The sequence below is a fragment of the Hippoglossus stenolepis genome, chromosome 23 (genome assembly GCF_022539355.2).
Source record: "Hippoglossus stenolepis isolate QCI-W04-F060 chromosome 23, HSTE1.2, whole genome shotgun sequence".
Classification (NCBI taxonomy): domain Eukaryota; kingdom Metazoa; phylum Chordata; class Actinopteri; order Pleuronectiformes; family Pleuronectidae; genus Hippoglossus; species Hippoglossus stenolepis.
The window spans coordinates 3,185,056-3,312,156 of NC_061505.1; the positions used below are offsets into that span (position 1 = coordinate 3,185,056).

Sequence of the window (127,101 nt, forward strand, 5' to 3'; positions counted from 1 at the left end):
TCTCCTGATGAGAGCAAAGAGGAGAAAGGACGGAGAGAAGGACGGAGAGAAGGACGGAGAGAAGGACGGATAGGAGATAAAGGGAGGTGTGATGTGTCGTTGTCAGGTCTGCTTTACTATCATTACACAGCCTAAACGTGCAAAGGTCAGCTGTTATTAATGGCAGGCCCTGCGGCGGCTGTAACAGTGTGTGTATGCAAATGTGCGTGTGATAGACAGACAGCGAGTGTGAAGCCTGCATGTCACACCTTTCTGCTCTAAATGCCACGCAGCCATTTGTGTCGTTGCGCTGTCGTCTCCACGGGGCTCGGAGCTCAGGGTGCGTTTGGAAATTTGACCCGACGCTCCCTGCACCGCTCGACTCCACCGACGCTTCATTCCGTCTGTGATGAGCTGAAATCTGCTCCGGAGGGAAATGAGAGTAGAAGAAATAGAAGAATTATCAAACCTACTTTATGAAATCCACAGGAAACACGTCTGTTTGTTTGTTTGGGTTCAAAATTATATTATTTTTTATCATTAATGGTCAACAAGGTTATAAATAGAGTGATGGATTTTTACCTACGCAGCCTCCGCAGGATGCAGCCTCGTGGTTCTTCTGCTTCTTGTATTGTTTGGATTGTACCTTTTTGACTTTGCTCTGTGAATCGTGAACTGAACTAAATGAGCTTAAACCAGGAGTTAATGTGAAGGACACGTGTCTTCAGCTCCGCTTCACATGTGAACAAACACAAACTCCGAGCCACAAAATGTCACCTCGTCCCGGTCTTTTGCTTTTTTCCCCCCAAAGGACAACAAATGCAGAACGAATGTGGTGAAAATGCGTGAAGTGCTGCTGCTGATGATCTGCTCCACCTGATGTATTTTTGGCTGCGGCCGTGTCCCAGTTGTGTGCGGCTCCTCGGCGTTGGGAGGCAGGTGAAGGGTGTCTGGTGACAAAATGCCTGGTGTGTAGCCTATTTTCCGGGTTTTGACCTTCTCTGAACACACCGCTGTGAGGAGAACGAAGATGAATTGGAGCGCTGAGGCCGTCCACTCCAAGGGAAAAGAAATTATTAAGTGTTTGTGTCGGTTTCTCTTTTCGTTTGCCTTTTTCTCTGCCTTCCTCGTACCTTTGTATCTCCCTCCATCTCTTCCTCCTCCTCTTCGTCTCTTGTCTGCAGAGTAATGGAGCGTCGGAGGTCGACTCCAGGTTCACAGGGAGGGTTTGGACAAACAGCAGAGAGGCCTGTCTGGCGTTTAACCTACGTGACATAGAAACACAACAAACCACCACCGAGGTAAATAAAGGAAAATGGATTCCGGTTAACGTGGGACATTTGAAATTTGAGCCTCTGCAGCTCCAGATATGAAGGAGTTTGTCCCACTGGATCCTGAAGGGTGAGAACATCAGATATGATCTCGTCGACCTCCTTCAAACATCTCGTTCTTCTTCATCTCTCGATTTCCCAACTCTCGTAATTTCCATCTCACACACACACACACACACACACACACACACACACACACACACACACACACACACACACACACACACACACACACACACACACACACACACACACACACACACACACACACACACACACACACACACGGTATGTGCTCAGTCAGATTATCACTTGGTCCTTATAAGGATGGTATGAAGTGCATATGAAGGCACTGGAAGGTCTCCATACATAACCCCTGGAGTGTGTGTGTGTGTGTGTGTGTGTGTGTGTGTGTGTGTGTCCCCGCATTTGTTCTCTGTACATTCCATTTCCACCGTCCAGTGTCCAAATAAACTGCCAACCAAGGAATAGCTGATAAAGAGTGTGTGTCTGTGTGTGTGTGTGCGTGACAATATTTGTCCTGTGTTATTGGAGCTCTGAGGCCACAAAGACTTCTATAAACACCCAGCTGTGAATTATTCAACAAATAAACACCTCACACACACACACACACACACACACACACACACACACACACACAAGCAACATGAACACATGCGCCCCATAAACAAAAGCACAACTAAACAAGCAACATGATCGCACACGGACACACACACACACTTGTCAAGGTGTATCTAGTGTCTCAGTCCAACCATGAAACACACACACATGAAAGTGTGGATTTGATTGTTGAGGAGAAAAAGAAAAGGCTGATGGGTCGAATTCACTCTTCACTTTGGAAACAAAAACACACACACACACCATTTCATTTTGTCTCAGCTTAAGTGGATTTGTGTGTGTCTGTGTCTGTGTGTGTGTGTGTGTGTGTGTGTGTGTGTCAGCTCAGCACAAGCAGAAACATTAACGGTTACTTCAGTGGTGTGCTGACACCTACAGGTTGAATGAGGTATTACACTGTTCACACCGTCAGGGTGTATGTTACGTCATCATCATGACTGTAACTATTTGTCTTTGCTGATTTTTCTTTTGATATTACTTAGGAACCAAAACTAAAGAATTAAAAAGAGAAACACAAATCAAAGCTCCGACTTCAACAACAGGCTCGAGGAGACGGAGGCGAATATTAACAGACAAGTTCATCAGTTCAATAAAACTCCAAACAGTTCGATCCATAAAGATTCATGAGGTCAAACTGATTTAAATCCAGAGAACTTCCATGAAATCAAATATCAATGTCTCTCAGTTGTCAACAAGTTCTCAACAAATCAGTTTACATCATCAAATCATCACAGAATTAATATTATCTTCATCCTCAGAAATACATTCAAATAAAGACAGAAGAAAAAGCAGCAAATTGTCGACAGTTCACTGATTTTCAACACAAATCATCAGACACACAAACTCATCACAACAAATCAAAAGCAGAGCTCAACCCCCCCCCCCCACCTGGGACAACAGTCCTGACACAGAGGCCCACACATCAACATCATGACACATCTGGACAGAAGCAGCTACATCAACACATCTGTAGTGAAGGTCAAAGACACAGTGGAACAAACTTCCTGAACAGCGGTCGACTCTCATCACTGCAACTAATTATTAATTTCCTGATCAATCAATATGATTATTAGACTTTTCTTTAAATGTATTGATGTGTAAACAACTTGAAAATTGCAAATAAAAGTCTATCGCACCAAAACAAAGAGGCTTCAATCGACAATGATATAAAAACACAGAAAACCAGCCAATCTTAATTTTTAATTCAATTTCTGATGATCACCCAATGGATTAATCCAATAACTTTAATATCAAACAACTGAAATATACGTAGAAAACAGCCGGTGACGTTTACCTTTGGTGATGACAGGAAGCTGATGGGTCCGTGATGTGGGGTCCTGAGAAGTTAACATTAATAAAAGTCCAAATAGAAACACGTGTTCTTCTTCCTGAGCGCAAACATGTTGGTCCACGTGCGTCCGCCCCCTCCAATCAGAGCGCGAGAGCAGGTGTGTTCTCCCGACGCCATCTTGTATCAGACTTTGTAAAAGTGTTGCCACATAAACTTAAACATGTGCAGCTAATATCATTTTAAGCTAATGCTACTTAGCACCCTGCTAAAGGTGAGTGCAGTGAGGAATCATGGGTAGTAGTCTTCACCTTTGAAGCCACGCCCACTGCTACAGTTACCACGCCCATTCTCGTCTCATTCTGGAGATAATATTTTTAACATTAATAGGGAATAATTCTTCTGATTTCAGACCAACGCGATCGGTTTAAATTCAATTAATTTAATTATTGCTTCATCGTCTTTTGATCGGCTAATTGATAAAGAATTCTACAGGTTGCTATTTGTCTGTTTGTTAATTGACCAAGAGAAAAGTTTAAATAAAAACTCTGTACGTTACTTTGATCAATAAAACTGAAAAAAAATGGTTTTATTTCACGTTGAACACATGATTTAATTTGAACAGAATTATGATTTATTTATATTACTTTTTTCTTTCTCTTTTGAAAAGGTAAATTCAGAACTCTGTCTCCATCTTGTGGCCAAACGTGTACATTACACCCATGCAGTTATTTGACGGCATATCATTACGACAAAACTTGATCTGTTGTTATTAATTTGTTTGGATCGTGTGCAGAAAATGCAGCACTCGTACGACGTGTTTTTTCAAACCTGTGTTTATTGATCCTCTGATGTGAAGCAACTCCAACAAAACACAGCCAGCATCTTACTTCTGAATAAAAATCTATAGAAACACACACACACGCCTTAAATAGCAGCTTTTCAACTTCAAGCAAACAAACAAAACAATACATGGGAAATTACAGCAACACAAATCAATGACATTTAAAAATGAACTGAACTGAGGCATCAAGATCTTAATTCTGCCAAAAACTTAAATTGAAATAAATCCTGAAACATTGTTTTCAGTAGCAGATGATAAAGGTTTGTTTCCTCTTCTGATGACGAAAATACTGAGAAATATGTTAAATATCACCAGGAGAAGCCTCGTCTAGTTTAGTTTCAATTAAATATCACATTATCATGATGGGACCACAGAGCTGGAAATATACAGAACATTTTCAAAACAAATCCCAAAAAAGAAAAAATCTCAGTTTTCAGTTGGAATGAAATTTGACAGCAGATGAGACAAAAGATGCAAAAAAGCAACAAACATAAAAATTCACATTATTAATTAAAAGACATGAAACATTTAAAAAAAACATCTACATTCAACTGAGAGAAGAAAAGTAAAGAAACATCATCGCAGCACTTTGACTGTAATTTTCACATAATCAGAAAAAAGGCAGTTTAACAGTATTTTGTTTCACAGTAAATGAACGTTTACTGCTTCGCGGTTTGCTTTTGTTTTGATAATTTTTATAGAATTTATCAATATTTCACTTGATAAAATGTCAATAAATGGAGAGAAATGTTCATCATTATTCTGCGGATGTTTCTTATTTCCCTTTTTCATATAAAACTGAGAAAATCTTCCAGAGGCTGTGATCAAGGTTTTGTTGCCTGATAAATGATTTAAAACAAACCAAATTGTTGATTAATTTTGAGTTGATCAACTGATTGAAGAGATGATAAATCCTACAGGTAGCTTGATCTGTATTTACGAGTTGAGATACAGATGAATCTGAATTTTCTGGTGCAGAGACATAAAAATGTCATGAAACTGAACAATAAAGATTCTGTTATTTGAATAAAATGAATGTAACAGTGCAACATGTGTCAGCCTCTGGTGAAGAAGCTTCAGAAGCGTCAGACGTCTTTTTACTGAGAGTTTCACTTTAAAAGATTTGATCCAGAGAGCAGGGCTCACAGCTCCGTCTTCTTCCCAGACAGAAGCACCTGAGGCTGGATCTCCTCGTCCGACGACGCCCCTCCGTCCGTCTTCTCCACCGGAGCTTTGCTCTTTTTCTTCTTCTTCACTTTCTTCTCCTTCTTCTTCTTGGCCACCTTCTCTCCCTCCGAGCTGCCGTCTCCTCCCTCAGCTCCGGCCTTCCCCTTCTTCTTTTTCTTCTTCTTCTTGTCCTCGGCGATGGCGGCCTGGTCGCCCTTCTTCTTCTTCGCCGACCAGTCCTCGCCGAGACAGGCTGGAGGAGAAAAGTAAAGGGGAACAATAAATGAAGGAATAATGACGAGAACCTCTTGTTGCACATCACAAATTTTAAAAATAAACAACCACACTAACACACCTCAAAACATCACATGACCACTCACGTACACTGGTGATGTGACATAAACAGGAAGTAATATAATAAAATAATATAAGCAGGAGAAAGACAGGAAAAGCATGAAAAAGAAAAAGAAGCTGGTAAACAGACACGTGTGTGTGTGTGTGTGTGTGTGTGTGTTACCTGTGTCTTGTCCTTTCAGAGCATGTTTCTCACACAGGTACGTGGTCAGATCTTCCTCTTGGCTTCCTTTGTACCAGTCTTCAATCACGTCCTCATATCTCTCCACCAACACGTCACACTGAGAGTAAGAGAGAGATCATGAACAAGAACAGGAAACAGGAACGAGACCATTTCCATAGACAAAATCTAAATATTTCAGCAGCAGTGTTTTGTTCGTTTCTGTTCTCGCACCTGCTTCTTGAGGTCGGCCACCTCCGCCGAGGTCTCGTTCCACAGCTCGAAGGGAATATCCATCACCACGTTCACGCCTTTATTCACCAAACCGTGAAGCGTGGAGAAGGTCTCCGACATGCCCTGTACACACACACACACACCGGGTCACAGATGAAACTTCACACAGACTTACATCACAGGGTCCATCTCTGTTAGAAATAACTTCAAAGTGCAGCTCAACACAACCTGAATCCAAACAACAAACCGACGCACACCCACACACTGACCTTGGCGAAGCGGTTGCTGCCGGTTCGTTCCTTGTGCAGATTGTACTCCAGCAGCCTCTGACACACATTTTCTATGACCTCGATGAATCGGAGGTCCCTGCACAGAAACACACGGAAAGAGAAACTCAAACTTCTGAATTCACGACATCTCGATACAACTTCACGTCTTGTTTTGGGGCAGAATTCTAACACGTGACCACATTCAGTCTCGTGCTATTTGTTTGAATGGGACATCTACTGTACACCATCGACTGTAAATAAGTTCTACTGTTCAGTTGGAGATTCAGGTGCGTTAATCCTGAAACTTCTGTTTTCACACCACAAATATCTTTTTTCACAGCTTCTCTGCTCTAGAGGAACTGAACCTGACATCGTGTGTGTGTGTGTGTGTGTGTGTGTGTGTGTGTGTGTGTGTGTGTGTGTCCTAACACAGACAGCAGGGTCTCAGGTTTCATTTCTGTGTAAAAACTAAACTGAATCATGTTCTCTCAAATTGTCTTTTCTTATTCTGCGATAGTTTGTATAAAATCACCATGAAATGGAAAATGGAGACACTTCACAAATGATGACAACACACACAGACACACACACACACACTTACGACTTGACGTATTTGATAGGTGGCGCCCCCTTGCTGTCGATGAAGCGATAGTTCCTGCCGATCACTTCTTTTGTCTTCCCCGTCTCATCGAAGGATGACTTCATCTCAATACTGACAAACTTACAGACTGAAAACACAGAGACACACCCACACACAGAGACACAGACACACACACACACACACACACACATTGTTTTCTTTGAGTTTTGAATCTGCAGTGAAAATGACATTTAAAGCTTCTAAAATGTGAAGATTTTATTCAGTTAATGAGCCTTTTTAATATCATTTCTATATTTCCACCATTTGTTTTCTTGCTGCGCAGCACTTGTTAGTTTACGTTGAAAAGTGTTCTATGAATAATTATTATTAATAGTATTATTTACAGGTAGAATTCTTGGCAAAGTAACAAAATAAAACAATACAAAAATAAACGTCACTTCCATTGTGTTTGTAAACATTTGCATTGATCACATGAAGAGGTTGTCAGGCTATAAACAATAAAGACAATAATATTATGGTTTTATCAATAGTAATAGAAGAAAGGTCCAATATATAATAACATCTTCACTTCTATTATTAGTGTGTCTCTCTCTCTCTCTCTCTCTCTCTCTCTCTCTAGAACTTTAAAGGCCTTGAGATCATGTATATTATAATTTATACAAATAAATATGAATTGAACATATATATATATATAGTTTCTGTATAGAGAGAAGCGAGTGAGTGACTCGTCAGTGGATTTCAAAGCTTCACTCAGGATCTTTCACGTGAGAGGAAACAACAACAGTTTTATTACCGGGTCTATTGAACGTGTGAGAAGCACAACCCGGGTAAAAGGCGGTAAAGACGCGGAACCGTTACCTTCACACTTGTTCGGCAGATGAACCCACTCGTCGTCTCCTGCCTCCTTCGCTGCTGCCGCCGAACTAACCACCAGCAGAAAACACGCGCACGTCGCTAGAATCATTTCTCCGCCAACGTCGGACGGTGTTTCTGCGTGAAAACACGTTGTTCTGCGTTTTAAATCCCGGAGGAGACTCGTTGTTTCCCCCTTTTCTCTGTTTTCACGTCCTCCTCCGCTGCTTCCGGGTAGGGGTCCTCACTTCCGCTTTGGCGCGCCGCTCCGGACCAATCAGAGAGGTGGAGGTGGACCAATGGCAGCAGGGGGAGGGATCACAGAGCGGAACGATGCGAGATGTCTCACTCTGACGGGAATGTAGGAGACAGACAGGAACTCAACCATTTGTTAAATTTCTTCTAAACATGTTGAAATAACTTTATGTTAAACAACAACAATAATGTAAATATATTTTAATAATAATTCTAATAATAACAATTCTAATAAACAATACTGTTTTTTTAAATATTAAAGGTGATTTGATTCTACGATGTGATTTAGTGGCTGTGAAAATATTCATTGGTGCTTTAATTTCTTTATTTTGCCAAAAACATAAATGGTGGAATGTAAAGTGTCTGAGATATAATGGATGGAAGGTGGCGTCATTCGTTTCTATGCTTTAATTCATAGAAACATAAAGTCCCAAACCTCCTCCCATCACAATTCAAAGTCCTTCACACAAGAGAAAACAAAGACTTTCCAGAGTAAATCAGTAAATTGATCAGTAGGAGGAGAAACGTCTGAGTCAGCAGGATCAATAAACCGTTCACCAGGCCCCGGGCCCCGGGCCCCGGGCCCCGGGCCCCTCAGTGTTCAGAACCTGGAGATGTTTGAGGCCCTGGAACAAACTGCTCTCCATCATGGTGAATCCATCCAGGCCCCTCAACGACGACACACTGCAGAGAGAGAGGAAACTGATGCTCCTCCATCTACACTCGTGCTCTTTATACTCACAGCTTCATATTCAGATCCATACATTTTCTTCCTCTTATCTAAGATCGGGCCCCAGAGGCAGCCGAGTATCCCAGACGTCCCTCTCCCTTCCCAGCTCTTCCTGGGGGATCCTGATGGGAACTGATTAGAACCACCTCAACTCAACTTCCTTTTCATTTTAACATGATCATCACCCTCCATGTTAAAAGCTGTTTTGCAATGTTCAGTCTCAACCAGCAGAGGGAGCGACACACATACCCAAAGTACAGTTTACCAGTGGTTATGTAACATCTGTTTCTCTCTCTCTCGCTCTCTCTCTCTCTCTCTCCACTATGAACTGTAAAAAAATTAGGCTGATATTTCTTTTTTATTAAATTGGATATTAATAAAAAAAAACAATCCAGTAAAAACAATAACAAAATAGAAATAATTAGACTAACATTTTACACCAGTTAATGAGTTAAAATTAACAAGTAATATAAACTTTAAACTCTGCAGCAGGACTAACACACTGTGTGTGTGTGTGTGTGTGTGTGTTTCACGGCACAATGAGATAAAAGCATTTCACAGTAGTTTAATAATAGTTCTCTGAGAGGTGCTTCAGTTTACTGCTGAACTACACACACACACACACACACACACACACACACACACACACACACACACACACACACACACACACACACACACTAGAGGACATAGCATTGATTTACATTCATTTTAACCCTTACCGTAACCCAGCCTCAAACTAAAGGTAAACTTAACCCTAACCCATCTTTATCTTTACCAAAATTTACCTTAACCTTAGCCTAAACCTAGTTTTACTTAAATTTAACCATACATTAATTTGAACCTAAATCTAAAACCTTAATGCCTTCACTAAACATATTTTATGTACATAGTGTCCCTGTAATGCAAGTAATACCCCCTCAGACACACACACACACACACACACACACACACACACACACACACACACACACACACACACACACACACACACACACACACACACACACACACACACACACACAGATGACTGTCTCATAGCAGGACTTGACACTGAGTTGGTGGAGGGGAGGATGATGTAGAGGACAGAAAGAGAGAGAGAGGGAGATGAAAGCTGGTTTTTATTCAGTGGTGCTGCCCACACAATGGGCGAGCGAGGGCTTTGTTAAATAAAGAAAAACTCTCCTCTCTCTCTCTCTCTCTCTCTGCTGCTCCTCTTCTCAGTCGTATTAATAAAAACACATTCAGACGATGCAGGTTGATGAAAGCTCAGCTGCTCTGAACACACAGACAAAAAGCTTTCATCAGTTTAAACACTGAACTGCGACTGTGACACGACGACCTCATGTCGTCAAAAGACTCCGACACAACGAGGACGAAACCACAACCACGTTCTCTGTGTTCAAACAAATATAGTTTCCATTCAGCACCTTTCAAAAGCACCAAACATCCACAGCTTCACAAACTCATTCCTCTGTTTGGCTTCAATACGTCCGTCCGTCCGTCCATCGGCGAAACTGAAAAAGATCTCGTTAACAGCAGAACGAGGTAAAATCTCAAACATCGGAAAAAAACAGGTTTAAAATATTGTTTTACGCATTAATGTGAAGAAAGTCCTCATCGGCGATCAAGAAACAGTCCGACCACAGCCCAGTTTTCTAAGGATGCCTTTATTAAAGAGTCAACAACGTGCGCTAGCCGTCCGCTTCTAGAAAAATAACACAGTCATACATTCATCCATGTGGAAATCCAAAAAAATAATGAAAAACAAGGACAGGTTTTTATTTTTAAAGCTCAAAATCCCTTTAGAAGGTGAGAGGGGAACCTGAATGATGCCATATATATGTACTGTAATATACTGTGTGTGTTTGTGTGTGTGTGTGTGTGTGTGTGTGTGTGTGTGTGTGTGTGTGTGTGTGTGTGTGTGTGTGTGTGTGTGTGTGTGTGTGTGTGTGTGAGGAGTAGCTGCACCAAATCCTTTCAGCCCTTTACAACAAAATGAACATGATGTGATGGGTTTGATTATGAATCGATAATTTAAACACAGATAAAGATGGTTGACATGACAACTCCTAAAAGTGAAGCCAAAATATCTGGATCGCCCCCTGGTGGCTGGCCGCAGTATAAGTCATAAACCTGACCCTGAGCGCACGTCAAATCTTTTTGTTCGGTTGATGCTATAAAAGCTGAGTGAAAAAGATCTGAACACAGTTTGTTGACTTGATAAAGATGATAAATGTCACAGTTTAACACCCCCAACTCAACTCTATCCGTATCAATCAAAGGCTTAATATAACTTGATTATGGATTCTGGCGGATCAATAGTGGACAAGAAGCTTCGGTGACGACTGAAACTTCAATGAAACCTTTCAACTGATCAATACTCGTGTGTGTGTGTGTGTGTGTGTGTGTGTGTGTTTCCTGACTGTTCATATGACAATGTATTTCAAAATAAAACCCCTTTCTGGGTGTTTTCAGTTTTTAAAAATCTTCTGCCTCGTTTCCCAGACGACACTCAAACACCCCGCAGAGTCCGCCCGCGGTTGTCACGGCAATTGATGAGGTGTGATTGATTACAAGACCCCTCCGGCGCAGGGCATGTGCGGCGCCGCGCAGCCCCTGATTATCAGGTCGTAGCTCGCAGGCCGGTTGCCACGGTAACCAGGAGACCCGGGCCCATCCCCTCCGCTCCCTGCTCTGTGTTTCCTCTGCGGTTTGTGATAAAGTGACGAGCAGCTGCAGTTTCCTGCTCTTTGGTTCGTTGGACGACGGCTGAGTCCAGTCGACCAGGAGAGTTACTGGAGTATTCCACTAGAGGGCACACCTCAGGGATCAGACCTTGTAGGACGTCCGAATTTAGATTCTGCTAAATAGACGGACATCCATCAACGTCTCCATCTGTGTGTCTTTATGCATCTTCTCTGTCAGCCTGCGGCCACACTAATATGTTTCAGTTTTAAAACTCATCACAGTTGCTATGGTAACGCCTGGCGTCCGCACTACTCCAGAGTTTTCCAGCCTCGTTTTCTTTTTGAAAACTCCGGGGGTTGTGTTTAAGTCGTCCAATTCTTTCACTCTACAGTTTCAAAATGTGTCTCTTTCACTTGTTTGTGACATAAAACTAATTTTATGTTTGTATAAAAAGACGGTGTCTGTCGTCGCTAACCACTTAGCTGCACCCCCCTCGCCGCTGCCAGTCAGCGACAGAAGCCCGGCGGCGTCTGACTCTGCAGCACTGAATGTGACATTATCATTACAGGCTGCTGAGCGAGAAATCAGGTCGCCATGGTTACACCGTGACATTTTTGGGGAACAGTGATTCAGCAGCGGGTCGAGGCTTTTTCTGCCGCCGCCGCCACTGCCAAGACAGCTGGCGGGGGTGAGGTCACGGTGAATGTGTGTGTGTGTGTGTGTGTGTGTGTGTGGTGGAGGTCATGGAGGAGGTTCGGAAAAATGACAGGTGAGGAGGGAGGAGGAGAAAACAATGGAGGGATGAAGAAGGATGGGAATGAAGACACAAGGGAGATCTCATAAAGGGCAAAACATTTGGCCGGAGCTGCTTGTCACATCAGAGTGTGTGTGTGTGTGTGTGTGTGTCTGTGTGTGTGTGTGTTTGATCAGACATGCATAATTTCTCTACTTCACTGCTGACAGTCGTATATTAACCAGAGTAAAATTCAACAGCCTCTGCTCATGCCGACCGTTTGAAGTCGCCGCACCGAGCGACTTCAAGAAGAAGAAGAAGAAGATAAAAAAAGTAATGATGAAATTCTGGTGAAATTTCCCTTTAAAATAGATTTTCCCCAAATAGATAGAAAGGCAAACTCGTTTCTATTCGTCCCCTCGACTTTCCTCCAGAAAACGTCCCGCGTTCCTTTTCCAATCATCTCTCTTCTTCTTTCCTCTCCTCCTTTCCACCCACTCATCCACTCATCCACTCATCCATCCATCCTCCTGCTCACAATAAACATCACCGCGTGTTCGTCTTCATCAGGTTAAAGTGTACTTGTTAAGGAAGAGCTGAACGAGAAGCCAGGATAACACAGGCAACTCAAAGAGAAGCAAAGACAGTCTTTAGAAACCAGTATTATTATTATTATTATTATCATCATTATTATTATTATTCAAAGTCTCTTATTATTACTATTATTACTAGTATAACTGTTATTAGGATAAAATAAAGTTCCTTGGCCCTTGTTGATGCAGAGAGAGGGTGCAGGCTATCGACAGCAGAGCAATGGTTCCATGCCGTTTCCATTTCATCCCAGTGATTCGGTCAAGGTTTAAATCCATGAAGAGTTAAAGGGGAAGTTATTCCATTTCCATTCGTCCTGATATATGTGAATATATATATATATATTTTTGCAAAGTATAAAGTGGGACTTGTTCTGTCTCATTTGGCTGAAGTTTAACGGTCGTTCCGTCTAATTCCAGAGATTTGAAAACGATTTGATTCCATTTTTGTTCCGTGACGTTAAAGGGAAAGACGGCAGCTGGGAAACAGAAGGGATTCTTCTATTTCCCTCCTGGAAAGTTGCTTTGGCTCCTGGTTAATTCCATAATAATCATCATGCGCATTCCAATCTCCCAGAGGAAAAAAATGTTGTACTTTCCTTTGAAATCTCGTCGTCCGTGGTTCTCTTGTGGCATGCGTGGAACACGGCAGACGTTTATAAAGACAGTTTCATCGTAGTGTGTCATGAAAAGATGGACGTTGACCCGGTGGTGATGTTCGAGCAGCTCGGTCAGACGTCAGCTGCGATACGACAACAAAACAAACCCTGAGCAGCTTTAAAACCATTTTACACAATGAAACAGACGGTGACGAAATTAATTCAAGGTCAATTCAAATCTTCATGATTGTGAAGCCCAGATTTCGCCTTTTTCCAAAATCTCTCATTCCAGAAAAACTAGAAAACTATCGCACTGATGCTTGTTTGCTCAGTTTGTTCACTCAGTAGCTCTGTAGGTTACATAGACTGTAAATAAAGATGGACGACAAGTGAAGCAAAATCCTCTCTATCACGACCTGGTGGCAGACAAGGCCATAAAGCCCGCCTCCTCCATGTTAGCGCATGGGGCCTGGACCAAACTAACAAAGACACGTTAACTAAAATTTTCTTAAAGATGGTTTGAGAAACGAGGTAAAACATCATGATAAAAAGCTTAGGCTAACTAGTTAGCTTCATTTTTGGAAAGTGGAGACGTGTCGTCCATCTTTATTTAGAGTGACACCATTTAGCGCCTGCTTGCTATGTAGCATGGTTGCTAACTCGTACAGGGCTTGTGTCTGTGTGATGGTGACAAACTGTCTTTATAAAGATCTGCCATTTGAGGACCGTCGATGACACCGGCCTTTAGAACCCGCTCCATTCTGGGAAAGACATCGTTCTAGACTGAAGAACTCTCCCCCCCCCACCACCTCTCTCTCTGTTCCCCTTGCTCTGAACGTGTTCGTCCATTTTGCAAACAAACAAACAAAGAAAAACAGTCTGGTCGTCCCTTGCTCCTATAGCTGCGTGGTGACCGAGTCCTCTATGACCTCACAGCTGTCCTCTATGACATCGTCGCATGGTCCCACCCACCCGCCCATCATCATCAACCCTCCTCTTCGCCCTCTGTCATCCACACCGCCCTCGCCCGCTCCTCCCATGCTTACGCCCTGGAAAACGTCCTCGCTGGAGTCCAGGAGGCGAGAGCTGGACTCGGACATGTTGGAAGCACAGTGCAGGGATTGGCAGGGGCACGGGGGTGGGAGGGGCAGGGCCAGGAGCGAGTCCCTCCCGTTCGTTCTCCGCGGCGAGAACGAGGGGTTACTGATGTCGACTGAGCGGCCCACCTCGTGCAGGTGGGTCTCGCTTCTGGTCACGTCACTGAGTCCGAAGTCGGAGTGGCTGTGGCTCCCAAGGGGGCGGAGCAGCCCGTCTGAGATGGTATAGGAGGGCGGAGATTGGAGGGGAAGAGGCAAGGGAGGCGCTTTGCGTTTGGAGCGAGAGAACAGGTAGGAGAGGCGTCTGAAGGAGTCCGTCTTTGCGCTGGGAGCTGAGATGCGCTGCAGACGACTCCTCGTGCGAGAAAGTGACGTTGAGAGCGACGAGGAGAACGATGACGAAGGCAAGGGGAGGACGGTGGTGGAGGACGGAGGGATGACGGTCGTCTTCAGCCCATTGCTCTTTGGTATCCCCTCCTCTTCCTCCTCCTCTTCCCCCCATCCGATGCCCTCCTCCAGCTCCCCGTCCTCACGCTCTGCCCCACCTTCTACCCGGGTCATTCCGGAGATGGAGCGCACCAGAGCCGAAACGCAGAGCGTGGCTGCCGGCCTCACCTCATCCTCTAGCGGGGTCATGAAAGTCACGCCCTTTGACCTCTGGCCTCCAAATCCACCACCTCCGCCGCCGTCACCCGATTCGCTGTCATCCTCCGACGCCATGGCGCCATCGTCTCTCATCGTCTCGCTGGAGGAAGAGTAGTGTCGCCGGGGAGGACGCCGGTTGCCGAGGAGATCAAGGACCTCGTAGCGGAAACTGGAGATGTCCTGTTTCAACTCCTGGAAAGAGAGAGAGACAGAAACAATGTGAGTATTGAGTTTTTGAAATGAAAATGTATCTTTTCTACTCAGACTGGCTCGTTGAATATTTGTTCTTTAAAATAAAACCTTTTTTCTCTTTATCCCTTTTGCCATATGGGATCCAAACACAGCTTCACTCCTCAGAGAATAACACAAGTGATTTACTTTAACACACACACACACACACACACACACACACACACACACACACACACACACACACACACACACACACACACACACACACACACAGAGAAGGTGATCTGCACCTGATGTTGATTTTACGCCGATAAAGCCCATAGGAACTTTCCATTTCAGAGCCCGGCCTCGGCTCCAGATGCATCATGGGAGCAGCCGTTAGATCACATCAGAATAACTTATGACGCAGAAGATTTGGATAAATCAAAGAAACTCTCCTGAATGTTTCTATAAACTCAGGCATCAATAAAACCTGTTTCACACTTACAGAAAAATCTATAAATAAGTTTATAACTGGCCTTTATTTCCCATGAGCTGTGTCCGGCTGCAGTTAAAGACCGATTGCGTCACTGCGGCGCGATTAGACTGTTTCATTTTGAAGTTTTTTTTCAAATCCCTGAGAAACGTTTCCCACGATTCATTGGGCTTTGGTGATGAATTGTTTTTCTAAGAGAGAATGGCGTGAGCAATCGGAGAGTCCAAAGCGTGCGATGCGTAAACCTTTAAATCTGAGTCTAAGGCTTCGACTCAACCTGACAGGTAACGCTACACGTTACAAAACCAAGGGCCTTGACACTGCCTCGTCATGTCCAGCTCTGTTGCTAGGCAACAGCAGTACAGGGCGGGACAAGCTGGTGACGCAGATCGCTGGCAGGACTAGACCGTCCCATTTCAAAGTGTCCTTCCATTCCTCGAGCAGCGAAGGTACCAACAGGTGAATCCTCCTCGGGCCAACCCATCCCAGAATTCATTGTTCGACAGCAAACACCTGGGATTCGAACCTGTGACCCTCTGCTCACGGCCTCTGTGCTCATGGTGACACGTCAAAAATCACATTATTTACTGCATCACAAAACACAAACAAACAAAGCGTCCGGCTGCAGACGATGAGATTCACGGTCAAACAACACACAGGTTTATTGTTGACTAACTGTTCATAAACAACATGCTTCACCTTGAAGTTCTCCTCCGTCAGCCCCTCGTCCGTCTTGGCGCTGCGTATCATGGCCGCCACGTACCTCTTCACCAGGCTCCGGATCACTTCCTGTGAGGGACAGTCACCATGGTTACTGAACACGCTCACTCAATGATATTTCATTATTTCATTCATATTTTACATTCCTTCTGTTTTCTTGTTTTTAAGATTGAGTTTGAATTAAACATTTTAGAAATATAAAACATTGATTTAATTTATTCCTTCATTCATTTGAGTGTATAAAATTAATAAAATAGTCAACTTTTCCTTTTAAAACAGTTACAAGCTGCTTTATGGGATAAAAATGAAGAGCTGAAGGTAAACAACAGGAAACAATTATTAGATATGGATATAAACAAAATGCCTTCTGTATTTCTTTCCTCTCTCTCTTCCAGAGCGTGGTCTTTCAGTTTGACAGCAGCACTTATCGATTTCTCTCTCAGATTTTTCTCTGCTCTCACTCAAAACACTGCGCTCGCACTCAGATCTGAACCTGCGATCAATAAGTCCTGATCTCAAATTGAAAGACAACACTCTGGAAAGAATCCTCAACGTTTTCCAAACTATTCTTTCACTCAAGGAAAACGTAAACTTAAAGGAAATTATGAGTCACATGTTGCAGTAAATATAATAATAGGATATATTTCATGTTTTGAGGACATAAAACACACGTGAGAAACAACCCACACTAAGTTTTTCACTGTGATGAATAAAATGAAGGAACTGATGAATTTAAATGTTATTGTCTCATTATTAATTCAGCCAATGACGCGAGTGACCCGGATTGATCTGAAGAGCGAAGACAAATCCACCAGCAGTTGGTGTTCAGTGGGTGGTAACACACACACACGCACGCACATACACACACACACACACAGACACACACACACACACACACACACACACACACACACACACACACACACACACACACACACACACACACACACTGCATCCTCCCACAGTCAACACCTGTGACTGCCAAACAGGACGGTCTGGCGTGCTGTCACTCTCGCCGCTGCCAGCACAGCGCTCCGTTAAAGTGACGGACAGATCCCGACAACCGTCCTTAAAAAAATAAAGAAACTAAACATGGACGTGAATCAGAGCTAAACAGCCGACGGCGCCAAATAAAAAGTACTTGGCGTTGGCGCCGTTTGTCGTCGCTGCCAGAGCTGAGGTGTCACAAGACGAGAGCTCGGGCTTCGGATGATGTGATGAACAAATTCTCTCAAAAGCCTCCAGAGAGTGGACGTTAAAGATGAGGGACGAGGCTGCCAGAAAGATAAAGTACTGATTGTTTTACTGTCGACATGGACGACATCTTAGCATCTAAGCCAAAACAGCTGGATCTCCCCCTGGTGGCGGGCTGCAGCACAGGTCATAAACTCTGCCTCCTCCTCCATGTTTGCAGACGGGACATGGACCAAACTAATTAAATTCAAAGTACACGTTAAATAATATTTTCTAGAAACGTTTCTGATACGTTTGGTTGTAATGTTTGATGATATAAAAACGAGCTGAGGCGTCATGCTGACACCAGCGCCCCCTACAGGTGAGACAAACCTGATACTTTTAAAAAAAACACAGGGGCTATAAATGTTTCGTGATGAAGGAAATTGACTTGACGTGTTTATTTTGCCACAAGGACACAAACAACTGGTGTGTACAAGAAAACTCCACAGGGCATCTTTAATGTGAGGAACAACTGGACACACACACAGACACACACACAGACACACACACTGAGGCCCACAGGGAGCTGGTGTTAGTTTGGACACTGACACAGCAAGATGCTTGAGGGAGATGCAATCTGTTCTGAGCGTGTGTGTGTGTGTGTGTGTGTGTGTGTGTGTGTGTGTGTGTGTGTGTGTGTGTGTGTGTGTGTCTGAAACTCCAGGTAAACCGTGTTTCTCTCTGACGGCTTTTCAATCTTCACTTTATTGAATCCACGTCCTCAGAACCTCTGAACCGTTCATCAACACACGTCCGTCCCAACACCCGAGTGCACGTTTTACCACAATCCCACAAACACACACACACACAAACACACACATACAGACCTGGTAATGCTGGTTCTGTATCAGACTGTCAGCGTGACGTTCCTGCAAAGATAACAACAAGATCATGTTAATATGAGACGTTTCAGCACTTTTCACCAGAATGAGGCGAACATACGGACAACCAGCAAACATAACCCCTCCGGCCACTAGGTGTCGCCGGAGCAGAGACATGAAAAGAGAGCTGGCATTAAACTGACTGTACTCTCCATAAAGAAGAGGTGCTGAGTAATGAACTCGAGTTGATCTCTGTCTCCTCTCAGTGGAAATATATCGTTGTGGAGAGCGGCGTTCTGCTCTTCATCTACATTTCAGGCCGATCGCTGACGCTCTCATCCGGAGTCACAATCATCGGAGCGACAGAAACGAGCAGAACGCCGCTCTTCACCTCTTCACACGATGGAGCCAATACAATCGAGTGCGCTCAGAGCGTTTAAATTAGTTTATTCATCCTGTGACCGAAGCTGCAGCGACGGACACGAAGAGCAAATGTGATTCATACAAAGAAAGACGAGATGAAGAAAATAGATTAACTAAGAAATAAAAAAGGATTTGATTTGATTTGGGGATTATTTGAGCAAAAGCCAATTCAAATAATTTATATGAACGGTAAGAGAGGTGTGTCAACTGAGAAAAGTTTCTGATTCGTCCTCTATACCTGCCTGCTGTCAAATACACACACACACACACACACACACACACACACACACACACACACAAACCTGCATTCCTCCTCCCCACAACTTCCACTAACAATCTATCTCCTCCCTTCAGCCTCTTCTGAGCGATCATCGCCTTCCACATCTCACACACACACACACACACACACACACACACACACACACACACACACACACACACACACACACACACACACACACACACACTGCAGTGCGGCTCTGTGGACCTATGTGGGCTGGTTGGTTTATATAACTCATCTGACTTCAGCTGAGGTAAACATGCCAGCTGCACTCCGTGTGTGTGTGTGTGTGTGTGTGTGTGTGTGTGTGTGTGTGTGTGGCTCCAGATGACTGCACTGTGTTGATTCACTGATGTTCTCTCTGTTCTTACACAAACAGCTGATCTCAGGCTGTTGTTATTATATTTCTGTAAAGTCACATTATTCCATCAGTGTGACCGGAGTCGTTTGTCTGAACTGAATTAATCAGCGCAGATGTTTTATTTTGAAACCGAGCTCCTCCTGCCTCTTGCATTAATTATCCGTCTCTGCACCAAAAACACAACTATACTTTATAATATGATGAGATTTATGTTTTTCCTCTGAAGCCTTTAATTGATAAAACAGCACAAGCTTAATGTAGCAGCGGTTCTGGAGCTTTTCAACACATCAAAACATTTTCAGCAGATTTAGTCCAACAGTTCAACTTCTGTCTCCGGAATCATATGAATCTGAGTCTGTTATTATGACTTCGAATGTCTGAGGCCGTTGCTCGGGACATTTTCTGGAACATTTCCTGCAGCCGTCAAAATGTCCGAGTGAATCTTGAGAAAACAGCAGGAAAATGTCTGGAAGCTTCACAGCGAGCGAATGAAATTACGACTTTATTCTGATGATTTTTTTTAATGATATTCTTGTAAAATTCGCAGAAATTGCACAATGTTACTATACAACTATATATTTATGTAAAGTAAGATGCCACGGACACATTTGGTTTGTAAAACAAAATTTACTCATCTTTGATCTGTCAACATGTGAACGTGAAAAGGTGAGAATCTGAAAAACAAACAAACAGGAGACTTTATCTCTGAGCGGCGACTAAAATATCTTCTCATAAATCTTCTTAAATTATTATCTAACGATCTAATTATTTTTTGCAGTTCTGAGCTAAACTATAAAAAACAGACCCTGGTGTAGAAAAACCTTGGGAACTGTCGATTGGAAAAGTTCTGACTTTTGCGACCCCTAGTGGCCGTTAGATAGACTGAGAGTAACAAACAGACTGCAGAGAATCATTTCAAAATAGTAACTGTCTGAGCTTCACATGTCGAAAACACCAGCACACAACAGGAGCAGGTGTAAAAAACGCAGGTAGCGGAAGCGTCGCTCTCACCGTGAACTCTCGGAGGTTTTCACATTTGTGCGACTCCTCCCCCGGCGGCTGGCCTCGGCCGCACAGCTTGACGTGGAGCCACCCCAGCAGGTACCAGATGGACTTGGGGCTCGGGATGATGTTGAACGGCGGCGGCAGCGTTCCGCCCTCGTCGAAGTAGCTCATCCACAGCTTGGTGCGAGCAAACTTCCACTCGATGTCAGCGTGGTCCTGGGGAGGGGCGGGGCTCGCGTGGTCAGGTCACGATATGACAACTCGCAAACAGTCCAACAAACATGGGGCTGTGGGAGATTTCTTTAGATTTCAGTGCGATGTGCGGTGGCGACTCACGGCGATGAGCTGGTAGGAGTTGTTCATCATGGCGATCAGCATGTTGAGCAGAACCACCAGCGAGATCACGTTGTACGTCCCGAACATGGTCGCCCCGACGAACTCGGTGAACTCGTGCCGGGCTTTCACGTTGGTGACATACAAGTTCAAGAGGCCGAATATCGACCAGAAGAGCGACTGCAGCGTCTCGAACAACCTGAGGAGACAGAGCGCGGGAGGAAGACAACTTTATTCGTAAAACTCACAGAGAGCGAAGACACATCTCGAAATAAAGAGATAAACTTTGAATCAGAACAAATAATGAGTGAGTTTTATGATTTAAAGTGATGTAAGATAATAAAAGATACACCTTAAGAAATGTGGGAATAACACCTGAGTTTGAAGAAATGAATAATTGAGAAGTTCACAGGGATTTTCAGTTAATGTCACATAAATCAAATTATTAGGATCAATGACAAGTGCAACAAATGGATCTTGATGAAAAACTCTTCTGCAAAAACCATCAGAAAAACACGTTATTGAAGCAAAATAGAAATCTGAAAACTGACGAGTGGCTGTAAAGACGTATGTTCACTGAGAGTCAGACTGACGTGACTTTATCTGGATGAGACACAGGAAATGAGCTTAAAAAGCAGGTGAACGTTCGATCGCGCTCGTCCCGTCTGGACAGAACAAACTGTCCTCTGCTGATTTTGTTCTTCTCCTCTCAGAACTTCAGTTACAATAACAAGCATGAAACGATTCCCTGAAAGAATCCTCAGAGTGGAAGATAAGAGCTTCGGCAGAACTCCGTCCGGTGAATCAGCTGCACACGGGAAAACGGTTTCAGTCCAGCGAGCGTCAGGTGGAACGGATGAAATATCCACGCTCAGATTCTTCTGGGTAAAAATAGACGTGGAGTTTAAAACCCCCTCAGGAGGCGTCAGACCCGAGATGGAGCTGCTGCACAGATATTTCTAAAAATACTTTTATTTTTTTTTACTCAAACAACTCAAGTGTCACGGATTTAAAAAAAATGAACATCAGCCGTATACGAAGAAGACTTGAAACTAGAGATTGAGACATAAACTCCTCAGGAAAATGTTTACTGACGTTATGAAGTGAGAAGTAGAGTCATTTTGTGGAGTCGCCCCCTGCTGGTCATTACAGAAGATACAGGTTTCACTTCCTCATTGGCTTCATTTTCTAGCCCCGGGTTAGTTTGATTAGTGTGGACATAGATTTGTACAGACGTAGCCTGTCCACCGTCCGTCCGTCCGTCCTGCGTTCGTCTGTCTGTCGTGGTTATGGCGGCGGTTACTGAATCTTTGATGAAGCAACAATCGGCGGCGAAGGAGAAAAGACGTTTTTGTCTGCAGGGTTTTATATTTGTGCCGCATGAAATATTCAACGCTCCTGGAATTATTCTCATCGCAGTGTGTGTGTGTGTGTGTGTACGTCTTAATTTACTGCATGTGACTGATGCTGCGGCGCCTCCGTTAATGCGCATGTGTGTGTGTGTGAGGAGCTGAAGTGTGTTTCTATGAGTGTGTTAGCGTGTGCAAGGGGATGAATGAGGAACCGAGGAATGGAAGGGGGTTGATGAATGAAGCAGCCGAGTTATGAAACAAGAACAAGCAGAGGACGAGAAAAAAGGAAGTTGGACAAAGAAAACTCGACAATCTCTCTCTCTCTCTCTCTCTCTCTCTCTCTCTCTCTCTCTTTAACCTTTGACCTTTAATTATCTCTTCCATTCGTTAATTAATTATTCTCATCGTCATCCAGTCGTCTCTTCTTCCTCTTCTCCTCCTCTTATCTCCTCTCGACACTCATGTCTGATCTTTTATCTCCTCATATGCCCTCTTTCCTTTTTAGCCGTCCCACCTCCTCTATCGTTTCCACTGCTCTTTTCTCCTCTCATCTCATCTCCTTCTCTCCTCCTCTTCTTTTATTTCCTCATCTCCTACCCTCAGAGAGAGAGAGAGAGAGAGAGAGAGAGAGAGAGAGAGAGAGAGATGTGCGTGAAAGAAACTAGTCTGCAGAGTGTGAGAGGAGGTGAAGGATTATTTACAGCGTTTGTGTGAAGGCAACGAAAAGGCAGCGCGAGGAGGACACACACACACTCTCACTCTCACACACACACACACACACACACACACACACACACACACACACACACACACACACACACACACACCAGGCAGCGTGGTGTTAAACGATCTAACACATTAACGGTGATAAGTGTGTGAAGTACAGATGAGCGAGAAGAGGAGGGAGGAGACACCTGAGCAGGAAACAGGAAATGATCCTGTGAAATCATAGCTCATAAATGTTGATAAGTGTGAATAAGAGTGACACACACACACACACACAGAGGAAATAATCCATGCATTGTAAATTCATGAATGTTGATGCACGGCTGCGTCGCCCACAGGCCTGCGATCGCTCTGTTTGCATAATGCACCATGTCAGCCGTCACTGCGGCGACCTGCTGGCTCGTTTTGTTTCGGCATGAGGCTGATTTACTGACCGCAGACGCTGATCCACCGGCAACGTGTCGCAGCTCATGTGGAGACGAGAAAAAAAACGTCTTTAACTCCTTGTTGTGTTTTTGTATCCGAGGACGAGGAGCTGATTTATTGATCTTTAAAAGAGACAAAACCTATGTTTTCTATTTTGTTGACTTGTGAAGAAGGTATGACGAAGGAATAACAAACCGTTAGCCCGTTAGCCCGTTAGCCAGGTGACCGTTTTCGCGAGTATTCATCGCCGTTTAATGCGTAGAGAGAATAAAACTTGAATTCATGACCTCATCCGTGAACATGATTCGTGCCTGTGTCACATCACGACATGATATATTCTCTACATTACGTAACTTAATCAATATATCAAGGAAAAAGCACAGAAGGTCGTCGGTGTTCGTCAACGTTCTGTCCCAAATAAAAAACCCAGTAAGTTGACTTTGAACCAGACGAGTCACAGCATCACATATTCTGTTTTGTCAAAGTTTAAAAACTGCTGCGACAGTTTAACCCACAAGAGTTTCTGACAAAGAGAAAACAAGTTGAACTCTTCTGTCGACATCTTCGCTGCAGAACCAGATTAAATCAGTTCAGTCTCAGAGCGACTGTGACCGAGGGATGAACTCGACATTCTGCTGGCTTCACTTTCACCAGAGAAAAGACTTCAAGGTTCAGAACGTTCTTCTTCTTCTTCTTCCTTTTGTAAGAGTACACGTCAGAAAAGATTCTGTTAATACCGACGTCGAGGAGGTTGATGTTCTCACTCCTGCTAGTTTGTTTATTTGTTTTTTTGTCAGCAGGATTACGCAAAAATCTACTGAACAGATTTACACGAAACTTGGTGGAAGGATGGGACACGAGTCAATAAAGAACTCATTATATTGGGGGGGTGGATCTAGGAATTTCTTTTTTCTCTTTGTTTAACATTAAACATTTATTTTACATTTTCCCACAGAATAATTAATGGATCTTGTTGAAACTAGAATTAAAGCCCTGTGGTCGTTTTGCCTCCACCAACCAGTGGAGCTTGAGTCTACATGCATGTTTTCCAGACTCATTTGAGGTCCCTGTGACCTTTGACCTTCAAACTCCCATCAGGTCACTGTTAAGTCCAAGTGAACGTCTGTGTCAAATATGAAAAAATTCCCTCAAGCTGTTCTTGAGATTTCTTGTTCACAACAACAGGACGGAAGGAAATCTGAAAGCATGAAACCTCCATAAATATGAGACCCCTTCTTCTTGTCACCGCGGATCAACGAGACAGTTTAAAGATGAACTGATATTTATTTCCTCGCATTGTTCTCAGCTCTTCACTGTAATGGAATCGATCACTAATCAACACGACTATTATCTAAAACAAACCACTGCCTCATCAATATTCAGCCCAATGACTCGGCTTGGTTTCCACCCTGGCTCCCTGAGCAGTGAGTGTGTGTGTGTGTGTGTGTGTGTGTGTGTGTGTGTGTGTGTGTGTGTGTGTGTGTGTGTTGTGTGTGTGTGTGTGTGTGTCTTTGCTGACAAATGAGCCATATTTCAGACTCGGCCTCTCAATGAGCTCGACCCTGGTTTTCGTTTTCCAGGTTTAAAAAATCTGCCGACTCCACACGAGGAAAGAAAAATCCCATCAATATTCTCGACGTCGCCTGAACGAGTCGGAGATTCTACTCGACACAAGGAGTCGTTTCCATTTCATTATCTGCTGCAGCGGAGCTAAAGAGCAGAGTCAGTGCAGCAGCTACACACAGACACACACACACACACACACACACACACACACACACACACACACACACACACACACACACACACACACACACACACACACACACACACACACACACACACACTATATTTGGACAGGATTCGATGCGTTTAATAAAATATAGAGACAGTATTTAAACTAGAAACTGAACTGGTCTGATACCATGTTTACTTCTTGATATTGATTCTGATACCTGGAGTTCTGATCAGATAACAGTGCATTAATAAAAACAATTACATATTTTAACAGCTTTATGTTACCAACCCTGTATGAAGTGATGATTGCTGTCATTGTTGTATGTGTATTAAAACCAGATACATTAAGATTTTTGAGTAACACTGAATCCCTTCACCAGTGTGTCCTGTACACACAACACACACACACACACACACACACACACACACACACACACACACACACACACACACACACACAGGGCCTTGCAGGTAGCGTGACGGCGGTTACTCACGTTGAGAAGGCGTTGTTCTGCCTCTCACAGCGGATGCCCTTACAGTTGCTGGGTTCTTCTGACGCCTTGGTCTCGTAGTAGAAGTACAGCTGGTTCAGACCGTTAGCGAACGCCAGCAGGACCTGCATGATAGAAATAGAAAAAACTAGAATTACCACCCTGTGGTTTTATGTCTCCACCAACCGGTACAGTTCCCATGTGAACATGTGAAGTCACCGTGACCTCTGACCTCGGAAACCAGTTAATCAGCGAGTCTGAGTGAACGTCTGTGCCCAATTAAATAAAAAGTTATTACCAGACAGTAAATGAAGAGAAACTTGAGGATGTCCAGCAGCATCCTCCCCAGTGAGATCTGCAGCGGCCCCAGGTGGGAGTTTGCGGTGAAGAGGGAGATGAGTCTGAGCGAGCTGAAGATGTTGGCGATGGCGAACAGAGCCTCGGCGATGAGCGTCGGGTGCCACATTTCCCACTCCTCCCTGGGACGGGAGGAGTTATACTGGAGGGAGGAGAGGGGGAGGGAGATTTTTATTACTTATCGTCGTGAAAGATAATAAAAAAGTTGATCGCTTTTGTGTCGTCAACATCTTGACAGACAGTTCACACACGATCTCTCTGCTTGTTTGGTTCCCCAGCAGGAGCCAGATGAGATCTCTGATATCAGCGTTATCTCACGATTAGCAGAGCTGAGCTGAGACACAGATCTGTCATCTGTTTTCTCTGTCAATCTCTACGACTGTCTGACTTTAACTGTCTCTCTCTCTCTCTCTCTCTCTCTCTCTCTCTCTCTCTCTCTCCATCCTGTTCCCACCATCTTCCGGCACATCTCGAGGCGTCCTCCTCATTCTAAATTCAGCCATTAGACTTCCACAGGACTTCTTGTCTTGTTAAGTCTGCCTCTACTAGCATCACACGCACACACACGCACACACACACGCCACACACACGCACACACACACGCACACACACACACGCACACACACGCACACACACACGCACACACACATGCAGTCAGAAACAGGGTTAGATGCACACTCATTAATTTATACAATCTTGCACCTTCTCTCAGATGCAGTCGCTCTGTCAGTCAGACTCTCTCTCTCTCTCTCTCTCTCTCTCGCTCTCTCTTTCTCTCTCACACACACACACACACACACACACACACACACACACACACACACACACACACACGTTCAGCTCTTTACAGTTTTTCTAAATATATAAAGAAAATAAAAGACAAAAAATAAAATAAGACACATGCATGTTTCATAATGTGTGTGTGTCCATGTTCGTTTATATGTGTGTGTATAAAATCGTTAGTGTGTATGTACGTGAATATATGTATGCATGTGTAAATATGTGTGCATAAATATGTATGTGTATGTGACCTGTGTAGGAGGACCACCCGCCACCGTCAGTGACTCACAGCTGCCGCAGATGGCCCAGCCGTCTGGTGTGTGTGTGTGTGTGTGTGTGTGTGTGTGTGTGTGTGTGTGTGTGTGTGTGTGTGTGTGTGTGTGTGTGTGTGTGTGTGTGTGTGTGTGTGTGTGTGTGTGTGTGTGTGTGTGTGTGTGTGTGATTTGTTCTTAATAAACAGATAAATCTGGATGTGGATGTTCTCAGTGTGCAGTTAAGTGTTATTACAGTTGAAAGCTGTTTCTGTCAGAAAGAGAAAATGAGCATGAGCATCAAAGTGGAACTGATGTTTGAAGATCACACAAAGCACATAATTAATAAAAAACTAATAACTTTGCATGTTGCTGCTCAGCTCTCAGCTCAGTTTGACCGCCGGACGGATCTTTACCTTGACGTAGGCCACTATCTTCAGGGATATCGTGGCCAGGTACAGGGAGTTCATGGCAAAGTCCATCAGGTTCCACCAGTCGTGGATGTACTCTGTGAATCCACCGTCCCACATCTCCTTGATCTCTGCCCAGATGAACCCTGAAACACACACACACACACACACTGCTGGTTATTTACACACACACACAGTCATGCATGTACGAGTACACTAATGTCACCCATCAGTGGTTTGTGTTTGCTGGGCTTCTGCTCCGTGTCAAAACTGTGGTTGAATGTTTTGGCAGCAGCTTCAGGCGGAAGAGAGACGACATATTTGTTCTGTACGACTGATTCTACACAAAGTCAGTTCGGATTTTAGATTCATCAGTACGATTTAGATCAACTCAACATTACAACCAACAAGTAAAAAACCCTTGTTTCTTTCTGTCAGAAGGAGGAAGACAAGATAAGAGAAGATGAAGATGAAGGAGAACAGATGGTTTTGTATTTTTCTAAGTGACGATGGTTATAGTTTGGAAATGTCGGGTGTCAGCTCTGTGAGAGAATATGGAGATGTAATCAATGGTTTTCAAACCCACTCCACCCCCGCACACACAACCACCTCCTCCACACACACACACACACACACTGACTGACACACACACACACACACACACACACACACACACACACACACACACACACACACTCCTCTGTAAAGGCCTCTCGATGGTCAGAAACAACAGAGACATTAATTTCAAATCTATTTTTGTCTTCACAACATTTAAATGTTACGTTTTCTTGTAGCTCTCGATGCAGAGAAGAGACAATGAGTCATTGATACGAGAAAAGAAAGTGAAGAAAGAAACATATTCTCAGTCTGGACCTGCACCATCTCCCTGAGTGGTTATTTCTACCTTTTCTTCACCGTGCAAATTGCATCCACTTCACTTTACTCTTCTTCAGATGTGGATTGGAACATTTGAGCTGATCAAATTGAGCTCAGGCTGGTTACCATAGATACACGTCCTGTCTGATTAACCTGCTCTCATACACGGCTACGTCATTTAAACTCAACAATGTTGGGTTTTTAAACGAGAATTCAAAATATATAGTGAAGACGTCGGAGGTAGTTTGCCTCGTGATCCAGCAGAGGGCGCTCAGCCTGACCTTTTGCATTCCCCCTGGACCCAACAGTGAACAGCTGGATGACTGTGGATAAACAAAGTCACAGATGAGGCTCGGCTAAACATCCAGATGTTTTCAGCAGCTGCAGTCTGATTCGTTTATCTTTTTTTTTTTTCAGTAAACTTCTTCGCAACTGAAGCAGAAAATATACAATTAAGCTCAAGTGAAAGTCTTCTCAGAATGGATGAAGCGTGAACAGCTACATACCCAGCACCCAGGGGAGAATCATCCACTCCACGATGGTGGGTGGGGGTCCCTGCATGTGGAGGTTGGTGCGGGCGATGTGCTGCGAGGCGAGCAGCAGGAGGAAGAGGAAGGTCAGGTAGGACGCCGTGTGGCAGATGAATTTGATGAAGGGCTTCTTGATGAAGTTTCCCAGGGCGCTCTTCGGCGCCAACAGGTAGATCTGAGGAGGAGGAGGAGAAGAGAGTCGACATACATTTACTTTATGCTGTGTGTTCACAAGATCAGAAAGGGTTTTGTGGGGCTTGACCTTGACCTTTAACCGTTCACAAACAAATTGTAATCAATTCATCCGCGAATGTTTGCTCCAAATTTGAAAGAATTCTTAGGAGATGTTCCTAAAATATTGTGTTTACAAGATGAAGGTCACAGCGTCCTTTGACTTTTGATCACCAAAATCGAATCATTGCATCCTTGAGTTTACTTGAACGTTTGCACCCAATTGGAAGAAATTCCCTCGAGGCGTTCTTTAAATATCATGTTCACAAAACAACGGACAACCTGGAAACATAACACCTCCGACCACTGGGGGTCACCGATGTGGTGGAAAGAGAGGAAGGGGAAAGTGAGACAGGAGATGAGAGAGCGATGAAGATGAACTGATTCCTCCATGAATGAACTGCAGTAACCTCCCTTTAAAAAGCAGCTGCATGAGACATAATGAAGGAGGATGAAGCATCGTCTTAAACAAAAGAGGAAAAACAAAGAAGAAGAGGATCATATCACACCCAGACGTGTCAGATGATGTAACCTGTAATGAATAATAACGTCTACATAAGAAAAACTGTGACAGCGTCTTTCACGTTAACGATCTTTCACCGAGAAGCAGGAAGAGAAAATAGACGAGTGTAGAGAAGATGTTCATGTTCAGTCAGTCGTCACCGCGTCGCTTCATCTGTCACATGTTGTTGTTGTTGTTGTGGTGCTGTTTACGTGTTGTGCTCATCACTGCTGGCAAACTCTCACACACACACACACACAAACAGACACACACTCCTTCTATCCTTCCTTGGCTCCTTGTTCCCTTCCTCCTTCACAAACACCTCCACCATTCCTTCCTTCCTTCCTTCCTCTCTTAAAGTCATATTTTGATATTCGTCTCCTTCCTCAGCCTGTGATGTCATGGAGGACATATGATGACGTACGCGCAGGTAAAATAAATGTCGTTCCTCTTGGACCAATCAGGATGAGAGCAGGAGAATAAATAAACGTGAGCAGTAACTCCTCGGTTGTGAACCGATGCCAAACATGAACGTGTTCTTTATTTTTCAGGGTTTTCATAAAAATGATTGTCTCTGCTCCTAAATAATAACCTCACTCCCTCGGTCTCACACTTAGTTTTTTAGGTCGAGTGCTGTTGTCGTTTCCTAGCAACAGTTCCTCCAATAAACAAAGAGTTTGGCTTAATTGCTGCCTGGCAACAAATTTAGTTTGAGCTTCCTTCCTCCCTCCTTTTTGTGTTTCCTTCATCTTATTGACTCTTAAAATCTTTACTCCTTATTTTTTTGTCCGTCTTTTAAATGTCTCTCAAAATCCTATGTTCATCGTCTGTTTTTTTCAGGGCCTGGAATCTAAATCCAAATTATATTCATCATTTTATTTTATTATATTTTATTTTTATTTACATCTGTAGCCCTTTTGCTCTCATGTGAACTCTCCCCCCCCCCTCACCAGTGAGAAGACGGGAAACAGGAGTCCGATGATGAAGCACGTGACCAGTTTGACCACCCAGTGTCGTCTCCTCCAGCCCGGGAAGCCGTCGTACCACAGCGTGGCCAGAAGCTGCTGACAGTTCGGCTGAGCCACGAACTGACGAGAGAAGGAGAAGAAGAAGAAGAAGAGGAGGAAGAGGAAGAGGAAGAGAGAGAGAGTCAGTAAACACTCGTCTTTATTATTAAATAAAGTTTTCATGTCTAAAGCTGCTGCTGTTTTGCGTAAATCTCCGACAACAAATCAAGTTGCAGGAAACATGATCGGTATCGGGTAACAGCCAGAAACACAATGATGTCACAGTGTTGACCTTTGACCCTTTGGATATAAGATGTCATAACTTCATCACTTTGTGTAAATATATGACTTTAAAAAAATAAACATTATGTTTAAAATTCTCCATCCCTCTTCTTTTCTCTACGATTTAACGAAGCATTTAATCTCCTGCCCTCTGGTCAAGGTTTCTTTCCTTTCCTTCCCCCCCATCCTTCCTTATTCCCTTACTTCCTTTACATCTCATACTGTAAAAAGGCTTTAGAGACAATATAGGTTATCTATCACCAGTGTGTATGTGTGTGTGTGTGTGTGTGTGTGTGTGTGTGTGTGTGTGTGTGTGTGTGTGTGTGTGTGTGTGTGTGTGTGTGTGTGTGTGTGTATTTTTCATCATGATAAATGAGGTGAGTAAACAACCAGCTCAGTTTTTCACACCCACCTTCACAAGGACACGCGGCCGTCATCAACCAAACATTTAGCTAAAAGCTTAAAGAGGCAAACTGCCAGAAACTCCTCGGGACGGCGACTCCACCTGTCAATCACTCTGGGAGTCTGAACATTTGGTGGCAGCGGCGGCGACAGGTTTCCAGATTTCACCAGGAGCGTGGGCTGATTTCATACATAAGTAATTGATCCTGGCTGGTTTCAGTCGGACAGGAGCTGATTCTGAGGCGTCACATGGTCTGAACACGAGCGTGGATTCTTAAGGGTCATTTCTCCCGCTCTCAAACTAAAAGACCAAGCTCTTCAATAAAGAGAAGAAAGAAAATACCCATCCGTCTGGAGCAGGTTCACGCTCCTGCACCTGGTTCAGAGGATGTTAACCACAGACTGTAAATAAAGACGGACGACGCGTGTCCACCTACGCCAACTATCCAGAAATGAAGCCAAAATATCCTGGATACAAACGCTGCCATCTTGCACCGAAGCCGTCATTTGGCGCCACGGCAACAAGGCCCCACGGTACACGAGCTCGAGCAGTTTGATCATGACGTCACATGCTAGCAGACTCAGGCTAACCTCAGGCTAATCTAGCACTAATTTTCTAATTGTTGCAGAGAATCGAGCATCTCACGCTAATCGTTAACAGATGATCACATTTTTATTTTCTCCAAAAAGATTGCCACAAAAAAATTGACGGTAAAAAAAAGATGGAAGATGCATCACCACTTCCTCTTCCACTCCTCCTTCTCTTCTCTAATTCCATGTTTCATCTCATCCCCTCTTCTTTTCTTCTGTACTTCAGACCTGAACCATCTCATTTCGTTTCGTTTTTTTGCCTCTACCTCCTCCTTTCTTCCTTCTTTCCTATTACTCCTCAACTCTTCCTTCTTTCCTTCCCTATATGCTCTAGTAATTTTCCTCCTCCTTCATCACATCCTCTTCCTTTAGTCGTCCACTACTCTCCCTTTCCACTGCTCCTGTCTTTTCCTGCCTTCCTTTCCTCCATCTCTCTCAATCCCTCGCCCAGCTCCAGTTTGGTTTCTTGTTGCTATGGCAGCAGTATGCTAATGAGCGATTCGATCTCTGGGTTCCACTAAACTCCAGCGACCTGCTTCCTCGCTCTCCTTCCCAGGCGGTGAAACGTCCCGGTCCAGGTTCGTCGCCCCGACCAATCAGAGACCCAGATGAGAACGGAGAAGATGAAAACCAAACCACCGGAGGGAACAGAGGTTTTTTTTTTTATGTCTTCATTTGGAACATTGTGCAACATCTTTGCACAGGTTTCATCAAAGTGACCATTTTAATCTACAACCCATGAATCAGCTGGAGTTGTGTAACGCGCAGTGGAAGCTGCAGCTGGTGGGTGGAGGCGTTTCATCGCCAGTGGTCAGCGGAGCAGCAGGATTAATATATGGTTTGTATCCAGGCAGTCGAACGGGCCTCTGTGTTACGTGAATGAGGACGGGAGTGGGCGGTGAGCAAGGTCAGCTGACCTCTGTGACGAGTGATGTCATCCTCCTGTCTGAACGTTACTGCAACGAGACGGGGGACAAATCGAGGGACACAAGGTCTCTCGGATACTTCGAAGAAAACGTTTTATAATGTCACTGTGACAAAAATCCTAACAGGCGACTCTCGCCACTCAGCGGCCATCTTGGTGACGCCTCTGGACCAGGCTCCGACAGTTTCTAAGTGAGAAACACAGCTTCACTATAAACGGTCAATAAAGACGTAAATCGTCACTAAACACAGCAGTGAATCAGAGACAAGATGACGGGAAGAGATTTGCTCGCTCACGTTAAATAAGTGCTGCTCATAACTTTAACCACACGCTGCTGTACAACTTCAGGCGATAAGGACAAACCCAGAATCTAGATTTACTGTCGTTTCAGTCCCTGCAGGCGTTCCTGACATGTTGCCTTCACAATATTGAATTCACCGTGACCTTTGACCTCTGAAATGTAATCAGTTCATCTTTGAGTCCAAGTGGCAAATTCCCTAAAGGCAGACTTGAGATAACATGTTCAAGAGGTTTTTGTGAGACTTTTAATCTTTAACCATCTTAATCTAATCAATCTGAACAGTCGAAGTGGACATTTGTGCCACTTTTTAAAGGACGCTCTCCTTGTAAAGATCAAATCATTCTTGATGTAATTACACCCGAACCACCGAAATCGAATCAGTTCATCCTTGAGTACAAGTGAATGTTTCTACCAAATTTGAAGAAATTCCCTCAAGGTGTTCTTGATTTATTGACGGACGGAGCGATGGCCGCCCTGAAGCCAGGATGCCTCTGGGCGTGGAGACATTAAAAGTATCTTGAATCACTAATTAACGCAGCCGACAGACGATCCCGTCTCCCGACACAGACCAGGATATTAGGCTGTTATTAGAGTCTTTGTGCAGAGGCTCGGTGGACGTGCGGTGACTCATGTTCACCTCCTGAATGGAGCAGCAGCCTGCGGAGCCGCCACGTGAACGCGCTCTCTTACATTACATTTGCATTTCCGCTGCAGCAGCAGGTTTCAGGTGCGCAGCGGCGTGTTCAGAGACTCCACAGGTTCCAACGCACACACAGCGAGGCTGGGAGGAGGAGGAAACCTCAACGTCTTTCATTCCGTCCCACAGACGCAGTTTGAAAATCTCCATTTCCACAAATATGACAGTATTTTGTGGATCTTGGATCAAAAGCTTTGCTCTGTCTTTTCGGTGTGTTTATCATAGACTGTATTTGAGTCGCTGCTCTGCCTCGACTCGTCAGGCTTCCGTCTGTCTTTCGCGTTTAAACATTGAGAGGAGCTTCTCCAAACACGTTCCACAAACACACAGGAACATTATCTTCTTAAATGTAGTTGTATGCTGCAGTATTGAGTTTGAAACGTCTCTTTTTGTGTCTTCTTCTTGGTCCATGTACCATCTGCTAACATGGAGGAGGGAGGGGTTATGACCTATACTGCAGCCAGCCACCAGGGGGCGATCATCACACTTCTGGGGCCTGTCATGCCGTGCATCTCTATTTACAGCCTATGGTTCAGGTCAGGAGAAGTATTTAAAAATTGACTCCTCTACGTATAAGGTTTGACTAATCAGACGAATAACAACGTTTGTGTGTTTGTGTTTGTGTGCGTGCGTGTGTGCGTGCGTGTGTAACCCTCTAATTGAGGACACATGTTGATAGATTAATTAAAGCAATAATTCATTTGACGCGGTGAGTAAAACATGAATAAAGGTCAATATATTAGTCAGCTGCTGCGGCAGATTATTGAACCGCACACACACACAAATATGCTCACACACTTGAGTATACAAACACACACACACACACACACACACACACACACACACACACACACACACACACACACACACACACCACTCCACATGTATAATTTAGTGGAGTGGTAATGTATAATTCAGCCGGACTGCAGGTATCACAGGCGCAACAGCAACAAAAAAAGACCTTTAAATGATTCAAACGCACAAACAGAAACACACAGCGTGTAGAAAGACACACACACACACACACACACACACACACACACACACACACACACACACACACACACACACAGCCCATTCTCTCACGCACACACATTAAAGTTTCAAGGGGTTTATATCGTAGGTTAAACGGAGGTTAGGCGTCGATAACGAGAAGTCTTTTTCGGTCCAGACGTGGCCTTCAATCTGCGGCTGAGGAGATGGACTGAGGGAGGATGGAGAGGAGGAGCCGGAGGTGAATAACGAGCCATAAATGTCAGTGTGATGTTGTTTATGTCACTTTTACGGGCTGCGGGACCGAGAGGAAGCCGAGGACAAGGTCAGGAGGAGGGAGGAGAGCAGGGAAACCGACGAGGAGACGATGACGGGGGATAAAGAAATAAAAAAAAGGCTTGTGTGGGGTAAAAATAGGTTTGAGGTAAAAGACCGAAACTAAAAAAGGTAAAAAAGATGCAGAGTCACACTCGTCAATCAGAGGGAAGTTAAAGGGTCAGTTCATGTCGTCCTTCCCCCTGCTCCTCAAAACAACTCCATCTTCTCCCACGCTTTTAATATCATTCTCTTTCTCCCTCTCATATCCCGCTGATTGCTGTCATTTATCAAAATGTCGCACAAATTGTGTGTCCCTTTAAAACCGGTTCCTCTCTTCCTCCTCCTCCACTTTTCCCTTTCACTTTCTTGTTTTTTCGCTTCGCCCTTAAACTTCAAAATCAACCTCCACTCCACTTCTCTCTAGTTAATTTTCATTCCCTGTCTCTCTCTCCATCTTGACTTTGCTCGACATGAAATAAAAACCGGCGCAAACAGAACGATGCCGTCCTCCTCCCCGCTGCATGTGACTCACTCGTTCTTTCGCTCACTCTATTTCTGTTCTGGTTTCCTCTGTTCCACCTCTGCACCTCGTTCTGGTTTCCTTTCCTTCATGTGTTCGCTCCACCTGCCATGTCAGCTCATAACCACCCGTCTGTCTTTATCGCGTCAACCCTCTTTCATCCCTCCTGCTCTCTCTCTCTCTCTCTCTCTCTCCTACGGGTTTCAGCATCTGATGCGTCCAATCGAAACGCTCAGCCGACTCTCCAGCAACTTGGCCGCAACAAAGAAAAAACGCACTTCCTGAAGAACAGAAATAAACACAACAGCAAGGAAAGTGGAGAGCGCTGTGTTCTTTACTTTAACGTTTGCACTTCTAACAAAGAAAATATATTTACTGAACGTTTAACCTTTAAAACATGAGGGAATAAATATTGTGTATGTGATTTAAGGACATTACAGGTATCTTTGTATTTCCTCCACTACAAATGATGCACAATAGTAGCCGTCACCATTTAGTGTAAGAAATGAGTAAATTTCAATCCAGAGATGCGCAGATTGAAAGATAAGTTCTCGCATGTGAGTGAACTGCATTGAATGTACGTACAACTGCAGCTGTGACTATAAGATCTGACTCTGTCTGCGTGGACGGTATAAACTTAATGGACAGCTCTAATCCGAGCCTCGGGTTTTGTGACATTTACACGATACTGCTTTAATATGTCCGGATGCAGGTGGCGCAGTAGTGAAGCAACAAGGTTATGGGTTTGAAATGTTCTCCTCGTGTAAAACCAGTAGGTGTGAGTGGTTGTTTGTCTCTGTGACGGACAGACGGCCTGTCCGGGCTCTATCCCGCCTCTCATCCAACATCCAGCTGGGGTTGGCTCCAGCCCCCCACGGCCCTCAGAGGATAAGCAAGTAGAGATGAATGATGGATGGAAGGATTCATGATTCCTGACCTCTCTCCGTCTCTGTCTCTCTCTGGGGGGGGGGGGGTTGTCCCAGGTTTTGATACAGCTGATCGTTACACCATCAGACCCCCGGGCGATGTTACTGCAGCATGTGTGTGTTTGTGTGCAGAGACTTAAAAAGCAGGGCAGCGGATTCCCTCCGGAGTTTTCAGTTTCACTCAATAAAACTTCACTTAGAGCCAGTGTGTGTGTGTGTGTGTGTGTGTGTGTGTGTGTGTGTGTGTGTGTGTGTGTTTATCTTGTCGCTGCTCTTTTTCGTCTCAGCTCTAATAAACACTAATGATCCATGTTGACAGAATTCCCATTTTAAAGGCAGCTTTAATTATTAAAGTGCCTGAAGCGGTGCTAACGGATCCGTAAATATAATCTTCCACATGTGAAGAGGCGGCAGGAGATTGTTTTAGGGTCGGACTCGTTCACAACAGCAGGAAAATGTGTGGAGCGTCGAGGCGAGGGGGCGGAGCCTGTAGAGCAGCAGGACGCCGGACGTACGACATCGTCTGTGAACTAGAACGACGCTCACGAGAGCAAATAACTTCGCAAAAGTGAAATTTCTCACGTTGTTGAGGAAAGCGATAAAAAGCTTCTTGTCCCACCGAGTTCAGTCGGGTCGTTTTTGTGCGATTCTGGTGACAAATAAACAAATAAAACACTCAAACAGACACGAGTGGAAACATAATAAAAAAGGTAATAAAGTGTTTTTCCTCTGAGCAGCAGAAGAGGAGCCTGTTTTTAGTTTTACTGGACGTCAAACAAATACAAAGCACGACTCTATTCACCGTGTCCATGGGTTGAGAGTCACAGAAAAGTGTTTCCAATTATATTTCATGAATAAGAATAAAATGACTATTATATATAATCTTTTAAATCACCTTTTTAAAAACTAACCATTACCTATTGTATTACCTTGTCTGTTTTATTATTACATTATTTGTGATTTTTTTTTAATGCAGCATTTTAAACGTTTTATTTCTGTATCTTTTTAACCCCTGATCTTATTTCCCTCAGTCCTAAAAAGTTTGAATCCTCTTTCAACCATGTTTTCAAAAGTGCTGAATAAATAAAGTTTAAATTAATTTGTAGAGTATATGATCTGTGATGTCATGGTAAATAAATAAAACTAGATAACAGGGGTCTGGCACAAATAACTTGGTTAGATGAGTGAAACATCACAGTCTCATATAATCTTCTCTATTTGTATAATTTCACATTTTATTTTCACCAACTTCTGTCGCTCCTCATTCTGTCGTTTGTATTTCCTCTCCTCCTCACATCTTTACTCGTTCCTCTCCCGCTTCTCTCCTTCGACACGCGCTCACTCATTTCTAAGTTATATATATTCATGAGAACTACCTCTGTGACAGGGCGCTACACGCAGTTCATTACTTCCTGTGTGTCAAACAGCCAATCAGAGAGTTTATTTAGGGTTTAAAGGCCCCGGGCATGATGGGTAACCCGAGGCGTGTGTGTGTGTGTGTGTGTGTGTGTGTGTGTGTGTGTGTGTGTGTGTGTGTGTGTGTGTGTGTGTGTGTGTGTGTGTGTGTGTGTGTGTGTGTTCAAGTCAGAACCACTGAGTCGTAACCTGACGTTACCTCGGTGTTATGTAACTCCTCACACTTTTATCTCCCCTCCTCCGTCCCCCTATTCTCTCGCTTCATCTCTTTCTATTCAGTTTATCACAGGAAAGGCTGATGGTCGGATCGATAACCATGAAACATCGACAGGGAGGAGAGGAGAGAGAGGAGAGGAGAGAGGAGAGAGGAGAGAGGAGAGAGAGGAGGAGAAAAATTTGAGAACAGGACAGGAAAAAGATGAGAGAAAACAAGATGAGAGGAAAGGAAGGAGGGGGAGGGAGAGGAAACAGGGAAGGAGCTGAGACAAGGAAAGAAAAAGATAGAAGGAGAGATTCCGAAAGAGGAAAGGAAAGAAGGAGGAGAGAGAGAGGAAACGAGAAAAGAAGACAAGAAAAAGAGGGGAGGGAAACAAGATGAGAGGAAAGGAAGGAGGGGGAGGGAGAGGAAACAGGGAAGGAGCTGAGACAAGGAAAGAAAAAGATAGAAGGAGAGATTCCGAAAGAGGAAAGGAAAGAAGGAGGAGAGAGAGAGGAAACGAGAAAAGAAGACAAGAAAAAGAGGGGAGGGAAACAAGAGGAGAAAAGAGGAAAGGAAACTAGAGAGGAGCAGAATGACAGAAGGAGGAGTAGAGAGGAAATGAGAGGAGAAGTTAAAAAGAGAGAGGAAAGAAGGAAAGGAGAGGAAAAGAGGAGGCAAGGAAGGAGAGAAACAAACGAGAGAAGATGAGACGAGAACACAGAAGAGGACAAAAGAGAAAAGATTAGAGGAGAGGAGGAAGAGGAAAGAACAACGAGAGGATGAAGTGATGAGACATGAGGAGACAAGATAACAGGGGAGCGGAAAAGAGGAGAGGGGAATGGGGAGGACAAGAAGAAAAGAGGGGGAGGAGGAAGAGGAGGAGTGGAAGTGATGAGAAGATGGAGGGTCGAGAGGAAGAAGGACAAGCTGAATGGATGAACAGATTTCCCAGGAGACGGAGAAAGAAGGTTAAAAAGAAAAGATGGAGAGAGGGAAGAGAAGAACGAGGAGGTGATGAAGGAGCATGTGGAATGCTGAGCTGGACTGTGTGTGTGTGTGTGTGCATGTGTGTGCATGTGTGTGCATGTGTGTGTGTGACAGGTAGTGTGTATTGATCCCACAGAAACATGGAGAGTGTATCTGAGATGTAATTTGCACTGATCTCACTGGAGACGAGGACGACACACTCTTCACCACACACCCAAAGTATTATCTAATGTGTGTGTGTGTGTGTGTGTGTGTGTGTGTGTGTGTGTGTGTGTGTGTGTGTGTGTGTGTGTGTGTGTGTGTGTGACACCTCGACCTCCATCATACAGAACACACACGGCAAAACAAACATAAAAAAGGAACACACATCCAGACGACAAATCAATGACAAAGGAGAGGAGCTGAGAGGTCGTCCAGAAACAAACAGAACGAGCGAAAGAGGAAAACCAAGAAAGAAGACGAGTGAGAGAGTGAGACAGAGAGAGAGAGAGAGAGAGAGAGAGACATTGAGAATTAATGTGGCGAGAAGGAAAACAACAAAGGGCGAGGAGGCTGTGATATTAAGTGATGGAGAGATGGGGAGGAGGGAGAGAGAGAGTGAAGGGAGAGGATGTGACAGAGCGAGAGAGGTGAGGGAGAGAGGTTTGCAGTTTGTGGAAGGCTTGTGTAAGTGTTCATCAAGGGTCTCCTGAGACGCACACACACACACACACACACACACACACACACACACACACACACACACACACACACACACACTAAAGGTGTCTGGAGAGGCTAATGTGACATCTGTTTGTTTCCCAGCATCTGTTGTTGTCATGGCGTCCAGGGGCCCGTGTGTTCCTGTCTGCGTCCTCCTTCTAACCACGTGCACGTCCTCCGTCTTCACTGTCGCCGATTCTGTGGCCAACGTTCAAAACACCAGCAGCTCCAGAAATTCAAAACGAGACTCGGACGACAAAGCCAGATCCTTTTAATTATACGTTTATCGGACTGAGACATTCAGGGGAGCTGATCTCCGTCATGGCAACAGAATCACTTCCTGTTTGTCAATTAGTCTTCAAAGTAAAAGGTACAAGTTGCTGCGATGCTTTATATCAAGATGAATTCAGAGCTCTTGTACCAGAACATTAGCGATGCAACATGAAAAATGTAAATTCCACATTACAGCGTAAGAACATGGAGTCTCTCTGCAGTCGATACTTAGAGTCGTTCTGTCCATATCTTCTATTATACCTCTCTTCCTCTTCATCCCTTCATCTCTCCCTCTCTAGCTCACCCTCCCTGCCCTCTCCTGTCTTTATATCTCGCCCCTCAACCATCTGAAAGTGTCTTATTAACCGCCAGCAGATCTCTCTCTTCCTCCCTGCTTCCTTCTCAGCTGCTTCTCGCTCCTCACATCTCGTTGCAACCCCTTATTTCCTCTCCCACTTCCCCCCCCCCTCTGCTCGCTCTACATTTGCGAACACGTCTCGTTCCTCCGCCGTCTTCACAGCACCGCGGGATGTTGTGAAAACCGCAGACTTTCTACTTTCCGAGCGAGTCACGCTCAAAGGACTACTCTGCCGGAGCTGCAGCCAATTATACCTCCCAGCAAGGTGTAGTGGATGGCAGCCGTCTCCAGTGCCGGCAGACGCCAGAGAAGCCAGACAGTTGTGCGGGTTCCTCCGAGTATCCATGAGTCATATGGCGAGGAAGCGTGACGGATATTTAATTAGTGTTTTACGATCTGCGGCGCGGTACAGTGAGGAATACTTGAACTTGTGACCGAGCCGTGGAATAATAATAATAAAACGATCCCAGGAGTTTATTTGGATCAAGGAAGAGATGGAAACTATAAAAAAAATCCTGTTTCTGCGAAATTTTCAGCCAAGAAAATCTTTACGAGGTACAACTGTACAGACGACAACCCGGAAATATATGATAGGAGACTCACAGGAAAACCTGCAGCTCAAGCCACATTGAAAGAGGCTGTAATAAATTATTTTGACATTTAAGCAACAAAGCCTGATATTTGCTGGTGAAGACATCTCAGGAACCATCGCCAATTTTATATGTGTATATATTGGCTGATATATCGGTATTGGAAATGTTTTACTCCATAATCCATATTTATCAGGCTGTACTATACAGTGTTTGTGTACATAATATATACAAACACACACACACACACAAACAGATAAATACAATGGACCTAAACATCGTTCCCTGTTCACCACATGTGAGCGTTATCAGAAAATGTCCTGGTCAATAAGACAAAAGTGTTTAAGCTGCAAAATGAACGATTTATCTGAAGCTTTTAGCACAAAGTTAAAATATAAAGTCAATTTATATGCTAATGTGTACAGTCATCTCCTCGTGCGTATTTAATCATCAGCGCTGTCACTGCTACACAAGGGCAAGTAAGCAGCTCTCATCCCGTTGACCTCAAAGTCCCTCCAGACAACACTGCTCCATTCATCCTCCTCTTTCTGACCTTCCTTCCCCCGTCTTTAAGATGCATTTCTTTTTCAAAGTTTTTAACCAACACATCATAACATAACATTGTACACAACATACATTAAATGGCTGTTTTTAACATTCTTATATTTAAAATTTAAAAAAAAGATACAAATATGTTTATATTCCTCGATTCAAGGTTCAAGAACCAAATGTTTTTGATTTAAATGTATTAAAAAAGTTTCCTAAACGGCTGTTTGAGAATAACGAGTGAACTCAGGAGTGTGATGAGGATGACATGTTTTTAAAAATCGCACCCAGCAAAAAAACAAACTTGCTGCAAATTCTTAGAATTTTTGACCCGTGAGGAAAACATGTCACCGCTCCGTCTGGCACTTCCTCCACCTATCGACTCTCCTCAGATCTTTACCGCCGTCACCTCTCGTACTCGAGAGACTGAAACCACTTCAACTCCCGGCACTTATGTCTCCCCCAATCCATCTGCATATCCACCTCTGGCTGCCGTCGTCGCTCCGCTCTGCCCTTTCACTCCCGCTTTCATTCGCCTGGCAGTATCCCTCTGTCTCTGAAAGCTGGAGACAGCAAATGAACAGACAGGCGGACGGACGGCGAGAGACGGAGATCGCCTTGAGGGTTTTCTAACTCTGTTCACTTCTCTAACTCCATCCCATCAAATCGCCATCTCTTTCTCGCTCATGCGCTCCCTCCATCCCTCCATCTCTGCATTTCTTTCTTTCTGTCCCATTAAATCTCTCTTTCACGTTTGCTTGCTTTTTGTATCCGCTCACACTCGTCTCACTCAGTTCCACTCTTCTCCTTCCTGTCCCGTTCATCCTCCCTTCTTATTCATATCTTACCCTTTCACTCACCCTCCCTCTGCTTTCACTCCGTCTGTTCCTCTTGCGTTCGTCCTCTCGCTCTCACTCTCCTGTCACAAGTCCCACGAGGACAGCGAGTCCCTCTAATTGCTCAAATAGGATTTGTTGTAGAGCAGGATCGTGTGTGTCTGTGTTAACTGATAGAACTCGGGCAGAAGGTTCTAGTCAGTTATCTAAAATGCCAACCAACACAAACAGTGATGTAGCTAATGTGCTAAACGTAGCCAACGGTCTTGTTAACATTGCTTTTGATTGTTGTCTCAATTTCACTCCACGCCAGCGTGTTTTCAACCAGGCTCATCGATAACCATCCTCGACGCCAGTGAAGCTGCACATTCATAAATGATATAAACAAGCACACGTTTGAAATGTGCTGTAGTCACAGTTTTCAGCAACACTTTCCTGCACAAACACAACATCGCCGTGGTCTCACAAACAAACAAGTTGCTTTAAAATGTAAGTTTTCTCATTTACCAAAGACAACACAGTAGTTTCAGCTGGATGACTGTTTACTTCTGGTCTTCTCTAAAGAAACATGAGAGTCCCTACCTCTTTTTGGTGATATTTGATGGCCAGTTTGAGTTTGGCCAGGTCGTGGCACTGTCTGGGGTCTAGCTCCTCGCTCTGGTCGTTGTCCCTGTGGTTCAGGATGGTCTCAAGTTCTCTCGAGCTCCTGGCCTGGTCCAGGAGGTCTTTGGCGAATCGTTTGCACTGCTGGGAGAGCTCCTCGTACTCCTGACGAAACTCATTCTCCACCTGAGAGCGGGAAGATGTGATAGGTCAGAGTTCTTAGCCTCAGATTTGTATGGTTCAATGGCCTCCTCTCTCCCGCTCTGGAGAACTGCTGGTTAAAAGCAAAAAGTACACAGTAAATCCGTGGTGCACAGTTCCTAATAATAGCACCAGTAAAGGAAGCCCTAGAGGAAAATCAGTAGCGTATAAACGACTGTTAAATCCACAGAGGACTTAACAGCCCATCAGGTTTAGGATGAGACATCCCTCCAGTAAAGTCCACTTGGGTGTTTGGAGAATCGAGGAGGGCTGAAGATTCGCTGGAGCCTCCTGCAGTCGACCAGCTGGGACAAAGTGGGCGTCTCATTTAATTTGAGGGAAATCTGTATATTTAGGAAATTGACAACCGGCAGAAATCCTGAGTCTCCTGCACCTCTGTACCTTGCTGAGCTCTTTGAGTTCCCAGCCCAGTCTGAAGGCAGTGAGGATGGGATCTTCACTGGACAACGCGATGAGGGAGGGGGAGGCCAGAGCCTTGTAGATGTTGAGTCGAGACCGTGAATGCCGAAGACTGTCAACCTACAGGAGGACGCACGGATAAATGAGAGGACAATAAACTGCATCTTCCAAGTTAATAGATTTGCAGTTTAATCTATAGAATAACAAATAATAGTGAAGCTTTTCCCGTGTCCTCAGTGTGACACTGTGACGAGAAGAGAAGCTGCTGAGAATAAACGATGCCGAGTCATTATGACTCACCTCTGAACTGGAGACGCACTCGACACAGTCACATCGTATCTGGTGAGGTCTGGGAATAGTGACCTACACAAAGAAACAGAACAATACATCATCACAGCCGATATCTAATCAATGACATATAGTTTTATTTATTTATTTAATATTCAGTTATTCTACAAGTCGTCCTAAATAGTTTATTTATTCAATATGATTTATTTGATTCTGTGTCTATGCTCTGTTGCTAATTCAGTAAATATGCTTTCAGATGATATATCGATATTAGCTCCCACAGATTGAGGTGTACACAGTAACTTCTGTATCTCAGCGTCATCACCTTCCGCTGAACGAGCAGCTTGATGATCTCGTAGTTGTTGGTGTGAGCAGCGAGCATGATGGGAGTTATGTCGGGGGTGAACTCTGAAAACTGGCTGTCCATCATCAGCGAGGGAACCTGGAGAAGAACAAGGAAGAAGAATAAAGCTCCCCCATTGATGCGACACGTGGATGACACTGATGGATTCTGGTCTCTAATCATAAAATCTCAGTTTTAATATTGTTTGTGAAACCTCCTCATTAGTGCGGCAGTGAAACAACCGATAGGAAACAGGAAGAACTCAAAGCACAAGACAAATTAGCAGCAGGATGAATCCAATTAAACTCACTTGAGTCAGAATGAAACAAATTAAATAAGCACAATAAAACTGGAAAACACGTTTGCTGCTGCGGAGCTTTATTTATCTGCTGCAAGGCTCGTGATGTGTCTCACTGATACGAGTCTGAACAGGTGGAAACCAGGGTTATCCCTCATGTAGAAGGAAGATACACTCGTCCTCTTTACAACATATAAAGCAATCAAAACATTTGATATTGACACAAACACAGAAACACACGTGCATGCACACTCGATTGCCAGACATCAGAAGAAGGAGTGATAGGAGCAGACTTGAGGAAGAGGAGTGAACGAGGGAGGAGGAGGAGGAGGAGGGAGGAGTGGAGCAAACACGTGTGGACTCTCTTTCATCTCTCAGAGGGAGGATGAAGCCGAGTGCTTCTCCTCATCTCATCTTCTCTCTGCCGCTATCTCCTCCTTCACCTCCTCCTTCATCTCCTCCTTCACCTCCTCAGCTCCTCTACCCCCAGTCTTTCATCCTCTCTTCGTCATGTCTCTCTTCCACCTCCCTCCCTCCCTCCTTCCCTGCCAAAGCCTTTTTCATCTGGTCTCTCTTATTTTTTGCAGGAGAGATAAGGGGTGTGAAAACATCTGTCACCAACGAATCACCCAATGATTAAAGACACACACACACACACACACACACACACACACACACACACACACACACACACACACACACACACACACACACACACACACACACACACACACACACACACACACACACACGTACATATAAACAAATACAGAGAAACATGATCTATTTACAGTAGTTTGAGTTGAATTTGTTTATATTTTGGGGATTTCTCATGTGAAAAGAGGAAACTACGCCTTCAGATCTCGAACCGGTCCTGAGATTGGGTCTCACTGGTGTGATTAGCGTTTCCTGAGAGTCCGAATCAATAAAGGTTTTCAATAATAATCAATAAAGTTTCAGCTGTAGCACAAAGTCACAAATGAAAACACAGAAAATTTAAATTACACTAGAAGGCACCAACGCTAACGTCTCGTCTCGCCATAAGGAAACAAACAAACAAACGCAGGTAAATAAAATACAAAAATGACACTGTGTCACTGTACAAAAACACACACGTTTCATAAATTCACATTTACAGACACACTGATGAAAGTACACACACACAGACACACACACACACACACACACTTAAATCCTTTTTCCACACACTTCACACATCAAAAGAAAAGTGAGAGAGGGAGTCTGCGGAACACATCCTCATCTGCATATCTCTCACTCTCTCAACGTTACTCTTCCTCCCTCCATCACTTCTTCTCCTGACCTACTACTGACAACATCTCTCTCTCTCTCTCTGCTTATCTCCCTCCCTCGTTCAAACAAACTCTCCTCTCTTGGTTTTCAAAGGCTCTGGACAAAAAACGTTAAGTTTTACTTTTGTACACGACCCAGAGGCGTTTTTTTAACACTACTGCGGATACCCCTCCATTTTGAAAACAAAGCTCCGTCCACATGACTTCAATTCACAAAATATCTCCATCAAGATGAGAACATAATACAAACACAGCAAAAACTACAAGCTCAGACGTCTGTGCTGTTTGGATTCGACTCGTTTTCATGCAGCGATTAAAGTAAATATTGACTGAAGTGATATTTGAAAGGTCTACAGAGATGAGTGCTGCTGTTTGATTTTAAACGTCATAAAAAGAACAAAATCAAGAGTTAGATTTCAAAGCCACCATGATTTTCTGTTAGTTAAAAGTTGTGTGGCTGCTGTTCCTCTGTGTGTTTGTTATATTTCTTTTGGACAGACTGCAGCACGAGAAAGAAAAACGATAGAAAAAAGTGTTTAGTGTCTTTAATTATAAAAATGATGAGCACAAATCCACGGGAGGACCTGCAGCTCCATCGCCCGCCTATTGAAAACAAAAGGATTAATGATTTTTCTCTCAACGTGGAGGTGAAAGAAAACAGAAACACAGCGAGAACAAATTTGTCCCCGTCCTCGTCCAGCTGAGAGCAGACCAAGAAAAACCTTCCCACAATCCTCCGCTTCGTCCAAGGGTTGGTTGCCATGGCGCCGTGGCACCTCACAGCCTCAGACGGTCCAAACATTTATGTAAAATAAGACATCTCTGTTTCTCTTTCATTTAAAAATATCTCCTTCTTCCCAATCCCCCCCCCCTCTCTCCTCTGATCTCCTTTCTTGTCCAGAGTCTACCATCCTCTCTCTCTCTCTCTCTCTCTCTCTCTCTTTCTCTCTCCTCCTCGAGCATCTTCAACAACTTCAAGTTAACCGAACTGTGCAACATGTTTTTCCTCTCTCTCTCTCTCTCCTCTCTCATTCTGTCTCACACACAGACACACAGACACACACACACACACACACGCTGTCTGTCTGTCTCTAAATCCTGTTTCACAGTTTGTCTATACAACGAGCTGTTTAATTTCCCTCCTCAGCAGAATCTCAATGAATAAATGTGCTGCTCATTCCCCCCCACACCACACAATAAAATATGGAAAGTACACACACACGGTCATGCATGAATGCGCCTGAATGCCATAAATTAACATACGTCCATGAATCCATTTCTCTCTCTCATTTGTTTAAACACAGACGTCCACACAAACACACACACACACACACACACACACACACACACCTGTTTCTCGCCGCTGGGCCTCCTGTGCGACAGCAGCAACTCCACGGCGCCCACCACCTCCTTCCTGATGGCGTAGAGCAGCGCGTCGCCCGTGTGGATGCCGTGGTCGAGCAGCAGCTCCATGATCTCCAGGTTCTCGTTCTCGATGGCGATGAGGAGCGCGCTGCGGCCCAGCGGGTCCAGACAGTTCACGTCCATGTTGTAGTAGACCTCCGCCTCCCGGAGGGCGTGTTTGACCCCCGCATAGTCGCCTGGAGAGAGAGAGGGGGGGGACGTTTTCTACCTGGACTTGATCCTTTCACCAGATTCCAGAAAACTACCATAACAATGACATCATCATGACCCATAGCAGGACCATGTATGTGTGTTTATGTTCTTTAGTGTCACAAAAAGCAGACAGAGGTGCAATAACACTACTGCTGCCGTCCACCAGGGGGCGATCGAGACACTTTGGCTTCACTTTTGGGAGCCGTGATGTCGTCCGTCTTCATTTAGAGTCTGTGATAAAGATGGACGACGTGACGGCTCCACTCGACAGTCACTGATGAACCAGATGGGCCACGTCCACACGAGCATGTTTCAGTTTTAAAACCTATCACTGTTGCTATGGTTACACCTGGCGTTGACATTTGTTTTCAGCATCTGAAACTGAATCAGACGGACGATATATTTCTTCTAACTTTCGTCATGTGAGTCCAAACACTATAATAAAATATGATTTTGAAAACGTACTGACATGAAGGTGAGACTGTTCCTTTCTAATTTGGCTCAAGCTGAGCAGCACTTAACAGGAAGTGGCGTGACTGGAATCGGTCGTGATGCTTCAGCAGCGTCCGAGCGTCTTAGGTTGAGAGCATCAGGAAAACGAAGGAGTGGAAAGAAGTGATGGAGACAAAGATAAAGAGACAGGTGTGTGTTTGTACCTTTCTCCACAGCGGTGAGGTACGCCCTCTCCTCTGTAGACAGCTCCACCTCAGCCCGCACGATCTGCAGGGGGATGCGGTCGCGGTACGGCGAATACGTCGCCTGCACATCCAGAGGAAGAACAACAAAACGACAACATGACACCGGTTACATGTCTCCTGAATCAACACTGACCCAGTTAGAGGAGAAGGAAGGTGCTGAGAGTTTCTGTTTCCTCCTTCACAGAGGTCAGGGTTCACAGTGTTTTTGTCTGAGACGACGAGCAGTTAAAAACAGTTTAAACAAACTTTTCAAACTGCTCATTTTGTGCAGCTAATGGCCTGAAACTGTAAATGTTTTACTCTCACTGTCAAGAGGCAAATATTTCTCTGTTTATCTGCAAGAAGAAAGTGTAACTCAGTCGGCTTCACAGGCGGAGGTGTCGTTTTTCATGCAGCGCTGGATATTTTATAAACCCTTCAAGAGGCCGAGGCGCCACCATCCGTCATCGCCTCCGAGCCGAGAGACGCACCGGTCGCACCCGAGAACATGAATCATGGCGGCGGAGTAACCGTGAAGTTACAGTGAGGAACGTCGGAGGGTGACGGTGACACGCTCACGGCTGATTTCATCTCGCAGCGACGGGGGAAAACAACGGAGTGATGGATGGAGCCGCACGTTTCTCACTGTGTCTTAAGACTTTGTGTTTGTGCCTGCGTGGGATTCATGCAAGATCATGCGATAAACCTGATGTGTGTGTGCATGTGTGTGTGTGTGTGTGCATGTGTGTGTGTGTGTGTGTGTGTTTGTGGCACTCACCTTCTTGTAGTACAACTGTGTCATGGGATTCATCTGGCCTGTCAGGAGAAAAACGGGAAAAGAGAGGAAGAGTTACGACTCAGTGAGTAGAAGTGAGAAGGATAAACTCATATGAGGTCACGGTGATAACGTCCTAAACACCGACACCAGACGCTCGTGTTCGTGAGCAGCCCGCTCTCGCCCCACGTTCACCATCTCACTGGCCGATGACAGATATGCTAATGTCACAAATGTGGGTCAGGACTCGGTCTGACACTGGGAACTGAACCTGTTACCGCAGCCGAGACACCGATCTGCATTTTTAACACGGCTGTAATTGGTTCGGGAGGAATAAACGCTGACGGAGCACAGAGATATTTTTAGACGAAGAATTAAAAAACACACACACACAGTCTGCAGCCTCCTGTTTCTGTTTGGAGGACGTGAATAATGTGAATGGGCCTGATTCTGCAGCAGTGGGGGGGTTCTACAGTGTGACTGTCCCAGAGCATTTTTTATTCCCGAGAAATCAGTTAAAATATCAAAAGATATGTCTCCTGACAACTGGTTCCCACTCGGTAACTCTTAATAGTTTGGTCTCAGTCCAGTCGTCTGCAGGTCACTGGAGGTCGCTCCGCCTGTAAATCCACTTGCTTGCAAATGAATCAGCTAAATGAAAATGGCAGCTCATTACAGAAAGGTCAGACACATACAAGATGGCGGGGGATCGCAGTTTATCCTCCCGTCTCTTCCTCCGTGGTTAATCGAGTTTAATCAGCTTCATTATTGCTGAAGGAAGTTGCCCGGAAGTCGGTCGAACACGTTTTTGGGGGAACGACTGTGATCAAACCTCTGATGACGTTTCTCCTTCCGGGCGCCGTGGAAACAGCCTGTGTCAGCTCAGTGGGTATTTTCAGTTCACTTGACGATTCGTGGAAGTGGAGGCGTTCGCTTGTCTGTCAGCTGCTGATGAACAGAGTCTCTGACAGCCAAGACGTCTCCGTTCTTCCTTCTTACAACCTGTGATTTACACGACAACAGTGTCACAGGAGCGTCACACATTAAACCTCTCAGTTCGGACCACGACAGCCGTCCGTCCTCCGTCAGCAGCGGAAAACATTCAGCTCCTGACTAAACTGAGAAGTGTGAAGGTCTGAACCAAACCAGGGCTGAAGGAGTCCTGGTTGCAGATTTGTGATTTCTTGCAGAGCTTCTCTTTAAGTGCATTGTTTTCACCGAGCTGCTGACGCTGCAGCAGAGAAACACTTGTTTATTGAACATTAAGGTAAAATAAATTGATTAAGCCGTTAAAAACAAATCCTGCAGGTTTCAGCAAATAAAAAAAATGGCTTTGTTTCTTTCCTGCTGATAATTTAGTCTCCCCTTCTTTCCTTTTTCTTTTTTTTAACTCTTCTGATCTCAGGATTGAAACCATGGACTCGTCCTGCACTGGACTGTTCACAGAAGGGGAAGTGACGGGCATCAGCTCACAGCCGAGGGTCTGTCGACGCCTAAATTACGTGGACGAGATTAAATTACGTGGATGAGATTAATCCTGCGGTGGCGCGTTGCTGGAATGCAGATGCATTTGAGAATCTGCGTAGCGAGGGAGGATTTATGCTGACGGCTTTACAATGCTCCACTGACTGTGGCTACAGCAATGCAGATAAACTCGCTGCTTGGCTCCTATCTCACCCCATCGCTCCCTCTCACCAGGTTCCTCAGCAGCCGGGACTTTCTCTTTTACTTCACCTTACATTTCTCTACGGCTCATTTTTTTCCACATCAATCCTTCATTTCCCTGCCGCCTGTTCACTGTTGAACGCTCCCGATCTGCCCTCATCGCTCCTCTTCCACCTGCATTTAGTGAACGTATCCGTCACTCACACGCTCCTCTCCTCCTCCTCCTTATCTCTCCTCCTCAGAAATCTCTCTCTCTCCGGCCTCGACGTCCTCGTCTTTCACTTCCTGCATGTTTGAGATTTTCTGCTCTATTTTCTGTCTCTCGTGTCTATTCCCTGAAACAAAAATTAACTCCATCTTGAACTTGCTCCTCATAATTCTCCTCTTCCCCCTCTTTCCATCTCATTGCCTCCTCTTCCCGTCTTGTTTTCCTCTCGGCTGCAGTCGAGGTTGCTCTCTCCACATCTGTCTCTCTCCCTCTCTCTCTCTCTCTCCTCCTGCATTTTTCAAACGTCGGTGGTTGTTCACAGTGACTGTCGAGAGTATCAGAACGACATCATCACACTGAATCCTACTAAATAAATAAATCACACATCGCAGAAGGTCATTTGCACCTGAAGCTGTTTTCAGTCATGAACTAAAGTCCCGACATGTTCCTGAATTGTTCTGGAGGTTCTGGATGTGAGAACAAATGTGTGAGGCAGTTGCTCTGGACATTATTCTGGAACTTTTCCTGCAGCCCCCTGGTAAAATGTCTGGAAAATGTCAAAGTGAGTCCATGAGAGAAAACAGAAAGGAAAATGTCGCAAGTGGAAATTAGTCTCACGTCCGTTTGTATATTTTCCGTTTTGATTTGTTGTCTCGTGCTTTTATTGTTGATTCCAAACGGATCTTTCTTTGTATTCACTCGTATTGATTTAATGAGAATGGTGCAAAGGCGTCACGTTTCTTTTTTTACCATTTTGTAATGTTTTATCCTCCAGGAGAGACTGAACTGACGATCTGATAATAATCATTAGCTGCAGAACTTCATTTACAGCAGGAAGATGTTAATCCTCCGTTTAATGAATCACATGTTTCAGCAGCAGACACTTTATAAAGTGTAGAGCGGCGGAAAACTGTGAGATAAGCAGAAAGTTTCCCCGTCACCGAGCTCTAATGAGAGAAAGTGCTGCGAGCAGGAGTCAGGAGCCAAGCGTTTTATTATATGTGGGTCTCTCTCTCTCTCTCTCTCTCTCTCTCTCTCTCTCTCTCTCTTCTCCTCTCTCTCACCCCTCACTCTCGTCACCCCTCTCCCTCGCTCGTCCCCCTCTCTTCCCCCCCCTCACTTCGTCCCTGTCACCAGCAGCTGCTGCAGTAATCAATAACAACAGAACCGGCCTCCTCAGGTGAAACCTCTCAGGGGTTCTGACTCCAGAACTCAGAGTAAATATCGGTGACTTGACGTTAGACGAACTCAGGACGATGGAAACATTCCAGACGATTACTGTTCACTTTTCAAGTTCAAGCAGGAAACTGTCTGGAAGAATACAAATATCTCAGGATGAAGAAGAGGAGCCGTACACGGAGAAGACGAAGACGTCAACTCGGAAAGACGAGGAGATTCCAGAGCTTTTGGTGATGAGGGCCGATGCTTTGAATACTTTGACACGTTTTGTTTATGTTTCGTTTGTGACCAAAGATGAGGCTGGTTTTTTAACCTATTCAGCAGCCAGCCACCAGGGGGCGATCCAGATAACTTGGTTTCACTTTTGGGTCAGAGTTCTGTACTTTGTTTGTCTGCTGTCGTGCGTCGCCCCTCCATCTATTAACCCCTCTTCCTTTTTATCTCCTCTATCACTTTCAATAAAAACAACCTGCCTCTCATCCTCACTCCTCCTCCATCTGTTCTGCTGTGACACCCTCTCTCTCTCTTCCCTCCTCTTCCCTTCATTCATCCCAGCGACATTCCCGTTGCATTACCTCGGCCGTTCATCTCACTCTCCCTCACTCCCTCTCGTAGTTTTTCTCCGGCTGTCTCCTTCCATCTTTCCTGCAGCTCATCAAACTCCATCTTTCACTCCCACTTTCAACCTCAGTATCACTCACTCTGCTCTCTCTCTCTTTTTTTTGGGGCTTCTCTCGTTTTTACCTTTCTCTCCTCTAGTTGTTTTTATCCCATTTTCTTTCATTTCGTCTCCTCACACTGTTTCGTCTCTCTGGCTCCTTGAGTCATTCTCTTGCTCTCGCATTCTCCTCACAACCTCTTCTCCTCTCCTCCCCCCCGTTTCCCCCCCACTCCCGCTCTCCCTCCATCCCGGGAGGACGGCCTGTTTTCAGCCCGCCCCTCCCTCCATCTCGGCCTTTTCTTCTGTAAAGAGATGAGTTTGCATAAAAGAGAGAAGGGAGTCAAACACCCCCACAGCTAAATACAGTAAAGGGCTTTATTAAAATGATAAATCGGAACTACACGTGTTTGATAACGTGATCTCGTGTATATTTAATCTAAGCTTGTTCGTCGGGTGCAGTCGTCATGAAGGTTATATGGAGGCAGGAAGAGTCGCTGCAGCCGAAACCAATTTCATGTTCCTGCGATACCGGAGGCTGCAGTTTCTAGGAACTTACGTTTTTGTATATTATAAGATACATATCATATTGTGACATAATGTATTGTATACTCCGATACCCTAACATATTATATTGTAAGGTATCGTATTTTAATGTGTATCATATTGTAACATCTTTTAACGTTTTATATTATATCGCATCATTTTGTTTTGTAACATCACTTTTAGTTTCATAGTGTCATATCGTATTGTAAGGTATTAAATCATAATGCATTGCATATTGTTACATAACGTGTCATCTTGTGTAGTATTGAATACTAATGCATCATATTTCATTGAACTGTAATGCATTGTTAATATGCTTTTAATGGACCATGTTGAGATAACTGCTCGGTGGATAAACCCTCGAGATAAAAGCTAATGTATTAAATATGTTGACCCAAAACAGACGTGGAAGTGAATGTCAGTGGTAATGACAGAGTGGCCGAACTGCAATCAGGTGAACATCGCCTGGGAATCCAGACCCGGCTGAGCGAGGCTGCGGGAGCACAGAGACGCTCACGTTAATAATTTAGTGAATTAGGAGCTTTTCACACCGAGAGAAGCAGCAGAACACACAGGGCAGCTCAGGTACGTCGGGGGGGAACACAGCGTCCACACAGCTCGAGCTTCTGTCACACACAAGCTCTCGCAGATTTAAAAAAAACACAACACGCTGGTGATGGCTCGACTTTCCAAAAGCAGCCTTTACCCGCTGCATGGTGCCAAAGTAAAGTTTGTAAAGCTTTAAAAACAACACTCTGCTCCCACTTGTTAGACAATGTTCTGCCTCGAACATGCAAAGCTGCAGCAGAGATCCTGTATATTGTCGCTCCAGAGCTGCACAATCATTTTAAGTTCATATTTTGTACCTCTTCCAACATGCACACACCATCGTGTAGCGCTAACATCGGTATAAAGCACTTCCTTTATTGATCCCGGGGCAGACGAGGTCTTTACCCCGTCTCTGAGCGAGGACAGTGTCAGTTTCCATCTCCAGCGCAGTGACAGTAGACTCATAATGTGAGACGTAATGAAATGACAAATTCAGCCTGAGGCCAGAGGTAGAATGGATTCTCTTTCTAATGACAGCAATTGGAAGAAGAAGGGAATTTAAAATGGACGGTCGTAGTCTACAGGACGACAGAGGAGAGGAGAGGAGGAGGAGGAGGAGGAGGAGGAGGAGGAGGAGGGAAAATTCATCCACTCAGTCGAGCAGAGGAATTTTTACAAGCTCAAGACTGATTTTTATAACTTATTCGATTCCTTTTCGGTGACGAGACTCGAAACATTGGGCCTTTGTACATTTTTCATCCATATGTTGTCATTGTTTGCCAGTTTTTAAAATATCGGTCCATTTCCTTCTTAATGTCAGTGTTAGCGTTGACAGTGCAGCTCGAGTCTGTGTCTTAAAGCCACAGCTGATGCTGCTGAGCATTTCCTGTCTGCATCTCTGAAATCAGGACTTCAAGCTCCGAACACTTAAAGTGGTTATTTTGGGTCTTTGATTAGTTTTTCATGAAAGAACACTTCCTGACATAAGAGGCAGGAAACAGCCTCATGTTGGATTATCGGGACTCTGATTGTGCTAATGTAGTATCCTCTTACACTGTTGTTCACATTCTCAGGTTTACGCACAACATTTACACACTTTACTCAAGTTTCATGATCGTCACTGTACGAACAAACAGACATTGTATTGCAACATGTTCTTGCACGAGGACCATTCAGGCTTTTCGTCTGTTCCTGCAAAGCAAAAAAGGGGAGGCGGAAAGATATGTAGTGAGATTAGAGGGAGAGGAAATCTCACTTTGAAGCAGAGGAGACAATTGGGGTAAGATGGAGGAGAGAAGGAGCGGGAACAGAGGAAGGACGAGTAACAGAGGAGGCAGAGGTGAATCTTAATGAGCGACCTCGCTTCATGTTCACAAGCGATAACCCGAGAAGACAAAACCTGCTCTGCCGTGTTGCGTTCGACGACTCTGCTGCCGCCGCTTTGATGAAGAAGGGCAAAGGCAGGGCAGAGGGGGATCTTAATTGGAATCTTAATTAGTCCCCAAACAACTTCCCACACTGAAATTCAAACCCGAGGAGCGTGAATCTCCTCCGCAGGCGGCAGAGCGGCGGCTTTGATGGAGGATGGAGCAGGATTTTGGAGCACAGCCTGCAGGGGCCTTCCTCCAGCTGACGGAGGGTTTAAGGTGCCGGGGCGTCACCAGAAGTCACAGTTTAGACCGGATTCAACCACGAAAAAACTGAACGTCAGATTGTTAACACGCTGCCGAGCACACGAGCAGACATAGCAGGAGTGAGAGCAGGAGAGAGAGCAGGAGAGAGAGCAGGAGAGAGAGCAGGAGTGAGAGCAGGAGAGAGAGCAGGAGAGAGAGCAGGAGTGAGAGCAGGAGAGAGAGCAGGAGAGAGAGCAGGAGAGAGAGCAGGAGAGAGAGCAGGAGAGAGAGCAGGAGTGAGAGCAGGAGTGAGAGCAGGAGAGGGAGCAGGAGAGAGAGCAGGAGTGAGAGCAGGAGTGAGAGCAGGAGTGAGAGCAGGAGTGAGAGCAGGAGAGAGAGCAGGAGTGAGAGCAGGAGAGAGAGCAGGAGAGAGAGCAGGAGAGAGAGCAGGAGTGAGAGCAGGAGAGTGAGAGCAGGAGAGAGAGCAGGAGTGAGAGCAGGAGAGGGAGCAGGAGTGAGAGCAGGAGAGAGAGCAGGAGAGAGCAGGAGTGAGAGCAGGAGAGAGAGCAGGAGTGAGAGCAGGAGAGAGAGCAGGAGTGAGAGCAGGAGAGAGAACAGGAGTGAGAGCAGGAGAGAGAGCAGGAGTGAGAGCAGGAGAGAGAGCAGGAGAGAGAGCAGGAGTGAGAGCAGGAGAGGGAGCAGGAGTGAGAGCAGGAGGGAGAGAGCAGGAGTGAGAGCAGGAGTGAGAGCAGGAGAGAGAGCAGGAGAGAGAGCAGGAGTGAGAGCAGGAGTGAGAGCAGGAGTGAGAGCAGGAGAGAGAGCAGGAGTGAGAGCAGGAGAGTAGAGCAGGAGTGAGAGCAGGAGAGAGAGCAGGAGAGAGAGCAGGAGAGAGAGCAGGAGAGAGAGCAGGAGTGAGAGCAGGAGAGAGAGCAGGAGAGAGAGCAGGAGAGAGAGCAGGAGAGAGAGCAGGAGTGAGAGCAGGAGTGAGAGCAGGAGAGAGAGCAGGAGAGAGAGCAGGAGAGAGAGCAGGAGAGAGAGCAGGAGAGGGAGCCAGACAACCCAAAGTTTTGGCTCTCAATTATGGAGAGGTCTTTTTTTTCAGCCAAAAGTGGAGCCCCCTGGTGGCTGTATAGATGATTAACCCCGCCTCTAAACTAAACCACCCCACAATCCCTTCTACGCAAACTCTGTCTAAAGATGATGTTAAAAGACGGCAGCGCCCGTGTCCAGGATATTTCATTAAACGGGAGGAAGTGAAGATGCATCATCCATCTCTCTTTAAGGTTTATGGTTTGTCCTGGAGGACGATTCCCTCCCCTGCTGCTCCTCTTCAGCCTCCTTTCACTTTGTCTTCATCATATTTTTCTTGGTTGGCCTCTGAGGGCAGAAAGAGTCACATGATCTACAGTTTGTGGAATCTCTCATGGCGCCGTTCTGATTCACGGGTTTGAGGCTGTATGAATAGAACTCACTGGAGGAACAGCGCAGGTTTGATTAAAGCCCCACAAGGCTCCTGACGGCAGGACCGAAACGAAACACAGCAGCGTGAACATCAGGGTGGAAAATGAAACCTCGACGACTCCTCCAGAGGCTGCAAACGGCTTCTCTCCTCATTCCACCCCTCGTTTCACACGGCGGGATAATTACAAACTTTCACTTTACAACCTGTGAGTCTGGAAGGAGGCAGAGGAGGAAGAAAATGTGAGGAGTGAAAAATCTGGCGAATAAAACTATGCTGGCAGATGATGCAATGTTTTGTTGTGTAACGCTCTAAATATAGATCCAAAAGGCATTCGGCTGTTCGGGAGACGAGACCGCCAGCTGAACTGAAAATATCTCAACCCCGGCGCTACCTTAAATCCTGGGGGAACATCTCCCTCCGTCTTCCTCCGCCTCTAATCCCTCATCCCCCCTTTCTCTTCTAATCCCACTTTTTGTTCATTTCCCTTCTTCTCTCCGTCTCTTATACCATTCTTTGTCATCTCTCCTTCCTCCGGTTCTTCACAGCCACTTCTCTCTCTCTCTCTCTCTCTCTCTCTCTCCTCTTTTCGACTCATTCATCCTTCCTTTGATTCCCGTGCCTTAATTTAAACTCTTCTCCATCTCTCTCGTTTCCTGCCATCCTTCACGTCAGCTCTCCCGGCCATCTGTTATCCGCTCCCACCACAGCATCCCTCACCTCTCTTCCTCCACCTCTCTCCGTCTTCTCATTCATCTCCACTGTCATCTGCTCCCTCCATCCCTCATCTGTCCTGCCGTCCTCTTCACCTCCTGACTCCTATCCACCTCGTCTCCTCTCCCTCGCTCTTAAACACATCTTCCCTTTGACATGTTTGTGAGTCATACCGAAGAACCTGAGCTCATCCTCTTTCCTCCTTTCTTCTTCGTTCCATCGCCTTCAACCATTCCTCCTCTGTCCTGTCCTCCTTTCAAGACAATTCATTTAATAAGCCCTCCTCTATTGCCATTGTCCTCGCTCCTTCTTTCCCCCATTTTGCAGAGGCTGCTTAAAAAGAAACATGGCTTTTGATAAACACCTTAAGAAAGGAAGAGAACCAACGAACCAATCAAAGAAAGAAAGAAAGAACAGCGGGGATGACAGGGGAGAAGGAAAAAGAAAGAGAGACAAAAAGACAAAATAGGACAAATTTTCGTTGTCAACTCTCGTTAAAATTCAGTTGGATTTCTGTTTGTCTCGTAGCCATCGAGAGAGATTAATTAAAACTCTGCTCTTCTGTTCATTCAGCGCTTAAGCCTCGTCCCTGATGCAACATATTCCTCTGACTTTGGCTGGAAAACGCTACGGCGGGAAAACAAAAAAAAAACTTGCCCACTTGTTGTTTGTCAGTTGGCACGAGAGACTAAAAGGTCAACGCCTGATGCTGATGGTGAGGATGAGTCTGTTTTTGCGCTGACGTGATAAGAACATCAGCGGAAGTTGTTAAAATGTACAGATAGGAGTGTTTGGTTTTTGAGATTACAGCTTCAGAGGCTGCATTTGGAGATGAATGCGTCCGACTTCGATGGCTCCTTCAGAAGAGACCAACAAATGCGTCGTTCCACGTACGAGCAGCGAAGGATTGTTCTTGGGGGAAACAGAGGATTCGTTGCGCGACGGTGACGAAGCTAAAGTGCTAGAGAAGTGGGCGGCTGAGCTGCAGGAAGTGCAGCCGCTCGGCTAACGATGCAAACTTCACAATATGGTTACTTCCAAGATGCGGCTGGAAGAAACGAGAGGCTTCAGAACGTTAAGTCATCCTTCCCTCCTTCTATCATCCCTTCCTGCCTTTAATTTACTAATACGTAATTACAGAATGAACTATAATTGAATTTGTTGCGCTACATCAGTCTTCTTAATTGTCCTGGTCTCCATGTTTCACTGTGTGTGTGAGTCTGTGTGTGTGTGTGTGTGTGTGTGTGCCGAAGTGACTTTGACAGGTGTGTGTATCGGTAAGTGTAAGTCTGTAAGTGGATGTGTGTGACTGTCTCTAATCAGTGACTTAAAGTGCATGCGCCCATGTGGATCGTAGGCTCACACACACACACACACACACACACACACACACACACACACACACACACACACACACACACACACACACACACACACACACACACACACACACACAATGGTAATGGTGATAAATTGAGTCATTATCACGTCACATCTACATGCTGCGTCAGGCGTCTTGTGTAAGTGTTTGTTACAAGAAGCAGGATGCAGTGTGTGTGTGTAAGAGAGAGAGAGAGAGAGAGAGAGAGAGAGAGAGAGAGAGAGAGAGAGAGATGTTTGCTGCTGTTTTCCTGATTTACAAACTGTCTCACACACACACACACGTCTCTTGTGATGCTTAGTCATGACTAAAGGAGGCTGAGTGATCGCCATGGAAACAATACTCAGGTTGGCCCAGTCAGGAAGCAGCTGACGTGGTTTCCTGCAGCAGCGGCAGGTTGAAAGGTCGAACAGAAGGTTTCCGACGCCGGATTCACATATCACACGTATACATGAACCTCTGACATGTCTACGAGCAAGGCATCTGGACCACGAGGGACAGGTGAGGTCCACTGATTGAGAATGAGGAAAAACAACATTCAAGATTTTCTTGTGTCGTACATCCAGGAAACCAGAAGAGACTAAGAGGAAAATATCAACCGTTCCCTCTTTCTGTTTGTGTTATATATGTTTATATATCAGTAATAATAAGTCACAATAACAAGGCTGAAGATATCGGTCGTCTTGTTTTCACACCGTGAAACAGACGCAAGAAAGAGGGCCCATAAAAACAGGACACAGGCTAATTAGTCGCACAACCCGTGTGTGTGTGTGTGTGTGTGTGTGTGTGTGTGTGTGTGTGTTGGGTTAATTAGCCAGGAAGACAGCAGGCAGACGTTAGGCAGCCTCTTTTGATCTGACTGCTAAGTACTTCCCAGAGATACACACACACACACACACACACACACACACACACACACACACACACACACACACACACACACACAGCATATAAAAAGCGTCCACATTCTGTTATTGTTTCACTGACAGCAGAAGAACAACAGACTTTCTAATTATGGATGACTCAGCGACACAATCACAGTTACCAAACCTGTGTGTGTGTGTGTGTGTGTGTGTGTGTGTGTGTGTGTGTGTGTGTGTGTGTGCGTGTGTGTGTGTGTGTGTGTGTGTGTGTCTGCGAGCCTCCAGACTTTCTGCAGAGTTTCCCCGGCCATAACACGTTTCTAACACACGAAAAAAGAAAACAAATATCTCAGCGGTGTCACACACTGATGAAGACGTCAGGGGAGTTTTTGGCGATCGGAGCCGACGCCTGCGTCCATGTGCTGTAAACAAAGACACGTGATCAGTCCTGCCTCTCACCTGAACACTCAGAGATGTGTGTTAAAGGCATCACACCCGGAGATCATGTCTGCAAACGGCTAACGTGACCGATTGAAGGAGAGGACGCTATCAACATACCTACTAAGTGTTTCTGCAAATTAAATGATCTCCCTTTCTCTGCGTCTTGTGTCTTTTTCTGTAAAACATGGAATAAATAAAATAAAACGATGTGATCTTCTCTGTCCATTAAGGAGCTATTAGGCCTGTGGAAGTCATTACAGACTCGGCTGGCAGGCAAACGACAATTTCATCCAATTCTGAGAGTAAAACGCCGCCGAGCGAGGACGGCGGGCTGACAGAGCGTCACCGAGGAAGAACAGCGAGGGACGGAGGTGTAGTGAGTCAGCTGTCCTCTTACCGGCTACGTGACGTCGTGGACGACCACAGCTGCCGACAACATTACCCTGGATACAGAGACATTTTATGAAAAAGGAATATTTTTGACAGGTTCTAAGCTTTTATCTTTAAAACTAATAAATGAGGTTTGGCTCCAGAACATCTCAGTGTTTTCTGAGTGAACCTCCACCGACAGAACGAGAGAAGAAGAAGAAGAAGAGACAGAGAATTCGCAGACAGCAAAGGAGACAGATGGAGGAGATATGAAAAAACAGGCCGAGCCGTTCCGAGCTGAAACTGTGAATTTATACCAGCGCGTCTTCGCTTTTAATGACACGAAGGGAAGTAAAATAAAACGTCTAAATATTCATGACCGAGGAAGAAACTGCCAGATAAATGTCTGAGAGACACCAGGAGACGAAGTGACTCATGTAACTGTTCACTGGCTGAGTTACTGAAGACAAGAACCAATCAGGAAGAGAACGTGTGTGTGTCTGCGTCTTCGTTTGCTAAACTTTCAGGTTTTCTTCGTCCAAACTAAAAACACGACCCCGGAGTTTTCAAACCGAAACAAGGAAAGCAGCCTTTACACAGGACTGGACGTTAGGCGTCACCATAGCAGCACTGATGATGGACGTAGCTGTGGTTTCTTAAGAGATGGAAATAGAAAAAGAAGATGTTTTACACGAATTCTGTGCCTCGAGATTTGATCCGATGGTTATCGCCTGATCTGCTTCTCGAACGTCGCACGCCAGCTTTCCGGAGGTTTCAGGGTAAAACCAAACCACTGGCAGAGTAGAGAAGAGGAGACAGAAATCCAGATGAAAACCTCGGAGCAGGAGGATGTGAGCCGTCCCGAGGGTCACCGCTGGTGGCTGGGTCCCTACCGACTGCGGCTGTCATGGTTACCAGCGTGGCTGTCCTGACGACAAAGCGTGGCAAGTCATACGGCACAGCGCCATCTGGGGACGTTGTGTCTGAGAGTGACGCGTCTCACACGCAGTGAGATGCTCAGCCTTTAAAATACACAATCTGAAACACACACACACACACAAACAGGGACATACACACATGCACATACCAGCACTGGAAGACATTAGCATACACACAAACACACACACAGCTGGTGGGCGTCGAGGAAAATACACACACACACACACTTACATACACAAAAGCATGAATATTAAAGAAACACAACAATGTCTCTCTCTCTCTCTCTCTCTGGTCATGTGATCTAATCAGAGCTAATGTGTTGCCAAACGACCTCAGAGGACCGTCAATCAGTCAGACAGACCCACTAAAGACAGTGTGGATCTGTCCCCAGGGCTGGTGGGTGCGCACACACACAGACACACACACACACACACACATTATTCTGCACACACACTGATACAAGCACATACACACAAATAAACATAATGGGATTGCAAAACTGGGTATGCGGTACACACACAAACACACACACACTTAATGGTGATGCATAAGTCAAAGTGTGCCGTTAGAGAGATGGAGCACGAGATGAGGAAATGGAGGCGATGTTAAGGAATGTGTGTGTGTACGTGTGTGTACGTGTGTGTGTGTGTGTGTGTACGTGTGTGTGTGTGTGTGTGTGTGTGGTATTGATCCAGCTCCCCCTCTGCAGCTCTGACCTCCCGCTGAGACGCTGCATTTACATTTCAGATGCTGAGTTCAGGGTCCCGTCGCCGCTGTCGGACACAAGACCGCCACGACCACGACCACCGCCAGGATCAAACATGTGACGCTTGACCAACATAGACCGATGCGCTTGCTGATAGAATCACACTGCGCTGGCACGTCAAAACGTTCTTATCCACTTCGACAGCCACGCTCAAACAGGAAGCGGCAGCGTCTTCTAACGCGTTTTCATTTTGTCTTTTAATCAATTGACAGCAGAGCTACACACGCTGAACAATTTCTTTCTGAAGGAGGATAAAAAGATTGCTTGACCTTTTGTCCTCCTCTAAATGTTCCCCCGAGGCCTGAATAAATACGATCCGTCACTGGCGGAGGATTCATCTCGTCCTCCGACTCGAACACGCCCTCCGGCTGTAAGGTTAATGTGCACGTCACCGTTCACACGAAGACGCCGGAGCTGAAATCACATTTCATCAGCAGAGGTGTTGATGACTTTATTCAAAAATCTGATGCTGAAAAATAAAAGAATCTTTTTTAAATATCTGAAATTGCCCTGAGACCACGGTGAAACGGTGAAGTTCCATCCTGTCCAGAAAATAATTTAATGCAAACTATGTTTTTTCAATGGAGTTAAAGTCTGAACTGGGAGTTAATCAAAGAAAGGCTCATTTTCACCGTTGACGTTGAGCTGAAGTATTTCGAGCTGGGTCTTCTGACTGTGACCCGACCGACGACCAGGCCCCGGAATCGTATCGCTGGATGTTCAAAGACTCAACATCCTATTGTATCGTGATGAAACTGCTGAATGCAGCCTCGTCAAAAGGAAACTGACATTAGAGACACCGAGAGTCGACGGAGGAGCCAGGAGACTATTTATTTTTCCTCGGAAATGGGCTGCAACTGCAACTGCATTAAGCCGATTTAGTCCTCGAAGTTAGAATCGTTTTATCGTCATTGTGTGTTCGTGTGTGTGTGTTTATGTGTGTGTGTGTGTGTTCTCCGGATCAGATCAATGTATGGACCGATCCTCAGCGGCTAACTGGATCAGTTCTGGGCTGGTTTTTTTCTTTCTGTGTCGCAGCAGCAGTAAACCAACACCGACATGTTTATGGGCGCTGAAGAGCAGCGGTGATGCAGAGGGTGAAATATCAATACAACGCAATCAGGACGGGAAATGAGCAGCAGCCTCCGCACAGACGCTGGGGCCACATTTCACTGCAGGTGGGGGAAGAAGCTCGTGTGGCTTGTTTCATGTGAGAGCGGAGGAAGAGTTTTAGGTCGGACTCTCAATCTTTACCACGGACGAGCTGAGATCAATTCTGATCGAGTGTTTGTAGACCATCAGTCATCGTCACAGCGCCCCCTGCAGGTCTGGGACTGCACAATGCAACTCTGTCCTGTAATATTACGACCTGCTTTACCGCATACGTCACACACCAACCACCAGAGCCAGGTCCCATCTGCTAACATGGATGAGGCATGGATTATGACCTATAAAACTAGATAAAAACGCATTGAAGGTGTAATAAGTGTTAAAAAAGTGTTTTTTCCGAATGAAAAGCAGGTTAGTGATCAACTGTAACTGATCACATGTCGACAGCGTCTTCAGCAGCCATGACAGACACATTTCACAGGTTTTAATTAAAAACGACAGCCGACTTGTGTCCGAGCGAGCGACGTCCTTGGAAATTGAAAAGCGGGGGATTGAGAGCGTTTGACATTCAGGGGGCTCATTAAGCAGAGTAACTGATCTGTGGCTTTTTAATCATCGCGGCCATTGATTTGAACATTTTATCACCAGAAACGCTTCAGACAAGCGGTGGAACAATATTTCATATCGCCGATGACGTGCGCTGATCTGAGGACAGTTTATCACAGGGGAAGGATTCATTGTCAGACTTCATTGACAGTTCCCATGACGTCTCTTCTCTTTGGTTGTTCACTTCTTCACTTCTTTCTCATCCTCACAGTTTTCCTATGAGCTCATCGATGGCAGACCCTCACTCTTGCTGCTCAGTGACTGGAGCTGCTATCTTCTCTGTTTTCAGTTTATCCAACGCTTCACCTTCAAAACACGAAGGAACACTTTGTTTAGCTTCGACGTCGGCTGGAAATAAAACACCTGCCTTGTGGTAAATATCACATCATGAGAACCTGCTCTCTTACTGTTCCATGTGCAGGAGGTGGTTTGTATCTACACACACAGGAGGCGTCTCTATGGGCTTTAAGACATTCAATTGTAAAGGAGTTAAGGAGGCCTTTTTTATGCGATATTGATTTTCCCGACGGTTAAATGAAATGTCAGAGCACTCTGCGGCTCGCTGTGATAGACTGCAACGAGCAGCTGCTTACTAAAGCACTCCTACAAGGGTGAGGTGTCATCAAAATTGAGCCGAGCGTCTGATCAAAGCCTGACGCCGAGCACATTCCGTCTCCACGTTGGGACATTGTCTCTCCGCGATCTCCTCCATTAAGTCACGAAATCTGCCACGAGAGGAGAACGAGAGAAAAGAACTGATCAACTGGAGTTCAAACCCCAACGACTGATCCCTAAAAGAAAAAAGTGAAGAGGGTTTTGAAGCGCTCTTCAACTTCTATACCATGATTGAAACGACACTACAGCTGTTTTCAGACCTGCACTGAAGTCCACGTCCACTCCATGTTCTGGAGGTTCTGTATGTGAGAACACATGAAGAAGAGGAGCCGTACGCGTAGAAGACGAAGATGGTCATTCTAGTTTTAACTTCATTCTTTGTTCACATTTAGGAGATAACCATGAGCTCTTATTGTGAAATACGATGCTCTTACTGACTTTACTGACTTCATGGGGCCACTCTGCCCTTTTATAAGTAATTTTACTTTTTATTGTCATTTTCCTTGAGCTAATGGGTCCATAGTATTGATTTACATAGTAATTAGCCTGTTTGTGGACGGCTCGACCAATCACAGCCGAATGGTTGAATAAATCGTAACATTAACTTCCTCATGCGGCTGCTGCAGGATTCAACGAGGCCCCGACAGAGATTAACAGCTCGGATGTTTATCACAGAATGTGAGTGAGATTCCTCCCGTCGGCTGCTCAGACACAGATATTTAGTCCATGCTCGCTGTGAATGAGCAGGTTGTTATTCAAGGACGCGCGGTGGTTACCTGACGGGCTGGCTTTCAAAAGAACACGTAAGTGATTCCTCCGCCACAGAAACGTTTTGTGAAACCACTTCACCTGGAGGACGACACCGTTTGGCTTCATGTCGAGCTTGGATAAAAAAAGAAGCTTTCTTTCAGAAGTTGTGCCGCTTCAAAATCGAGTTCGAATAAAGTCGAGGCAGAAATAACATTTTCATTTCAACTTCCCACCTGAAAGAATAAAAAATGGTTAAAGAACCATCACCACGAATATTAGTGAGTCAAAGACAGAAAAGCCTGAAGGTGTTTGTGTCATTTTATAAGAAATAAAGAAATTACGAAGGATCAGCTTTAATTACAAACTATGTACGGTTGGAGATTTGCGTTCAGGTCTGAAAGCAACAACATGTTGTGTCCAGGTTTCCTTTAATTCATGTGAAAATTACTAAAAATGCAGCAAACTGTGGTGAAATCGACTGATATTAAGTTTTCCAACGGACTTTTGGGGCCTAAAACCAAAGTGAATTCATTCTTTCTCTGGAGCTGCCTCACATTTTAATGCAGTTTCTTATTTTATATCGTAACTTTGAGGTTCTGATAGAATTTAAATCCCGTCCACATCAACATCTGCCGTGTACCTCGGCTGCTGAGTTGTGAAAACCGGTGTCTTGCTTACAAAGGCTGCGCGGTCAGAACAGCATCTCTACTCAGACGAGATTGGATGAAACTTTATTGATCCCCGAAGAATAACTGGGTTGTCGTGGGAGCTGCGGTAATAGGATTCAGGAACACAACGGTAAAAAAGTACTCAAACAGAATATAAAATAATCAATAAAGAGGAGAGTCATTGCAGCGCGACCCGGTGCCAAGAGCTACAGAGAAACAATGGAGAATACAGCAGCTGCTTCAAGTCCAATAGGAGAGTTTCCACTGCTTTTCAATTGGTTTTCTTTTCCACACAAGCTACAAATATTGACGCGCATCAGCAGAATCAAATCACCGACCTCAGCGATTACCTCAGACCTATCTCACGAGGAGACACTGAGAATAACAACAAAGACAACAGTTACGTTAGGATCTTAAAAACCTGCAGGAGCATTAAAACGTAGCAGCTTCCTCATGACGTCCATCAGCAGCTGGGACGTTTCCATGTTGTTATTGTGCTGAGTCTGTTCGGTCCGATACAGTTTCAGAGGCAGAGAATGAACAGAAACCCTGATTGAAATGTTGGCAGTAGTGTTTTTCTATAATTCAATACATTTAAATAACTTATCAATAATCAAAGATAAAGTCCACAGTGAAATCAATACAAATCAGGGCGTCAAGCGAGGTACTAAATCAAGTTAAAAAGACTATTTCATATATTGCATATTATTTCTTTGTTCTTATGTCTTCATACTAAGTATTCATATTTTATTTTTGCATATTTTATTATTAATAACTTCTATTTCTTTTGCCCTATATTTCTTCTTATTAGCATTGTTCTGTTTTTCAGAAAAAAAATCTGCCTCTTTCTTAAAAATGTTCTCTGTACATTGGATATATATTTATATATATATCAAAATCACGACATTAAAGGCGTCACCTCGGCCTCTGAGAAACCGTGATGTGTCTAAGCCCAGTTTAATATACAGACGATGTCAGGGCCCCATTTGTTATTCTTTGTTTATAGTATTAAGATGAAGAAAACTGTTTTCCAGGTCTTAAAGTTTGTCGCTGCAGCGTCTGACGTCCCTGTTCAGTTTCCAGTATCGAGGCTCCGCCGACTCTGTGTGGATCCGTCTGTCGGCTAAACGACTGAGATGTAGAGCAGAGCCTCGCGGGCCCAGCGGCTGTGTTAACACCCTGTCGGCGTGCCAGGACCCCCGCTGCCACCATGTTCCCTCTGATGCTGCGGAGACGGCCTCCATCAGGAGATCGTCACTGAGTTTAAAACAATCGCTGGTTTGACGGACGTCGGACGAGAGGTCGGCCGCCTGAGACCTGAGAGCTCCTGTGCAGCATGTTTCCATTCTTTAGTCGTAGGGTAAGCTCGACTGTAGGTGTGTGCACGTGTGAAAGAAAGAATGAAATAACAATGAGCATCTACTGCCGATGTGCAGGTATGTAAAATATGCATGTAAAGAGTTTTCAGTCATGAGAACATGAATTTATATCACGCAAGCATTATTCTGACATTTGGCACACACGCACACGCACACACACACACACACACTTGGAAATCAGGATGTGAGCTCTTATTTCCTCCTTTGATTCCTTCAGATTATTTTTTTGTGAAGTGAAAGGTTAAGCATCTGTTTCACACCAGGCATCGTTCACTGCTGCGATAAGAAGAGTAAAGAGATGGAAAGATGTCACGACTCAGGACAGAATTTGACCGTCACCTTCCCAAAAGTTACAAATAGTCAGGTGGTAAACTGTGCTACGACCGACTGGTAAATGTGGGGAACAACAATGGGTTGAGCAGCCCAACCTCCCCCTGTTCTCCCCTCATACACACACACACACGACACACACAGACACACACTAACACACACTCAGTGTTAATTTTTAATCCTATTTGCAGGCTGCGGACGACCAGGAGGAGGCAGCAGAGACGACGGCACAGGGGGAGGAGGAGGAGCGAGGGGGGGATTTATAGCGAGGAGATGGGAAATTATGAGACAGGGCATGTTGGGACACACACACACACACACACACACACACACACACACACACAGACACACACACTCTGAGCAGAGGTGAGAAGACGGGTGAGAAGAAGAAAAGACGATGCGGCAGGCGAGGAGATGAGAAGTGCTGAGACGGAGAGAGGCAGGAAAGACGACTGCAGCTGCTGCTTCAGGAACGTTTCAATGATTGATCCACATTCCTCACATCTGTGGGATTTGTTTTGCTTCACATCTGCAGTTTGTTAAATTCTCTATCTAACACCAACAATCCTCTTCTAGAAGAAAGCCGTGACGGTTCAGGAGGGAATGAAGCCAAGACTCAGCTGTCTCGGTTAACCCTGGATTTTCTTATCCAGCTACGAGCCTGTTCATTTTCACAAATGTGGAAGACAGTGAAAACAAATCCTTAATTTGAAATAAAGTTCTTCCTTGACACCACATCCTTCCACCAAGTTACATGGAAACCCCTTCAAGTGGTTTCTGTGTTATCCTGCTGAGAGGGAGAAACAAACGCTGATGTAAAAATAATATTTCAGGACGTTAACTCATCTTAACTTTAAACAAAGATAAAAATCCTCCCCAGTCGTCGCTGTGTGTGTTGAAGGAGCCGAGTGTATTATTGTAAAATCTCATCTTCAGGGAGCGACAACACAGTGTGTTTACATCTGTTTCCCATGAGCCACTGGGACAAAAGACTGAGTGACAACCTGTCGAGCGGCTCACAGCCCGATTCCGTGTCTGGATACGAAGTCAGTGCTGGGGCTGAGCAGGCAGATGATGGGATGAATAAAGATTTATAACAAACTCCAGCCTCTCAGTGGTTATTATGCGGCAGCGTTACGTCTCTAAATCTCCTGCGCTGGCGTGAAGTCGGTGTAAGTCTCCTCAACGTCACTGGAAGACAACAGAAGCCACAAAGAAGATTTCCCACTAACTGGGATACGTCCTCCTCAGACCTGAAGACGGAGTTGAATTAAATGCCGGTTTCCGATCGCTGCAGGTTATCGATCTGTGGCGAATCCCCTTTTAAACGCCACGACATGTGAGACCTGGATGCTGGAGCCACATCCTAATGAGCGCCATCCCTCACTTTGCTTTCTTAACCTTCATTATCTCAGGGAGACGCTCGATGAGCTCAACGCAGCCGCCGCTCACAACTAATTAACGTCACGTCGATACGGACATACACTGGGTGTACAGCAAGTGCCTTGCTCAAGGACACAGGAACAATTATAATCAAATCAGATCTAATGAGCCTATAAAGTGTTTAATAATAATGTAGAAATCAAGATTTCTTTTCTGTGGCAGCTCAAGACTTTAACACAAACTTCTAAAGAAAACTTCATCTGGATATGATGAGGACAGATCCTGGGAATTTACGTTAAATTAAATATCATCAACATGAATCAGAGATAAAATCAGGTTTTTATTCTTTTTTGATTGTAAAGAAAGAGAAGAAGAGTAAAATTCGATGAATGGGAAGTTTGCTCAAGGAAACAGGGAAACAGGAATGAAACCTGTGACCTTCTTCTTTTCTAAAGTCCTCATAAACCAACTGTCCTGATCTCAGGGCACATGAGGTTTACTGGAAGGACGACTGACGCTCCGACAGCAGCATAAACAACATGCGGCACCTTGGACCAGGGTCAAACACCTAACTTACTTCAAGGCTTTCAGGTAAAACAGGGAGGAAGCGTCTCTCTCTCTCTTCTCTCTCGCTCCACATCTGTATTTCAGACCCGTCCTCACCCCCACTGTCTCACCCATAAATCCCCCCCCTAGCTGCATCGTTTCACTTTAATTTTCAACCTGCCTAATTTTTCATGTGGGGGTCACCTCCTTCCATCCCTGTCCTCACCTGAACCCTTCTCTCTCTCCCTCCCTCTTTTCATCCTCTGATCTCCGACTGTAAATCTACAGACGTGTCTCATGTCTTCAGTTTTAGCTCGATGTCGGTTCCCAAACTAAAAGCAGAGGTTGGTTGTAAATACCAGATCTCAGAGGCACCGACTCAATGAAAGGATTGCATTCGTTTATTCTTCAGTAAAATAGTCTCGTTTCTCCACTTGTGTAAAGAGGTTTAACACAGGACATTCTGCAGCGATTTGAGACGCTTGAGATCGTTTTAGTTTGAAAAGACCTCAACTGAAACAAACCACAGATATATGAAGGTAATTTCTCCTAAACAGGGATGACGGTAATATTTGAGGTCAAGGATGACACTGGAAACAAATAAAGCTAAAAGATGATTTATTGAATTCAAAAACATCTTTATAACATCTTTATATAGATTTATAGTTTCCTGACCCTATCATCCACCTTCGTGTGGACGTTGTGTCTCATGTTTAATCTCCTTCAGCACATCTCACTCTTTCTGGCTTCTCTCTGATTGATGGTGTGTTAAAATCTGAGCCGACCGCGTTTATTACTCCACGGTGTTGTTGGCATTCGAGAGGCGAGCAGAGGCATCAGTCACTCCTGATAACATGTTCGCAGAAAGTGACACACACACACACACACACACACACACAGAGAAGCGACGTGTGCTGCCTCTGTCCTCCACACATCAGCCCATTATCTCCAGAAGTAATTGCTGTGATTTTGTAATGGCCCCGCGCTCATTGTTTGTCAAATTATGGACGACTGCCGTCTCTCTCCTGTGGATTAAGAACAAAATAAATTGCTTTGTTCCGACAATGAGACGCTCGTCGTCCTGCGGCCGGTTTGTCCTGGATGGACATGTTGTGTTGTGAGGTTTAAACATGTCGAGATGGAGTCGGTCGAGGTCTCGTGTGGGAGAACGTGGTGACCTTTCCCACGGTTATTATTGTTATTGTGACGGAGAGTTTCTGCTGCACCCCAAGGTCGATTCTGCACGAGGCTGAGGTGTTTATTTGAATACATGACCACTGTGCTGGAAACAGGTGGAGCTCTGCTTCTACTGTATATTCAAGACGAGCCTCCTCCTCTGTTATGAAGGACGTAACCCATTCAATCTGCACCGAGGAGATTAGGGTTTGATTTCCATCTTTTTGTATGTTTATCAGCAGGATGACTCAAAAAAACCCATTTCCATGCATGACCCTGGGAAGAGGTGGACACTGACATATTCACAAGCCTGTAAACAAACACAGACACAAACTCACACGTGTAGAAAACAGCCACAGATGCTCACATGTATGTTTTAATCACGCAGACATGAACACACACACACGCACACACGCACACACACACACACACACACCAGATGACTAAGCTGCAAAGGTCATAGACTGCACATCACATGTCTAGACAGCATTCTCCAGACAATTTGACATTACACCCCTTCATTACAGGTGTGTGTGTGTGTGTGTGTGTGTGTGTGTGTGTGTGTGCGTGTGCGTGCGATTAGTGTGACAGTGATGGATCTGATAGAAGAATCCCTCCTTGAACTCTCAGCTTGTATCAGCTCCTCTGCGTCTGTTATCACTTCACATTACCTCGTACAGTTGGCTCAGCGGAAGGCACTGCTCGGCCTGGGGTGCAGGTTCAATTCCCACTGTAACCGCCCACAGTAGCAGTTTAAATAAACGAGAACAAGTCAATTAAAATGAAGTGATTGCCCGTGAACAGACAAATCCGACTGTCTGCTGTTCCTCTGCCATCTCGAAACATTCAGGAAGCCATAGCTGATGCCGTTTGACAGTCTGAATTTGACGCCGCTGTGTGACGGGTTAGAAATGTCGGTAGTCGTGTCACAGCCCCGAGAACAACAACTGTCGACCACGGGCATCAGTCCAGCGTTAAGCTGCGTTTTATTCACCACTGACCCATGATTGAACTCAACAGCAACAGGAACCAGATGTTGAACGCAACCTGACGAGTTTCAGATATGGAAATAAAACCTGTGCCTCAATGAGTGCATGTGTACACGAGCACGTGCACTAAACTGCAGGTTTCTGTGAAGATTGATTAAAGATGTTGATTAAGTCCATTTGCAGTAATGAAAACCTCTGAGGTATCCACAAAACCATAAAATCCATCCATAAAAAATGTGACTAATCAATGTTAGATAAAACACAGGGCATTGGGTTGTGGGGGGGGGGGGACATTAGATCATCAGTTCCCTTCACAGGAAGTGGAGTGACACTTGAGGTCACTCTTAGCAGCAGCTCCTGGATGTTGGACGCTGAGGTTTTATATAAGTCGTTTTCAATGAGCGGGTGATAAAAACAGTATGTAGAGACGAGTGATCAGTCAAACCTGAAGACGACACACAACATGTGACAAAATGTACAACGACTGCTATTAAAATGAACATTTCTAAAAACATAGAGCCTCAAAGTGAGATAAATGTGGCTAATAGCTCCTCCGACATCGCTGCCCTCTAGTGGATGTATTCCTTAACAGCCACGCCAACGTAAAGGAGGCGTGGAAGAATGTGGGCAGTGACGGTTACATTGTATGACTCCATTTCCAGTAAATGACCATCGTGTGTGTGTGTGTGTGTGTGTGTGTGTGTGTGTGTGTGTGTGTGTGTGTGTGTGTGTGTGTGTGTGTGTGTGTGTGTGTGTGTGTGTGTAGAGTGCAGTAGTGCTGCTCTAACTACAGAATACATCAGTGTTTGTCAAGTTTGTGATGTGTGCGTGTGCGTGTGCGTGTGTGTGTGTGCGGTAATCTATCGTGGTATCAGCTGCAATCATTCGCTTTTCAATTGCCTCCTAAGGGGGTCATTGTGACTCTTATTATCGTAGATAGGTAGAGGAAGAAGAAAGGAGGAAGAGCGGAGAGGAAACGAGGGGAAGAAAGGGAATGAGAGGCAATGAGAGCAAGAGGAGAGGAAACAAGAAGAAAGGAGAGGAGAGGAAACAAGAAGAAAGTCAAGGAGAGGAGAGATGAGAATAGGAGAGGAAATAATAGAAGCATGGGAGGAAATGAGAGAGAGGAAAAAGGAAGGAGGGGAGATGTGACAAGGACACGAGGAGAGGTGAAGAATGAGGGGTGTATGAAAGTGGTCAAAAGAGGTGAGAAAGTAGGGAGGCAAGGGGTGAGAAAAGAAGGAGGAGGAGGGAAAAAAGGTAGAGAAGGAAAAGAGAAAGAAGAAAGGAAGAGGAGGTAAGGAAAGGAGGAGGAGGGAGGAGGGAGGGAGGAATCAGACGTCACTATGATGGAAAACAAGCAGAGGGAGACGAGAGGAAAGAAACGGAGGTTGTGCGTGAACGCCGAGGCTCGACGTCACGGCTTGAGCGTCAAGGAGAGAACGAAGGAGCAGAGGAGGGGAAGGACGGAGGGAAAATACGAAAAAGAGAAGGATGGAGAATGAAGAAGATGGAGGAGAAGACAGAGTCCACAGTGGGATAAACACACGGCCTGTGTTTCACTCTGCTGCACAAAACAATCACAGGCCGAGCACATCGCTCTCCATCTATCTGTGTGGAAGATAATAAAAAAAAGAGTGGAGGAGGAAGAAAGAGGGAGAGAGGAAGGGGGGAGGGATGGAGAGAGAGAGAGGAGAGAGAGAGAGAGAGGTTTTTTTTTGTTAAATCTCGCCCACACGGGTCAGAGCCGAGCAACAAAAGTGAAAAAAAACGTTCTCTGTCAGGAGCCGAAAAACCAGCTCCTGGTTCCACATGAACGAGTTCTCTGTCCACCCAGTGAGCACTTTATTAGGAACACCTGCTTATTCACGCAATTCAATCAGCCAATCGTGTGGCAGCGCTGCAGTACCATCCGTCACCATGACGCCACTCATTGGTTAGTCTTTCTAAGTATTTCGTTGCCTAAACTTAGCGAACTACGATTGTAGCTTAATCTTTGCTGCTAAAACCTGAGCAAAATGAAACCAACTCGTTTTGTTGCCTTAACCTAAGTCAAACTAGTTTTGACCCTTTATATTAAGCAACTAGTTTTATAGTTTTAACTTACCCAACTAGTTCTCTTGCTTAACCTTAACCAAATCGTTTTTTTGCCTAAATTTAAGTTACTAATTCTTTAGCTTAAACCTAATAAAAACGTTACCAGTTGGTTTAACTCACTTGACTTCAAGCCTTAGTGCCAGAAAGTGACGTGTTTAAACACAACCTGACGTCCAGAGCTTATACAAAAGTTTGCAGTGTTTTATGAGGAAGATGTGTATTTAACATATGACAAGAAAATCTGATGAGAAAAACAGAATGTAAATGTGTTTTTTACATGAGAACAAACCAGATGTTTCGCATGTGGCGGAAGATCTGAACCTGTTAGAAGGGTCGTTTTGTGGGGCTCTGACAAACAACCTATATTGTCATATAGGCATAAGGACTTGTACACACACACACACACACACACACACACACACACACACACACACACACACACACACACACACACACACACACACACACACACACACACACACACACACACACACACACTCTTCGTACTCACGTCTATACTTCAGATAAACCGAGAGGCTGCAGCCATCTGCTGATAATGTTCAACAGAGCAGCGACGCAGACTTACAGTACGACTACAGGCGGATGTACAGACACACACTCGTTCTGACGGAGCTGACATTTCTCATCCTGACACACAAACCGATGAGAGACTTTCACTTTCTAATCTGTTCCTCCGAGGTGGAGCTCAGATACGATCCACGTTTCTCTTCCGTCTGAATCCTTTAAACAAACACTTCTTATTCTCCCTCTCAGCTTCATCAATTTTATCCGTTCTTTCTAAATCTTTCCCTCTTTTCTCCTGCTCCAGCTCTTGTTGACTGTTCAAGAAATGTAGCATCGCTGTTTTCTTATTTTTTGTGTGTGTTGTAGTTGGACACACACACACACACACACACACACACACACACACACACACACACACACCTACACCGTGAGCCATGCCAGATTGGCAGCGGCTGCACATTTCAGATGCATCCATCTCTGCAGCTGCTGCGGTAACAGTTGGACGGATCACCGAGGTGTGATCCGTTACGCAACCCGCTCCATCAGGACAAACATCACACAGATGAAAAACAAGAGAATGTGCTCTCGTGGGAGATGTTCAGTGTCAAAGATAATATAGATGAGCGCTGGATATTGGTCCTCGCAGCAGAAACGTTGCCAGGACTTGTTGTCCACTCTCTTCTTCATCTTTTCAAACCGGTTGTTGTATTTTGTTCTTCCACTTTATTATTTTTAACATTGACGGATCTAGTTGATATTTGTACCCTTCTCGTTATACACAAAAATGGTGGGAACAAAATCTGACAACAACCTTCAAACAGGGGCGTTTCAACATGGTGGGCAGAGCAGGTTAATGACTGGGGCCCCGAGCTGAGAGGGGGCCCCCCCGTGAAACAGTCGATTTACTTACTCCACAGCAATGAAAACTTTGTGGGAACCACCTTAAATCCCATGGTCGGCTATAATGAGGCCCCGTGTCTCTAACTTTCTGCCAGAGGATTCGATTTCTCTGGGTTTGAACGTTTTTAGGGACAATAGGTGAGGATGCTGTTGATGAAGCGAACGAGAGGAAGAGGCTGTGTTATGCGGAGAAAACATCTGAGGTAGGAGAACGAGGCTGGAAAGCAACGTGCTGCCCGGTGAAGTTTGGCTGCAGCGGCTTTAATGCAACATCCAGGTTGCTCCAAGATCTAGGAATTCACAGACAAGCCCTGAGCCAAACCACGATGGAGACATGATGGAGGAAAGTCCCCACCTGAGACGTTCTCATGCAAAACTGAGGAAAGCGGCATTTAAAAAGACTCAAACCAGACAATATTTAGTTTCTGTCGACTGGAGAATCAATCAGATCGATCGAACCATTGTTTCAGCAATAGGATTCATTGTTTTTCATGTTGTGAAAATGGTTTTGACCTAAAAACACAGAGCCGAGCTGCAGCGGCTGTGATGATAATTCTCCCTGTGCGATAAACTGTGGGTCGACAATAGATTCACTGTCTCACATTAACTGGATGTTTCTAAAAACTGCTGACGAGTCCATGTTTTCCACAGTGACGAGCGAAAATATCAAGATGCATGATTACAAATACTGTTCATCTGCTGCCAGATGTGTGTGTTTGTGTGTGTGCGTGCGTGTTGCAGCAGAAACTTAATGTTTGTCCTGACATTTGGAGGGAGGCTGTGCTGCTTCAGGTGGAACAGGGGGAACACTTCAGGAGGGCTGCATGGTGGAGGGTTTAATATGCAGGGAAAACCCTCTGGGCCTGCGAACGCGCGCTGCGTTTACGTGCATGCGCGCACACAGACGCAAGGCAACACACACACAGACACACACAAGCATTCTGCAGCTCCATCCATCTCTGCTTTTGTTTCTTCCTCTCTCACGCACGCTCAAATACACAGGCAAGACGCACGGACGCGCAAAGGGGAGAGCCAACAGGGAACCACAAACTCTGCAGCCCTCCTCTCCACACACACACACACACACACACACACACACACACACACACACACACACACACACACACACACACACACACACACACACACACACACACACAGTCTCTTTCCAGCATTAGTCTATAGAGTCAGGATACATGAACCACCCACCAGTCACCCAAAGCATCTCTCTCTCCGCATACACAACCCGCAGCGGCTTCAACGCAACAACAGCTTCATGTTCACACACACACACACACACACACACTCACAGTGAACCCGCACCGTGCGTCTCCGGTGTGCCGAATCAAACGGGATTCTGGGTAAACAACGTACACACGGGACAGCTCGTGTGCGCGTGTGGAAGCGCAACAAACAGCTGATGAAGGTGGGATTGAGTCCGGACATGTGGGAGGGATGGAGCCGCTCTTACAGTAACACAACACAACAACAACACAACAACAACACAACAACAACACAACAATACTAATGCCCCAGTGAGGGGATGGAGCTTCACACAGGTTCCAGTGAGGATCAAAAAGTGGGTAAAGTAGAACCGCTTGTGTTCAGTGTAAACTCAGATTCACACATCATGGCGCATCTTAAATTATTGTCAATATTATTATTGATAAACCTGCAGGGTTGGTCACAGGTAACAGCAGCCGCACACACGCACACGCACACAGACGCTTCAGTGATTAACAGCGGGAGGAGAGTTAATTAATCAATTAACGGAGGCTCACAGGTGTTAATTCATCCTGTTTAATGCGGGTTTAATGCGGGTTTAATGCGGGTTTAATCAGGGAAACAGAGGAAGACAGTGGCTGTTTCTTACCGTTTCTTCTCGGAGACCTTCTCTCTCCGTGTGTGCGATGAGAAAAATAAAAGAAAGAATAGAAAAATATTCGTTCTTCTCCAGATTAACGGTTAGTCCCTTCTCCCCGAGGTCTCGCGCGCCTCACGTGCGGCAGGCTCTCTCTCTCTCTCTCTCTCTCTCTCTCTCTCTCTCTCTCTCTGAATCTGTCCGTCAGTCCGTCTCCTCTTTTTTTCTCGCGGGATTTCCTCCTCCTCTTTCCTCCTGTCTTCTCCTCCTCTTCTTCCTCCTCTTTCTCACACGCCCTTCTCTCCTCCGCGGGATCGGCTCGTGCTCCTCATGCCGGCTGGACGCTGCTGCCAACGCCGCTTCTTCTCCGCGCGGCCCATCCCGCCGCTCCTGCCGCTCCTGCCGCTGCTGCTGCTGCTCCTGCGGGAGCAGAGGAGGAGATGAGATGAGGAGATGAGGAGATGAGGAGATGAGGAGATGTTTCCCTCAGCCTCAGTTCTGCAGCTACAGGTGATGAAAACAATAGATTTCACATAAAATGACTGAATAAATGAAAGCAGGCTGCAGGCGGAGAAAACTGCCGCATCCCCCGCATGCAGCTCGTTCTGGATCCAGGAGGAATCAAATAAAACGCTGCGGCTGCTTCACACGCACTTACACCCTCTGCTCCTCCACGTACACATGACGACCACAACCTTTTAACTAATTAGCCCCCTGCCCCCTGCCAATTCATATTTTCCTGCAGCCATTGCACTGCATCAATTTGTAGATTATGATGCATTTTAAAACATGTCATAACATCCAATGCAGCACAAGAATAAAACAGAAAAGGAGAAGCTTAAAAAGAAAACAAAACATATCAAGACAATAAAGACAATTTTAAAGCGCCACTATGTGACTTTCACGAAGAAACAGCGCCCTCTGCAGCCACACGAGAATCATGCTAACGACGATCACGGCTAGCAGAGGTCTTTTCGAAGGCTGTTTTTCGAACGGGACAGAGAGAACGACCTGATATTTTCTTGAGGGGCTGTAGAACATACATTTCTGTGGATGAGTTCCGGAGTTTCTCCTCCAGAGAATGTCTGTTGCAACTGACTCTGACACTTGCGTTCTCACATGTAGATAATTTCAGGAGGATATCCTGAGTTCAGTGCAGCTTAACACGCAGCTTTAAAGGGTTTTAATAGACTGCAGAGGCCTAAAAACAAGAGACATAAAGGGAATTCAGACTTTCTCACGAGCTGCGTCACATTTTGTTATAGTTCATCATTTCAGGTGACGTCGCAGTGAGTTGACACTTGTGTAGAATTATCAAAAACCTAAAAGTACAGTTAAATACAGGACACTGATGTATTCCCAACACACTGACATCCTCATGTACTCATTCTGTGTGGTGCTAAATGCTACATAGGGAAATAATGAATGTCTGTGTATATGTGTGTGTCTGCTAGCGTGTGTGTTGGCGAGTGTGTGTGTGTGTGTGTGTGTGCATGTGAACACGTATAATCCATCATAACGCAGACACCTGGTGCCACGGCCATTACTCCTGCTTTGGCCTGGACCGAGGTTTGTGTGTGTCTGTTTGTTCTGCACAGTGTGTGGGAGTCAGTATCCATGGGACACCTGATTCAATTACTGCATCATCAGGAGGAGATGAATGGAAAGACGGAGAGAGAGAGAGAGGGAGGGAAGGACGGAGGAGATAGCAATAAGGAGAAGAAAGGCGCAAAGGGAGGGGCCGACATTGGGGGGGATAAAAGAGGGATCAAAGAATGGAGGAATATGACGGATGAGGGAACAGAGGAGGGGTTAAGAGATAGAGGAAGTGGAAAAGAGGGGAGCATTAACATGGAGAAGAGGTGGAGGAGAGGAGAGGAAGAAAAGAGAGAGAAGAGGGTTGTGCAAGTGTGTGACATTCTCCAGGACAGCAGCTTGTTGAAGTGAGGTGAAGTTTTGTGACGCAAGTGTGTGTGTGTGTGTCTGAGCTTAATCAGTGTCCACACACACACACACACACACACACACACACACACACACACACACACACCTCATGCAGTTTTAAAACGCAGCTTGTCTTCTTGGCGTCTGCTTATATGGTAGCATACCTCAAAAGTTCATTGCATGTGTGTGTGTGTGTGTGTGTGTGTGTGTAAAATTTGTGACGTCCGTCTCACCTATTAACTGTAAATAAAAATGGAAAAATCGAAGCAGATTTTAAATAAATGTTTCTCAAAGATGGTTTCTGTCATTTTAGGTCGTTCTTATCACACTGATGTATGTTTAAGTGTTCATGTTTCTGATCAGTTTGGTTTACGTTAGTTATTTGACGATATAAAAACAGGCTGAGACTGACTCGTCATTGGTTCTATCAGCAGGAACTAGAGCGGAGACGCAAATCACACCGGCAGAACACCCCTCGTATGCAGCACAGAGCTGTGTCAGGGTTAGAAATCATTCCAGCGATTGTGAAAATGGTTTGGCTTGGCCTGGAGGGAGCAGACCACTGATTAAATCTCCGTCACGGTGATTGTGGCATCGCCAGTGTGGCTGCCAGGGAGAGATCAGCCAACAGCGACCATTATCATCTGCTGCAGTTGGTCTGGGTTCAAACTCAAACTTCTGTAGCAACATGAGCACACTGCTCAGAAGTGAAGCGACAAGCCGAAGGGTCAGGCAGGGGGCAGAGTATCGGGTGAGCAAGCAAACCCAAATATCCAACTTATTCTGTACTTTATTCTTGTAATAGGTGCATATAGCAGGTTTAACACCAGCTCAAGTCTGCCCGATACAGGGTATCAGTGTACCCATAATCTCCTTACTGAGTGGCCTCTGGGGGGCGCTCAAATGGTCACAAGCTCGATATCTTCAGCAGAGGGCAGAGGTTGAAGGAAATGGCTCTTAACTCCATGAGGTCTTTACATAACTCCATAAAGCTGGTCCCATGGGAATAGAAGACTTTGTGACTGGAGGATTATAAAAACAGATTTCTCTTCATTCTCCTTTCTTCTTCCCCTCTCGGAGCTTTTCTCTGTCCCCATGCTTGTGCTGCCATTTAGCCTCCGTCTTTGTCCGTGCCTCGCCGCGGGTTTCCGTGTGTAAAAATCCCAAATTGCCGGATTACGCCAAAGTCACCTTGCCCTCGCACTTCAGCGCTCAGACGAGGGGAAGCACACGGACGCACATGCACAGTCTTACATCTAATCTAAAACCCCGCTCCCTGAGACACACTCTCGGCTCGTTCTCACAAACATACACACACTTGCGGAGACCGGAGGAGGCTGAGTGAGTTCACCGTGACCCTGATGGTAGGAAGAAAAATTACAAAGCTTTAGGGGCGAATAAAGAGCAACGGAGAAAGTAATTCAGTTAAAGCAATTGCACAGAAACCTTCCAATCGAGGAGGATGAGACAAACTCCTGCAGGACCACGGAACAACTTGGTGGAAAGGATTCGTAAAGATTCGAAAGTGCTATGATTGGTGTGTTTGGGAAAAGAGTGACGGACGACTTCGGTGTTGTCTTTAATAACCCTTTGTTTTAATTGAGTTAAGTGACAAGCAGGAGTGGAGTCATATTCATCAAGAGTAAGTGAAATTAATGTGGACCCAGTCTGGAGCAATCAATTGTAGGAGGAGATGATGAAAGAGATAGATGGACGAAGTCAGAGCTGTGTTACAGTGAATACATTCTACTGGGCTGCATTCTCTTCTATTCCAGCTTCCACCTCCACACAAAAAGCATCCGCCGTCCTCCTTTCACCTGAGCTGGTGAACAGATTAGAGTCCCATCCCGAAAACACTGCAGCCCCAATCCCATCAGCCCCGACTTCCTGTGCCCGCTCCGCTACACTTTCATCCCGCCTGTGCCCGGACGCCGCTCAGTGTTTGGGTGCCGGCGTTAGAAAAGATGAGGTGGGGAGGAGCGGGGGGAGGTGTTTTCATCGGGTGAATGCGGTTTCCATTTTTCATTTCCGCAGGGAGAGAGGACACACACCGGTGAAGTCGGAGAGATGGTGAAGTGATAGAGCGAGAGAGGGCACGTGTGAATGAATCGAAGGAAAAAGAGACGCTTTCTCACAGAAAGACAAACAAGTCGACACAATAAGAGAATAAGAGGCAGATTTTGTTCCTGCAAAAAATACTTTTATGGTGCAGAAATAATCTGATTAACTGGGTTAACCAAGTGGCTGCTGCAGGGGCTGAGAGCCGGAGACTCAAGAGAGACTCATGTGAAGTTTGGGGATTATCTCAAAATACAACAACTTGCCTTTTCATGGCAAAACGTCAACATCTGAGGCCACGGACACAATGGTGAGAAACATGGTATCAGAACATTTCTACTTTCAAGTGTGTACAATCCCTCAAGGATGTGATGAACGTGCGAGGAAAATGGGAAATTAAATTCCTTGCTCCTCGTTTGTCGCTCTCTGTGTCACATGGTGTACGATGTCGATGACCATTTCCTGTGTTTGGGCAGAGAGGGTCATCGTGATGTTAATAAGAATATGATTAAATCTGTTGTGCTGCTGCTGAAACAACAGGCTGACAACACACTCCCTGTGAGGCTGCATGCACAACACCAGGAGCCTGAAACTGAAGCAACTGAATGGAATTCACTTCAATATGTGACCCCTGACGTTTCCCACTGGGCCTCTCTTCCTCAAACTGAGTCCTTATCACATGTTAGAGCAGAGGCAGCGAAACGCGGGCAGAAAAGTACAGGTGGTCAAAGACGCCCTCTGCTGGCCAAATGGTGTAAAGATGGAAAAGGACCATGTGCAGCATGTGGAAGGCAACATTGTGTATTTAGCAGACTGAAGTTCAGCTGTTTTCATACATGAACTGAAGCGACATTCTCCTGCTGCTGCTTCTTCACATGAGAAACACAAACTCCAGAAAATGTCCAGACACTATTTTTCTGACAAGAAACACAAAGGTGTTGAAATGGGACGTCATCCCCAAACACCAGGCCAAGAAACGTACAGGAAGGATGAGCAATCTCAGTTTCTTTCAGATAAACGTTGTAGTATTTCTTTCCAACAAACAAGTGGAATGAGAGCTCTTCAACAACATGAACAAAGCTTCATTTATCACCAGTTTGACAAGACTCAAATGACCTGTGACTAAAAGAGGTGTCTATTCAAATCAAACTGCGTCATGCAGCCATGAACGTCCGAGTGCGGTCGAGCGTCAGCTGACTCGATGGTAAAAAAAAAAACTTAGTGGTAAGAAAACATCAGGACCAGAACGCAAGAGCACACACAAGAGCTACTGACGACAAAGGTACGTGTCATATTGGTTATTACTGGATTTTCTAAAATAATAATTATTTTAGTATTACAATTCGTTTTTTCCGATACACCCTTTTAAGTTTTCTCGTCGCAGCCAGTGCTACCTGCAGCACTTTCACAATAAAGACTACAAAACCTCTTAAGGGCTTTTAATGTGGAACAGGGGAAGTTTCTGATCAGAGACACAGAACAATAGAGTAAATATATACCGTGAATATGAGCAACAAATGATGCTAGAATTTCAAAACTGCAGTAAACTCAGTTATGGTAAATATCTTTCCATATCTCAGAGACAGGTTCTTTTAAATAAGGTCTAACAGAACATATTGCCTCCTCTTGGGCGAGTCATGTCAGTCAACTCCTCTGACTCCAATCAAGCTGCAGCTGCATTACGGCTCCAACCAGGTTGCCTCATCATCTTACCATCACCAAAATCCTCCTCCCGTCCTCCCACTCTGCATCCTCAGTCCTCTTTGCTGGGCCTAGCTGGCGGCGCCGAAGCCCTGGCGCAACATTGAGCCACTTTGATATTAACCACCTGAGTAGCTATCGAGATATTAATCTGTCATATTGGCAAATTCTCAACTGTTGGATCACTTCACCACAGTGTCATCACTGAGTTGTGATTATAGCCCTGTTGCTTTCCCTGGACAGGTGCTTTGCAATGTTGACCAGCATCAGTCGCTACCTGGCTGTCGTCCATCCCATCATCTACCTGCGCCTGCGAAATCGAATGCCAGTTAAAATCGGCCCCATCAGCGGTGGTTTGCTTTGCTGCTGTGCGCTGCAGTGCTTGTTATAGTAAATCATGTCGGTTTATTATTACATCCAGTGTTCAGCCTCCTAGTCTCTCTTGGCTCGTAGTCTCTCTGCAGCCTCTCTGTTCTCACTCAAAGCGTCCAGGGCCGGAGGCGAGGCTAACCAATTCAAGCAGAGGGCCTTTACACCACCATGGCCATACTAGGGTGCTGTTGTGTGGTTGTTAGGATTCTGGTTGGCTTTGCACCTGGGCATTTCTAGCGGTAAGGCGACCTGTGTTTATAGTGACAGTGGTTTCTTCTTTCTCTCCCAGTAATCTGGTGATGCCCCTGCTGTTCCCTACACAGAGTGGGAAAACTACCGTGTTGTCTGTACAACTCCTGAGTAGAGAGGGAATATTTGAAATAACAGGAGATTAGCATCACCATGGATCCCTCTACAAAGAATAATGGACTCTTCACTGTGTTTTTGGATTATTGCAGAAAATAAAATCAGTAGAAAAGCAAATCTTTGCAGCCACGATAGATGAAAAGGAATACGTTGGAGGAAAGGGAATACAACATGTACATACATTACAAGTGCAATAAGTGAAATAAGATTTTCTGTGTGTGGCTCGCTCACTCTCTCTTTCTCTGATGTTGTTGATACAGTGATTCTGTGCACATGGTAACAATCACAGAATATTAGGGACAATAATAACCATTGATGCAAGGAAGTCTGTGTGGTGTTCAGGGCTCTCAGGTTGTTTCTGGGGATGTAGTTTGTTTTTTATTTCATGTGTAATGTATCATATTCTGTCATTAATCTGATTGTCATGGTGATTTTGTCAAACAGACTTTCTACTCATTACTTTGAAAAGAGGCAGAAATTAATATGTCCCATGTTGTGTCCACCTCACTGGTAGTTTCTAAGTTCTTCCTGGTCCCCACAGGTGATAACAGCTGACAAGCAGAACTCCATCTTTAGAAATGGCGTCTGTGTAGTTGCAATTAAATGTCTGAGTGAAATATCAGCTACAAAGCCCAACCTACACTTCAGTTTAACACAATTCACACTGGTAATAACCCATTAGTAGCTTTAATATTAAATCAAGGTTAACTTACTGAACCTACAGCTAAGTGTTAGCATCTCAGGTGTATTTCCAGTTTTCTGTTTTTCCCTTCCTTCGCCGTTAATTCCACTTCCCCTCGCGCACCTGTTGGCTCGGAATACTCTTCTCTGGTTGTGACATTGATTGACACTTGGTTTGACCAGTAAACGGAGGAGAAGGGAGGATGAGAGATTCAGGACAACTCCGAAACACTTAGTTTAAAATCTCAGCACCTTCCCAAACAACGTATTTCTCCATAATAATGCAGGGCATATTAAAAGCAATCACATATATTAAATATCAAATATGAAATAAACACTTTTCCCAAAAATATAACAATATTTTATTGATTTAGTCCTAGAAAAATCATGTTTATGGTTTTTTAATCTATGTATCTGTGTTAATTATCACTTTTCTTTCTTTTTATGTAAAATGTTTGTCTTATCTTGTTGTTTCTTTTCTTTCACCTGCTAACATTTTATTTCTGTATTTATTCTCTGTTGCTGTGAGATCTTAAATTGCTTTCAGAGGTTATTTATTATTTTTAGCTTTTTAACTATTTTTACAGTTTGCATTCTGATCTTCTGAAGCACCTTTTCCTGAAGTTTATTCAAGTTTTCATGTTTCTAGAATTTAGTTTTGATGAGTTATTTGATGATATAAAATGGACTGTGACTTTTCATGATTGACAGCTGAGACTGACTCTGATTAGGTTGAGAACAGCCGTAAGATAATCTATACTGAGCACAAGATATGTGGTCACGTCAGGCTATTTTAAGCATCTCTCTGGAGAAGAGAGGAAGGAAGTGGGATGCGTCATCCATCTTTAAGTTAGTCTGGAGAACATAACTCTGTCATGTTGCTTAATGCTTCCATTAATAAAAACAATGAAACAAGAAAGGAAGTGTTTGGAAGGATATTTATTGTTTAAAGTTTACATTTGCAGAAAAATGTCATGGTTGGACAGACTTTGGGTAAAATTTGAAGTTTGCCAATTTCAAATACTTCATTCAATAACAAGAAAATGAGTCAATTTGTCGCTGTGTTTGATATAGTTCTTAACTTTAATTTGAACAAGCCCAATTTATCAGAAAACCGCAGAGGCAGTAGAGGAGCAATAACTTACACAAGAAGACTGGTGAACTGGGGAATCAATTTCATGACATTCTTACAGTAGTACAATGCTAACCACTACTTTGATGCCTCCCTTTAACTATAATGAAGCATCCTCAGGATGTTTCCTAAATCTAAGAGATGCAGTTGTGTTATCTATTTGACTCCTGGATAACACATGTTACTTTCATAAGATTCGACCATATTTGCTTGAAGTGCAGTACACAGTCAACTAAGCTTTACCTTTGTCTCTAAATGGACAAATATTACACAGTAGATAAGTTAGTACCACAGGTTTATTTCACAAGGTTCCATTTCACACCTCACATGATTTAGCTAATGTCTTCTGTGGAAAGTAAATTTGTTTGGTTCGATTTACATGAAGCACTGTTTAAACAGCAAAACATGGAGTTTACCCAACATGCAAAAAAATACAACCACAGCCCTGCTCCCATTTGTCCGTCTCATGAGCTTAGTGGTTAGAAAACATCAGGACCAGAACGCAAGAGCACACACAAGAGCTACTGACGACAAAGGTACGTGTCATATTGGTTATTACTGGATTAGGCTTTTCTTAAATAATTATTATTTTAGTATTACAATTCGTTTTTTCCGATACACCCTTTTAAGTTTTCACTCGTCGCAGCCAGTGCTACCTGCAGCACTTTCACAATAAAAGACTGCAAAACCTCTTAAGGGCTTTTAATGTGGAACAGGGGAAGTTTCTGATCAGAGACACAGAACAATAAGTAAATATGCCGTGAATATGTTGTAAATGATGCTAAATTTCAAAGCCGTAAACTCAGGTATAAGTAAAAATATCTTTCCCTTATCTCAGAGACAGGTTCTTTTAAATAAATTAACAGAACATATTATTTTACCTCCTCTTCAGACGAGTCATGTCAGTCAACTCCTCTGACTCCAATCAAAGCTACAACTGCATTACCGGCTCCAACCAGGTTGCCTCCATCATCTTCGCCATCACCAAAATCCTCCTCATCCTCCCACTCTGCATCCTCGTCCTCTTTGTGGGCCACCAACGCTGGCGGTGCCGAAGCCCTGGCGCAACATTGAGCCACTTTGATATCTTAACCTACCACCTGGTCGCTATCGAGATATTAAATGTCATATTGGCCATTCTCAACTGTTGGATCACTTACGCTGATCATCCATCAGTGTGGATTGCCTTGATTATAACTTTTTCTGTTACTTTCCCTGGACAATTGCTTTACCAATGTTTGACCAGCATCGATCGCTACCTGGCTGTCGTCCATCCCATCATCTACCTGCGCCTACGAAATCGGAATGCAGTTAAAATCATTTACATCAGCAGTGGGTTTGCTTTGCTGCTGTGCGCTGCAGTGTTTGTTGTATTTAATCTGTATGCGGATTTATTATTCCACATCCCAGTGTTCAGCCTCTTAGTCCTCTCCTTGATAGTCGTCTCTTTCTGCAGCCTCTCTGTTCTCCATGCTCTAAAACGTCCAGGGCCGGGGGAGGGGGGCGGGGCTAACCAATTCAAGCAGAGGGCCTTTTACACCACCATGGCCATACTGGCGGTGCTCTTATTGTGGTTTGTGTCGATTCTGGTTGGCTTTGCACTGGGCATTTCTAAAGCGGTGAGCGAGCGGTGTTTAGCAGTGACAATTGGTTTCTTCATCTCTCTCCCCGGTAATCTGGTGATGCCCCTGCTGTTCCTACACAGAGTGGGAAAACTACCGTGTTGTCTGTACAACTCTGAGTAGAGAGGGAATATTTGGAGGCCAGCCAGGAAGTTAGCATCACCATGGATCCCTCTACAAAGAGCCAATGGGACTCTTCCACTGTGTTTTGGATTATTGCAGAAAATAAAATCAGTGAAAAGCAAATCTTTACGGCACGATAGATAAGAAAAGATAAGATTTGGAGGAAGGGAACCATATGTACATAAATTACAATTACAATAAATTAGAAATAAGATTTCTGTGTAGCGCTCGCTCACTCTCTCTTTCTCCAATGTTGTTGATACAGTGATTCTGTACATAAAGTAAGAAATGCAGAATATATGATAATAATATTATTGATGCAAGGAAGTCTGTGTGGTGTTCAGGGCTCTCAGGTTGATTCTAGGGATGTAGTTTGTATATTTATTATTTCATGTGTAAATGTATCATATTCTGTTATTAAATCAGTTGTCATGGTGATTTTGTTAAACAGACTTTCTACTGTTACTTTGAAAGAGGCAGAAATTAATATGTCCCATGTTGTGTCCATACTCACTGAGAAACAGTTTCCCACAGTTTCTTCTGGTCCCCACAGGTGAAGCTAACAGCTGACAAGCAAGACTCCATATTTAAAAATGGCGTCTGTGTAGTTACGTTAAATGTCTGAGTGGAAATCAGCTACAAAACCCAACCTACACTTCAGTTTTAACACAATTCACACTGGTAATAACTTCGGCTAGTAGCTTTAGCTCATTAGCTCAGGTTAACTTACTGAACCTACAGCTAAGTGTTAGCATCTCGGGTGTATTTCCGGTTTTCATGTTTTCCTTCCTTCTTAATTAGTCCCGCCCCCTCGCACACCTGTTAGCTTGGAATACTCTTCTCTGATTGGCAAACGACAGATTGACACTTGGTTTGACCAGTAAACGGAGGGAGAAGGGAGGATGAGAGATTCAAGGACAACTCAAAACATAGGACATCTCAGCACCTTCCCAAACAACGTATTTCTCCATATTAATGCAGAACATCTTAAAAAACAGCTCTATCTTATATATTAAAATGTATATATGAAATTAACACTTTTTCAAAAATATAACAATATTTTATTGATTTGGTATGAAAAATACATGTTTATGGTTTTAATCTTGTGTCCCTGTGTTAATTATCTTTTCTTTTCTTTTTATGTAATGTTTTATCTTATCTTGTTGTTTCTTTTCTTTCACCTGTAACATTTTTTATTTCTGTATTTATTCTCTGTTGCTGTGAGATCTTAAAATTGCTTTCAAGTTGTTTATTATTTTTAGCTTTTTAACTGTTACCTTCAGTTTTATCTTGTCTTCTGAAGCACCTTTTCCTGAAGTTTATTCAAGTTTTCATGTTTCTGATGAATTTGGTTTTGATGAGTTATTTGATGATATAAAAATGGACTGTGACTTTTCATGATTGACAGCTGAGACTGACTCTTGATTGGTTGAGAACATGCATCCGAATGACGTCATGAGCACAAGATGGCAGCGTTCGCATCAGAGCTATTTTAGCTTTGTTTCTGGAGAGAGGAAGGAAGTGGAGACGCGTCGTCCATCTTTGTTCAGTCTAAGAACGTAACTCTGTCATGTTGCTTGTGCTTCATTAAATAAAAACAATGAAACAAGAAGGAGAAGCTGTTTGAATTATTTTATTTGTTTAAGTTTACATTTGCAGAAAAATGTCATGGTTGGACAGACTTTGGGTAAAATTTGAAGTTTGCCAATTTCAAATTGTTAACTGTGTTGATATAGTTCTTAACTTTAATTTGAACAAACTTAATTTAAAGCCAGAGAAAACCCACACAGAGACGTGGAGAACATGCAAACGCCACACAAGAAGACTGGTGAACTGGGAATCAGTTCATGAACGTTCTTACAGTGAACACAATGCTAACCACTATACCACCGTGCCTCCCTTTAACTATAATAGGCGCGTCCTCAGGGATGTTTCTAAATCTAGAGGATGCAGTTGTGTTCTCTACCTTTGACTCCTGGATAACTTTGCTGTAACATAAGATTCAGAGCCATATTTGCTTGATTTGAAAGTGCAGTACACAGTCAACTAAGCTTTACCTTTGTCTCTAAATGGACAAATATTACACAGTAGATAAGTTAGTACCACAGGTTTATTTCACAAGGTTCCATTTCACACCTCACATGATTTAGCTAATGTCTTCTGTGGAAAGTAAATTTGTTTGGTTCGATTTACATGAAGCACTGTTTAAACAGCAAAACATGGAGTTTACCCAACATGCAAAAAAATACAACCACAGCCCTGCTCCCATTTGTCCGTCTCATGAGCTTAGTGGTTAGAAAACATCAGGACCAGAACGCAAGAGCACACACAAGAGCTACTGACGACAAAGGTACGTGTCATATTGGTTATTACTGGATTTTCTAAAATAATTATTATTTTAGTATTATAATTCGTTTTTTCCGGTACACCCTTTTAAGTTTTCACTCGTCGCAGCCAGTGCTACCTGCAGCACTTTCACAATAAAAGACTGCAAAACCTCTTAAGGGCTTTGAATGTGGAACAGGGGAAGTTTCTGATCAGAGACACAGAGCAATAAGTAAATATGCCGTGAATATGTTGTAAATGATGCTAAATTTCACAGCCGTAAACTCAGGTATAAGTAAAAATATCTTTCCCATATTTCAGAGACAGGTTCTTTTAAATAAATTAACAGAACATATTATTTTACCTCCTCTTCAGACGAGTCATGTCAGTCAACTCCTCTGACTCCAATCAAAGCTACAACTGCATTACCGGCTCCAACCAGGTTGCCTCCATCATCTTCACCATCACCAAAATCCTCCTCATCCTCCCACTCTGCATCCTCGTCCTCTTTGTGGGCCACCAACGCTGGCGGCGCCGAAGCCCTGGCGCAACATTGAGCCACTTTGATATCTTAACCTACCACCTGGTCGCTATCGAGATATTAAATGTCATAGTGGCCATTCTCAACTGTTGGATCACTTACACTGATCATCCATCACTGAGGATTGCCTTGATTATAACTTTTTCTGTTACTTTCCCTGGACAATTGCTTTACCAATGTTTGACCAGCATCGATCGCTACCTGGCTGTCGTCCATCCCATCATCTACCTGCGCCTACGAAATCGGAATGCAGTTAAAATCATTTACATCAGCAGTGGGTTTGCTTTGCTGCTGTGCGCTGCAGTGTTTGTTGTATTTAATCTGTATGTGGTTTTATTCACCCACATCGCAGTGTTCAGCCTCCTAGTCCTCTCCTTGATAGTCGTCTCTTTCTGCAGCCTCTCTGTTCTCCATGCTCTAAAACGTCCAGGGCCGGGGGAGGGGGGCGGGGCTAACCAATTCAAGCAGAGGGCCTTTTACACCACCATGGCCATACTGGCGGTGCTCTTATTGTGGTTTGTGGGGATTCTGGTTGGCTTTGCACTGGGCATTTCTAAAGCGGTGAGCGAGCAGTGTTTACCAGTGACAATTGGTTTATTCTTCTCTCTCCCCGGTAATCTGGTGATGCCCCTGCTGTTCCTACACAGAGTGGGAAAACTACCGTGTTGTCTGTACAACTCTGAGTAGAGAGGGAATATTTGGAGGCCAGCCAGGAAGTTAGCATCACCATGGATCCCTCTACAAAGAGCCAATGGGACTCTTCCACTGTGTTTTGGATTATTGCAGAAAATAAAATCAGTGAAAAGCAAATCTTTACGGCACGATAGATAAGAAAAGATAAGATTTGGAGGAAGGGAACCATATGTACATAAATTACAATTACAATAAATTAGAAATAAGATTTCTGTGTAGCGCTCGCTCACTCTCTCTTTCTCCAATGTTGTTGATACAGTGATTCTGTACATAAAGTAAGAAATGCAGAATATTAGGGACATTAATATTATTGATGCAAGGAAGTCTGTGTGGTGTTCAGGGCCCTCAGGTTGATTCTAGGGATGTAGTTTGTATATTTATTATTTCATGTGTAAATGTATCATATTCTGTTATTAAATCAGTTGTCATGGTGATTTTGTTAAACAGACTTTCTACTGTTACTTTGAAAGAGGCAGAAATTAATATGTCCCATGTTGTGTCCATACTCACTGAGAAACAGTTTCCCACAGTTTCTTCTGGTCCCCACAGGTGAAGCTAACAGCTGACAAGCAAGACTCCATCTTTAAAAATGGCGTCTGTGTAGTTACGTTAAATGTCTGAGTGGAAATCAGCTACAAAACCCAAACTACACTTCAGTTTTAACACAATTCACACTGGTAATAACTTCGGCTAGTAGCTTTAGCTCATTAGCTCAGGTTAACTTACTGAACCTACAGCTAAGTGTTAGCATCTCGGGTGTATTTCCGGTTTTCGTGTTATCCTTCCTTCTTAATTAGTCCCGCCCCCTCGCACACCTGTTAGCTCGGAATACTCTTCTCTGATTGGCAAACGACAGATTGACACTTGGTTTGACCAGTAAACGGAGGGAGAAGGGAGGATGAGAGATTCAAGGACAACTCAAAACATAGGACATCTCAGCACCTTCCCAAACAACGTATTTCTCCATATTAATGCAGAACATCTTAAAAAACAGCTCTATCTTATATATTAAAATGTATATATGAAATTAACACTTTTTAAAAAATATAACAATATTTTATTGATATGGTATGAAAAATACATGTTTATGGTTTTAATCTTGTGTCCCTGTGTTAATTATCTTTTCTGTTTTTTATGTAATGTTTTATCTCATCTTGTTTCTTTTCTTTTGTCTGTAACATTTTTTATTTCTGTATTTAAGTTTCAAGTTGTTTATTATTTTTAGCTTTTTAACTGTTACCTTCAGTTTTACATTCTTTTCTTCTGAAGCACCTTTTCCTGAAGTTTATTCAAGTGTTCATGTTTCTGATGAATTTGGTTTTGATGAGTTATTTGATGATATAAAAATGGACTGTGACTTTTCATGATTGACAGCTGAGACTGACTCCTGATTGGTTGAGAACATGCATCCGAATGACGTCATGAGCACAAGATGGCAGCGTTCGCATCAGAGCTATTTTAGCTTTGTTTCTGGAGAGAGGAAGGAAGTGGAGACGCGTCGTCCATCTTTGTTCAGTCTAAGAACGTAACTCTGTCATGTTGCTTGTGCTTCATTAAATAAAAACAATGAAACAAGAAGGAGAAGCTGTTTGAATTCTTGTATTTTTTAAGTTTACATTTGCAGAAAAATGTCATGGTTGGACAGACTTTGGGTAAAATTTGAAGTTTGCCAATTTCAAAAATACTTCATTTAGTAACAAGAAAATGAATTAAGTTTTTGTCAACTGTGTTGATATAGTTCTTAACTTTAATTTGAACAAACTTAATTTAAAGCCAGAGAAAACCCACACAGAGACGTGGAGAACATGCAAACGCCACACAAGAAGACTGGTGAACTGGGAATCAGTTCATGAACGTTCTTACAGTGAACACAATGTTAACCACTATACCACCGTGCCTCCCTTTAACTATAATAGGCGCGTCCTCAGGGATGTTTCTAAATCTAGAGGATGCAGTTGTGTTCTCTACCTTTGACTCCTAACTTTGCTGTAACATAAGATTCAGAGCCATATTTGCTTGATTTGAAAGTGCAGTACACAGTCAACTAAGCTTTACCTTTGTCTCTAAATGGACAAATATTACACAGTAGATAAGTTAGTACCACAGGTTTATTTCACAAGGTTCCATTTCACACCTCACATGATTTAGCTAATGTCTTCTGTGGAAAGTAAATTTGTTTGGTTCGATTTACATGAAGCACTGTTTAAACAGCAAAACATGGAGTTTACCCAACATGCAAAAAAATACAACCACAGCCCTGCTCCCATTTGTCCGTCTCATGAGCTTAGTGGTTAGAAAACATCAGGACCAGAACGCAAGAGCACACACAAGAGCTACTGACGACAAAGGTACGTGTCATATTGGTTATTACTGGATTTTCTAAAATAATTATTATTTTAGTATTACAATTCGTTTTTTCCGGTACACCCTTTTAAGTTTTCACTCGTCGCAGCCAGTGCTACCTGCAGCACTTTCACAATAAAAGACTGCAAAACCTCTTAAGGGCTTTTAATGTGGAACAGGGGAAGTTTCTGATCAGAGACACAGAACAATAAGTAAATATGCCGTGAATATGTTGTAAATGATGCTAAATTTCACAGCCGTAAACTCAGGTATAAGTAAAATATCTTTCCCTTATCTCAGAGACAGGTTCTTTTAAATAAATTAACAGAACATATTATTTTACCTCCTCTTCAGACGAGTCATGTCAGTCAACTCCTCTGACTCCAATCAAAGCTACAACTGCATTACCGGCTCGAACCAGGTTGCCTCCATCATCTTCACCATCACCAAAATCCTCCTCATCCTCCCACTCTGCATCCTCGTCCTCTTTGTGGGCCACCAACGCTGGCGGCGCCGAAGCCCTGGCGCAACATTGAGCCACTTTGATATCTTAACCTACCACCTGGTCGCTATTGAGATATTAAATGTCATAGTGGCCATTCTCAACTGTTGGATCAGTTACACTGATCATCCATCAGTGTGGATTGCCTTTAAAATTGCTTTTTCTGTTTCTTTCCCTGGACAATTGCTTTACCAATGTTTGACCAGCATCGATCGCTACCTGGCTGTCGTCCATCCCATCATCTACCTGCGCCTGCGAAATCGGAATGCAGTTAAAATCATTTACATCAGCAGTGGGTTTGCTTTGCTGCTGTGCGCTGAGGTGCTTGTTGTAATAAATCTGTATGCGGATTTATTAATCTACATCCCATTGTTCAGCCTCCTAGTCCTCTCCTTGATAGTCGTCTCTTTCTGCAGCCTCTCTGTTCTCCATGCTCTAAAACGTCCAGGGCCGGGGGAGGGGGGCGGGGCTAACCAATTCAAGCAGAGGGCCTTTTACACCACCATGGCCATACTGGCGGTGCTCTTATTGTGGTTTGTGGGGATTCTGGTTGGCTTTGCACTGGGCATTTCTAAAGCGGTGAGCGAGCGGTGTTTACCAGTGACAATTGGTTTATTCTTCTCTCTCCCCGGTAATCTGGTGATGCCCCTGCTGTTCCTACACAGAGTGGGAAAACTACCGTGTTGTCTGTACAACTCTGAGTAGAGAGGGAATATTTGGAGGCCAGCCAGGAAGTTAGCATCACCATGGATCCCTCTCCAAGAGCCAATGGGACTCTTCCACTGTGTTTTGGATTATTGCAGAAAATAAAATCAGTGAAAAGCAAATCTTTACGGCACGATAGATAAGAAAAGATAAGATTTGGAGGAAGGGAACCATATGTACATAAATTACAATTACAATAAATTAGAAATAAGATTTATATGTAGCGCTCGCTCACTCTCTCTTTCTCTGATGTTGTTGATACAGTGATTCTGTACATAAAGTAACAAATGCAGAATATTAAGGACAATAATATTATTGATGCAAGGAAGTCTGTGTGGTGTTCAGGGCTCTCAGGTTGATTCTAGGGATGTAGTTTGTTTATTTTTTATTTCATGTGTAAATGTATCATATTCTGTCATTAAATCAGTTGTCATGGTGATTTTGTCAAACAGACTTTCTACTGTTACTTTGAAAGAGGCAGAAATTAATATGTCCCATGTTGTGTCCATACTCACTGAGAAACAGTTTCCCACAGTTTCTTCTGGTCCCCACAGGTGAAGCTAACAGCTGACAAGCAAGACTCCATATTTAAAAATGGCGTCTGTGTAGTTACGTTAAATGTCTGAGTGGAAATCAGCTACAAAACCCAACCTACACTTCAGTTTTAACACAATTCACACTGGTAATAACTTCGGCTAGTAGCTTTAGCTCATTAGCTCAGGTTAACTTACTGAACCTACAGCTAAGTGTTAGCATCTCGGGTGTATTTCCGGTTTTCATGTTTTCCTTCCTTCTTAATTAGTCCCGCCCCCTCGCACACCTGTTAGCTCGGAATACTCTTCTCTGATTGGCAAACGACAGATTGACACTTGGTTTGACCAGTAAACGGAGGGAGAAGGGAGGATGAGAGATTCAAGGACAACTCAAAACATAGGACATCTCAGCACCTTCCCAAACAACGTATTTCTCCATATTAATGCAGAACATCTTAAAAAACAGCTCTTATATATTAAAATGTATATATGAAATAAACACTTTTTCAAAAGTATAACAATATTTTATTGATTTGGTATGAAAAATACATGTTTATGGTTTTAATCTTGTGTCCCTGTGTTAATTATCTTTTCTTTTCTTTTTATGTAATGTTTTATCTCATCTTGTTGTTTCTATTCTTTCACCTGTAACATTTTTTATTTCTGTATTTATTCTCTGTTGCTGTGAGATCTTAAAATTGCTTTCAAGTTGTTTATTATTTTTAGCTTTTTAACTGTTACCTTCAGTTTTACATTCTTATCTTCTGAAGCACCTTTTCCTGAAGTTTATTCAAGTTTTCATGTTTCTGATAAGTTTGGTTTTGATGAGTTATTTGATGATATAAAAATGGACTGTGACTTTTCATGATTGACAGCTGAGACTGACTCCTGATTGGTTGGGAACATGCATCCGAATGACGTCATGAGCACAAGATGGCAGCGTTCGCATCAGAGCTATTTTAGCTTTGTTTCTGGAGAGAGGAAGGAAGTGGAGACGCGTCGTCCATCTTTGTTCAGTCTAAGAACGTAACTCTGTCATGTTGCTTGTGCTTCATTAAATAAAAACAATGAAACAAGAAGGAGAAGCTGTTTGAATTCTTTTATTTTTTTAAGTTTACATTTGCAGAAACATTTCATGGTTGGACAAACTTTGGGTAAAATTTTTCAACTTAAATTTGTCAACTGTGTTGATATAGTTCTTAACTTTCATTTGAACAAACTTAATTCAAAGCCAGAGAAAACCCACACAGAGACGTGGAGAACATGCAAACGCCACACAAGAAGACTGGTGAACTGGGAATCAGTTCATGAACGTTCTTACAGTGAACACAATGCTAACCACTACACCACCGTGCCTCCCTTTAACTATAATAGGCGCGTCCTCAGGGATGTTTCTAAATCTAGAGGATGCAGTTGTGTTCTCTACCTTTGACTCCTAACTTTGCTGTAACATAAGATTCAGAGCCATATTTGCTTGATTTGAAAATGTGTTTTGACATGATGCATTTGAACCATTTTTCATCAGATGTAACTTTCTCCTAATTGTGTTCGAGCTGCATGATCAATTATTTCTCTACATACTTTGTGGCCCACAGAGATTTGTTCAAAATTGCCCGTGAAACAATGAAATGTTTCTGTGCTCTTTCTGCTCTTTATCCAGATTCAGTGCTTCGTTTTCCTGCTCTGTGCAGAAACAGCAGCGGCAGCACGAAGCTGCTCGGCAGACAGAACCAGATCCCTGACACCTGCACCGCGCAGCCGAGGCTGTGGCCCAACACGGACGAGGACGCCAGGGACAGACAGACCATATTCCCCCCAAACCTCATCAACAGCACCGCCATTATCACCATGATGGTGAAGAATGCCCTGCGCTTTAATTTGTCAGCGCTTCCCTTGCTCCCGCCTTCCCCGGGCCCTGGGCGAATCAGGACACGGAGAACAGCGAGGCTGCAGAAAGAGACGACGATCAGGGAGAAACTCAAATTAAAGAAAAACAAGATCATGTTGAAATTTGGGGTGAGTGTGAATCTCAGCGTCATCACTCCGGACAATATCACCCACACGCACCCGATGCTGATGTTTCTGATCATGACCCCGCTTCTCTTACTCAGGCTGAGGTACGTGATTGGGTGAACGACTGCCAGGTATCGCTCCACACAGGTGAGGACGTGGAAGAACATTTTCACACACGAGATGATGGCGAACATGTTGCATCCCACACCGACCATCTTCATGTGTTGAAGGAAGGTGCCGCAGCAGCAGGAGACCGACCCGCACATGCCCATTATCTCCATGGCGACCATGTGGTAGGTGAAGACGTCGATGGGATTTGTCGCCACGGCACCGCGCTGTTTCCGCCACTGCTGGACGCCAAAGACGAGGACGGAGATGGAGAGAGGGAGGAGGAGGAGGACGCTGGTGAAGGTGAAGACGGTGAAGATGGTGGAACTGGGCGTGGTCAGGAAGCAGCTGACGGGGATGGAGTCATGGGAGGAGTTGAGGGGAGGGCGGAGATGAGGAGAAAGGGAGACGTCTGGAGGGGAGGAGTTAGCGTACATTTCCACACAGCTGGAGAAAGACATGAAAAAATCATGTGTATTAAATCTAAAACAACAGAAATGTTCCATCTGCTGTCATGGTTTCACATCATCGTCATCAGGTTTTTCACATTAAAAGTCCAGCTTTTAAGAACAGGCAGAACTTTTATTTGGAAATACTGAAGGAAAGTAAAGGAAAGTCAGTAAGGCAGATAGATAGATAGATAGATAGATAGATAGATAGATAGATAGATAGATAGATAGATAGATAGATAGATAGATAGATAGATAGATAGATAGATAGATAGATAGATAGATAGATAGATAGATAGATAGATAGATAGATAGATAGATGGATAGATAGATAGATAGATAGATAGATAGAACTAACCTCTGCTCTCTGTGTCTCCAGAACCACTGAGTGATGAACAGTGGGGGGGGCTTTTAAAACATGTGTGTGTGTTCCATGACGGTGGTGTGTGACAGACGGGCTGTAACATGACCGTGGGCTCTTTGCATAATAAGAAAACCTCATTTATTTATCTTTGCTCGTCATTTTGGAGGCAAATTCAGGGCTGAAGGTTGTGTGCACGGCGCCGTGCTCAAAGACACTCCAGCAGGACGGACACAGGGCTCATTATACAGCATCTCTCACCGCTGCCTCCATCTGTCCATCAAAAAAGTGTTTGGACTCGTAGTCAAATAAGCTCAGAGCACCTGTGCACACAGACCAGGGATTTAAATCTTAATTTCTCTACTTTTAATATCAAATACTTTAAAGCATCAAGGCAACAGGACTGTTTGTGTTATTTCTATTTCATTTCTATTTTCTATATTTCCTTACATTTGTAAGTATTGTTTACTTAATATTACTTTACTGATGTCTATTTTGACGGTCGTCTCTGCTACTGTGACACAGCAAATTTATTAAAGGATTATTTTATCTTATCTTATCTATCTTCTATTCTTATCTTATCTTTTCTTATCTTTTCTTATCTTATCTTTTCTTATCTTTTCTTATCTTATCTTATCTTTTATCTACTTATCTTTTCTTATATTTTATATCTTATCTTATCTTATCTTATCTATTCGTATCTTTTCTTATCATATCTTATCTTAGCTTAGCTTAGCTTAGCTTAGCTTAGCTTTTCTTTTCTTATCTATGTATGTGCTGTAATTCCAAATGACAAAATGACACAGACACAAAAAATGAACATGGTCTTTATATTTTTATTTTTGTCTCTTTAATTTAATATTACATTGTTATCATAATAATTATTATTAGTATAAGTAGTTGGTCAGTTTAAAGGGGAATAAAAGTGTGATCCAACATGATGAGTTGGATACAAGCTTAATAACTCATGTTTTTAATAACCTGCACTAATGAGGTTATGTTTTCATCTGTGTTTGTATGTTTTATGTTTGTTTGTTTGTTTGTTTGTTTGTTTGCAGGATTATGCAAAAATCCACTAAACCAATGTGCATGAAACTTTGTGGAGGGGTGGAACATGACCAAAGGAAGCATTTGTTATATTCTGCAGAACTAAATAAAAATCTGTATCTGGTGGATTTAAATTTGCAGCACAAATATTCTTCAGGACAAATTTCACCTTTAATAATTCTTTAATCTTTTACAATATTAAAAACACTGGAACATCTAATTAACTGTAAAACACAAATGGCGGACGAAGCCTGAATCTGGTTTTATAACTAAAATCTCACACAGCAAACAGGACGTATTTGTTTTCATTCACATCCTCGTTCCTACGTCTCGGCCTGGATCAGCTGCGTATTTGAAACATGGCAGTTTTCCGTCTCGGTGCAGAAACAGCAGCGGCAGGACGTAACTGCTGGGAACGCAGAGACTGATCCCGGACAACAGACACACACAACTCTCCCTGCTGCTCAGCACTCCGGAGACGTCCAGGATAAAACACAGCAGCTGTGCTCCGAACCTGAGTGACAGAGCTCCAGTGATGGCGGCGATGGTGTGGAACGCCCTCCTCTTCAGCTGGTCCGCCCTGTCCCGGCCCCCTTCCCCAGGCCCTGGACGAATCAGAGCGCGGAGGACGGAGAGGCTGAAGAAGGAGGTGACGATGAAGGAGGAGGTCAAGAGGACAGCCATGGCGATTGTGGGTAAATTGGGGCTGGACTGCGCTGTTACTCCCATCCACCCGAAGGACAAGCCCCAAGCAAACCCGATGCTGATATTTCTGAGTCGTTCTCCGCCCGCCTTCCTCAGACCCAGGTAGAAAACGGGATGTATGACGGCCAGGTAGCGCTCGAAGCAGGTGAGGATGTGGAACATCATCTGTCCAGCTGTGATGGTGCTGAAGATATAAATCCCCACCAGCTTTACCATTGGCACGTGCATGTAGATGCTGCAGGAGTAGAGGGAGCAGCCCAACACGCCAATCATCTCCATGACAATGATGTTGTACGTGAAGATGTCCAGGCTGCTTGTCGTTGCGGAGGCGGAGCTCTCCCGGCGCAACCGCTGCAGCCCCAGGTGGAGGATGAAGATGCAGAGAGGGAGGAAGACGAGAACATAGGAGCAGGACACGGCGGCGAAGATGTGCGAGCCGACCGTGATCTCCAAGCACTTGATGAGCGAAGGGGAGGAGGAGTTTAGCGAGGAGGGGGGCGGAGGGTGGAGCGAGAGATTGGAAGAGGAAGAGGAGGAGATGTTCTCTGACATGTTGAGTTGAAAAAGGCTGCAAGAGGAAGAGGAAGGTGAAGAGAAAGACATCATCAAGAGTCTGACAAACACAGTGACGCTCGATTGGACTGTAAATAAAGATGGACGACACGTTTCCACTTCCTGCTGCTGTCCAGAAATGAAGCCAAAATGTCTTCTGATGACATCATTTGGAGTCAGAGTCCAATCGTGGGTCAGTCTCAGGTGTCAATCAAAACCACACAATATACCAGAAAACCATCTTTAAAAGAAAATGTACGACTTAGTTTGGTCCATGTCCCATCTGCTAACATGCAGGAGGCAGGGTGTGACTTCTAACTACTCCAGCCAGCCACAAGGGGGCGATGGAGACATTTTGGCTTCACTTTTAGGAGCTGTCATGTCCATCTTTATTGACAGTCCCTGTTCTGCACAGTAATTCCCTTTTGTTTGGACGTTTTTTGTATTTCCTGTTTTATCTTGTAGCTACTTCTCGTCCGTGTCTTGTTTGTTTTACTTCCTGTCTTTGTCTGGTTTGTCTGTCTCCAACGTGTTTCACTAGAATATTAATAAATATTCTTTCTTTGCACAACTTGTTTTTTCCAACATGTGGGTCCAGTAAAACTCTCAACACAACAATGACACTTTAATACAAATCAACATCTTCTTGGATCAAGTGCACAGGTGTTCCAGTTATTTGTTTCTTTCATAATACTAGTTTAACTGTATTTCACTCATCAAAAGAAACACTGTAAAGTATTTGATGAGCCACAAAGCTTCGTATTAAAATATCAGATTTAGAAATTGGATGGATTCAATATTTCCTTATTATTCTTCAGACTCTGATTGTCACAGGAAATTAGCTGTGACATGAAATTTAGCACCAGATCTACAATCTAAAGTCTCTACTAACTACTAATTTTATTACTTAAAATTTTTTAATTTACTCACCGCTCTGAGCTTTGGTTTCCGATCTTCTTCCTCCTTTGTGTCTGAAGTCACTGGACCTGTCTGAAGGGAAATCAGCTGCGTGTGTCTTTATACAATACGAGATTATCTACGTGATCTCTTTGCATTTTGCAAAATAGTTAATGATACATGATGTGCTATGTTAATTGTATTATGCAAATTTCCGAGCACGGATCGGCTCCACGACAGTATCACATTACTGACATACTTCAAACAATGTAAAGTCCAGTTCAAACAAAGACAATGTGAACACGTACACATGAATATTAAAGACGATATTTATGTATTTTGTTGAATATATTGGAATAATTGTAGATATAATTGTTCTATTTCACACCATCACAACACAGTTTGTTTACAAATGATAGAAGAGGAAAGAAGTGAATCTGATGATATTTAAATCCTCCATTAAAATGACCATTTGACAAAGTCAATACAGGATGATGTGTATTCAAATGAATCAGTTTAACCGCATCATGTCATCATATCCAACGAGGAGGACTCGCATTCAAAGTGCTGCAATTCACCTAGAGGGCGGTAGTGAGCTAGTCCTCAATGAATTGAGGACAGCTTAAATATTTTTGCATCTTCTCTGTCAACATTCAAATCCTGACATTAGTTAGCTACAGCTGATCAAATAAGCTAGTTACAGTTATCGTTTCTGACTAAATCTCTCAGATGTTCTTAAAAATGTGTTAAATCAGCCACTGTTTGTTAACTTAATATGTGCCGTTCTAAAATGGAAGACTTAACAGGTGTAGCCTAACTAAAGCGGACAGGCGTTGAAATATTGCGTATTGGGTCTTTCCATTGACCGTATATAAAGATGGACGATGTTTCTCCACTTCATCACGTTATCCCAAAATGAAGTCAAAATACCCCGGATATGAACGCTGCCATCTTGCACAGAAGACATCAGTTAGAGTCTGTGCAAACCGATCACCTCAGGTAACGCCTGAAACGGCAGTGATCCAGACACAGCTCCTGGAGAAGGTGTAATTGCTCTCGCGACCAATCACAAGCCCGACTCACGTGAGTGACAAAATGTAAAAATTAGCTTTGTATTTGGTTTGAATGCAACATGTTAAGAACTACTTAAAACCACATAAACCATCTTTGACAAAAATCTTTTGGCTTTTTTAGTTTGGTCCATGTCATATATGCTAACATGGAGGAGGCGGGGTTTATGGCGTATACAAGACACTTTGGCTTCGCTTTTGGGAGCTGTCATGCCGTCCATCTTTATCTACAGATTGGGTCCTTCTGATAATGTTGCCCGTACGTTGTTTAATCTGACCCTTGTCCTGATTCAGCGTTTCTCTGACAACACGTTAATTTTCCTTCTCTGTGTAGAGAGAGCAGCGGTAACACCAGACTGCTGGGCAGACAGAACCAGAACATAAGAATCCACAAAACACAACTTCCAGCCTCCCCCAGCAGCTCTGTGGGGTACAGGGCGGAAGAAACTATGTTCCCTCCAAGCCTGAGCAGCAGCACTCCCATTATGGCCTCAATGGTATATAACGCCCTCAGCTTTGATTGGTCGATGTGCTGTCTGCCACCGACCCTGTCTGCCGGCCCTGGACGATTCAAAACGCAAAGAACAGAGAAGCAGAAGAAAGAGATGACAGTAAAGACGATGCCTGCCACACAAAAAGTCAGCAATGCGTAGGTCGTTGAATTTAGGTACATAAAGTTTATCCAGAGAAAGGACAGCAGCCAAACACAGCCGATGGCTGTGTTTCTGATCCTGATCCCCTTCGTCTTCTTCAGGTCCAGATACATGATGGGGTGGACGACGGCGAGGTAGCGCTCCACACAGGTCAGGGTGTGGAAAAACATCTGTCCCAGTATTGTGACAGAATAAATCTGGAATCCATACACCTCCAATCGTGGGATGTTAGCGTGGATGCCACAACAAATCAGGATGATCCCGAGGACGCTGACCAGCTCCATGACAGCCATGTGGTAGGTGAACAGGTCAGAGTGCCTCATCGTCGCACTGGCGCCCCGTCGCCGCCAGCGTTGCCAACCCAGATACAGGACGTAGACGCTAAGAGGGAGGGGGAGGAGGAAGTTGACGCTGCTGAAGATGATGATGTTGGAAGCTCCGGTTGTTGAGATCATGCAGTTGTGCAGTTGACAAAAGATGTTGTTGGGGGAGGACAAGGAAGGAGGAAAGTTTGAGGCATTACAGGACGAAGACATGTGGACCAACATCACTGTGGCTGCGGGGCAAAGGGAAGGAGGGAAGATGAAGAGTAGAAAAATGTAATCAACAAGGGAAATAGTCAAATTATGTCAATTCTGCAGAACAAAACATTAAGCAACACGTAACCTTTACTGAGCAGCAGCTCACAAGGTGATGAACCTCCTGAACCAGAAGAGCTGCTGCTGTAACAAATCCACCAAACTCTGTTTAGAATTCTTCATGTTTTAACAGTTTCCTGCTGAATATTGGAGATAAACTCTGGTTTTTAATAACTTCTGAGTCTTTTTACCTGATCCACAGTTCAGCTTCACTCTTCTGGAGCTGATTGTGTCAGTTGACGCTGTGACTCTCAGTCAGTTCTTCTCACAGGAGATGGAACCCACTCACCAGAGTCACACAGAACAGACGTTCAGGGAGCGAAGGAGGAAACTTTCTCAATGTTCACAGTCACTCAAACTGTTTTAAAGAAGGAAAGTTTCCTAGTGTTGCTTTAAAATTTGATCTGAATCTGGAGTCGAGGTTGTACAACAACGGATTTCTCATTTCTGGTTAAACATCCTTTGAATCCATTATTTATTTCGGACCAGTGTGTTCGACTGGTTGAACAAACCAAGACGCTAACACGACTGGAAATGAGTCAAATGATTAAATGTCTGTCAAATCAGTCAAATAACAGCCGATCTGTCACAACATAATATTTCTGATAAGATGACACAATGTAACAGGAAAACATGTAATGACACAATAGAGATGTTTAAAAAATCAATTTAAAAAGAAACTTTCAAGTGTATATTTGAAAGGAAAAAGATTTTACTGAGTTATTCAAACAATTGGGTCCTTCAGAGGTTTTTTAGTATCGAATACATTTAAATAAAATAACATTCAAATGAAATAATGTTTTTCTTTCTTCACGTCAAACTATAAAATAAGTTCAGTTTAGAAAACATCAATGTGAGTTTTAACATGTTTGATGACAAACGTTATACTTTTAAACTCTAACTCTAACTCTAACACTATGTCGTGAAAACACACTCACCTCAGCAGCAGGTTCGATCTTTCTGAGTGTGTGTGTGTTTGTGCGCGTGTGATAATAATAATTTGTACTGGTTTTGCATGTGTTATAACCACTAGACGCCAATCAATCATTGTCTTTGTTTTTACTGTCGCTCACGGCTGCAGACGCCTTGCTCAAGAGCACGTCAACACTGAGAAGATAAGGTTGATGGGTCCCATACTCCTGGATGTGTTTTCTTTACAAAGCCAATGATATCAATGATTTATATCTAATCAAGTTTTAAATGACGTTTTTTAAACAAATTTTAAAAAGGAGAAAACAAGAAGTGAAGCCCCCACTGCAGGGACAGTGGATTCAAATTCTCATCATTAGACACAGAGCAGTTGTGGTGCAGTGAAACGTGCCCAGGTTGAATTATTCATATTCAACAGGATTCAAATCAGCCCTAACTCCAAACTTTATTCAAATCAGCGTCATTAAAAGCAGAGCACCTGCAGTCCCTCGTTTATTTTACTACACAAACAACGCAGGAACCGGACTTCAGTTAAAATGTGTAAAACTGAAAATCTGTTTTTTCCGGTTATTTTGTAAGTGATCTTGAGTTATTTGATCATATTGATGAAACTTTTTGTTTGGTTTGATAAATATTAATAATAGTAATATCAATGATAATAAACTTTATTTGTATAGCACCTTTCATACAGGAAATGCAGCTCAAAGTGCTTTGCATACAATATAGATACAAAAGTACAAGTACTTTGTGTCACATGGAAATCAAGTAAGAAAAACACACTAGAAGTCCAGAGAGTGGTGTTTTAGGTTTATTCATTCATTCATTTCTTTGTGTTCTGTATCACAGAACAACTGAATGATTCATCAGATTTGATTTGATGATTACAGGGTGTGTCCCCCCCCCCCACCCCACTGCACCACATTTATTATGAATTATTTTCAACACAGTTTAAAACAACACATCTCCGACTAAAGCTTGGATTCCTGTTGGGAGACTAAAGTTACAGAGTCATTTACAACTGTACTTGTTTACCGCTGCTGGATTTGTACTGGTGTGATTATTCAAAGTTTTAGAAACTAGACTTGCAGGATTTGCATCAGTAATAAAAATGAGGTCGAAGGTCACAGTGACCTCATATGAATCTGGAAAAGATTTATGTCGACTAAAAATGCATTGGAACAAACGCAGGGTGGTAATTCTAGTTTTTAAACAAGAATTTCATTTGGTTTTAAGTGGGCACCAAAAGTAGCATCTCGATAACCTCTACGAGTACTTCTAGCTTTTGTCCTTCTCCGTGGACATCCTCCCATCATGCCACGCTTCCCTGGTGTTCCTCAGGGCCTTGGTTCTTTTGGGGTCCACCACCACGTAGTCCACACGCGTGCTCTCCCCCCGTGCACGCTCCTCGCCAGCTCCGGCCTGTTTGTCACAGCTGCCTCCACCTGCTGCCGTGCAACGCTTCTGGTTGTGCAGAAACACAGGGTTTTTTCACACGTCCATGGAACTTCAATAACAATAGAGAGAGAGAGAGAGAGAGAGAAGAGAGGAGAGAGAGAGAGAGAGAGAGAGGAATGTTACCTGTCTCGATGGTGTTGATCGTCCGGTGTGGAGGTCCAAGTCCAGGTACTCCACCTGTTTGTCACCTCTGGCTCGCCGTAGCAACGGGCTGCTGACCCCGCCCTCTGAACCTCGGTGCAGCATGAGCCTGAGAGACTGCACACACACACACACACACACACACACACACACACACACACACACACACACACACACACACACACACACACACACACACACACACACACACACACACACACACGTTTAGATTTTAGTAAATCAGAGTCAAGGAAGGAAGGAAGGAAGGAAGGAAGGAAGGAATCTCACCGGCTCCCCAGCACTAAAACTGAGGCTGGAGGTCGTCATGGCGACATAGCTGTCATCTTGGTCTTCTGAGTCGGAGGAGGGGGACGAGCTGTGGGACGAACTGGGCCTGAAGGACTGACGACTGGACGGACTGACACACACACACAAAAACAAATTAACTTAACAAAGCAACATAATTAATGAATTATTTGATGATCAATTCAACCAATCAAGCGTCTCTTGTTTATCCTCTATTTAGTTTGTCCGCCACTGCTCAGGTCAGGAACAACATGTATTACTCCCGCAACGCCACATGGGGGTGGCAGAGTGCAGCACGTTCACTCTGCTGGGACTGAGCCTCAGCGATGAATATTAAATATTAAACACACACACACACACACACACACACACACACACACACACACACACACACACACACACACACACACACACACACACACACACACACACACACACACACACACAAAGTAGCTCACTCTCTTGTGAAGGTTCTGGTGACAGGTGAGCGGACAGGGGGCGGGACTTCCTGCCAGTCCTGCTGCACCGACGTGATGTCCAGAGGAGCTGGTTTCACTGGGAGAGAGAGAGAGTCACAGGTTCATCAGGTTATACTGCAGCCAGCCACCAGGGGGCGAGCAAGACACTTTGACTTCACGTCTTGTGCGCCGTCATGTCGTCCATCTTTATTAACGTTCTACAGATTGACCATAGTAAAGATAAAACAAAGCCTCGAAGACAAACATCTGTTCAGATACTTATGATGAACGTGATTTACTGAAGCGTGAACCCCAATGGACGACACTCAGAGGGGAAGTTTCTAACGATTGGGTCTGAAATCTCATCTGGATACGAGACACTTGACGATAACAAGTGGAAATGAGGCTCGAGTGTCCTCATGTGACTAATAACGAGGCTTGTTGTGTTTGAAATGAATGTCAGCGTTCTGAGTTTATTCATGTTTCACGAAAGAACGTTTCTGTAACCTCCGGCTGTGTAAGTGCTGAAGTGTGTGAACGTCACACTCGTACTGCGGCAAAGTGGAAGCAGGTGAATAATTGAAAACTGAAAGAGGCTGAAGCGACAGACGACGAACGGACAGAGAGCGAGAGAGCGAGGGACAAGAACAATCATTGACAGTTTCAGGAACAGAAGCTCGTTCACAAACGTTTCAGCCCAACAACCAAAGAGGTTTTAATCGGAAATTGTTGGATGTTATTATTAATAGTGGTTTTCATGTGTAGAAAAAACAAAGTGTGTCAATGTGCTGAGCTCTGACTGTGTCGTCCCACTGAACTCAAACATAACTGAACGCTGGATATTACCCATGATCCTCTGTGCTGTCACTCACTCACCTCTGCGTTGTGGTTTCAGGTCGCGGTGGATCGGAGGCGGCACGGCCCCCACCTGTGTCCCCGTGGTCACCGTGTTCCTCCGGAGGGGCGGGGTGAGGGGAGCGGGGGAGTTGCGGAAGCCCATGTGGACGGGTGGAGGCACCTGCCGCCCCAGGGACGCCAGATCCCCTGTGGCGGGCTGAGTGGGAAGGGAAGGGCTCATGGGGATCATGGCCACGTAGTTGCCATCTTGGAGCTGCACGGAGGAGTCAGAGGGAGGAGCCGCCCTGGAAGAGAACGCAGGATTCAGACTCTTCACTCAAACACCAATGAGGTTATGTTTTCATCTGTGTTTGTTTATTAGTGGGATTATGCCAAAACTAATCAACCGATTTCAACAAAACGTTTTCCTCGGTATAGGATGTGGTTTGTGTCAGGGAAGGAATCATGAAATGTTGGTGCAGATCCAGGTTTTTATCACTTTCTAACACAGTGAGGATGTTGCAGTGAGGAGAGTGTGTGTAATCTTTGGTTCTGGAGGTTTGAGTTCTCCTGAGGGACATTTGTATTCTTGTATTGAAATACTCTTTGAAACCTGCACACAAATTATGGTCAATCTTAACACTTTGGGGGTTTCCAGGATCCTTCAGAGGTTTTAATGCTTTTCAGGGATGTTTCCAAAGGTTCACGAGGGTTCAGATAACTTACAATATCAACAATGAAGCAACAATTCAACAAAGACAAGTTGTACAGTTGGAGTTGTGCATTATTTTAAGTCTTTTTAAGAACACAATGTTCTCACTAACCTTGGTGCCACAGGAGGCTCAGTGGTGGCAGCGCTCATGGGGACATAGTTTTCATCCACATCAACGTCTTCAGAGCAAACACTTCCCAGAGGTACCATGCCTTTGTTAATCTGAGAGAGGACATGAAGAAACCAAGAGGTTAAAGTCGACTTTGATTATCTGGTGCAATTCTCTTGTTGTTTGTATTTTACTGTCAAACATTAAAATGTTTAAACTTACAAAGTAACTGTTGAAGCTGTCGCTGAACTCGAACATGCTCGCCCGGTCCGACAGCGACTGAGGGATGAAGAAAGACTCGCAACCTGAAACACAGAAGTAGTAGAAAGACTCATATATACATAGAAATATATATATATATATATATATATATATACATATTAATACGGTTTGAGGTTGTGGTTGATGGACGAGCAGTTTTTGGATTGTGAGAAAGAGGAGACGGGTTGTGTCTAAATATGTGTCTCCATCCAGGTGATGCTCATGTGATTAATATAATCCACGATTAGAGAGTAAAAATCTCCTGATTTAAAGCTTGTACAGCTTTTACAGACTTGCTAAAAAAAAGTGTCTATTGAGCATGAATGAATATGGAGACTGTCGTCACTAATCTGCTCCTTAAGCAGCAGGTTCTCCAACAGGAAACAATACAAGGGAATCGTCTATTTTGGGACAATGTGTGTTCTCACCAGAAACTGAGATTTGGCTGAAAGTCTTTGTGCTGCTGTGGAGCAAAGTCCGCGCATTAAGGAAACTTAAGCCATTTAACGTGTGGTGCAAACAGGCACCAAGAGTTTCAGCGGTGACGAAGATATAATCCGTCACTGCTGCAGAATAAAGCCTCTTCATGACCTCAGCTCTCTCTGAGGTACCTGCTGGTTCACAGTGACAATGCTGCCCCCTGCAGGGCGTGACTGTATTTCCATTTATGTTCATGTAATACGACTGAGGGCCGTGTACGTAAACAGTCTTTAATGACTGACAAAGAATCAACCCACCATGACGTCACCCATTGGTCTGTGAGCTCCCGTTTGACAGTTTGGTCTTTTGAAACCAGAAGTAACCATATTTGGAGGAGCAGGGGGTGGAGCCTGGCTGAGAGCTTGAGGACAACGCATGCCCACCTGCCACATGCACCTATAGAACAGTACCAGCTGTCAATCACACTGTATCTATGCTAGATCCCACGTACCTGTCTGCGTGCGTCCTGGTATACTGACGGTGTGACTCCTCAGCAGACCTCCACCGCCTCCTTCGACACATCCATCCCTCCTCTCCGACTCCGAGGAGGGTCGGGGGAGCGTTGCAGGTCCCGTGCCCACAGCTGAGCTCTCTCCCTGGGCTGCGATCGCCGAGGGCTTTGGCGGGCGCGGAGGAGGAGTCGGGACGGATGCATGGAGCTCCGTCTGGGTTAGAGAGTCCACACTTGGTGTAGAGGAGGGGCGGCGGGGGGGTCGTGGCTGTGGCGTGGATGCAGGACGGGGGATCTGGTATGAGTGCATATTGGGATGCACGTTGGAGTGAGTGTTCTCAATGAGAGGTATCGCCACGGGACGCAGGTGGATATCCAGTGAGTGCTTCCTGGGGTGGGGAGAGGGGTGGCAGCGAGGTCTGCCTGCTCGCCTCCGGAGGTCAGAGGTCGTGTTGGCGTCCAGTGACTGGCTGAGAGGCCCCGTCATCGAGGCCACTGTCCACGGAGCCGTCTTAGAGGAGGACGGAGGAGGGAGGCCGTTGGGAAGAAGGGACGGAGAGGAGGAGGAGGAAGAGGAGGAGGAGGTGGCAGAGGGAGGAGGGTAGAGGTTGTCGTAGTCGGTTTCGAGAGAGACGGAGGATCCTAAAGGAGGCCTGGAGACACACATACCAAAATAAAAGGATTTAAAGGGACAGTTCACCAAAAATCTTTGTCAGAATGTAATTCTCATTGAAACATGAACATTTGGACCAAATTTGAAGAAATTCCCTCACGTTGTTCATAAGAATGGGACGGACGGACAACCTGACCCCATAATGCCTCCAGCCACTGGGAGTCACCGCCACAGAGGCATGAACAAACGTTGCTGTGGAAACGCAGCAACTTTTTGCTTTTGCTTCAAAGAGTTCACAGCGAGTTAAATCTCCGAGCGTCAGCATATCCCACAGAGATAAACATCCTTCAGACTCAGGAGTAAAATGGGTTTAATCGTTTTCTTCTATGTGATCTAGGCTGAGATAAACCTCTAATCCCGTCGTGTAGATTTAACTCGTCTCAACCTGCGACTGCTGCAGGTTTTATTCATTTGAGCCCACACAGTTCTCTAGATATCCCATGACCCACAAACTGCTTCTCGTGCGTTGGTTCACCTGATGTGACTCTGACAGTGTGACAACCACAGGTAGTTGTCCTCTGTGTGGCCGTCGGGCTCCAGGCGTCGTACGCTCACCGGGTCGTAGGGGGGCGGGACCGAACCTGCTGCCGTGGAGATGGCAGCCATGCCACTGGACGGGGTCACCGCGGTGACGGAGGGTGGGCCGGACACACGAGGTCTCTCTGGAACTGAACCGAATGAGACGTCAGATAACAATAACAGCTAGCAGCCATTAAACAAGGTACACCTTTACAATTTAATACAATCCAATACAACAGCTCTACCACAGTTTCCAACTTCTCCAGACTATGCTCTGGTTGTAGTTTGTAGCAGTGCACGTGTTTTTGTAATTTAGCAGATGAAGATATTCATTTCAAAAGTTCAAATGGCTGTACGCAGAGAAGCTGCTGAACAAAATACCATATTTCATGATATTTTTTTAATATTTGACCATCTACACATCTGAGGCGTGGACATACACACACTCAATCCTGAAGACGTTTTTTGTCCATATTAATCTCTGCATGTTCTCGCTCCTCCGTCCTCCCACAAGCTTTCACACTGACTCAGCCACAACCCACACGAACGACCAAAAAACAAGAAGGGATCGTTTTATTCCGTCCATCTATCGTGATTGATTCTGTCGTACCGTCTTCAGTCGGGTTGAAGCCACAGATCAGGCAGATGGAGGACACCCAGCGGTTCATGTCCTCCTCAGACTCGGCCACCAGGTACCAGGTTCTCTCCTCCGTCCTCAGGTCGAACACGAAGCTGTTCTCCAGCTCCTTCTTTGTGAACGACAGGCCGGCATCCACCTGAAGGAGAAGAAACGGACAAAACAGGCAGGTCTGAAACACAGACGTGTGTAAACATGCATCCGGCCATTTTCTGAACTCGGCCTTGGCCCCAAACTTGACCCTTAAAGAATCAACTACAGATGGTGGATGTTCATTCATTCTTTCAGGTCATCACTGAATCACTGATCTAACGCAGGGCGGTTTGACTTTCACTGATTTATTTTCCGTCCTCTCTCTCGAGCTTTGTGTGTCCGACACTCGTGTGTGTGCGTCTGCCGTACCTGTTCACACAGGTTCAGGTTGATGGTCCTGATTGGTCGACGGGACTGTTGGTTCTTGTAGTACTGTAAAACGTCCGGTTCTCCGCTCAGTCGACCGCTTCGCAGAACGAACCATCGCCTCTTCCACGCCTGAGAAACACAGGAAGAAAGACATCTATTATCCAATGAAGCAAAGACGGCTTTTATTTTGTATTAATGCAAATTTAAACCCCTTAAATAATTGTTTGATGTTACATAAACATAAGATTCACTAAATATTGAAAGAAAAGTGTTTTTACTGGAAGAAAAAAGAGAAAACAAGACAAGTGAAGATGTTATTCAAACTAACATCTCTGACAACACAGGACTCAAACTTCAACGCCCCAATTGTGCCTCCTACAGGTTAGAATCCTCATTACACACCACCTAAACTTCCCCATCTTGAGTAGCCACCAGCACCAGGATCAATAGGTCACTGACTATTATTATAAGTTACTGATTATAAATCAGTTTGGATCATGTTTTAAATTTTTCATGGAGTTCACTCTTTTCTCTCTCTCTCTCTCTCTCTTTCAAGACAACTTTGGTGTCTCTCTCTCATGTCAGAGGTTTAACACTCCAGTGCATATGAATGTTAACTAAACATCACACACACACACACACACACACACACACACACACACACACACACACACACACACACCACACACACACACACACACACACACACTAAATGTTTGACACCGCTCTGGTTCATGCCATCATGCGCTGAGCATTATGGGTAGGGTCCATCCCCCATGAGCAATCCCAGCGATGACACCCCATATTTCAGACATGACTCACTACCCATGTGTGTGTGTGTGAGAGTGTGAGAGTGAGAGTGTTTGTGCAAAAGACACATCATGATTATTTAAACGTGTGAAACAGAGCATGAAGATGGATTTTAATTTAATAAAAGCATTCGGCACACACACACACACACACAGACAGAGAGAGTTGTGTTTATCTGTTTAAAGGAAGAAGAGAATTAAGTAAGGGAAAAAGACTTGATAAACATTGTGTGTGTGTGTGTGTGTGTGTGTGTGTGTGTGTGTGTGTGTACACAGTGATTAAACAGTGCAGCACACATTTCTCTCCAAACACAGACAGGAAGAGGAAGTAGCTGAACAGGAAATGCCGGTTAGCGACGGCAGTGGATGTGTGTGTTTATTCTCCGTCGCTCTGTTTGATGATCTGTCGTCTTCAGGCGGCTGCACAAATACGAGCAGTGCGACCGCAGCTTTCCTCCATCTGTCTTTGTCTTCGCGTTAGGACGGCTGTTAATCTAAACGTTAGTGGTGGCTGTAAATCCACCACTTTAAAGTAAGCATCTAGTGGTCAGAAGAGGAACTGCATCCTCAGTTATTGCTGTTTAAAGTTTAATCTTTAACTTGACTGTTCAAAGTCACAGTTTGCCCACACATAAGAACTAACAATATGAATGATAACCCCTTTTCCTTTAAACCCTTCTCGAATCTCTTCTTCACCTTTTCTCTCTCCTTTCCTCTTACGTTTTGTTTCTTCCTTTGACCTCTGACCCCAAACAGGAAGAGGGCACAATAGATCTATAAAAAGCACTTCCTCCATCCTGCCTGCGAACCAAAATTAACAAAACTATTTACCCTCTATTTCAGTTCCTTATTTACCGACATGTGACCTCATGACACGTTCAGTTTCTACGTTTTCAGTTTCGACAGCGAGGTCCCGATATAAAACATCGGCAGATGAGAAGTCAACGTAGCCTCCGCCTTCGTTTTCACAACTTGTTGTGCATCATCGCCGACGTTTCTTATCACACTGATGTTGAATATTGATCATCAAAATATTTTCCTGCAAAACCAAAGACTCTTTGTCCTTAAACTGTGTTTGACCTGATGTGTGTGACGTGTGCTGTTGTGCTGAAGGTTTAATTCACCTCATCATTCTGCTTGGTTCTCTTCCAGCGTGTGTGTGTGTGTGTGTCTGTGTGTGTCTGTGTGTGTCTGTGTGTGTCTGTGTGTGTTTCCAAACCTTCTAAATCTTTGGGGAGGCCTGATCTTCCAAACAGGCCCAGCTGAGAGCGATTAGTTTATTACATAATTGGGGGCACACACACAAACACACACACACACACAGGGAGTGTATGATGAGGTACACTCTGTGAACTTTGGCCCAGAACTTAACATGAACATATGAACACTCACAATCCTCTGCCGTTATAAGACTGTGTGAGAGTGTGTGTTTTGACAGTAGACACACTGCTGGTCCGTGTGTGTGTGTGTGTGTGTGTGTGTGTGTGTGTGTGTGTGTGTGTGTGTGTGTGTGTGTGTGTGTGTGTGCACAGTGGGTTGTATATCATCATGACTAAATGTTTACACACTCTGAACAAAGGGTTCAACAGTTTTTATCTTCTTCTTCTTCACCTGCTGAAAAACTCAGGCCTCCATTTTTAACTGCTATGTCCGACACCAGGGATTATGGGTATTGTAGTCCTGTTAATTAAAACATATAAAGCTCTGTTTCAGCCCTGATCGGTCTGAAGTTCAAAATCTGGACAAATCATCAAATTGTCCTCGAGCAAGGCAGCAAAACCCAAACTCCTTGATCACACTGTGGTAGAAAAGACAAACTCTATTTTTCGATCTATTTATTGCTCCTTCACTTTATTAACATGTACACAGGAGGAGAGTCGATAGAAAGAAAGAAAGAAAGAAAGAGAGAGAGAGAGAAGGAGAGAGAAAGAAACATTAACTGGTAAAAATATGGAGAGGAGTGATGTGATTAGTTCAACTCACTGGCAAGGCATGTCAGATATGCAGTGTGAGTGAGTGTGTGTGTGTGTGTGTGTGTGTGTGTGTGTCTAAACTGCTTCTTTACTGGAAAGTAAGCTTTGCTGCCATTGGACAAACAGCCTTATCTATCTGTCTGTCTGTCTGTCTGTCTGTGGTATTTGATTTTGAGCAACTATTTTGTTGATACTCTCTAAATTATACTTCAAAAATTCCTTAATTAGTAAAATAAAACAACATGAATCTGAGAAATAATTTAATTTAATCAATATCCTGAGGTTAAAATCATAGCGACAAACAGCTGTGTGCTGCGGAGAGTGTTGCTGCTTTATGATTATAACTCTGTAGTTTCAGGAAATGAGTCAGTGTGTAAACAGAGACGAAACCAAGAGATCATCATCAACCTGAATTAAAAAACTAGAACACCCGTCTGTAGAGTTTATACCTCCACCAAGGTCCCCATGTGAAACCACTTAAATGATTTAGATGTGTATCTTTATTTGGATCTGCACCATCATCCACAAAGTCATGAATATCAGTCCTCTAATTTTAGTTCAACAAAACTTTCCTAAATAATAATAAATGTCCGATCTCACGCTGGTGAAGAAAGTGAAAAAAAACATCCTACATCCAGCCCCTGATCTGGATCCGCACTAAAATGTAATGACCCCCTTCCTGGTCAATATCGCATTTATCCACCAAGTTTCGTAGAAATCGATCGAGTAGTTTTGGAGAAATCTTGGTGATAAACAAACAAACACAGACGGAAACATAACGTCCTTAGCAGAGGTCACCACATCGCAGAGTTTCAGTGAAGAGTCTGTAAACTGCGTTGGTACCTTTTAGCAACTCACAAAGAAAATGCGATTAAACGAACATTACGAACGGTTGTACGAACATTGTCAAAGAAAACAAACCAAAACAAACAATTCCAACGTGTGATCGAAAGAGCACAAAACTGTTTCGAACAAACATTTGTACGAAAGTTTGTCCGAACATTTGTACAAACATACAATAAGAAAAATTAGGTACTCACGTAACGCCGTAACTTTTTCTCCGGTGGCGATTTTCGCAGCCAGCCTTCACACACCACGTCCCCGGCTCCGCTCATCGTCACGGCAACAAGGCTCAAACGCAAAGCTTCCGATTCGAGCAATCAACTGACACAGCTGATCAATCGTCCAATCCGGTAATCCGTATCGCTCGCCTTTAATCAGACTCAACCAATCAAATCAGTCACTCAGCGACTGGATGAGTTTTCAGGACTCAGATCAAGTTAATCTGGTGGAAAACTGATCAGATCAAACTTCTTATCCGATTTGAAATCATTTGATCTGGTTTCCGGAGGCCCCCGACCCCGTCGACCAATCAGCTGTCACCGCAGTCGACCTTCTGACTCCTGAGGCCTCGGATCAATCAGTCTATTGGTTGATGAGGTGAAACTCTTCTGGGATGGATCACCAGGCGTGAGGGAGCTGTTCCTCTGTCGACGGCTGAGTGGTCGACTCACACCTCCTTCTCAGAGGGTTTCTACTTCCCAGCAGCCACTCTTCCCTCCCTCCCTCCCTCTCTCCTTCTCTCTGGTCGTGCAACAACCAAACACAATGGCTGAGTTCGGACATTCCTTCTATCCTCTCCTCCCACTTCTCCCTCCTCCTCCTCCTCCTCCTCCTCCTCCCGACAGGAAACTCCCCCTGTGGATAGAGAGAGAGAGTTTTCTCCTGCTGAGGAAGACAAACTGTTCTACACAACAATCATGTGTTTACTTCAGAATAAACTGATCTGAAGAGGTGGTGGTGCCGAGTTTGTTTGCTCTGAATAAACTGTGGATGTTGGAAAAAGAAAAGTGACAAAATATAGGCTATATAGTATTCATACCTCCACCAAGGTTCCTTGAATTAAATCAAGTTGCACCAAATCACAAACACTCGTAATAAACAGCCCTGGAAAAATGTGGTTCTACATCAGGTACAGATCAGACTTTGAGATATTCAACCTCAGTCTGAACAGAGATGAGACCTGAACCTGGATTCAATGCGACGCTACATCAACGGTCATGAGTCTGTGTTCCAAAAGCACATCAAGAGGAAAATGTAACTGTAAACGCTCACATCTGTGGCCTCCATGTTTATTACAGACTTCTTCTGCTTAAATATAAAAAATATCCTGTATCTGCCTTTTAGTCCAGACTGTTGGGCCTTGCAGGACGAGGACATAGGAGGAGAGTTATCAAGTTGTTTGAATCTGATCTCATTCTCTGAGGATGATCATAAAACTAACATCAATATGGAGGTAAATGCTGACATCTAGTGGACACTTTGAAGTCATACAATAGTTTGAGTTTTTTTCCCAAATGGAAAAAAATAAATATTAAATAACTCACCACACACAGGAAATATTTTATCTGCAGGCTCACATTTAAATAAAATAACAAGGAAAGTCACTTTAGGCAAAATTTACTTTATTTGACTGGAATGTGTTAGGTTTTGGCTCCAGTGCATTTCATTTTGAATAAATTCAATTTCTCTGGTAATACAAGCTGGTTACATACATACATATACACTCTGTAAAATATTGTTAAAGTCCAGGGTTTGTATTCTTAATATTCACAAAAGGTAAAAAGTAGTTTTTTGCAAGCTCAGCTCATGTATTTACATTTCATTACATTTAGCTGATGCTTTTATCCAAAGCTACTTACAATAAGTGCATCGACCCTGAGGGAACAAACCCAGAACAACAAGAATCAAGAAAGTACAATTTTCTTCAAGAAACCCAAACTACAAAGTGCCATAAGAAAGTGCCATTTAAATGTTACATCATCTTTTAGTTTAAACTAAAGTGGTTTTTTTCAGTATTAAACAGATTTATTTGCAATATATAAGCTTTAAAAAAGGGAAATATTCCCAAGTAACGCTTATTGGTCAATAGCTGTGAACACTGAGAATAACTCTGAATGAACAGAGAAGTTGAGAATGTGTGTTTTATTTGACCTGTTTGAAAGAGTCGATATATATTTAGTGTATTTGGATATTTGTATTGGTAAGATAAGATTTGAATGAATAAAGAATCAGACACTGGACAGAAGCTCCTGCCGTCTGTCTCATTCTTTCTTATACAGGAAATCTGATCTGCTTATGGAATCTCAACCTGAGACCTGTAACACTGACGTAAATGTCCTTAGAATTCTGTCAAATGTTTGTCCGTTCAGATATTAGATCAACCACCAGTGTTTTTGTAGATTTGTTTGCAAATCACCAAAACACATGTTGGTCTAAATGTTTTTTTTAATCTTCGAGAGAAAAGAAAAAACATCGGCCACATTGAAAATATCAAAAATATTGTATTTAGTCAGAGTTCTCAATTGTGACGACCTTGTGTAGCTGCTGCTGCTGTCGCTCCTGCCCCCTGACCCAGCAGCGGCACATACAGTAAATTAACAGAGCTACAAACACTGCTAATAATGTCAATCCTCCCAGTGCCAATACTAATACTGCCATTGCTGGTGCAGTCACTGTTGCTACTGCTATTGAATATACTACTACTGCTATCACTACTATTACTCTTATCACTACATTAGCTACTGTCCATCCTGCTGCTGCTGCTGCCACCCATAATATTATTACTAGTATGATTACTGCTGTCATTATTAGTGCACATAGTAAGTTGTAGAACCTTTCCTGACTCAGTGGCTCTGGGCTCACATTTGGGGTCGTATGTTGTTCCTGAGCAACAGTGGCTGTAAAGGAAAGAAAGTGCAAAATTAAAATGTGGTCAATTCAGGCTTGAACCTAATTATCTGTTTTCAGTTGCAGTATATTTTCCTGTGCTCATGAATGACAATCTTACCAAATACTGAACTCTACTGAATCCACTTACCAGTGACATTGAGCCAGCATTTGTCTGCACTCAGGCCATATCTTGTCGACACTACACACTTGTACTGGCCTGAGTCATTAGTCCTGAGTCTGAACACATGAAGTCTGAGTCGTCCTTCTCTGAGGACGCCTCTGTCTCTGTCACACTGGACTCGTCCTGAAAACTGTTCATCCTGAGACTCCGGGACCTCAACACCGTCATGTAGTTGATACACGACAGAGACTCGTGGTCTTTACCAGTTTACACAAGATCATAAGTAAGTTGGGGATTTGTCACTTCTGGTTGTGAACGTCCATTCCAGAGTGACGCTGTCGCTTCTCAGCCTGATAGTCGGTCTGTGTCACTTTCACAAAAATGTTCCTGCTGAGGAGACAAAGAGGGAAAGTGAGGACCTGAACTTTCTGATCATTTTAGTTTATGGACGATGAAGTGAAGGTGAGAACTTACCACAGACACAGGAGATCGTGGTGATGAGCAGCAGGATCAGGATCATCTTATCTCTGTGAGAGGACACAGAGGTGAGACTAATAAACTCATGAGCTCAGTTAACCAACCAACCGATATACAAACTGTGGTATAATGTGAAATACAGGGGTAGGGAACCTTCTGTATAGAACTCAGGGGACAAGGGAGAGGACAATAAAAGGCAGAGTCACTGATTAACAGTTTGGTTAGTGAAACAGTAAAAACTAAATTATATGCTCACACAGCTCGGAGAAATTCTTAATATGTAATTGTGTTAATTTACAGTTTTCTACACGTCTGATTACGACCTCAGTCTGAGTTTTCACATCACTTTAGTAAAGAGTATGTGAGTTAAACTTCTCCAGACTCAGGTCGTGTTCACTGAGGGATTAGCCTGTTAGCTCAGGTGAAGCCGAGCAGGCAACAGGCTAGAGCGACAAGCTAACGGTGACATCACCTGTCCATCAAGTGATAATTATTCATAATTTCAAACATCTATATAATTTAAACTAGTGAGTTAGAAACAAATCCCCCACAGTTGTCGTGAAGGAAGAACTTAGTGATTGAGACTAAAACCGTTTTTGAACCAGGCTGCAACTTAAAGCCACAATTTGCTGTTGAGGGGAACTTCCTCTTTCTATGAGGCATGTTTGCACACGCACACACACACACACACACACACACACACACGAAAGACGTAGAGAAATACATCAAATAAAGTGCACTCTGCTACAAACCCCGTTCACCGGCGTTGAAGTTGTTCGTCCCTCTGTCTCAGACGCGCAGTGGCAGCGCGTTCTCTGTGCAACAATCAGGGCTGAGCCATGAGACCGATGACAAGTGCAAAAGATGCACGTTGAGCTGAGTTGTGAGTCGTTCCTCGAATCACGTCCACTTCTCTTTGCCCATTTATAAGTTAGCCAGGACTAGGAGGAGTATCGGTACAGACACGGATTGGCTCGTGAAAACGAGCCAATCCGTGTGTGTATGTTTTGCGGGGGTATTTTTTTCCATCCTGTTGTGTATGTGTGGTTAAATTATTATGTTCAACTGGTTTCACTTAGGTTGTCCATTATGTTTTGATGTAAGTAGGCATGTGTTTAAATGAAAATTATTTTGCATATATTTTTATTATGTTACGTTATGTGTACTCTTGTATTATGTTGAAAACTCAATAAACAGATTGTTTAAAAAACTGATTTTCTTATTTTGCCTCATGTTCATCAGGATCAGTTAAGGTAAATCATTGTAAAAAGATAATAAATTATTAATTTAAGGTTCGAAACTGTGAAAAAAAACATTTAAAAAAAAAAACTTCATAGTCTATTTATCTGTCTGTATATGTGGTCAGATGAACAAATTGTTTTCTGTCTGATGCTCCACTCAGTTCTTACCCCACAGCTTAAATCTAATTATAGATATATATTCCTGTTGCTCATGGTTCAGTTCTCTTGTTGCTGATTCATGAAGCAGTGGAAATACTCTTAACCAGTTTCACTTTGAACCGCGTCACAAAGTAAGGTGTGTATATTTATACTCTTTTCTGTCATTGTGTTAATCCTTAGTTTGTGTTTTTCATTGAAGACAAACGCTGAAGACCAAAGAAATCTGTGTCACTTCTTGAATTCTTAATGTGTTTCTTATTGAATTGACTTTGACTTTGCTCGTCTCATATTTGAACATTTCGATCGGATCCATCTGATCAAGGAAACTGTAGAAGTTACAAAGAGCAAACCCAGAAACAGAATTCTGCTTCAGGAAAACTCTGAACTCCAAAGAGACGAAACCCAAACAACAATTCAACTTCTCTCGTAGCATTTTCCTCTTCTCTTACTTTTACATTCTTCAACTCTCTATTCAAATCTTTTAATGTCCTTTTTAAATGCTTCTGTTCTTGTATGAGCTCATGTTGCCTTTACAGTTTCTCACGGTGTCTTTTATATTTTATGTAACAGCACTTTGAATTGACTTGTTATTGAAATGACTGTAAACGCTCACTCTGTGGCCTCCATGTTTATTACAGACTTCTTCTGCTTAAATAAAAAATATCCTGTATCTGCCTTTAGTCCAGACTGTTGGGCCTTGCAGGACGAGGACATAGGAGGAGAGTTATCAAGTTGTTTGAATCTGATCTCATTCTCTGAGGATGATCATAAAACTAACATCAATATGGAGGTAAATGCTGACATCTAGTGGACACTTTGAAGTCATACAATAGTTTGAGTTTTCTTCCCAGATGGAAACAAATATTTGAAATAACTCACCACACACAGGAAATATTTGATCTGCAGGCTCACATTTAAATAACATAACAAGGAAAGTCACTTTAGGCAAAATTTACTTTATTTGACTGGAATGTGTTAGGTTTTGGCTCCAGTGCATTTCATTTTGAATAAATTCAATTTTTCTGGTTATACAAGCTGGTTACATAAATACATATACACTCTGTAAAATGTTGTTAAAGTCCAGGGTTTGTATTCTTAATATTCACAATAGGTAAAAACTAGTTTCTTGCAAGCTCAGCTCATGTATTTACATTTCATTACATTTAGCTGATGCTTTTATCCAAAGCTACTTACAATAAGTGCATCGACCCTGAGGGAACAAACCCAGAACAACAAGAATCAAGAAAGTACAATTTTCTTCAAGAAACCCAAACTACAAAGTGCCATAAGAAAGTGCCATTTAAATGTTACATCATCTTTTAGTTTAAACTAAAGTGGTTTTTTTCAGTATTAAACAGATTTATTTGCAATATATAAGCTTTAAAAAAGGGAAATATTCCCAAGTAACGCTTATTGGTCAATAGCTGTGAACACTGAGAATAACTCTGAATGAACAGAGAAGTTGAGAATGTGTGTTTTATTTGACCTGTTTGAAAGAGTCGATATATATTTAGTGTATTTGGATATTTGTATTGGTAAGATAAGATTTGAATGAATAAAGAATCAGACACTGGACAGAAGCTCCTGCCGTCTGTCTCATTCTTTCTTATACAGGAAATCTGATCTGCTTATGGAATCTCAACCTGAGACCTGTTACACTGACGTAAATGTCCTTAGAATTCTGTCAAATGTTTGTCTGTTCAGATATTAGATCAACCACCAGTGCTTTTGTAGATTTGTTTGCAAATCACCAAAACACATGTTGGTCTAAATGTTTTTTTTAATCTTCGAGAGAGAAGAAAAAACATCGGCCACATTGAAAATATCAAAAATATTGTATATAGTAAGAGTTGTCATTTTGTGACGACCTTCTGTAGCTGCTGATGCTGTCAGGCCCACTCTCTGAATTTGAGTGACTGAAGCCAGAGTAGATGAGGACCCAGGGAGCTGACAGAGCTGCAAACACTGATAATATTATCGATCCTCCCAACAACAATCCTAATACTGCCACTGCTGGTGCAGTCGCTGTTACTACTGCTATTGAATATATTACTACTACCACTACTATCACTACTATTACTCTTATCACTACATTAGCTACTTTCCTTCCTGCTGCTGCCTTCCCTACTGTTATTACTATTATGATTACTGCTGTCATTATTAGTGCACCTAGAAAGATGTAGAACCTTTCCTGATCCAGTGGCTCTGGGTTCACAGTTGTGGTCGTATGTTCCTGAGCAACAGTGGCTGTAAAGGAAAGAAAGTGCAAAATTAAAATGTGGTCAATTCAGGCTTGAACCTAATTACTACCTTATCAAATACTGAACTCTACTGAATCCACTTACCAGTGACATTGAGTCGGCATTTGTCTGCACTCTGGCCATATTTTGTCGACACTACACATTTGTACCGGCCTGAGTCTTCAGTCCTCAGTCTGGACACATGAAGTCTGAGTCGTCCTTCTCTGAGGACGTCTCTGTCACACTGGACTCGTCCTGAAAACTGTTCATCCTCCGGGACCTCAACACCGTCATGTAGTCGATACACGACAGAGACTCTGTGGTCTGTTACCAGTTTACACAAGATCATAAGTAAGTTGGGGGATTTGTCACTTCTGGTTGTGAACGTCCATTCCAGAGTGACGCTGTCGTTCTCCTCAGCCTGATAGTCGGTCTGTGTCACTTTCACAAAAAATGTTCCTGCTGAGGAGACAAAGAGGGAAAGTGAGGACCTGAACTTTCTGATCATTTTAGTTTATGGACGATGAAGTGAAGGTGAGAACTTACCACAGACACAGGAGATCGTGGTGATGAGCAGCAGGATCAGGATCATCTTATCTCTGTGAGAGGACACAGAGGTGGAGACTAATAAACTCATGAGCTCAGTTAACCAACCAACCGATATACAAACTGTGGTATAATGTGAAATACAGGGGTAGGGAACCTTCTGTATAGAACTCAGGGGACAAGGGAGAGGACAATAAAAGGCAGAGTCACTGGTTAACAGTTTGGTTAGTGAAACAGTAAAAACTAAATTGTACGTTCGCTTCGCAGCTCGGAGAAATTCTTAATATGTAATTGTGTTAATTTACAGTTTTCTACACGTCTGATGAACAGACCTCAGTCTGAGTTTTCACATCACTTTAGTAAAGAGTATGTGAGTTAAACTTCTCCAGACTCAGGTCGTGTTCACTGAGGGGATTAGCCTGTTAGCTCAGGTGAAGCCGAGCAGGCAACAGGCTAGGAGCGACAAGCTAACGGTGACATCACCTGTCCATCAAGTGATAATTATTCATAATTTCAAACATCTATATAATTTAAACTAGTGAGTTAGAAACAAATCGCCCCCCCACAGTTGTCGTGAAGGAAGAACTTAGTGATTGAGACTAAAACCGTTTTTTGAACCAGGCTGCAACTTAAAGCCACAATTTGCTGTTGAGGGGAACTTCCTCTTTCTATGAGGCATGTTTGCAAAACCACACACACACAACCACACCCACCCACAAAACCAAAACCACAAAACCCCCCCCACACACACACACACACGAAAGACGTAGAGAAATACATCAAATAAAGTGCACTCTGCTACAAACCCCGTTCACCGGCGTTGAAGTTGTTCGTCCCTCTGTCTCAGACGCGCAGTGGCAGCGCGTGTTCTCCTGTGCAACAATCAGGGCTGAGCCATGAGACCGATGACAAGTGCAAAAAGATGCACGTTGAGCTGAGTTGTGAGTCGTTCCTCGAATCACGTCCACTTCTCTTTGCCCATTTATAAGTTAGCCAGGACTAGGAGGAGTCAGCACCGGCCGGAAGACGCTTGCTCACTGATAGGCTCGTTTTCACGAGCCACTCTGTGTGTGTATTATACACACACATTTAGAAAACACACTCTGTGTGTGTATGTTTTGCGGGGGTATTTTTTTCCATCCTCTTGTGTATGTGTGGTTAAATTATTATATTCAATTGGTTTCACTTAGGTTGTCCATTATGTTTTGATGTAAGTAGGCATGTGTTTAAATGAAAATTATTTTGTATATATTTTTATTATGTTACGTTATGTGTACTCTTGTATTATGTTGAAAACTCGATAAACAGATTGTTTAAAAAACTGATTTTCTTATTTTGCCTCATGTTCATCAGGATCAGTTAAGGTAAATCATTGTAAAAAGATAATAAATTATTAATTTAAGGTTCGAAACTGTGAAAAAAAACATTTAAAAAAAAAAACTTCATAGTCTATTTATCTGTCTGTATATGTGGTCAAATGAACAAATTGTTTTCTGTCTGAAGCTCCACTCAGTTCTTACCCCACAGCTTAAATTCTAGATATACAGTATATTCTTGTTGCTGATTCATGAAGCAGTGGAAATACTCTTAACCAGTTTCAACTTTGAACCGCGTCACAAAATAAGGTGTGTATATTTATACTCTTTTCTGTCATTGTGTTAATCCTTAGTTTGTGTTTTTCATTGAAGACAAACGCTGAAGACCAAAGAAATCTGTGTCACTTCTTGAATTCTTAATGTGTTTCTTATTGAATTGACTTTGCTCGTCTCATATTTGAACATTTCGATCGGATCCATCTGATCAAGGAAACTGTAGAAGTTACAAAGAGCAAACCCAGAAACAGAATTCTGCTTTAGGAAAACTCTGAACTCCAAAGAGACGAAACCCAAACAACAATTCAACTTCTCTCGTAGCATTTTTCTCTTCTCTTACTTTTACATTCTTCAACTCTCTATTCAACTCTTTTAATGTCCTTTTTAAATGCTTCTGTTCTTGTATGAGCTCATGTTGCCTTTACAGTTTCTCATGGTGTCTTTCATATGTTATGTAACAGCACTTTGAATTGACTTGTTATTGAAATGACCGTAAACGCTCACGTCTGTGGCCTCCATGTTTATTACAGACTTCTTCTGCTTAAATATAAAAAATATCCTGTATCTGCCTTTAAGTCCAGACTGTTGGGCCTTGCAGGACGAGGACATAGGAGGAGAGTTATCAAGTTGTTTGAATCTGATCTCATTCTCTGAGGATGGTCATAAAAATCACATCAATATGGAGGTAAATGCTGACATCTAGTGGACACTTTGAAGTAATACAATAGTTTGTTTTTTTCCCAGCTGGAAAAAAATAAATATTAAATAACTCACCACACACAGGAAATATTTTATCTGCAGGCTCACATTTAAATAAAATAACAAGGAAAGTCACTTTAGGCAAAATTTACTTTCTTTGACTGGAATGTGTTAGGTTTTGGCTCCAGTGCATTTCATTTTGAATAAATAAAATTTTCCTGGTTATACAAGCTGGTTACATACATACATATACACTCTGTAAAATGTTGTTAAAGTCCAGGGTTTGTATTCTTAATATTCACAAAAGGTAAAAAGTAGTTTTATGCAAGCTCAGCTCATGTATTTACATTATATTACATTACATTACATTTAGCTGATGCTTTTATCCAAAGCTACTTACAATAAGTGCATCGACCCTGAGGGAACATCACCAAAACACATGATGGTCTAAATGTTTTTTTTAATCTTCGAGAGAGAAGAAAAAACATCGGCCACATTGAAAAAAATCTAAAATTATTATATTTAGTCAGAGTTCATTTTGTGACGACCTTCTGTAGCTGCTGCTGTTACTCCACTCTCTGAATTTGATTGACTGAAGCCAGAGTAGATGACGACCCAGGGAGCTGACAGAGCTGCAAACACTGATAATATTATCGATCCTCCCAACAACAATCCTAATACTGCTCCTCTGGTGCAGTCGCTGTTACTATTGAATATATTACTACTATCACTACTGCTGCTATCACTAATTTTACTCTTATCACTACATTAGCTACTGTCCATCCTGCTGCTGCTGCTGCCACCCATAATATTATTACTAGTATGATTACTGCTGTCATTATTAGTGCACCTAGTAAGATGTAGAGCCTTTCCTGACTCAGTGGCTCTGGGTTCACAGTTGTGGTCGTATGTTCCTGAGCAACAGTGGCTGTAAAGGAAAGAAAGTGCAAAATTAAAATGTGGTCAATTCAGGCTTGAACCTAATTATCTGTTTTCAGTTGCAGTATATTTTCCTGTGCTCATGAATGACAATCTTACCAAATACTGAACTCTACTGAATCCACTTACCAGTGACATAAAGCCAGCATTTGTCTGCACTCTGGCCATATTTTGTCGACACTACACACTTGTACTGGCCTGAGTCTTCAGTCCTGAGTCTGGACACATGAAGTCTGAGTCGTCCTTCTCTGAGGACGTCTCTGTCACACTGGACTCGTCCTGAAAACTGTTCATCCTCCGGGACCTCAACACCGTCATGTAGTCGATACACGACAGAGACTCTGTGGTCTGTTACCAGTTTACACAAGATCATAAGTAAGTTGGGGGATTTGTCACTTCTGGTTGTGAACGTCCATTCCAGAGTGACGCTGTCGTTCTCCTCAGCCTGATAGTCGGTCTGTGTCACTTTCACAACATTTTTTCCTGTTGAGGAGACAAAGAGGGAAAGTGAGGACCTGAACTTTCTGATTATTTTAGTTTATGGACGATGAAGTGAAGGTGAGAACTTACCACAGACACAGGAGATCGTGGTGATGAGCTGCAGGATCAGGATCATCTTATCTCTGTGAGAGGACACAGAGGTGAAGACTAATAAACTCATGAGCTCAGTTAACCAACCAACCGATATACAAACTGTGGTATAATGTGAAATACAGGGGTAGGGAACCTTCTGTATAGAACTCAGGGGACAAGGGAGAGGACAATAAAAGGCAGAGTCACTGGTTAACAGTTTGGTTAGTGAAACAGTA

General features: G+C 43.8%; 4 protein-coding genes and 1 long non-coding RNA gene across 10 annotated transcripts in view; all 5 read right to left on the reverse strand.

The window, feature by feature from the left end:
* The window catches only part of LOC118102952, a 17,779-nt gene extending 14,264 nt beyond the window's left edge, over positions 1-3,515 (reverse strand). The window contains exons 1-3 of the long non-coding RNA XR_004694777.2: positions 3,244-3,515; positions 562-1,244; positions 249-400 (exon numbers count right to left, since the gene is read on the reverse strand). This is a non-coding gene — a long non-coding RNA (uncharacterized LOC118102952). The remainder of the gene's footprint in view (positions 1-248; positions 401-561; positions 1,245-3,243) is intronic.
* Positions 3,516-3,805: 290 nt separating this feature from the next.
* cnpy3 (canopy FGF signaling regulator 3) lies at positions 3,806-7,983 on the reverse strand. Its single transcript, XM_035149556.2, has 6 exons — positions 7,725-7,983; positions 6,867-6,993; positions 6,266-6,362; positions 5,997-6,119; positions 5,766-5,883; positions 3,806-5,501 (listed from the first exon to the last, which is right to left on the reverse strand). The coding sequence occupies exons 1-6, from the start codon at positions 7,828-7,830 to the stop codon at positions 5,224-5,226; spliced, it is 849 nt and encodes a 282-aa protein (XP_035005447.2). The 5' UTR covers positions 7,831-7,983; the 3' UTR covers positions 3,806-5,223.
* A 2,374-nt stretch (positions 7,984-10,357) lies between these two features.
* Positions 10,358-77,446, reverse strand: trpc5a (transient receptor potential cation channel, subfamily C, member 5a). The gene is made up of 19 exons (XM_047339003.1): positions 77,272-77,446; positions 48,978-49,015; positions 48,179-48,281; positions 47,256-47,506; positions 44,280-44,396; positions 43,967-44,029; positions 43,649-43,786; positions 43,025-43,231; positions 30,524-30,661; positions 28,817-29,015; positions 27,441-27,580; positions 25,935-26,135; positions 25,640-25,761; positions 20,908-21,103; positions 20,578-20,787; positions 20,202-20,240; positions 18,509-18,550; positions 16,425-16,514; positions 10,358-15,250 (listed from the first exon to the last, which is right to left on the reverse strand). The coding sequence occupies exons 2-19, from the start codon at positions 49,008-49,010 to the stop codon at positions 14,213-14,215; spliced, it is 3,327 nt and encodes a 1,108-aa protein (XP_047194959.1). The 5' UTR covers positions 49,011-49,015; positions 77,272-77,446; the 3' UTR covers positions 10,358-14,212.
* A 27,663-nt stretch (positions 77,447-105,109) lies between these two features.
* Positions 105,110-116,092, reverse strand: LOC118102890 (GRB2-associated-binding protein 1). 2 transcript variants are annotated; one of them, XM_035149478.2, is made up of 12 exons: positions 115,587-116,092; positions 111,765-111,893; positions 111,336-111,501; positions 110,682-110,874; positions 109,534-110,186; positions 108,564-108,646; positions 108,345-108,454; positions 107,560-107,825; positions 106,684-106,780; positions 106,208-106,337; positions 105,902-106,036; positions 105,110-105,781 (listed from the first exon to the last, which is right to left on the reverse strand). In XM_035149478.2, the coding sequence occupies exons 1-12, from the start codon at positions 115,659-115,661 to the stop codon at positions 105,599-105,601; spliced, it is 2,220 nt and encodes a 739-aa protein (XP_035005369.1). In that variant the 5' UTR covers positions 115,662-116,092; the 3' UTR covers positions 105,110-105,598. The 2 variants fall into 2 exon arrangements, with proteins under 2 accessions (XP_035005369.1, XP_035005368.1); XM_035149477.2 differs by having other exon boundaries at positions 105,110-105,784.
* Positions 116,093-116,994: 902 nt separating this feature from the next.
* LOC118102927 lies at positions 116,995-127,052 on the reverse strand. 5 transcript variants are annotated; one of them, XR_007032382.1, is made up of 4 exons: positions 123,869-124,044; positions 123,063-123,115; positions 122,622-122,978; positions 121,217-122,523 (listed from the first exon to the last, which is right to left on the reverse strand). XR_007032382.1 is itself a non-coding variant. In XM_035149540.2 (3 exons), the coding sequence occupies exons 1-3, from the start codon at positions 126,906-126,908 to the stop codon at positions 117,895-117,897; spliced, it is 795 nt and encodes a 264-aa protein (XP_035005431.2). In that variant the 5' UTR covers positions 126,909-126,939; the 3' UTR covers positions 116,995-117,894. The 5 variants fall into 5 exon arrangements, 4 of the variants coding, with proteins under 4 accessions (XP_035005431.2, XP_047194786.1, XP_047194787.1 ...); XM_035149540.2 differs by lacking the exons at positions 121,217-122,523; positions 123,063-123,115; positions 123,869-124,044 and adding exons at positions 116,995-118,286; positions 126,863-126,939; XM_047338830.1 differs by lacking the exons at positions 123,063-123,115; positions 123,869-124,044 and adding an exon at positions 126,863-127,052.
* Positions 127,053-127,101: the final 49 nt, after the last annotated feature.

Bases quoted from the DNA above. Each gene is read 5' to 3' on its own strand.
- cnpy3 (XM_035149556.2), bottom strand. From the start codon at position 7,830: ATGATTCTAGCGACGTGCGCGTGTTTTCTGCTGGTGGTTAGTTCGGCG. The intron at 6,994-7,724 runs GTAACGGTTCCG...CTGTGTTTTCAG, and splicing joins TCTGCCGAACAAGTGTGAAG to TCTGTAAGTTTGTCAGTATT. The intron at 5,884-5,996 runs GTGCGAGAACAG...TCTTACTCTCAG, and splicing joins TGGCCGACCTCAAGAAGCAG to TGTGACGTGTTGGTGGAGAG.
- trpc5a (XM_047339003.1), bottom strand. From the start codon at position 49,010: ATGAATCCCATGACACAGTTGTACTACAAGAAG. The intron at 44,397-47,255 runs GTGTGTGTGTGT...GTTCTTCTCCAG, and splicing joins GGCCCAGCGGCGAGAAACAG to GTTCCCTCGCTGATGATGGA. The intron at 44,030-44,279 runs GTGATGACGCTG...TTCTTTGTGTAG, and splicing joins AGCTGCTCGTTCAGCGGAAG to GTCACTATTCCCAGACCTCA.
- LOC118102890 (XM_035149477.2), bottom strand. From the start codon at position 115,661: ATGAGCGGAGCCGGGGACGTGGTGTGTGAAGGCTGGCTGCGAAAATCG. The intron at 110,187-110,681 runs GTGAACCAACGC...GTGTGTCTCCAG, and splicing joins CACTGTCAGAGTCACATCAG to GCCTCCTTTAGGATCCTCCG. The intron at 108,455-108,563 runs GTAAGTTTAAAC...GTCCTCTCTCAG, and splicing joins ACAGCTTCAACAGTTACTTT to ATTAACAAAGGCATGGTACC.
- LOC118102927 (XM_047338830.1), bottom strand. From the start codon at position 126,953: ATGAGTTTATTAGTCTTCACCTCTGTGTCCTCTCACAGAGATAAGATG. The intron at 122,979-126,862 runs GTAAGTTCTCAC...TTGTCTCCTCAG, and splicing joins CACGATCTCCTGTGTCTGTG to CAGGAACATTTTTTGTGAAA. The intron at 122,524-122,621 runs GTAAGTGGATTC...TTTCCTTTACAG, and splicing joins ATGCCGACTCAATGTCACTG to CCACTGTTGCTCAGGAACAT.